We start from the raw sequence: 144,179 nt of genomic DNA, 5'->3' as shown, positions 1-144,179 counted from the left end.
GGGAGGTATTCTACAGTTCATAGTTGCTTGGTAATCCTTTTCCTAGATTATCCCTCTTTTGTTTTGTTATGTTACTTTGATTAAAATAAAATTAATTGACCGCAGATAACATCCTCCACGCTTGCTCCTTAGTTGATCTTAGGTTGAGACATATGGCGACAAATCCGAAGTCCACCGATCAAGGAATTCCTTTTGATGGGAATCCTAGTCCTTTTCCTCCTTTCAAAAATATTGGTGCTCCTTATATGGCTACATTATCCCTACCAGAATTTACCATTGGCTTACCAATATGGTTGTTTTCAACCTCCTTGGTTCAAAATGTCGTGATTTCTCCACAATTGAAAACTCCTCCAACTGGACAAAATCAACCTCCAGTTGATCTTAAAGCTGACCCTTTGCCTTCTTTCTCGGTTGTTTCTTCCACCCCTTCTTCCTCTTCGCCTGGTGAAAGTATTGGTACTAGTAACCAAGTGGCTAAGAAGAAGAAGAAAGGGAAGAAGAAGAAGAAGAAGAAGCAAATTCAACAGAGGGGCAACCAAACAACCATTACTTTGAATGCGACATCTGATAAGAAACCATCCGTCAAGCCTCACAAAGTTCAATATCCATGCAAAATTTGTAAGGGAGACCACTTTCTTCGAAACTGTCCTGATATTCCTCAGATCTTAGAAGAATGGTCTTCTCGTTCACGTAATCCTGTGTCATCAACTTCTGGAGATCATGTTGGTGACACACCATCAACTAGTGATAGTAAAGTTCATGGAAAGAAGGGTAAAGTTAAGTTTCCTGTAGGTTATGTGAAGGGAATCACCCCATTCACCTTTGTCCCTATCTGGATGAAGCCCAAAAAGTGTTGGATAACTGTCCTGCTTCTCCACAACGACTTCCATCTAGTTACAGGAGACTCTCCCTTAATCCTTCACTAGTTGATGAATTGACTGACCAAAATCAATCGTCGGTCAAACCCACTCTCTCTAAAAGTGAATCCTATGAGTCTATACTTGACCCAAATCAACAGGTCAAGGAAACAGTTGACTCGATTTCACCTTCAGTTAATTGTACTTTTCCCGAAGAGAGTGAATATGATACCACTCAGGTTCTTTTCGTTTCTTCAAATTCCAATGAGCTTGGAGGCAACCCTCCTGTTCCATCAAGACAGGAGGAAAATCCTCCCGTTCTCATAACTCAAGGGGATAATTCTCCCGTTTCTACGGTACCCCCTCCAAGTAGTCTGGTCACTTCCTTTGATTGGAATCAACTGGCATGATTCCGTCTTCCTTCTTATGTGCCTTTCCAGATCATAGTATAGGTTTGTAATATGATTGTATCTAGCACTATTATAGATGAAGGTGCATCTGTGAATATCCTTTCCTCCACTGCTTGGCAACCGCTCGGTTCGCTACCACTTGTGCCTGTTACCCAGAATCTGTTGCCTTTTAACAAAGGAACTAGTCAACCATTAGGGATCCTTCCTTAGTTGCCTATTACATTGGGAGGAAAAATTGTTTATTTGAATGTGATGGTAGTCCCAGGCCCTTTAGATTACAATTTACTTCTTCTACGTGACTATGCTTATGACATGGGAGCTATTATTTCAACACTCTTTCGAGTGATTTGTTTCCCGCATGAAGGCAGAATTGTCACCGTTGACTAGCTTTCATTTCCCGGTCCAAATATGGCTTCTGGTCAACCATCTTCCCTAAATGGTCCTCTGTCCCAATGGTATCTTCCCCGCCACGAGTCAATTATGTGGCAACACGTTCCATGCCTACATCAACAGACGATTAATTCCGTGAAGTTGTACATTATGTACTGGGGGCATTGGACCAGATCTTAGATTCCTTGCTATAGATCCCTTCCAAAGCATTGTTCTCCCATCTGATAAGAACCTCTTGGAAGTCATGACCTCTTATGGGTCGTGATCAAGGAATATGAGGATAGTTCTTTTACTGTGTCAACCTCATTAAAAAATGAAACAACTCTTATGAGGATAGTTCCTTGTCTTGTGTCAACCTCGTTAAAAAATGAAACAAAGGATATGACGATATTTCTTTTACTGTATCAACCTCATTAAAAAATGAAACATCTCCCATGAGGATAGTTCCTTGTCTTGTGTCAACCTCGCTAAAAAATGAAACAAGGAACATGAGCATAGTTCTTCTACTGTGTCAACCTCATTAAAAAATGAAATAGCTTCCGTGAGGATAGTTCCTTGTCTTGAGCCAACCTCATCAAAAATGAAACAAGGAATATGAGGATAGTTCCTTGTCTTGTGTCAACCTCATTAAAAAATGAAAAAAAGGGTCATGAGGATAGTTCTTTTACTATGTCAACCTCATTAAAAAATGAAACAGGGTCCCTGAGCATAGTTCCTTGTCTTGTGTCAAGCTCGTTAAAAAATGAAACAAGGAATTTGAGCAGAGTACCTTGTCTTGTGTCAAGCTCATTAAAAAATGAAACAGGGTCCCCTGGAGCAAAGTTCCAATTCGAGTCTTTGATTAGATCTCGTAAAATCCTAGTCGAGTCTTTCACTTGATCTTGTATATGAACCTTCATTCCATCCACCTCATAGGTGAATGTAATGAAGCTTGGGGGGCATGCACCTAGTGGTAAAGTTAAGTTTCCCTATAGGTTATGTGAAGGGTATCACCCCATTCACCTTTGTCCCTATTTGGATGAAGCTAAAAAGGTGTTGGATAATTGTCCTGCTTCACCGCAATGACTTCCATCTGGTTACATGAGACTCTCCCTTTCATCATGCTGGGGGCATGTGAACTAATCTCAAGCATAGTTCTTCGTTTCAATCTTGTGTAAAAATGAAACTGAATCCAAGCATAGTTTTTCGTTTCAAGCTTGTGTAAACATGAAACTGAATCCAAGCATAGTTTGTCATTTCAAGCTTGTGTAAACATGAAACTGAACCGAAGCATAGTTCTCTATGGTTCGAGCTTGTGTAAAAATGAACCCATTTCCATTTTTAACCCTCGTGATTTCCATTCTATCAGCCTCTTTCGTCAGATGTGCCTTGGTTGCTTTCATCCCATCGCCACCATCCCTTTGGCCGATCATACGCTTTCACTTGGTTGTTTTACCCTTTTTGAGGAACAGTTGCAATGAGTGGTCTTATTAGCCAACCTCTTCACATAAATCAACATGTTTTGAGAAGTTCCAACATCATCGGAACCAGTTGCTATCCTTGACACCACTCGTTCCTCAAAGTGGAGTCCTCTTTAAGCTCTTTTTAGACTCTCTAAATATGAAAAGATTGGCGAGTGTTTGTCCTTTTCAACTCGTTAATATATTGGAAACGACATCTACTCAGTATAAGTTTAACCCTTTTTCAGGCTGAGATAAATTAATTACAAAAAAGGAATACATTGATCGAACACGGTCAATAGGTTCTCTCTTGTATTGTTTTACGCTTTTTCGGACTTAAGAGACAAATCTACGAAAAATATCTTGTGGAGTTTTCTTTTTGTCCCTTTTCAAACTCTCTAAACACGAAAAGGACCGAGTTATCATTGTCGTTAGACTCGTTAAAACATCAAATACCGGTGGATTCACCTGAAGGGTGCAATTATACAACAAGCATATGTTATCCTCCTCAATCTTGATAAAAAATAAAGAGGTACTGGTCAGCAATGATTGGGAAAAATGGGAAAAAGGGGAAAACCACTTTATGGTAGCAGGTTGCTCTTGAACATGACACTTTCACTTCATCTCTGTGACTATTTGGGTTGGGTTATCTGCTCGACGGTTATCATATCTGTGGTCTATCACACCATCCATCACTTTTGGTTTTGGGTCAATGCTGCCAATTCATTTAGACTATTTGGGTTGGGTTATCTGCTTGATGGTTATCATACCTATGGTCTATCACACCATCCATCACATTGGTTTTGGGCCAATGCTGCCAATTCATTCAGTGTCGTCGATATGCTCAAGAGAAGTCATTTAGTTAAAATTCATCCTTTGCAATACTCATAAACCTTCATTTTCATAACTGCCATTCTTGAACCTTGTGTCGTCAGTCAAATTCCATCTCCAAAATCATTACACTCGTTTCGTGTCGTTGATGTGGGATACATCAAGGCCCTCCTGCGACGAGTCGCTTCTTGTCGACATCAACACATTATCCAAGAAGTTGACTTAGAAACACCCTTCCAATACCTTGAGGCTTGCATACATCAATGGCAGGTTTCTCGCTTCTGGCGATAGGTTTACATCAATGGCCTTCGACCGATAGACTTTGTCTGGTGTTCGACATCATATCATCCATTCACACCATGCAAAATGTACTGTAGTACCCTGAGGATCATTATCATTGTCGGTGATTTCTCTCGTGTCTGTTAACAACTTACATCATTGGCTGGTAATCAGACGGTGTCTTCCCATGTTCGATTTCAGATCACATATTCACATTGTTAGACTCATACTTGAGCGAACGATTGAATGATATAGAAGACCTCAGATCTAGTTTCATCCATCCGGACTGCGATTTTAGGAGTACTAAATCATATGTACAATGGCTTTACATTGATGGTCATTCCTGTTAGCGCTTGAAATTTCACCTCAGGCTGAAAAAGGTAAACTCCAAGGCAACATCAAACCACTTAGCCTCGTAGCTAGCCCTACGGGGCAGGAGAGGGCTCTCTCCGGTATATCTCGGCAAAGATCTTCAAAGGGCGGAGATAACCAATAAAGAACACTGATTTTAGGCTAGTAAACTGATAAAAGGTTTGATTTGAGATTTTTAGGATTTTGGTGGAAAATCGGGGAAGGGCAATTTTGGGTGCGGGAATGGACAGTTTTCGCAGGGGGTTCTTTGGGGCAAGGTAGGAGACTGTATTGATGCCTTTGAAAGAGTCAGATGGGCAAGAATGACTGGTGAGGAGCTAAGGAGAGCAAGTAAACACCTTGAGTTCTCCTTAAACAGATGAAAACATTGATATTAAGCAAACTTAAAAGCAGAGCATGGCAATCGTGAATTCTACTTTAACACTTCATTTGCCTAATTTGCAGAAGGAAAAGTAAGAAGATGATTCACATAACAACTTTACAAGTACAAAGAGAAACACACCATCAATACATGTAACCACAGGAATCCCAAAAAGGACTGCAAAACCCTGGTCTTTCTTCCTTTGCCAAAATTGCAGAGATACAATGAGTAATACAATAGAAGCTTTCTCCCTCAAGAGTCCAACCATGAAAATGACCAAGAAAGTACATAATATAGGCAATCTAACATCTTTCCTTGCCTCTAGGGGTCGAGCTCACTATCCTAGGACCTGTTTCAACCAATTCCAAACTGAGCACTAAAATCTAGGCAGTCAAAACAACTTGCCTCTATAAGCTAGGAAACCAATTCATTCATTAAATTTTTGCCTATTTCATGAATGAATCTTCTAGAAGAGATAAATAAGTGTCAAAGTATCATAAAATTACATTATTTACATCAAGGAGGATCAAAATTCACTCCAAAAAGTCAGACCTAGTCAAAACTGCGTTTTGCTGAGCTGTAGGTACATTTCTGTGAAAATAGCCTGATGCGTAGCGCCCTAAATCTCAACGCGTAGCGCGCCTTTGGGCCTGCTTTTGAGGCACTTCCCAGTGTCCAAATGAGGCAAAAGTGGGCTTTTTGGAAAGGTCTGGATGTCTACTTTCCAACCCAAGTGGAATTTCTGAATTTGGTGACCATTTGCCCCTCCAAAATTGCAATCTCCCAAGACTGCTTCCTGTGTGTCAAAAAAGTGGCAGAAAGTCATTTTTTGCAATTTTTTTGACCTTCTGGAGGCTCAAAACTTGATGAAATCTCTTGGAAATTTCTGAGCAAGTGTATTTTTGCATGAAAAATCCAAAAATGCTGATTTTTCATGAAAAGGAGTTGCCCATCTTCAGGGTAGCGCGCGGCGCGCTACGCGTTGAGGGCAAAAACCTGTGTTTGGCACAAAAAATTCACAATTGACAAAATTTTCTCCAAATTTCTTGAAATTTGGGCTGGGAGTCCCCAATCAAGTACCATGCTCATTCAAAAAGGCTTTGGCCAAAATTTGGAGTGGATCGGGCCTTTTCCGTCGTTTTAGTGCCTTGGCCAACCTCCTTGGATCTGGCGATTGTAATTTTGACATTTCTCTAAAACCATGACACCTGTGCAAAAAGTGAAGGAGGTTTTTCTTCCTTGGCCTGTTGTGGACAAAAACCTCTCTCATTTTTCCAAAATTCATCTTTGATTGCTCTGAAACGGCTTTTGAGTGAAACTTATCCCGATGTGTGGAACAAGGGATTTTGTCGAAATGAAGCGAAATGAAGGGGATAAGAGGCTTCTAAATTCTTGGGGAAATTTTTGGAAGTAGGGAGGGATGTTAGGAAGCAGGGGAAAGTGGAATTGCGGAGATCGAGTGAGGGGAAGGGGTCCAAAAGGGAAAAACACAGGCCCAACCTAGAAAATTGCCAGGTTGTAGCAAGAAACTAGGGTTTGTGGAAAAATGAGGAATTTGGGGAATCTCAGTGATGGGAAGCATTTGATAAGGTATTTTAAGGATAGGGGAAGGTGTATGAACATCAGGATACAAGTTTTGCCGATGATTTGACCGTCCAAGAGAAATTGGCTTCAAAACCCTAGGAGAGGAAAATGACCTTACCTAGGCGCAACTGAAGCATGGACAAGGTGTAAAATGACTCATTAGACACTGAGATGATAATGAAAATCCTATGAATGATGATAGACTCAGCTGAATAGTGACATAGATTGGCATTTGGGCAACTTTGAAAAGAGTGAAAGCAAACCCTAGACCTAATGCCTAGTGACCAAATTTTGCTTGAAAACTCTTTGAAATGACAAAATTTGACCTTGACACTCTGAGATCACTTTGTAAGAGCATATTTGATCACTGGAGGAAGGCTGGAAGGACTGACACTAACAATTCCAATCATGGGTCTATATCTGTAGATGACTGTCTGTGTACATGTAATGAAAGCTTATATGCTGAGCATGGGTATGCCTTCACTCAACAATTCATGTAAAAATCAAATATCATGATATATGTATTGTAATTGATGCAGGTCACCTTCCACTTTGAAACCTCCTCATCACATCGTAAAGCATTTCATTCGACATTTGATTTTTCGACTTCATGCTTTAGGGGGCAAATGTTACATATCCATTTGGGAACATCACTCCCATAATCTAGATAAGCGTTTTAGGGCTCATCAAAGCCTAATTTCAGTTGCTACATGCCCTAAACAAGTCACCCTTTTGAGTGCCTCCTTCCCAGACAGTTTCATGACTTGAAGATATCTTGGAATGACCTTTAGGAGGACCAGCACAGGTAGGCACATGTAAGGGTGTGCTGCAGAGCAGTTAAGTCCATGCCAGGGTGCTCTGCAGAGCATTTAGGCCTTCATTCACCTGCGTTGGGCGAGATTGAGCGAAATTCACATAGGGTTTGTGGAATATTCTTATCTTTTGGATTCATATAGAAGGTTCCCTCACTTATCAACTCCTATGAGCTCAAAAATGGATGAGGAATGAGTTAAGATGCATCCTATTCTCTCATCCTTTCCTCCATAGAACTAATTCTAAGTATGGAAGGCCATTCAATACCACCATTTATGACATAATCTCATCCATCTCCCTATAAATTGACCACTCATCTAAGTGATGAAGGGTTGGACTATGTTGAATTGTAAGGAGATAATGTTGCTATGAGAATTGGCTTTGAAGAAAGTATTGTCATGCTTCAAGTTTGTCATGATTTTGATGTGATGTGGATGGGATCCAAGCTGGAGGAATGATTTTGAATTAGACATGATGGTTGTAATTCCTTCTTCTATTCAATAAAGTATTTGAACCTTTTTCCCATATGCTTGTATTGTCATACGATGCTTATATGTGTGAGATGTATATGATTCCATTCACTTCGGTTCAATAGATCTTTTGATTTGATCGATTCTTTGTCTTCTGTTTGTGTTTACATGTGCTTCTCAAGTGTGTTAAGTACGGTAAGGAGCGACAGGATCGATACAAAGGAGACAAGAGGAAAGCGGAACTACAAGTAGGTCTTCTCATCTTCTTTGTCTTATCTATTGCTTATAGGAAAAGGCTAAAGTGCTTTAAATTTTTGTTCTAGATATGGCTACTTATCTAGGGAATTAGTATTTATACATAGATACCAAATTCTCCAAAACAGTATGAATCCTTAATCATTGCTCTTCAAGCAACAAAACAAATGGGGGTTCAGTCCATCTCTGTTTTTGGAGATTCATAATTGATTATAAAGCAGATCAAAAATCACTATCAAGCAAAACACCCTAGACTCAGGGCATATAGAAATGAAGTTTAGGATTTAGTTGAGAATTTCTTTGAGGCTTTCAATATACAGTTCATTCCAAGAGATGGGAACAGGTTAGCAGACTCATTGGTTGTTGCAGCCAGCACTTTCAGACCTCCTATAAATCCAAAACTGAGGTATGAGGTCGAAATGAAGTACAGACCATCTATTCCAGATAACATAAAGCACTGGCAGGTTTTCGAGGATGACAACAAATCAAGGAGTTATTAACAATGATTGAATACTTTCAAGGCACTGAAATTGATCTAGATGGGGTTGAAGTAACAAAAAAGAAGTAAGTGATTATAAAAAGTCCATAGCTAATCAGAAGATCATTCAATTGAAGGATAATATTTTTCCAAGAGGACTTGTCCCTCTTGAAAGACTCTTTAGTTCTAATGACATAGCAGCTGGTTCAGAAAAAAGTTTTTGAGGATGAACAGGTCCAAGATTGCAACATTGGGACCCAGAAGGAACCCAAGCAGGTCAAATTGTTTAAGGGAGTTCCATTTAATTATAAAGAAAGGTATATTGATCTTTTTAATAAGTACACTGATGTTTTTTCTTGGTCATATGATCACCTCAAGACATATGATGTGAGCATAATTCAACACAAGATTCCCCTGAACGAAGGGATTAAACCCTTCAAGCAAAAACTCAGGCAGATCAATCCTTTGCTTTTTCCATTAATTGAAAAAGAAGTTAAGAAGCTTCTCGATGCCAAGATAATAGTTCCACTCTGATACTTTGATTGGGTGGCCAATTTAGTACTAGTAAGGAAGAAAAATGGCGAAATAAGGTTATGTGTAGATTTTAGGAATTTGAACAAAGCCTCCTTAAAGGATAACTATCCATTACCTAAAATGGATCATGTGTTGCAAAAGGTGACTGGATCATTCAGAATGCCAATGGTTGACGGCTTCTTCGAGTATAATCGGGTGGTTGTTGATAAGGAGGATCAAAAGAAGACTGCGTTTACAACCCCTTGGGGAACCTTCATGTATGCTTGGATGCCCTTTGGGTTGATGAATGCAAGTGTAATGTTCCAGAGAGCTATGGATATTTCATTTATGGGTGATAAGTTTATGGTGATATACTTGGATGATATCATTGTTTTCTCCAAGTCAAATGAGGAGCATTTGGAACATCTGAAAAAGACCTTTGAGAAGTGCAGGAAATATGGCCTATCTTTGAATCCTAAGAAGTCTGTTTTTGCTCTAGAAGAAGACAAGCTATTGGGACACATTGTTTCAAGAGATAGAGTAAAAATAGATCCAGCAAGGGTACAGGCTGTACAAAAGATACCTATGCCCAGAAGTAAGAAAGATATTCAATTTTTTTTGGGGAAAATAAATTTTCTAAGGAGATTCGTGTCAAACTATGCTGAAATTGTGAAAGATATTACTAATATGTTGAAAAAGGAGAATGAAGTGCATTGGACTAAAGAAGCTAAAGAGTCATTTTCAAGAATCAAAGAAGCACTACAAGCAGCTCCAGTTTTGATTAGTCCTGATTATCAAAAGCCCTTTCAAATATTCTCATTTGCATCACCTAGTTCAATAGTTGTTGTTTTGCTATAGAAAAATGATGAAGGTAAAGAGCAGCCAGTTGCTTTCTTTAGTAAGGTACTCAGGGATGCTGAACTCAAATACAATATTCTTGAAAAGCAGGTGTACGCCTTAGTGAAGGCCCTAAAAGCTTTCAGGACTTATGTGTTGCAGTCACAAATTATTGTTTATGTGTCAAATGCTATGGTGAAGGATGTCCTAGTCCACAGTGATGTGGAGGGTAAAAGAGGAAAATGGATAGCTAAGATCCAAGAATATGACCTAGACATAAAGCCAACCAAACTAGTGAAAGGACAGGGGTTGGCGAAGATGTTGGCTGAGTCAAACTTTCAGGCTTTGGGAATCAATTTACTAACACCTGTAAATGAAGAGACGAGTAAAGAAAATGAAGATAAACCAAAGCTAGGTATGAGGATCCGATACAAATTTTTATGCTCAAATTGGTATAAGTACATAGTTCACTATTTATGTTTTCTTTCTTGCCCTCAATCATTAGATAGAGCAAGGTATAGAGCATTAAAAATCAAGGCACAACCATATGTGATTGTAGAGGGTAGATTGTATTGGAAAGATCTTGCTGGAATTTTGTTGTTATGTTTAACAGAAGATGAGTCTATAGAGATAATTAAGGATTATCATGAAAGGTTGTGTGGGGGCCATTACAGTTGGAAGGTCACTGCACATAAAATTCTCTAGGCAAGATTTTATTGGCCTACCTTATTTAGTGATATATATAGGTTTGTCAAAGGCTGTCAAAAGTGTCAGTTTTTCGCTGAGAAGAAGAAGTTGGCCCCTTTGCCATTGATTCTAGTCTTCATAGAAGAACCATTCAGACAATGGGGGCTATACTTCGTTGGAGAGATTAATCCCCCTTCGAGTGGACAGTATAAATGGATTCTTACAGCAATTGATTATTTCACCAAGTGGGTAGAAGTTATACCTACTAGAAAAGCAAATGACCAAGTGGTGATGAAGTTTTTAGAAGAAAACATTTTCAACAGATTTGGGTGCCCTGTTAAAATCATAACTGATAATGCTCAAGTGTTCGGTTTAGTCAGGTTTGTTTCTTTTTGTCAGAAATATAATGTTATTCTTTTTCATTCAACAACTTATCACCCTCAAGGGAATGGATTCGCTGAATCCACCAACAAAACATTGGTGAAAATTCTAAAAAAAACCATTACAGAGAATCAGAAGGACCACGATTCAAAATTGAAGTTTTCCCTTTGGGCTGTTCGAGTGACTACAAAAAGATCTACAGGCAAATCACCTTTCGAGCTAGTGTATGGAACACAAGCTTTATTTCCTAGTCAGCTTGTGAAGCTTGTGATTGCATTGATTCAGGAAGCAAAGGAAGAACCCAATGCTTTAGTGAGAAGAATGCATAAGGTAATGGAGTTGAATGAAGCAGAGATAAGGTAAGAGATAATTTGATTATGTATCAGTAAAAAATGAAGGGTATTTTTGATAGAAAAGCTACAGAAGTTGATTTTAAAGCTAGAGACCTAGTGCTAAGGTGGGATACCAAGAGAGAAAACAATGGCAAACATAGGAAGTGTTTGCTCAATTTAGTGTCCTAAATTGATCTACATAAATTATCAATCCAGGTATCGTAAACTGATGAAGTGTAGTGCACTATATGTGCTAGATGACCCTTCTTACCTCACTGTTTTTGAGTTTTCTGTTGTTTTGGGGGTTTGATCCTTTAATTCCTAATGTTCTGCAATGTACTTAACAAAATATTAAATCTACTGCTACTAAGAATCTAAAGAAATGAAATGAGAGCTAAAAGTGCTTTAAGCCAGATTTGGAAGTAAAGTTTTAACTAAGAAAATGAAAACAGAGTTTCTCTTCCTGCTCTTATTATTGTTCCAAATCATGAACTAAAAGGACTTAAAAGTGAAATTGCAACTATCTATTATGAAAACATAACTGAAATGAAATACTGAAAGTGAGATTACAACTACTGATTAGTCTATGGCAAAATCAAAACTTAATGAAAAACTGAAAATGAAATTGCAGCAAAGCTAAATGAAATGCTAAGACTGAAAATGAATTTGCAACTAATCTACTATGGAAACTAAATGAAATGCTTTGTCACTCTGCTACACAATTTTGGGAGAACAACCTCCTTGTGATAACATTTTGAGGAACTCCATACTTCATTGTTCTAAGAAAAACTAAATACAAAAGTGCAGAAAAAGACTCATTACATAAATGAAATATCCAACCACTTGGTTTAAGATGAACCATCAACTAGAAGGGCCTTTTAGAAATATTCACTTACAATATGAGTCACTAAACTAGTAATGAAATGACAAGACAGAAATGGCACTGATCAGTTTTAACTAAGAACTTAAAGACTAATGAACAACAAATGAAATAATTACTCTACACTACTGAACTCAACTTCAAACTACTGATGAAGAACTGAAAAGAAATTAAACCAAAAGACTATTCTGAACTGAAATAAAACTGTTCTGCGTTAGTAAGAAGATGACAAAAACTGCATTATGAACAAAGTTAGAAAATGGTTATAAACATCATGGAAAAACACAGTAAATTTACAATTCAACTATGAAAGACAAAACAAAAATGAAATGTAACCTTAGCCAGCGCAGGGGCCCTCTGCAACTGCTGAGGTTAAATGAACTTAATCAACACTCCAACAAACGCTTTCAGGTATCCATGAAATACAGAGTATTCATATTAAAAACAGAGAATGAGTCCTCAAAATTACAAAGCGGTAGCTTGAACTTTACACATGACCAAAATCGAACTGGTTCTGCGTTCTTCACACAGGTATTTATAGAGAAATTATACAACTGTTTTAAGGAGAAAAATAAGCTACAACAAAACATGTAGGTAGACAAGTTCATGGAATCCTCTTCCTTAGTTGTTGGAGACATAAATCTAAGGTAATGGCTGTTGGATTCAGTTTGCACAAGTGGCTAATGAAGTCCGTAGCCTCAGGAAACTGCTTCGTACCCCATCACTGAGAAACGTGTACAAAATAGAGTCCTGTTTACCTTAGGTTTCTATGTTTGACTTCCCTTTGACTGGAGTCTTTTTTGTCAAATTGGGCCAAGTGAATAGGACACGATCCATGCCCTAATGTTTTCAAAGCTGCCCATGTAGTCACTTTTCCCTCTTGACACCTAGAACCTGTAAAAGCATGGAAGTAGTTGTGGAATAGCTGATTAGCTGCAGAATGTGGCTGCGTTCGCTAAAAGACAAAAACTTATTCAAACAACAAACATAAAAGTATAACATGTAAATCATTAAAATGTTATCCTTGAGGTAATGTATAATGGTGATTGATGATAAAGATGCATTTTTCATTGAAAAGTAAAGAAGAATGGATGAGAAAAGTTGCTAGAAAGGGCAGTTTTGGAGCTCAACAGGAAGTTTGACCCTCTCTGGTATGGGCCATTCAGGATTACAGAGGTAAGGGCAAACAATACATTTCACTTAGAGAACCTTGATGGTGAAACTTCACAACTACCTATCAATGGGCAGTACCTCAAACATTATTTCCAATTCTGAGTCACGTACACCTTGTCATTGTAAATACCAGAGTGAATTCATTGTACATTTTCCATAAAATTGAATTTGGCGAAGAAATAAATGACTCCATGCCCGAGGTCAAGGCACTGATATACGGTTCTTAGTGATTCTGTGGAAAAAGTACTATCCTCAGGTGGAGGTAGGTGTAGCTTACTCTGTCGTTTTAGTTTTCAATACTATTCAAAATCCAAAAATGAAATATTATGTTTAAGTTTTGAAAAAACAAAATAAATTTTGAAATTTTGAAATATTATTTTAAATGACACTAACAGCGGCATTGAAGGCATTAAGAAGGTGGGCCTGACCCATCTACTAAAGCCCGAGCATTTCCACAAAGTGTGATCAAATGTTGGCAAAGAAGATAGATTAAGCACTCTGCGGGGGAACAACAAACGCGGATTATAATTCATGGCTCAACCCCCGTAGTTGACCCTCATGTCAGCACGGTTGATAGAGATCAACGACTCGTGATCACTGCGGGGGTTCGACCTTGATCAGCATCTCATACACCCCCTACCCCCGCAGTGGGCCACCCCTCATCATCCCGCTCCACCTCACGTCCGCCACTTCATCCTTCGCCCTCATTCATTTCTGTCCAGCTCACCCACCGTACCCCATCACCTCATCCTTGTCACTTCATTAATTCATTACATTTCCCCCCATTTTGCTTTCATTTATAAATAAAAAAAAAGGAAATAAATTCTGTTGTATTAGTCACCTGTTCTCGGTACAAGCAGCTCCAACACATAAACTGAGAACCTCCAGTTCAACATTTCAAGTTAGCAACTATTGTGGATTATCTTAATAAGGATTTTAAACTTTTGTGGATGGTAAAGACTTTGTTTACAAACAAGCCTACTTATAGTAGGATCACAACGTTCAGAATGGCACTCAACAAATTGGAAGAAGCAGCAAAGCCAAATGTACCATTGTGGAGAAGATGTAAAGAGTGGATGATAGAACAGACAAAAGATTCACCAGCAGGGCCATCTACTCAAACCACCAATCCGAATAGTGACCAAAAACAATCTATCATAATTTCATTTCATTTTATTTTATGTTATTTTATTTTCTAAGAAAAGTGAGGTGTCTTGTACCCTCCAATGTAATATTTTAAAATGACTTTTACTTAAGGCAGTTAGAAAGTAGTTAAGTATTTTGACAGTTTCTTGGTAGTTATCAACTGTCCCATGATGTATAAAAGGAGGAAAATGAAAGAAAAAAGGGTCCGAGTTTTGGGAATCTGAAGACTACACAATTTTGTACTTGATGAATTGATGATTAATGAAAGAATAAGGAGTTTTCCATATGGTGTTGAGTATGATTTGTAATCTCTCTATTATGTGTCATTTTGTCTCTTTCTCTCTTTGAATATGGTAATGAAGTTGCGGGTCTTTGTTTGCTTCTGTGAATAAAGTTAAATTTTCTTAAAATAGTGCTCTGATGTTTAAGGCTCCTTTCTCTATATTTCCTCTAAATTAAAGATAATAGTTTCTGTTAAATACAACATATTGTCTTTAATTTCCCTAAGTATTCTTCACACAACATTTGTATTCAGCACCACATGGCATCTTGAATTTTTATATCACCTATATGTCAAGGGATTTAAAAATAATGCTCTTCATACTCCTCAAGATAAAGACACTTTATACAAATGAGTGACATGCATAATCAAACTTTAATGTCTTAGGCACAATTTCTCCACAGCCAAGAAATTGGTTTCCTGAGGGACAACAGGTGGGAAATCTAATCAGAAAGCATTGTTACCATTCTTCTCCAAAATTTTGAAAGGACTATATCTTATTGGCTTGAGCTTTTTACCTTCAACTTAAAGTCTTTCCTTGCTAATATACAACCAAACTTGATCTCCCACTTGGAAATCATGATCAACCTAATGTTTGTCATGTCTTGTTTTGTACTTGGCTTTGCTTTTCTCTAGTTGCTCTTGTACTCTTTGATGCACTAGCTGAATTTGTTCAATGAAGTGCTTGGCTTTATTCACATCACTTGTCCATCTATTGCAATATCTTTACCAAAGATGAAATCTAAAGAAGACTTTGGCAAATAATCGAAACAAACTTCAAATGGAGATACTTGCGTAGATGAGTTCTTGGCACATTTGTAGGCCTGTTGGATGTAATCTAAATGCTCTTCGCAAATTTTAGGATGCTTACCACAATATCCTCGAAAGAGATGCACTATTGTTTTGTTCACTACTTATATATGGTTGTTGGTTTATGGACAAAATGTGGTGCTCTTCTTCAACTTGGTGTCCATGAGTTCCCATAAACTTGACCAAAACTTCCCAACAAATCAAGAATCTCTATAAAAAATAATAGAAGTGGGAAACCCAAAGTGAACCCATACATTTTGGATGAACATATTTGTGGTCTATTCAACTATAACATGTTTCTTACATGGCATCAACACACATATTTTGCTTAAACAATCCGCAACAACATATAGTTAATCATTACCTTTCCTAGGCATTGGTAGTCCCCCAACAAAATCCATAGAAACACTTTCTCAAGGACGAGAAGGAATAGCAAGTGGAGTGTACAAACCCAAATTCCTATTGCTAGGATTTTTAGTACAACATATGGAACACCCTCTTACATATCTTGAAATAGTTTCATTCATGTGATGCCAATAGCAATACCTCTGAATTTGAGCAATTGTTTTGCCTACACCAAAGTGACCAACAATAAGAGAAGTGTGGGCTTTCCTTATGACATTGATTCTTTCACCTTATGGAACACATAACTTGCCAAGATGATACAACAACTTGATATGAACATGATAATCCAAATCGTCATCTTTAGCATATGGTTCAATATAACTTTCATGCATGATTGAATTATTCTTAAGAATGATAGATGAATTAATAATAGGCCTTGATAACATATCATCAACTTTGTTTTATATACCTTTCTTGTACGTGATTACCAAATGAAATTGCTGCAGAAATCCCATCCCCCTGAAATGTCTAGCTTGTTGTAGCTTGGTTCGCAATTGTAAATATTGCAAAGGTTGATGGTCAGTATGAATAATCATTTCTTTACTTGTTATGAGAGATTTATGATTGCGGATAAAAGTATCTCCCTTAGGTCGGTGGCTAATCTATAACAACAATGAGACAAGGAACACAATGTTTTTCCTTAAAGTAAATAAACGACGAAGTAAGGCCCACCTGGAATCCTTCACACACTTCGCTCCTTCTTTAGCTTGGAAGCTCCAATACCAACTCCGATTGCCAAAATTAGAACCTACACAGTCAGATAACACAAGGCAAGAAACTAAGAGATCTATGCAATATCATCTAAGTACTTCATTTAATAGATCAACTAGTATTGAATTAAGTGAAATAACAACATCATATATATGAAAACAATGAATTCTTTACATTAATATAAGTGGAAGGAGATTACAACCATAAGTAGCAATTGATCTTGTAGAAGAGCTCCTCCAAGTTGTTGACTTGTCCTTTCCTTGTCACAGTATGCACCTTCAATAATCCTAAATGCATGAGATGATGACCACTCACTACAGCAACATAAGGGCAGAATCACTCTCCAAAATCCAACCCCAACCACATATAAGGCCGAGAATATATAAAGAAGTATGGTAAGTTTGGAGTCCTTATCCAATTACCAATCTACGGTAAGATATCCACCTTTGATTGAGGGATAGGATCAAAGGATAAGTGGTGAAAAATCCAATGTAGGGAACGATAAGATCTGAATGTTTTATCCAAGGTAAGTAGTTGTAATAATTTATGGAAACTCCTAGAAGGGGAAGCTTATGGAATCCCGATCATTCTCATGGATTTCTAGAACCAACGCAAGTGCAAAGGGGAGCAACCTGTTGGTGACCAACGTAGGCCACAGTGGATCAACCTACTAGTGAACGCACCCCAATAGGCCTAGAGGGAGCATTGGTCCTCAAACCAGCTCAGATGAAGCAATTTAGGGCTCAAACTATGGGAAATGAAAGGTACATGCATAGGGAATTATGCAATATGTTGACAAGGGGGAATAAGATGTTCATTGATCCTATTAGGAGGCTCACTGATTGGATGTGACAAAATGGCCTATAACAAAATGCCCCCTAAAGCGCAAAGTCAGAGATGATGACTAATAATTGAAGTGATTTACCTTGTGACAAGTAGGGATCAAGGACAACCAACGAGCTCCATCTGTTACAATACATTTACAACATGACATATTTGTTTGTTGAGGGAGGCATACCCATGCTCAACTTATAAGTTAATCATAACATGTATAATGATCAAAAGACGCGTCCACAGATGCAATTGGTGGACCCATGATTGGATGACTGTCTATATGATCATGATCACCATACATTGTGATCTTTGTATAATCCTGAAATTAGAACCCAAATGGCGGAAACTAGATCTGGGGTCTTCTATCTTGTTCACACGACCAACCAATGTACAAGTCTAACCATGTGAATCAATGAGATGGAGTCAAACATGGTAGACACCATCTAATTAGCGACCATTGATATAAGTTGTTAACAGACGCGAGAAAAACCACCAATTATTTTAATGCCTCTTAAGGTACTATAGTACAATCCATATGGTGTGAATGAATTAGTTAATGTCGAACACCACACAAAATCTTTCGGTCGAAGACCATTCATGTAAACATGTCATTAAGAGTGAGGAAACTTGGCATTAATGTATGCAAGCACCAAGGTACCAAGGGGTGTTTCTAAGTCAACTTCTTGGATGATGTGTTGATGTCGACAAGAAGCAACCCACTGCAGGAGGGCCTTGATGTATCCCCCATCAATGACACGAAATGGGTATGATGATTGAGACATGATGATCATAATGATGTTGACATGGAACTGGATCAAGAAAGGTAGAAATGAAATGAAGGCTTAATAATATTGTAGCATATATCAACCGAACGACTTCTATTGAACACACCGACGACATTGAAAGGAGTTGGCAGCATTAACCCAAAACCAAAATGGAGGCTTTGAAAATAGTATGATAACCAAAAGACAAGCAGATTACCCAACTCAATAGCCATGAAGATGAAGTGGAAGACTGTCATGTTCAAGAGCGACTCGCTGCCATAGCAAAATGGAATCCCTTGTTTTCCCAATTTCCCTAACCATACTAGTCAGTACCTCTTTATTTTTTAATAAGCTCGAGGAGGATAACATATGCTTGATCTGTAAGTTCATCCTTTGGATGAATCCCTTTAAGTATATTTAACGTCCCGGAGAAGGAGTGGTTCGGCCTTGTCATGATTAACGAGTCCATCATTATTTGATGTTTTAACAAGTCTAGCGAAGGTAAAACTCGACATATTTTTTCATGTTTAGAAAGTTTGAAAAAGAGGCGAAAAAAGAAAACTCCAGATGTCCCTTTTCGTAGGTAGTCCCTTAAGTCTGAAAAAGGTAGAAAAAAATAACCAAGAGAACCTCTTAGCCATGCTCAATTAAGGTTTTCCTTTTTCGTAGCTAGTCTATCTCAGTCTGGAAAAGGGTTAACCTTATACTGAGTAGATGTCTTTTCATTTACTTTTACGAGTTCGAAAAGATAAGTGCTCGACAATCTTTTCATATTTTGGGAGTTTGAAAAGATTTGAAAGAGAACTCTAGGGGGGTTCCTTTTTCGTAGGTTTAAGGAGCCCGAAAAGAGATAAAAGTATACTCTGTGTTCAAAGTAACTTGTTCAAAACATAATGAGAACCTGCTAACAGTTGTCAACCTCCTCAAAAAACCACAAGAAGGATTAAGCATACATGTTTCGTAGCAAAAAAGAAGAATATCTAAGTCAAAACACTAAAAATGAATAAAAGAACGAGAAAATGACCATAAATATTCAAAATGAATTGTCATTTTTACTATTTCACATTTTACCTTCAATAGTGAATATTTGGATCCCTTTTACCCTTTATTTTCTTCAACTGATTATGGCCAATCCAGGGAACCATTTCAATTGCCTTCGCGTCCAAGTAGGAACTAAAACCTTTCTCTATCTTTCTATGGTCCATGCTTGTAATTTCTTGCAAAAAAATTCAGGTTTTGATGCCCATGGGATTCATAAAAAACGCCCTTGCACCAACGCACCCCCAAGTGTCAAACTCAGTGTTGCACCGAGGCAGGGGAACACTGCAGGCAGAGGTGCAATACTCTGGTAGACATTGTTGGGGTGCATTGGGCGCATTTTCCTAATTTGTTTCTCAGTTTTGCCTTAAATTTTGTCAAGTTTTTTGCATGGGAAAGAGCCTAATGGATCCTTTGTTGATGTTTCAGGTACCCATCAATACAAAATGGCATTCATCTAGAAAAAGAGAACATGAAGAACAATATATATATGCGGCAAATGACCTTGCTACCATCCAGGCGCTAAAAAATTGTGGGTTATTGAAATTCTTCTGGTTACTTGGTATGAGGCAACAAATGGAGTTGTTAAAGTACCTTGTTTATTCATGGGATATTCAGGCACAAACATTTAGGTTTGGGGAGAATCTACTTGAGATACAGGTAGAGGATATTTACTTTCTGACAGGATTGTCAAAGCGAGGTGGCCCTCAATCTCTTCTAGGTGGAAGAAGTGGCGGCGAGACGGTGAAAGAACATATTGCTACCTATTGCAGACCTTGAGCCCTTCATACTAGGGATGGGAATATTAGCATAAAGGATGTAACACAGTTACCTCTGAGAACAATCTTGTTCATTATCTCAAGAATGGAAGGTAGTTGGACACTACATGTAGCAAGAAAATCATACATGTTGTATGGGATAGAGTGTCTAGAGCCGACAGTATTCAACTGGAGTGAGGGTGTCTTGGTCAAGACGAAGGAAAAACTTACTAAAGAAAAAGGAGGGGAAGTTGAAGAACTTTGGATATGGAGCGATCTTAGTCTCTTTTGCTCTAGAGCAGGTACCACTTTTGCAGCCTCGGCAAATTGTACTTGAGCCCATTGAGGACCCCACAAATGAGGAGGTGGATAGACCATATGAGCCGACATGTAGGCCCATCAGTGATCAACTTTTCACTAGCCTTCTTTGGGTGGCTACATAGGAAGTTCATCATCATTGATGATTATCCTTATGCAGAGATGGATTTTCGTGATGATCTCGAGCTCGAGTGCCTGACGATGAGAAATGGGATGCTTCAAGTAAGATACTTCGACCATTAAGTTTTTTAAAAGTTTTATGGTTTTTTTGTTTTTTGTTTTCTGATGTTCCCAAGACTAAACTATTTGATGTTTTCATGCAGACATTGGACCTGGTCAACTAGTAGGTGCTATATATCTTCGTCGCATAGAGAGATAAACTTGTGAGGAGGCTGAGAGACCAGTATAGGTCGTTGTGGTAGGATGGGATGCACTACGAGATCCAGGTGTAGCAGAGGTCCTATTGGAGGTAGAGCGCCACATGGAGGGACTGAAAGACGGGATTGATGAGACCGTGGCCGATCAACTTCCATTGCGACTTCAACGACACATAATTGGAGTGCCTAGTCGTATTGGTCTATTACTGCACAAAATAGCTCGTGTAGTGTTGTTTTATCATGAGCACTATTGATTTGTCTACTTAGATGTTTTGCATGTAGTTTTTATATGGACAATGTAGCCATATGTGTCTCGGGGCACACATTTTGTAAAACCAAACTTTCTTTATATATCTATATATCTATATATATATATATATATATATATATATATATATATATATATATATATATAATCAGTGTTTCCTAGTTATTATTCTACTTTCAATATGATGTGATGTGAATTGAAAGTTATTTACATTCTTTGAAAATGTCGATTTAAAACAAAATTAGCTAGGGCATTTGCTAATGTGTTCAGATTCCTAGAAATATGTTCATATCGTATGAAATCGAAATGTCTTTCCAGAAGACGCACTCTCAAAACCATGCGAAGGATGGCGAGATTTCTCATTGAATAGATATTTGCGAGTTGTAGTACTACGAGCTGTGAGTCAAGCTTGATGACTAAACGGTGGGTACCATGTGAAATAGCATTAGAAATTAGCTCAACCATTGCACTTACTCAACAATGTTGTTAGTCGAGCGACCAATGCAAATCCCTTGCATACTCACTAGCTCTCCATTTGGAGCAAATATAGCCCATGTTGCGAAGGATAGGTTATGAGTACTGTGGCTAGCACCATTGGTATAACCAATATATGATTTGAGAGAGGTTGACATCTGCAATCCAAAAGTAAAAAAAATCAATAGAAACCATGGGAAACTCTGAAAAACACACTACAAACACACTCAACACACCTATAGACAGTATGTACATAGTGTACCATGCATGGGATCAATCATAGTATTTTTTGAGGTACAACCCATTTCTAGGTTGCCCTGATGGAACTCCATCAAGATCTACTAACTCATAAGCCCCTTTTGCAAGGACTCGCTTGACAATGTATGTGGCTGGAACTTCCCTCGACCTAGTTTGTCGGCCTCCTAGTCATATAAGATAACCAAATATCCTTCTGAGAAGATTCTAGGCTTGAAACTTTGTCATATTACGCTTTGATGTGTCTTTTATGGGCTTCATTGGCTAACGCGGCATCGTGTCGAGTTTAATTCAAATGAGTTAGATGTAAAAGATGCTCCTCCTTTGCGAAAGTAGCAAAAAGAAGTTCGATAATTAGTTTCAATGCTGGAATTTCGGGTTCGATGGGGAGGATCGCTTCTAGACTATACACCGATTAGAAGGGTGTGAATCAAGTAGCAGTCCTACCTGAGGTTTGATATTCCCATAAGGCAACAAAGATAAACAAGTGTCAGTCCAATTTGTGGACCCCTGTCATACGTTGAAGCATAGTCTTAAGGACTTCGTTAATCGCGTCAACTTATCTGTTAGCCTAAGGATAATAGGGAGTGAATTTTTCATGTGTAAGCCCCAATTTGGCAGCTAATTCTTTCATCATATGATTCTGAAAGTGCTTCCCATGATCCATTATTATTTCTTGCAGAATATCGAACCTAGCAATCACATGGTTGAAGAAAAAGTATGCATTCGTCATCCAGGTGGATTTTGGTGGCTACCCACCAAGTCCACTTGGACCCCCACCATTGTTTCTTTCATCTTTTAAGTTTCCTTAATTATACCATAGTTTACTATTTTTAGTAGTTTTTCGGGTCTTGAACTTCCAGAGCCATTTTGAGGCCCTAAACAATGTTTTTTGGGAAAACTGGGAGCAACATCAATCCATGCATGGTTCCATGGACCAATGTTGCTCTTCCCAAAGTTGTAGTTATCGGATAGATCTTTCTAACAAGATATTGTGCGCATCAAACGAAGATTGTATGCCAAAGTTATGACCACAGGAAGGTGATGTACCAATTTACCCAAATGGGGCCCACAATTTGGCATTTCATCTTCTAGGATTAGGTTTTTGGATGTTTAGGGTTTTCCATCATTTCTCAACAATAAATAGGCCTTAGAGCCTCATTGTAACACAGTTCAGAAGCATGTAGCCACCACATCTCTTCTCAAAGATAAGCTACCATCACCCTAGCTAGTTTATTTCCATCTCTGTTTGTAAGCATATTTTAGTATTTTACAGTAATGAAATGAAGTATTATTTTTGTTGCATCTCTATATGTATGGTTATATCTGTAATTTGTTGCATTCCTGTTTAAATTTGGATCAGTGGTATTATACGGGTCTTCTCTTTCTCTGTCTTTTGTTGCATGTCCCCAACGAGGTCGGGATATAAGGAGTTAGGGCTTGAACTGGTCGAACCTTTGCAAGACTAGCCTCGCAAATCTCGATGGCCTCCCATGGCGGATGAAAATAAAGACGAGGGGGTAGGAGATCCTATCAAAATCTTGCTCAAAGAGGCCCTCGAGCGACAAAGGAATGCGATGATGGACAACTTTTTCTAGATCCTTTAGCGGCTACCCAGGGGCGACACATCTACTTCCAACAGCTACTCTGGAAGCGCCGCACCCTTTAAGTTACAAGTTAACTTTGACATTCCCATATTCGAGGGTCAGATAGATGTAGACGCCGTAGATAAATGGTTAAATCTGCTAGAAGGGTATTTTTATGTTCATGATTTTTCCAGCCAGGAAAAGATTACTTTCGCTCTTCTCAAAACCGCCCCCCATGTAAAGGACTAGTGGGAAACCTACTGCGAGCAGAAGGATGAAAGTACGACCTCACTGTTTTCAGCCGCACCCACTTGGAATTCATTTTGGATTGCCATCAAGGAGTAGTACTACCGTGTCAGAAGCTACGAGGATCAATACATAAAGTGGACCACGCTGCGGCAGGAAAGGGACCAAGATGTGCCAGAGTTTACCAATATTTTCCATACCCTTCGCATGAAGTTGGGTATCAAGGATTCGGGGTAGCATTTGGTACTCAAATACTATGGCTACCTACACAAGTACATCCAGGAAGAAACAGAATTCCTGAACATCTCCTCACTCGGCACGGCATATCGATATGTTGTCAAGATCGAGCAAAAGTTTAAACAGAAGAAGCGAAACTTTGGATCTGTGAATCCAAAGCAAGGGAAAGGTGCCCCCAAACCGCAGAACAAAGGACAAAGCTAAGGCAGGGCGGTCCAAGACAACCCGTCAAAGTTGTAAGCAAAGAACAATGTCGCGAAGCCGAAAAAGGACACGGGAAAGTGGTGTGAGTTCCATAAGAGCTCCACTCACAACACAAGTGAGTGTCAGACCAAGAAATCACTAGTAGTCGAGCTAAAGGTTTCAGAATCAGACGCATGTTCTGACTCTTAGTCAGAACCCGACAGTGGGAATGACAAAGGGAAGCAGAATATCAATTTGGAGCCCAACGCCACCGTTGTCACCACGAAGATCCAAAAGGAGGAACCCGAAGATCCAGAGGAGGAGGAGCGTCTCTTCCACTCCTAGATGTGGGTAAAGGGCTCCTCCGCTACAGTTCATTGTTGACAACAGGAGCCAAAAGAACCTCATTTCAGCAGAGGTCGTGAAGCGGTTGGGCTTACTGACCACAACACATCCACAACCGTACACCATCGGGTGGCTTCACCAAGGACGGGATCTTCGCATGAGCCAACAGTGTCGCCTTCCATACAACATCAAGCCCTTCACGGACGAGGTATTGTGTGACGTTGCTCTCCTTGATGTTTGTGATGTATTAGGACAACCATACTTGTGGAAGCGACATGCTGTGTATGAATTAAGGCCCCGTGTTGTTATTGTTACTTTGGGAACTAAGTTGTACAGGATACCGGAGGTAGCACCACCTACTGCCATCTCTTTGGTTACTGCAAAACAATGCAGTAAACTCATTTCCAAAACCGGGAAATTTGTTTTCCTGATGATACGCCCTCAAGGAAAGAAGAAGACTGTGGCCACGACCTCCAGACAGGGACCCTCCGCGCGACAACTACAGCTGGACAAGGTCGTGGAGGAGTAGGAGGACATCTTCACCTCCCCCACAGGGGTTCCTGTGCACTGTCAGGACAAGCACTCCATCAATCTGACCCCAGGTGCGTCGTTGCCCAATGAACCAATCTATCAGTGCTCCATTCTGGAGAACAATGAAATCAAGAGGCAGATTTAGGAGCTACTGCAGAAAGGTCACATCCGTCCGAGTTCATCACCTTGTGGGAGCTCGATCGCGTTGGTACAGAAGAAGGATGGGACTTGGAGACTCTGTATTGACTATTGGGCGCTGAACAAGATCACTGTCTGTAATAGGTACCCAATCCCATGGATTGATAACTTCCTGGACCAACTGAAGGGGGAAAAATATTTCAGCAAGATCGATTTGAAGTCAGGATATCACCAAGTACCAATCGAACCCTCCGATGTGTGGAAGACTGCCTTCAAAGCCAAGGAAGGCCTTTTTGAATGGTTGGTTATGCCTTTCGGATTGATGAATTCTCCTGCAACCTTCATGAGGTTAATGGATGACAACTTGCAGCCATTCACCAACTCATTTGTAGTAGTATACTTGGATGACATCCTGATCTTCAGCCAGAGTTGGGAAGAGCAACTCCACCACATCCGACAGGTTCTCCAAACACTGCGGCAACACAAGTTATGTGCCAATTTGGAGAAATGCACTTTTGGCATGACCCAGGTTCAGTATCTGGGATACATTATTGATGAACGGGGGATGCATGTGGATCCAACCAAGATCGAAGTCATTCAGGATTGGCCATCTCCAACCACTCTAACAGAGATCCGCAACTTTCTAGGTCTTGCCAACTTCTACCGCACATTCGTGTTGGGATTTTCTCATATCACTTGGCCCTTGAGTCAAGTCACCAAGGGAGGAGCGAAAGCAAAATTCTTCTGGTCTAAATCACATTAGAAGGCATTCACATAGTTGAAAGATCGCCTATGCTTGACACCAGTGCTCGCATTACCAGACTTGCAACAACTATTTGAGGTCGAGACAGATGCCTCTAACTATGCTATTGGGGGAGTCCTTACTCAACATGGGCATCCAGTGGCATATCACAGTGAGACACTTTTAGACACAGTCCGGAAGTATCCCACTTATGACAAAGAGATGTATTCCATTGTGCAGGCCTGCTAACAATGGAAGCATTACATTTTGGGGAAGAAAACAGTCATCTACACAGACCATCAACCCTTGTAGTTCATACAAACCCAAGGGAAATTGCAGAATGATCGCCATCATAAGTGGTCCACATACATGCAACAATTCCATTTTAATATCAAGTATAAGGAGGGAAACACCAATAATGTTGCAGATTGCCTCAGTCGACCACCGATCATGGCGTTAACCACTGTGCTCAACTCTTGTGGGCACGAGACTTCTGATTGGCCACTTCCCTACAAAAGTGACCCAAAATTCGGCCACACATACCAGACACTCTTGGAGGGTCAGCATGTTCCAGATTTTCACCTCCAGGATGCCCTGTTATGCCACCTGGCTCACTTTTGTGTTCCTTCAATAGAGTGTGCCAAGATGATTTGGGAAGCACACTACAGTCAACTTACTGGGCATTTCGGGGTTGAGAAAGCGGTGCCAGTACTGCAGAAGTATTTCTATTAGTCGAGTCTTTAACAAGATGTCGGGAAGTACATCAGATCATGCACTGCCTGCGCCATTGCCAAACCAACCATCAAGAAGTAAGGCCTCTATACCCCTCTGCCTACCGCTATTCAACCTTGGGAACCCATCTCCATGGATTACATGTCGGACCTTCCTTCTACTAAGCATGGAAATGACTATGTTTTTGTGGTCGTCGATAGGTTCTCGAAGATGGCCATTATGGTGGCCTGCAAGAAGAATATCACAACAGAAGCCACTGCGAAACTCTTCTTTGAACGAGTGTGGGTACACTTTGGGATCCCATAGTATATCATTTCAAATCAGGATAGAAGATTCCTCAATACATTTTTGTCCAGTCTCTGGTTGATGTTGGACACCAAACTCACTAAATCCACAACCTTCCATCTTCAACTTGATGGCCAGACAAAGGTTGTCAATAGGATGATCACACACATTTTGCGCATGTACAACTCAAAGCATCCACACGCATGGGATGAGAGCCTCCCCTATGTTCAACACAACTACAACCAGACTCTCCACAGCTCGACTGGCCACAACCCTTTTCAGGGGGGCTTGGGATTCCAGCCATTATGTCCCATTGATGTGGCCATGCCATTTGCAGCTACTCACGCAAATTCGGCTCATGTCCAGTCCGAAACAGATAAGGCAAACAGCTTCATTGAGCACATCCAATATATTTGCCAATAGGTCCATGACATTCTAGAGAAATCAAATTCCAAGTAAAAGCAGCGACATGATCAACATCGGGTGCCACACAAGTTTCAGGTGGGCGACAAAGTCTGGTTGCATTTGCAAAAGGAACACCTTACCGGAGCCTATCAGAAACTCAGACCACTTCGATATGGTCCTTACACCATTACCGAGGTTGTGGGAGACAATGCATTTGCGCTCAACATTCCTCCATTCCTTGCCCTGCACCCAATGTTCAATGTGGATCGCCTTTGGCCATACTTTCCACCATTATTAGACACATCCGACATTGCAGAACAACTCACACCCACAGAGTTAAATCCAGATTGCGTGGAACAAATTGCAACTGATCAGATCATGGCCACACAGATCAAGCACACTCGCCAGCAGAATATCCAACTGTATCGAGTTGTCAAAGCAGGCCAACTCTTTCACCAGGGCAAGTGGCTCACTAAGGACCAAGTTCAGCAAAAGTTTCCTCATCTCAGGGAGGAACTCAACGCAATGGGGACCATTGCTTCCTAATGGGGGAGGAATGATCCAGGTGGATTTTGGTGGCCACCCACCAAGTCCGCTTGGACCCCCACCATGGTTTCTTTCAACGTTTTCAGTTTCCTTAATTGTAGCAGAATTTACTATTTTTAGCAGTTTTTTGGGTCTTGAACTTCTGGAGTCGTTTTGAGTCCCTAAACAACATTTTTTGGGAAAACTGGGAGCAACATGGACCCATGGACCAATGTTGCTCTTCCCAAAGTTGTAGATCTTGGATAGATCTTTCTAATGAGATATTGTGTGTGTCAAACGAAGATCGTATGCCAAAGTTACGACCCCGGGAAGTTGATGTACCAATTTACCCAAAAGGGGCCCACAATTTGGCGTTTCATCTTCTAGGGTTAGGTTTTTGGATGTTTAGGGTTTTCCATTGTTTCTCAACAATAAATAGGTCTTCGAGCCTCATTGTAACATAGTTCAGAGGCATGTATCCGCCACATCTCTTCTCAGAGATAAGCTACCATTGCCCAATCTAGTTTATTTCCATTTATGTTTGTAAACATATTTCAGTATTTTAAAGTAATGAAATGAAGTATTATCTCTGCTGCATCTCTATATGTATGGTTATATCTGTAATTTGTTGTGTTCCTGTTTAAATCCGAATCAATTCGTTTTGCGGGTATTATTGAATGGAGGCATCGCTTCAGCCCACTTAGTAAAATAGTCAACAACAACAATGATGTAGCCATGCCCTCTGACCAAGTGGGGGTTACATGTCATAAAATCGATGCCCCTTTTCGCAAAGGGACCAACAGTGACAACGAGATGCAAACGAGCAAGCAAAGCGCATAATTTTTTTTATCATATATCTGACACGCATGACATTTTTGGACTGCGGGGATACAATTGCGGAAAATGGTGGGCCAAAAGTAATAGGCGTGTAAGGTTTTTGCACGATAGCGTTACCAGATAAATGTCCACCGCATGACCTTGAGTGGCATTCATTCAAGACTTTCTCGACCTCGACCTTGAGTGGCATTCATTCAAGACTTTCTCGACCTCCTCAAGAGTGAGTCATCTCCGTAAAATCGTATCGATACCAAGACAGTAAAGAGTTTCACTGATAATCACATAGTTTCGATATTGGTACCAGATACGTTGTTGTTTTGAGCGAGAGGTATTAGGATGAAAATTCTAGGTATGGAGATAGATGAGAAGATCTCCATACCATGGGTCAGATGACGAGATCAGGAACAATGACTTTTCTAGGATGAAATCTTCAGATGTAGATTCAACATCAAGGGAAGGGAAATTGCACATTAGCTCGACAAAAACTAAGGATTTCTTTGACTTGGATTTGATGAATTCCAGGTTGAACTCTTGGAGAATAATGATCCACTTAGAGTATTTCCTCCCCAACAATTGACATGATAACATGTATGTCATAGGGTTGTAATGCGCTTTGCGAAGCAAGATATAATGGTGAAATCTTTGGACGGCTTTAACAACTTCCAAAACTAGCTTTTCCACATGAGTACATTCGATCTCAATATCGTTGAGGTTCTAACTCATATAATAAATGGGATGTTCAGTCCCCATATTGTATTGTTGGACCAACACCATAGTTATAGTAGAGATGGCGACAATAAGGTACAAGAAATAATCACGCTGATAGTCGGGAGGATATAAAGGAGATGCCCGAAACAATACATCTTTCCAGGCATTGAACGCTTTCTGTGTAGCATCGTCCCAATGGAAAGGAATCCCCTTTTTCAATAAGTGAGTAAATCCTTTGGTCAATTCAATGTAGTTAGGGATGCTTAGGAAGTTGGATTTCCCTTGGAGTCTTTGTAACTGAAAAAGTGCAGGCACATCAATGATTACGTGGACTTTTAAAGGATCAATACGAATTCCTTGTTTTGAAACGAGGAAACCAAAGAGTCGATGAGAACCAAGGTTCTTTTCAAAGTCGATCTCATGAATGGAAATGGAATTCGTAAAGGGTTTGACAGAATTAGGTAGGGACACTCCACTAATATTATCTTCAATGGTGTTTGGGGAGGACGAATGGTGATGATGTTCACCCAGAGCACGTCGTCTGACCTCATGATCTTTGTGATGCTTTCGTTGGTAGAGAATGTACGTGAGAAAGGATTAGAAGGTGTGCCATAATACAATGGTCGATCTATCCAATTAATTGAAGAGAAAGCATGGGTCGCACAAGCAAAGTGGATGGCTTTGTAATCTTGCTCAACTGGGATAAACGACATTCGGTCGCCAAAACTTTTGATTCTAGTTTCATGTGGAACAATCCATGGATCAGCGAGGATCGTAGATGATGATATCATGTTTATATAAGAAATCAAAGTGGAGGAGCTGGGAAAAGAAGGGGGAGGGAGTGAAAAAGTTCCCATAAGTGATGAATCCTTCAATAAACCAACTCTAACATGCTTATAGGAATGTAGGGCTTCCCCTACAAGAGGGACACTTCCAGTAACATTGGGATCAGAGGTGAAAAAAGGTGAGTTGATCTATGGCTACAATCCCACCTTTACGAGGAAAGGTGATCATGCGGAAGTAAGTTGAAGCATTGGCAGCCATAGCATAAACCCACATACGTCCTAGTAGCAAATTATAATCCAAAGTTTCGTCAATAACTTCTACTTCAATGGAGACAACTTTGCCCCTTAATTCCACTTGGAGGGAATTCAAAATCCCACAAAGTTTGTATGTCCTTCCATCAAATGCTTTTAATGTGTTGTTTAATTGACTCAGATGGGGCGAACCAATCGCCTTCCAGCAAGATAAGGACATGATGCAGGTCGAGGCTCCCTCATCCACAATAAAATGATGATGTTATTACCATGGACAATAACCTGGATCATAAAAGCTCACTGAGCCAAAAGTCGAGGGGTATAGTTTTCATGAGAGAAAACCACTAGGTTGGAATACGATGGATCCACACATTTGATAACTGACAATAACGCCTTATTTTTGGTGGGGTAGTTTTGCAACACCTCAAGAGTTGACATAGCCGAAGGAGATCGAGTCAAATCTTCAACTACGTTGTAATTTTGAGTGTCTCTCGAATGAGGGTTGAAATCAAACTTATGGATAACACCCTTCGAAGGCTTGATAGTCAATTCCGCAAGAACTAGAGGTGGAACAAGTTTAGATGAGGGTGGTGCCGAACTGGTAGGTTGATCAATGGCAAACGATGATGTTATTACCATGGAAAACAACCTGGATCATAAAAGCTAACTGAGCCAAAAGTTGAGGGGTATAGTTTTCATGAGAGAAAACCACTAAGTTGGAATACGATGGATCCACACATTTGATAACTGACAATAAGGCCTTATTTTTGGTGGGGCAGTTTTGCAACACCTCAAGAGTTGACATAGCCGAAGGATATCGAGTCAAATCTTCAACTACGTTGTAATTTTGAGTGTCTCTCGAATGAGGGTTGAAATCAGACTTATGGATAACACCCTTCGAAGGCTTGATAGTCAATTCCGCAAGAACTAGAGGTGGAACAAGTTTAGATGAGGGTGGTGCCGAACTGGCAGGTTGATCAGTGGCCTGACTATTCAATGGGTTTGCATTACCATAGTCCTTATTCCGAGTGGCCATCATGACATCATATTTTAGCTTTGAGGAGGAAAGCATCAAAATTGTGTTAGAGGAAGAGGCATATTAGGCAACCATATGGGTCTCTTGATTGGAAAACGAGTCGATCAACACAGCGGGAGAAGTGGATGATTTAAGGAACTTATTCACTTCATCGCGATGTGGATGATCACATGTAAAGTGATCCTCATTACAAATCAAACATTGGTATCGAGGCTTTTGTTTCTCATCAGAAGACGAATTTGTTTGTTTATCCTGCGGTGAGGAGTCTTTCTTTTTCTTACCTTTACCTTTCTTGTTGCTTCGAGGTTGTCGTTGAGATTTGCCTTTATCAGATGAGATGGCATTTATCTTGGAAGCAGAAGCCGCAGGAGGATGAGATTGAGGGTTTTGTGTAGGAGTGGTAAGAGAAATACAAGATGGTTTACTCGCCGACTGTGAACTAGAAGAACCTATAATTCCATCGGCAGTATGAGATTATTTACTAGGTGTAGGAGGAACATTATTCAAAGGTCTCAGGGTATTTGGTATCTTATCATAGAGTGTGCCCAATTGGGTATAGACCAGATCTAAATATTGAGCACAAGCAATAAATTTCTCTTCGACCACGACTCCACCTTTCGCCACATCTTCTGTTATGGGAGCTAATAGAGACTTGACAAATCATTCTGCTAACAATTGATCGGGAGCATAAGTCTTGACCAATCGATGACGACGTCTCCACTCATGCATGTGATCTAAAATGTGAGTAGAGTCTGATTGTTTAAAGTTATTCAATAGTTAAGTTCCAATTTCGTATCTGATGGGCAATTGGAAATGTGTGAGGAAGGTAGTGGCTAAAGTGTCAAACATGTGAAATGACACTCTAGGTAATTCAATATACTATTTAGTTGCAGTACCTGTAATAATTCGTTGGAAAAGACAGAGTCAAATGAAATCATCATTAAGTCAATTGGATGAACACCATAGATGATACATCATGACATGCATTGACAGGTCTTATCTAAGATTCCCATTGAATTTTGAGATATCAAAAGGAAACTTAGTGGGAATAATCAGCCACCATGGAAAATGATCAATGGGGTCATTAGTAAGCCGAGTTAAATTTTGTAACTCAAGAGTAGCCAAAAAAGGCAATTGTCGACTTAAATCTGGAGGTGGATGGCCTGGATATGAAGGGATAGCCTGGGAAATAGGCACCTGCATTCCAGAATAAGGAGGGTTCTAATAATAAGGAACCTGGTTACCATAATATCGAGGGTTCTGATAACCAACATATAAGTAGGTATGTTGCCCAGTACCAGGATGGCGATAAAGATGTTGGAATGGTTGGTTTGGATTTGTTGGCCTTGAAAAGGCACTTGATGTGATCCATATTGTTGCCTAATCGGGGTTTGCATTGCCCCCTGGTACGGGTTCGATTGAGACTGCGCCAAATTTTGAATAATTTGACCTACTGAAACTTGAGGAGTACCTTGTGCAAGTGATTGAGAAGGTGAGGGACCTTGTACAGGTTGACGAATCGGGATCTGGGGAGAACCAGACACTATTGGAATAGGTTGTAAAGGTTGGCTCACATGTATTTGAGCTTGTTGAGGTGTTGATGGATAGGTATGAATTTGCGATGAAGATGGTACAATTTGAGAATTCAATAATCGATCCCAATATGAACCAAGTTGTACAGGTAAAGTAGGTTGCCAAACACTGGAAGCCATTCTAGGATGAGGAGGACTATAACTAGGCGGATTACCATATTGAGGTATACCAACAATAGGTTTCCCCCTAGCCATGGGAGGAGGGGATGATGGAGGCAATTGCGATCCAGATGGAGGGTACCCAACATAAAGAGGGTTGGGTTGTTGAGGGTAGCTTTTCCCACTAACATAAGGGCCAACCTACTGCTCTATTGTAGGTGTAGATGGAGGAAGAGGAGCAGACTATGTGGAATTCATAAAAGAACCAGACATTATTCCCGAATTGGATGTCATGGGAGAGGTCCAAGGACTGGAATCCACACTAGAAAATGTACTAGATAATGACCGATAGCCAGGCGAGATGAATGGGCCACCATATGAATGATCTTCTAGTGAGGTTAAAAACATAGATGAGGATGTGACACTTGATGTCTCCACCATAGCGATAGACACATGTTGGGAGATTGAATCAATTCTAGTCATGGTTAACAATCCCAATGAAGATTGTCGCAAGCAATATGCAGGTAAACCCAAAGAATCAGGTAAAGGAGATTGTGTCTGAGGTTGAGGGGACGGAAGAGGATCAGTTTGATAAAAATGAAGTCCTTCCCAATGAACAGGAGTAGAAGGACGAGGATATTCCTGAGGGATCTCTTCAATACCTATAAGTATGCATGGAAGAGGCTCATCATCAAGCCCAAGATATATTGGTATGTATGGAAGAGGCTCATCATCAAGCCCAAGATATATTGGTTAAGTCTGAGATAGAGGAAGAGAGGAGGAAGGTCCCAAAGACTCAGGTAGAGATCACTGAGGCTCCTCAAGTTCAATAACCTTTGGAAACAAAGTTTTTGACTTAGGGAGATCAGATTCAATGATCTAAGGTAACAAAGTTCCAAGTACTTCTATTTCAATTGCGTTAGTGTCACCAACAGGAACAAATGTGATCTCGGGTTCAGAACTCAAAGGGACAGATGATTTTGGCTGATCAATATTGGGTGGAGGGCCAAAAGTAGTTCCCAATGTTCCTGATTCGGTAGTTTACATTTGTCTATGTCTAGGATGACGGTTAGGAGTAACCTCTAGAGGAAGTGGAGGCTTATTTTTCATTATACGTGAATGATGGGGAAGGGGATTTGGTTCTTCCACGTTGGGCATTAAATTTTATTAACACAAAAATAAATAAATTAAAAAGAGGGTAACCTAGGCATAAAGGATTACCAAGCAACTGTGAACTGCAATATACACGTCGGCAAACCAAGGAATTAACGTACGACAACCAATCTCCCAGAATGTTGTGTTCGGTGTATCATGGTATACAAGGCGACAGACTCAGTTACCTATGGATGGATAACAACCTATTGGGGACTCTCAAAATATACGCGACGGTACGTGGAAGTGCATTTTGTAGTAGTGTTGTCTAATGTGTAATCGTTCGATGAGAGCATTCCCCTATACTTTACGTGCGTTGAGCGCCACCAATATACCTGAAAGTACTTGGAGTACGCTCCTATACACTCACATACATGGAACGAGATTTCACCCTCGGGGTGAAACACTGGCAAACATCGACAACTCCTACATTTAACAATGTTGAAACACGTCTCTAGCCTATACCTCCAAATATTTTCATTAATGTTACAAATGCTCCTTAGGTTGATTCAATAAATTTTAATGTTTATCTTTGATTGTGTTTCAGTTTTAGGGCTCCCCAGGAATGTCACCTGAATATCATAAAATGCAAACCTAGCATGAGAAAATAGAAATCCTTCCTATTTCAATGAAAATCTAACTAAGGAAGGGAAGAAACAATTACGATGCAACACACAATATGCAACAAACAAGATGCAAAATGAAATTTCCTTTCTGATGAAACTGTTCCTATGCTAATGCACATACAAAACCCTAAATGTCAATGTAAATTTTTCTTTTCACCACACTTAATTTTCGAAATGGAGAAAACTAAGATGCAAATGTCCAATTGCTGATTCAATTACACTTTTCAGAATAAGGACTAAAACAACAATTCATCTAAGAAATCAACAATCAAACGCAATCAGTTTGCAAACGACCAAGTGATAAGAACAAATGCAAACCAAAACCAATTCTTACCGAATGAAAACAACACAAATGTAAACCAAATGGAGGCTTCAGAGAGACCACAAGATACTAAAGACTCGGGCAAGTTCTGCTAGAAGTAGGCTAACACAAAATAGGATTAATAACCAAGGCAAAATTCATGCAAAGACAGGGGCTACGTTGGTGCAGAGTGGGACAGGGTGAGGTGCAACACTCTGTCAAAGGCACCGGGGGTGCGTTGGGCCTAGGAAAGAGGTTTCCGACACAAAAATTGCAAAAAGGGTTGATTGATATCACTTCCTAGGCCTGTTCTTGTTTAGATGATACAATAAAGATCTATCAAGGAGGTAATCAAACACAATGGACGAGGATACCACAAAGGGAATACTCTGTTCCCCAGTATGGTCACCAATTTATTATGCGAGATTTACAATTGCAGACAAAAGTATCTCCCCTAAGTCAGTTGCTAACCTAGAACAACAAAGAGACAATGAACAAAATGCTTTTCCTTAAAGTAAATCGATGACGGAGTAAGGCCTACCTGGAATCCTTCACGCGCTTTTCTCCTTGTTTAGATTGGAAGCTCCGATCCGAGCTGCGATTGCCAAAATTAGAACATGCACAATCAGATAACACAAGACAAGAAACTACGAGATCTATGCAGTATCATCTAAGTACTTCATTCAATAGATCAACATGATATTGAAATAAGTGAAATAACAACATCACATATAGGAAAACAATGAATTCTTTGCATTAATATAAATGGAAGGAGATTACAACCATAAGTAGCAGTTGATCTTGTAGAAGAGCTCCTCCAAGTTGTTGACTTGTCCTTTCCTTGTCACAGTATGCACCTTTAATCATCCTAAATGGATGAGATGATGACCACTCACTATAACAACATAAGGGTATAATCACTCTTCAAAAGCCAACCCCTAACCACATAGAAGGCTGGGAATATATAAAGAAGTATGGTAAGTTGGGAGTTCTTATCCAATTACCAATCTAGGGTAAGAGATCCACCTTTGATGGAGGGATAGGATCAAATGATAAGTGGTGAAAACTCTAATGTAGGGAAGGATAGGATCTGAATGTTTTATCCAAGGTAAGTAGTTGTAACAACTTTTAGAAACTCCTAGAAAGGGAAGCTTTTGAAATCCCGATCATTCTCCCAGATTTCTAGAACTAATGCATATGTAAAGGGGAGCAATCTGTTGGTGACCAACGTGGGCCATAGTGGAGCAACCTGCTGGTGAACGCACCCCAATTGGCCTACAGGGAGCGTTGGTCCTCAAACTGACTCAAATGAAGCAGTTTAGGGCTCAAACTCTAGGAAATGAAAGGTACATGCATAGGAATTTGTGCATGATGGTGACAAGGGGGAATAGGATGTTGATTTTTCCCATTAGGAGGCTCACTAATCGAATGTGACAAAAAGGCCTATAACATTACCCATCAAATAATGCTTCCATTTCTTCACGCTTTGTACCAAAGCATACAACTCTTTATTATAAGTTGGATAGTTAATTACTGCATTGGTAAAGGTTTCAAAATGATAACAAATAGGCTTACCATGTTGCTTCAAAACTGCTCCCATAGCATAATCGCTTGCATCAGTTTGAATCTCAAATGGATTCTTAAGATCTGGAAGTGCTAGAACTGGTGTTGTACTTATTTTCTCTTTCAAAGTGTCAAAGGCTTTGTGCAGCTTACCTCCCCACTGAAACACACGTTTGACCCTTGTCAAGGCATGTAATGGTGTTGTAATGAGCGAGAAGTTAGCGATAAATTTTCTCCAATATTGGGTTGCTCCCAAAAAGCTCCTAACTTCTATTACATTGTTGGGTTTAGGCCAATTTACAATAACTTCAACTTTTGAGGGATCAATCTTCAATTCACCCCCTCCTACAATATGACCCAAATAAACCAAAGAGGTTTTCCCAAATTCACACTTAGACATATTTAAATACAAATTTTCCTTTTTGAAGACATCTAAAACTTGTTTTACATGCTTAACATGCTCTTCATGAGTCTTATTGAAAATCATAATATCATCTAAGTAGACTAAGACAAAATCATTAAGGAATGGTCTCAACACATGATTCATAACTCTCATGAATGTTGCAGGTGCATTGCAAAGCCCAAACGACATAAATAACCATTCAAACAAACCTTGTTTTATCTTGGAAGCAATTTTCCAAATATCATTTTCAGCAATCCTTATCTAATGATAATTGGCTTCAAAATTTGACTTAGTAAAGTAAACAACATCCTTTAACCGATCTAGCAAATCATCAATGCAAGGAAGAGGATAACGATTCTTTACTGTGATTTTGTTCAAAGCTCTAAAATCCACATACATGTGCCATGTACCATCCTTCTTTGGAACCAAGACAATAGGAGACCCACAAGGAGATGTGCTAGCCTTGATGGCCCCTTTGTCAAGCAACTCTTGAATTTGCTTCTTGATTTATGCATTCTCCAAAACTGACATTCTATACACACCAATATTTGGAAGTGGTGCATCATGCTGCAAGTGAATCTCATGTTGGATTCCTCTTTAAGGAGGCAACCCTTTAGGTTCTTGAAACATCTTGTCATACATGTTAACAATTTCAACCAATTCATGCTTGAGTTTTGAATCACTTCTTCTGAAAGTTTCAGATTCAACAATATGTTTAGCTTTAATCATCAATGACACAAAATTTTTACTAGCATTTACAAGCCTTTTCATCTAACCAACACTTACAAGAGATAAGTTCATCTTCTTGCAATATGATCTAACAATATACTCAACTCCCTCTTTAAAATATGATATATGTTATCATGACGATAGAATATGGCTTCTCGTTCATACAAGTATGGACTCCCTAAAACAATTCCACATATGTCAAGAGGTACAACATCAAGCTCTACCTTATCTATAAAGTTAGCAATGATGGCGAATTTGAGTTTACACTTTCTTGTCACTTGTAAGTTGGCATCATCACATATCCAACCCAAAGGTTAAGGTTTAGTATGAAGTTTAGTTTCTAGATTTTATTTCTTGACAATTGCTTCAGAGATAAGATTGACTTGGGATCCACTATCAAACAATGTATCAATTTTTGTATGTTTTGTAATGACCCTTTTATGAAAAAGCTCACTTCTTCCTTTATCATTTTGAGGCTCAATAGGCTTACTAGAAGAACTAGTACTTGCATTAGAAGCTTTACCTTTTACTCACATGGCTGTGATTTTGGTTTCATCACCTAAATCAAATCCTAGATCTTATTGAGTTGTAGCAATAATGTTTTGTTTCCCCTTGTTATTGTATTTATTTGGTCTCATTTATGGATGTAATTTCCAAAAATGGTCTTCATATGGCCTTCTTTTGAACAATGTTTACAGGTAAGTTTCTCTCTTTCTTTCTTGATCGTAGCATTCTTTTTGACTTTGCCTTTAAACTTACACTTTCCTTTTTCTCTAGATCTGGAAGGTTTCTTGCTGGTCTCGCGAGGAACATTCTTGCCTCTTGATTCTAAATGAGTTGCATGAACACATACTTCATTTAGATTGGTGGGATTAAACATAAGTATAATATGTCTCAAATAACTATGTAATCAACTTATGTATTTAAGGAGAGTGTCTTGTGAAGACAAATCAACACCCAAGATTAAAGCTCTTCTTCTAAATTCTTGTGTGTAACTTTGGACACTCTGACCTTTTGCTTGTCTAAAATTTTGCCAATCCATAATTTCTTTTTGCGTGTAAGCCAATGGATAAAATTTCCTTCTTAATGCAATTATAAAATCATTCCAAGAAGAGATAATTTTACCACTTTTCTTCAAATCTTCTTGAGTTCTGGCCTCCCACCAGATAAGGGTTGCACTTTCCAAATGAAGAGAAGCAAGCTGGATCTTTACAACATCATCATCAATCTTTTGAATCTTGCAATATACTTCAATTTGACAAACTCAATTATCCAACATTTTAGCATTTACTTCCCCATTGTACATAGGCAATTCAAACTTGACATCAAGCTCAAGCAAAGGAGACTTAGCATGTCCCTTTGGAGATCTAGGAGGAGTATGTCTAGGTGTTGAAGGAGGTGAAGAAGGAGGTGAGGATGGAGGTGAAGATGGAGTTTAAGGAGGAGGTGGAGGTGGAGGCTTGCTCTCGTCACCACCATTACCTTTTTGTTGATTATAACTTTCTCCTTGCATCCATGATGTCCTCTCATTGTATAACACTTTCACCATCTCTAACATATCATAGAAAGCCTTTCTGAAAGCTCTTTCATCCTTAGACATCAGCTCCCGTCCTTCTTCATGTCCCATGATGGTGGATTTTTTGGAGTTTGTGACCTCCTTGAACCAATTTGAGGGTTTGGCTCTTCAAGAACTCCTTCTCTTCTTATCAATTTAGACCTTGTAATCGTTCAAGAAAACACTTGCAAAAACTGTCAAACCTTCAAAACAACCAAGCTCTTATACCAAATTGATCTGAAAGTAAAATTTGAAGGTTTCTTGTAAATTTTGCAAGCTAGTTTATGTCTTGTGGGTAATGGATCAAAATTGCAAAAGCACATAAATTTAGTAAACTTTGTTAAATTTAGCAGATTTAAAATAGACATGTAGCATCACAAAACAACAATTTGATGACGGAGTTCACCCCTCCTGGGCTACATCTCTAGGTCCAACTTCCAATGTTGGCCCTTTATATTATATGCTCAAAATGTAAATTAGATCAACATACAATGTTCAAATTGCAAAAATAACACTACCATTGTGTCTAGAACACCCAAAAATCCCTATCTAGGCTCTTCCTAGGCTAAAAAGTGTTGAAAAATAGCCAAGTTAGGCCTCCTTGTTCATTTATCTACTAATTGTTGCGCAAACGACATATCTGTCAAAACTTGCAATGAAGTCTGCCTTTGGCGGTTTTGCGAAGCGACAAAATTGCATGGGTTCGATGACATTTCAGTTGCAAAAGGTGCATTTTGTCGAACCGTTAAGCGTGCCAATAGGGCCGCACTCCTGTTCCTTCGCCCCTGGGTCATATGGTTATTAATGTGATTGGGGGTTGGGTGCGGGCAGGGTAGCACATGCCCGCCCCCACTCCGCTTGGCTCTCGGTCATGCATTATGGCATGAGCGGTGGTCATATGCCATGCGCCCAACCCACCAACCATGACCCTATGCTATCATTGTATGTGCTTAACCCCTCTCTACAGTCGGTGGTCATATATTACAACAAGAAATCGTGGGCTGGGTCAGTCGAGCGCCCCCACCAACCCGCCCATCCCCCCAATCATCGGACTGGTTGACAATAAGTATAAGCCGACGAATATGGTTTAATAAGCATCATGTTTGGTGTAACAATTTGACACTTGGATTGTGAACAATAGGTCGGTTGTTCGATCTTCGTTGCGTTCTGCGCCAAATTCAACAATTTTTTGCCTCATCTTGAGTGCCATGTGGCACCCTGGGATTGGGCATGTGTCACTCCATGATTGGCCCATTCCCAAGACTTCAAAAAATCATAGATTGTCACGTGTTCTCCAAGTGTCGAATTCTGATTAGCCCCATACTGTCTAGTCAGCGAATGACGTCAAGATGACGTTAGCACCACATCAGCATATGGTTTGCCCAGTCAGCTTCCCAGTCAACCCTGCAAGTTGAGTTTTCAACAGTTTGCCAAAAACTTCATAATGCGATAACTTTCTCATACAATGTCATATGGAGGCAATTCAAGCGTTATTGGAATCAAAACAACGAGATCTACGATTTCGCACTAGTTTCATGATATTTTGAGCAATTTAGTTTTTTTTTTAACATATTTTTGATCCTCTAAATTAGTGGAAATGATGTTTTTGATGAGGATATGGATGTATGGCTTCGCGGTATAGTGCGTTGTGTCTAAGGCTCCCGCAGGATATGGGATAGATATATTTCTTGATTTTGTTGAAGTCAGTTCTTAGAAACCAGAATAGTCGGTGGAAGCAGGTGCGTATGGGGGTGGTTTTTCTACTTTGTAATAAAATCTTTCTAGCGCAGTTTGAGAAGGGTTTAGCTATTTATCTTGGGGGTTTGTTCATTAATGGCGAGTTAACCTGTCGTTTATCGGGGTGATCGATGGCATTGAAGTTTTTTGTGGCAGTTTCGAGCAAATAGGGCGATCATATGCTGATATGGATAATGAGCTTGTAGACTCTCCATCAGACCCTTACAAGTCTATGTCTATCTGGAAAGAGTCTCCACATAAGCACCCTAAAATGGAACAAGTATTGACACCTCGATCGCTAGATTTGGGGGTTTTGACTTCCCTCTCGGGTCTAGAAGAAAGCTTGAATTTTTCACAGAATCAAAGCCCCTTTGTTGCTAGACCTTGTTCTGGGTTGGGGCATTATGTTTTGGGTTTTTTGAGATTTCAGGTGTGGCCTCGCAAGAATGGGAGGAAGTTTAGGGTATGCAGGTAAGCATTGGGAGGGTTTTGTTAGAGGCCTTAAATTTCGCAGATAATTGTTTAAACCCTAATGGGATTTCTGTATCTTGTGAGAATCCAACTTATTTGTCAAGTCTACTAGAGGCAGGGTTTATGGGTCATAACTCTTGGCAGCAACCTATGGTGGATTTCTCTCAAGGATGCAATGAGGAAGAGTTAAGCAGGTCTAGTGCATATAAGTTGACTGGTAATGTGAACAAAGATGTAAACCCTATTGGGAGCGAAGGTATATTGGCGTTCATAGGAAATTATCTAGGTGAAGACTTTACGGGATTAGTTTTGGGATCGAGACCCTATGTTGGGATGGGCTCAGGTGGTATTCTCCCTACTTCGGAGGGTTTCCATTATGTATCTCTGAAAGAAGGTAACAATGAAGTAAATGGATTGAAGAAACATAGAAAGAAAGTGAAGTGTACAAAGGTAAAGGAAAACGACAAGAAATTGGTTTTAGGGGAAGGTGTTAAATTTGATGATATAATGGAAACTATTGGAAAAGTATTGGTAGGGAGGGTTCGGGGCAGGAAGTATTTTGCATCTCGTCTAAAAAAATGGGACAGGAGTTATGGAGCCAAACTATGTATGAATTAATAGTGATAAGTACATTGATACAAGGGTGGTTTGCCCTAAAATTTGGAAAGGAAGAACATGCAAGTTGGGTTCTTACAAGATTTTGGAACATCGAAATGGCTCCAATTCTACTAAAAAGATGGCCTACGCTATTTGAGCCTAATAGAGAATAGTTAGATGTTGGTCCAATTTGGGTGAGGTTACCTGGGTTGTCGTTACAATTACCATTGGAGGACATATTTTGCAAAATTGGGGTTTATTTGGGATCTTTTCTAGATTATGACAGATCATATGTGGAATTCGGAAAGATGGATTTCGTGAGGATCTTCATTCATTTGGATACGAAAGAAGGACTTGTGGCAAGTTTAAATATTCATTACAAAGGATATGTTCACCATCATAGGTGTGACTATGAGGGGGTGCCTTTTCTGTGTAAGAGGTGCCATGAGGGTGGGCACATATTCAAGGGATGTCCATTGGCTCTTTCAAGGAAGAAAGGATAATTGGTAGTGGGTGAAGGCACACAGTCTATTAGAGGATCAATAGATGGGGGCGATCCTAATATGCCACTCGAGAATGGCCAGTCTTTTCCAAGAGCTTTTAGTGTCAAGACATGTTCCTTAGAGGCACAGAGGGACAGTGGTGGCGGTCTAGTCTTGAAGGATTCCCACACAGTACCTCCAACGACTCCTTCATCTTCGAGTGCTCTTTACCTGTCTTCCTCTATTCCTTTCCTCATTGAGTCTATGTGTTCTATGGATTTACATTTGTCTTTACATATTTCTTTAGCAGGGGTTCGAGGTTCAAATCTTGCGATGGGGGTTATCCTATCCTATTGGATTTGTTCTTGTTTAATGTCTAACACCCTCTCCGTCCTTTCCATTTTTTGATGATGCATCCTCTTATTTAGGTAGGACACCTAATATTATTTGCAGTCCTTGACTAGATCCCTTAGCAAGGATTCATCCTAATCTAACATTGTGCGAGGGCTTGGCCCTTTATCCTCTTTGAAGATTCCTAAAGTACCTAGAGGTAGTCAGTCACATATGTCGAAAGCTATGATTTAGGCTAGTCAGGACATTGCTACTGGCAGACAACTTTCTCTGGATGGGGTTCTTATAGCAAGGCATGCCCCCACCTCTAAGCCTTTATGAAGTGGTTATCATTTAACTACAGAGGGTTGGCTAGCCCCTCTAAAAAGCTAGCATTGAAATATATTGTCCTATCAAAATGGCTCGACAGTATCTGTCTACAAGAAGCTCTAAACTCAAGTGATGATATTGTTAGGTCATTGGGATGTTCTAAGGATGGTTCTTCTCAACTATTGATGCCTGTGGAAGATCGGGGGGTTTAGCATTGGGAATAAACTATAAATCTGTGAATATATTAAATCTATGGGGATGCGAAGCGGTTATTGTAGTTGATATTTTCTCAGAAGAATTTGGACTTGAATTCCATGTGATTAATGCTTATGGTCCATGTCAGGAGATAATTTCTTTCTAGAACAAGTTAATGGATAGAGAGTTTTTATGAGGGTGGACAATTTGATTTTAGGTGGTGATATTAATTTTTCTATGGGGATATACGAGGTATGGGGCAATTATGCACACGTTGTTTCCATTTCTGACTTTTTCTCTCCGCTGCTTGGTTCTAATAATTTAATAGATGTATACATGGGTAGAATTAATCCCACATGGCATAATCGGAGAGTTGGAGAAGTTATGTTGGCACAGAGGTTGGATAGATTCTTTATCAGAGATGCACTACTGGAAAGGATCACTCTTTTTACACAATGGGTTGGTATGGGGGTATATAAGATCACCACCCTATTTTTCTAAAGCTTATTGGCGACATCAAAAAGCCTAGAGCTCCTTTCAAATTTAATGTTGTTTGGTGGAAGGAGGAGTGTAACAACCTGCAGTTTTGCCGACGTGCGACCGCGACCGGGTGGAGAGCGCGCGTGGGTGAGAGGCTGAACGAGCTGTTGTTCGGTTGAAGGGCAAGCTCACGGCTTCATGTGCAATGTGTTAGGTGCATAATGGAAGGTGGGCGAGTTACTTATATGCGTAGAGGCATGGTGTAAAACGTATGAAGGCGGACCTATGAATTAAAGGCAAGCTGATGGCACATTGCAAGAAGTATGGGTGCGTTAAGGTGTGGAGGACGAGTCGGCTGGGTGAGCCAACTCGCCCTGCCACACGTATATATGGAGATGCATTGGATGGAATTTCATCACACATTCGCTCAGCGCTCAACAAAGAGGAGTGCACAGAACAAGGTGAAGGCGCAACAAAGGAAGAGAGGCGCAGTTTGGAGATGCGCCCATCCTTGGGCAAGGCCGCATAGAGTTAGTCGCTCATCTTGGTTTTGGGTGAAGGGCGCGGGCAGGAGTGCCCGACGGTTGGGTGAGGCATGCATGGTGTATGTGTGGCGCCTAGATTGTGCTACGACTTGGCACGGGTTCTTGGGTGGCTCGGGTGAGCGCCCGCCCGTCGTGCAAGTGTGCACGGTGACTGGGTGAAGTGTTGAGATTGTGAACGGAGGTGTGTCTCGGTTGGAGGCGCCCGTGTGTGGCGGCTTGGAGGCGCGCCCAAGTTGGGCAAACAACACGATCGTGTGACAAGGTGAACGAAGCATTGGTGAGTCGTGCGGCGACCGTGCGGAGGCGCCGGCGAGCTAGGCAACCGAGTTTTGCCTTGGATTGTAAATTTGGCTAAGTATGAAACTTGGGGTTTCCAAGTATACTTGTAAAGCATTGTAACTTTGTAAAGTTGTATAATATATTATCGGGCAGACTCATTGTTCAAGGAGTTGCCCCTCCCTTTATACTGTACAATTGTGTTCTCGTTTATAATTGCTGATGTTAATGAATGTGTATGGGTGTTCATTGGTATAAAGGATAACATAATAATACTTGGTTGCGAAACACAAACTAAGTAGGAGTAAGTGGTTAGGCGTAGTCCACGAACATAAGTATTGGTGAAAAGAAAGTGTTCAGTGGTGCTGCACCTCGCTAAGAGAGGTTGAAAGACTACCACCGGCTTGGGGGCATGACAGTTGGTATCAGAGCTCGGTTGGAGCCGGTGATTGAAGCTGATTCAAGGTTGAAGAAGCTTGACAGTTGGTGATTGAGTAAGGATGCTCGTGACAGGTACTTGTAGGTGAAGGAAGTTGATTTCACATACAAGTGGAACAAGAGTTGGTTCATGTTTGCAGGGAACCTGGAGAAGACTGAAAGGCAAGGATGGTGGATGAACCTATGGCAGGTGAATCTAGCCATGATGCAGGTGAAGTCTTCCAGTACAAAGTGTTGGAACAGATGGGTCGATGGAGTTCTAACTGGGTTTCGATGAAGGCTGAGAACATGAAGATTCGGGAAAGCTGTTCGGAACTAAGGAGGGAACTTGAAGAACTCAAAAGCCAATGAGGAAGTACGACAGATGGTGAACTCAAGGAACTTGATGAGGAGATCTGACAAAGTGGTCTTGGTCTTCAAGAGCTCTTGGATGAAAGAGCCCGGTTGAGGAAGAAAAGTGCCATGGTGGAAGCCGAAATCAAGCAAGTTGAGGAAGAGATAAAGAAGAAGCTTCTTGGTAAGAAGATCGTTGTAATTGAGCAGGAAGAGCTTGACTACATTGACAGGCTGGGAACTCACTACCGTGACAATCCAGAGGATGTTCGGAAGCTTAGTTCTATGAAAGTAGTCAATGGATACTTGGTTGGTGCACTTGAGCAGAATGCGATGGAGGACAAGCTTGAAGGGAATCAAGCTAGACCAGGATCGAGTTGCTTAGAAGAGCCAAGCAAGGAAGTGAAGTACCTTAGGAGGAATTTCAAGTTGGAGCATAAGCTAATTGACACTTCTGAGGCCGAATTCTTGAAGAAGGTTGTTGATGTGAGACACAAGATAAAGCGGATAGAAGGAGGTGATTCCTTGAAGCTGAGTTTTGTGCAAGTGACCGTGAAGGGAAAAATATTTGTAGCTCTGGTGGATACGGGAGCTACTCATAGCTTCTTAAGCAGGAAAGCAGCAAAGTATTTTGGGAAGAAAGCAAAGATGGAGAGGGAATGGAGTGCTTTCAAAGCAGTCAAATCTACCATGAAAGCTGTTATTGGTGTAATGGAGAACACTCAGGTGAGAGTGGGATTGTGGTTTGGAAAGTTGGACTTGAGGATCGTGGACATGGATGATCATTCTATGGTGTTGGGGCAAGATTTCATGAGACTTGCACAAGCCATACCAATGGTGGACCGGGACATTCTCTTGATCACAGCTGAAGGAAGAACTATGATGGTTCCGATGAATAGAAGGAGTTGCTTGGGGTATAGACCAAGGATGAATTCTATGACTTTGTATCCCAAAGATCCGAATGTGAAGCATGAGGATGTGGAGCAAAGAGGACTTGGGAGTATGACTCAAACAATGAAGGAAGGGAAGCTGATTGACTTCGTTGCAAGAGTGAGGAAGAATGAAGTAAGTGAGAGGGCAATCTCACGAACCTTAAGGCACTTGACAGAGACATCTTCTACTGATGGTCTTCACAATGGAGTTGCAAAAGAAGGGAGTCCAAGTACTACTTCAGAGGCAGTGGTTGATGAGGATTATGGAGGTAGAGATCCTGCTGGCATAGTGGATTTTTGCAGGTATGCCATGGGCATATATGACTTTCAGTTGACGAAATCCAAGCTAGGTGAGCTTGGGTGTACATGTGAGGAGATTGAGGCTATGCACAGATACTTGAGGACACAACATCAATCCGATACATGGGTGGATGAGAGTCAGGGAGGAAACTTCCTGGCCCTCCTTTCTCTATAGACAACCTTGGAGAAGGGTTGGTGTAGGGACCTTGTTCGGAAGGGGCTACACCAACTTAACAAGGGGCCTTGGAGGAGGCTTCTTTATGACAGATTGTAGACTTGGATGCAGATGGCTAGATGTTGGGATGGAGTCTACATGGGTTGGACATCATGGACAACTAGAGTCATGGACATCAAGTTGGAAATATGGAGCATGACAGTTATGCAGGGACATTATGCAGGAGCATGCATACAGGTGTCATTCATGGACATTCTATGGGGAGTGTCGAAGCAAAGGATGTTGTGCAGATGCTGTTGTGACATGGAGATGTATGAGTTGGTGGAGAGGTTGTACACTCTTGTGCAACAAGGCCATGGCTTGGACATGTTGCAGATGGGATGGAGATTGCATGGACCTGAGCATGGGAATTAGACAGATACTTGACGAGTCCAAGATGTAGCAGAAGTTAGGGAAAGACTTATGGTGGCATAAGGATGTGCATTCTTGTGGTTTGGGTGTATGGTTGGATTAGTTACCCAACTAGCTCGAGTCATGAGGGGTACCAGTGTGCAGAGAGATGTGACTATCAGTCCTACACTTGACGATGAGCATGCAGAGGTATGTTCTGATGGAAGACTACATGAAGGGACGACACATGATGGAGATGTGGATCTACATATGTTACAGGGATGTTTGCAGTATGTGGAGGAGTTGACATCATGGATAAGACTGTTCGAATATGATGATCTTGATCTTGGTAGATGGCTACTAGGATGGTATGTTGTCGAGGATGACAACGATTTCAGGTGGAGGAGGATGTAATGACCTGTAGTTCTGCCGATGTGCAACTGCGACCGGGTGGAGAGTGCACGCGGGTGAGAGGTTGAACGAGCTGCGGTTCGGTTGAAGGGCGAGCTCACGGCTTCATGTGCGATGTGTTAGGCGCATAATGGAAGGTGGGCGAGCTACTTATATTCATAGAGGCATGGTGTAAAACGTATGAAGGCCGACCTATGACTTAAAGGCAAGCCGATGACATATTGCAAGAAGTATGGGTGCGTTAAGGCATGGAGGACGAGTCGGCCGGGTGAGCCAACTCGCCCTGCCACACGTATATATGGAGATGCGTTGGATGGAATTTCATCACACATTCACTCATCGCTCAACAAAGAGGAGTGCACAGAACAAGGTGAAGACACAGCAAAGGAAGAGAGGCACAGTTTGGAGATGCGCCCATCCTTGGGCAAGGCCACACGGAGTTAGTTGCTCATCTTGGTTTTGGGTGAAGGGCATGGGCAGGAGCGCCCAACGGTTGGGTGAGGCGTGCACGGTGTATGTGTGGTGCTCGGATTGTGCGACGACTTGGCACGGGTTCTTGGGTGGCTCGGGTGAGCGCCCGCCCGTCGTGCAAGTGTGCACGGTGACTGGGTGAAGTGTTGAGATTGTGAACGGAGGTGTGCCTCGGTTGGAGGCGCTTGTGTGTGGCGGCTTGGAGGCGCGCCCAAGTTGGGCAAACAACACGATTGTGCGACAAGGTGAACGAAGCGTTGGTGAGTCGTGCGGCGACCGTGTGGAGGCGCTGGCGACCTAGGCAACCGAGTTTTGCCTTGGATTGTAAATTTGGCTAAGTATGAAACTTGGGGTTTCCAAGTATACTTGTAAAGCATTGTAACTTTGTAAAGTTGTATAATATATTATCGAGCAGACTCATTGTTCAAGGAGTTACCCCTCCCTTTATACTGTTCAATTGTGTTCTCGTTTATAATTGCTGATGTTAATGAATGTGCATGGGTGTTCATTGGTATAAAGGATAACATAATAATACTTGGTTGCGAAACACAAACTAAGTAGGAGTAAGTGGTTAGGCGTAGTCCACGAACATAAGTATTGGTGAAAAGAAAGTGTTCGATGGTGCCGCACCTCGCTAAGAGCGGTTGAAAGACTACTGCCAGCTTGGGGGCGTGACAAGGAGGATTTGAGGTCCTTGGTTCAAGATATTTGGCACCCATGTGAGATAGGGGAGGAAAGGTCTATGGTTGTTTAGTTTGCAGACAATTTGATTAGATTAAAACAATTATTATTAATTGGGTTAAAAGGAAAAAGGAAAAGAGATAAAGAAACATTGAAAAAGATTGAGGTTGGGTTGGAACTGGCTGGAACAGTTGGAGGAACCAGGGAATGGGGGTTAGGAGTCAAATAATTCCAAACAACATATCATTCAGTTAGAGACAGTTTGAAGAAGATTATTAGAAGAGAAAGAAAAAACATGGAGGCTAAGAAGGAGACTTGTATTGTTACAAGCAGGGGATGAAAATAAATAGTTTTTTCAATAGTTTGCTAGGGGTAGATGAGCTATCAACACCATCTCGTCTTTGGAGAATGGGCTTCAAATTTGGGGGATTTGGATAGAATGGGATCTCAAAACTTCCAATATCTTTTCTCTGCTCCTAGCGAAGCTTCTTTGGCTGAAATTATTCATATTGCGCGATTGTTTCCAAGATTTGTTGATGATGACAAAAATAGGGAATTAATAGCCTTGTGTCTTCAGGAGAGTTGGAAAAGGTTTTGCATTAATTCAAGAAGGACAAAAGTCTGGGTCCAGATGGACGGCCAGTATAATTCTTTCTTGAGTTCTATGAGATTATAGGATTGGACGTGCTAAAGGTGATTGAAGAATGCAAAAGATAAAGGTGTGTGTATGATGCCTTCAATTCTACATTTATTGATCTGATTCCGAAGGTTGATAATCCAAAATATTTTGATGATTTTAGACCCATTATCGCAAACCATATAAAGCCCATATTATCTCAGCACATATCCAAGGAACAATTTACTTTTCTGGAGGATAAACAAATCCACAGATCCATTGGAGTAGCACAAGAAGGGCTCCATAGTTTGAAAAAAAAATAAAAAAATGAAAGGTATGATTCTTAAAAGTGATCTATCAAAAGCCTATGATAGGTCTAGTTGGCTTTATATCAAAATGTTATTAACTCATTTGGGCTTTGACATTAGCTTTATCAATTGGATCATGTGTTGCATATCTTTTGTATCATTTGTTGTTTTAATTAATGGTTCAACATCAAATTTCTTCCACCCTGAAAGGGGCCTCTAACATGGATGCCCTCTCTCCCCTTTGTTATTCATGATTAAGGAGGCAAAAAGTAGGGTCAAGTTGCGGGGTGCACCTGTGGCTGGTGATATAAATTTGAACCATTTGATTTTTGTGGACGGTGTACTCTTATTCATTGATAGGTCTTGAAGGGATGTAGTCTCTATTAAAAATATTCTCAATATGTTCTACAAGTCCACTAGGATGGAAAGTAATATTCAGAAATCCACATTATCAACAATCAGATGCTCTAGGGATGAGATTGTGTTCACTCAAGATCATTTCCCTTATCAAATTTTTAACTTTGATGATGGGCTAAAATACCTTGGTTTTCTTGTAGCTAAATGACGATAAAAAACTGACTGGATGTGGCTTTTGGTGAAGATTGAAAAAAGACTTAAGGTTTGGAGATTTAGATGGTTATCCCGTGCAAGTATATTGGTTCTCATCAAATCTCTATTAGAGACAATCCTAGTATTTTGGATGTCATTGTCTTAGATTCCCAAAGGAATCTTGAGCCTAGTAAGGAAAAGTTGTTGTGGTTTTCTTGTGGAAGGGACCAAAAGAAGGCAGAACATTTGCATGGGTAAGATGGGATAGGATTACACTCCCTAAGGAATGGGGTGCCTGGGGATTAAATAATTTAAATTATTTTTCTCAAGCACTTGCTGCTAAAGTAGGTTGGAGATTGTTATCTATAGTCATTTTTTGGACAAAAGTGTTATCAAGAAAATATAATTTTCCTCTATCCTTGGAAGATTGGATTAGGAATCCAAACAAAAGCAGAATAAATATTTCAATAGTTTGGAAGGCAGTTGAATCATTCAATATCTTGTGACCAGGATTGGCATGGAGAGTGGGATCGGGGAGTGAGTTCATATTAGTCTTGATAATTGGTTGAGCAATGGTAATCAACACCCGATCCCTCATAATCTGGTGGATTTTTTGGATGCCCAAGGTAAGTGAACATTAAATCAAATAGTCAATCAAAGCAACAATTCTATTGGGGCCAAGGAAGGTTATCACCACAAAATCTTAATTTACTTTTTGAATGGAACCATATATGGAATAAGTACACCAGAGCTCTAAAAAATTCTCATGTCAGAATCCTCGACAGGGTGGATGAGCTTCTTTGGATACATTGTGTTTATGGAAAATATACACCTAAAGGAGGATATTTATTCATTTTCACAGATAAAGAACCAAAGGTACATTCATGGTGATGGAAACTTATTTGGAGGCTAAAATGGACGACAAAAGCATGATTATTTCTTTAGTGTTTGTTGGAAATTAAAATTCCAACAAGAGATAATCTCAGAAATGTCATTTTATGGTCCATCTTGGAAAACTCGATCTATTGTTGTTGAACACATTGATCATTCTCAGCCTTGGGCATAGTTTGATGGTTCTGCTCAAAATAATAGAATTTGTGGTGGAGGTAGCGTCTTTTATTTAAGAAACAATCATTTCTACAAGCTTAAGAGTGGTTCGGGCCTTGGAACAAATAATTATACCGAACTCTATATCCTCGAATTGCTTCTTCTCTTTGCCATTGAAAAAGGGTGACGACAACTTCAGGTTTTTTGTGACTCTTGGGTGATTATAGATTGGTTTAACCAACATTCTATATGTCATGTGCACACACTCAGGCTCATTTTGGATGAAGTATTGATGATAAAAGGACAATTTGATCTCATTTCATGTCACCACATTTACAGGGAGCGGAACACCATTTCTAATCATTTATCCAAGGAAGGCGCACAATAGGCTTGGGGGATTTGGTAGATATTAGAACATAACGTGAATGATCACTATATATATATATATTATATATATATGTTAAGTATCTCATCAAAAGGTCGATGGTAGTATATATATAAAGCATCTGCAATATGTAATTTTCATATCTATTTAATGGAGATTATGATTTTTCCTTGGGGAAAAAAGATAATGTGTCAAAAATAACTCATGAAAATAAAGCCTTAATATTCAAGTTGAACAACTTGTCATTAATAACAAATTTTCAAGTGGATTTAACGCTAATTACGGAGCTACTCAAGGATTTTCTACTAAAGGAGTGCGCTAGAAATTAATTAATAGAGCAATGGAATACATGAAATAATGCAGAAAATTAAACACAAAAATGCATAAAACAAGAGAGACACAAATATATGTGGTTCACCCAGTTTAGGCTACGTCCACATAGAAACATCCAGACCTTTCTTTTATATTATCCAACAAATTTCTTGTAATTTCCTCTTCACTCTCACACAATCTCCTCTCTCTTTCTCGCACAAAATAATAATACACAGCTGCAATACAATTCCCTCATATAAACCGTGGGTTGAATTCTAGGGCAAAAAACCCTAAATTAACATAACTTCTACCGTCAAATATTTCACCTAATGAATGACCCAGATTGACTACAAAATTACAATAATTTGAAAGGCAATTTTTTATCAAATTATTTCTTCTGGGGGCACTACTACCCAACCTCCCCAAGCCAAGGGAGGATGGTGATCCTCTAAGTGGCGTTGCCGCCCCGTTAGGAATTGGGGTCCAATGCAACTAAAACAAGACCTCTCATTCAAGAAGATAATTAGGCTCCACACCCAATATAGTGAACCTTCCGAAGGTTGAATTAAAGAAGTTTGATGGAACAAATGTATTTACATGGGTGCACCAAATAGAGCAATATTTTGATTGCACTACATTGTGGATGAAAAGCAAAATATTCACATAACAACTTTGAACTTTGAAATAAAACCCTACTAATGGTGTCAATGGGTAGTTAAAAGGAATCCCCATTCTTATCATTATACTTGAGGTTTATTTGCAAGAGGCGTAGAAGCACAACATGGCAAAGCTTAGGAACAATACTACTTCAATCAATTGACAAGAATCAAGCATTTTGGTGATATTGAAGACAATAATTCATAATTTCATGTTTTGGCCTCAAAAGTGGATGAGATAAGTGGTGAATATTTGTTGGAATCTTACATGGGTGGATTAAAATAACATTAAGCGTTATCTTTTCCAAAAACATGCCAAAAATGTTATGGACACTATGCAAATTTTTCGTTATATTCAAGCAAACAATAACGATACACACAAGTCTACCATGGGATCATACATAGGAAGTAGAGATCATTTTGGGGTTCATAAAACAACCCTACCTCAACGTACTTGATCATCACTGAAGGAAATGGAGGAAAGAAGAGCAAAAGATATATGTTTTGATTGTAATAAAAAGTGGCCAAAAGGGAATAAACATTACAAAACAAAATTTTTCACCTTGGAAAATATTAATGAATGGAAATGGATGCATCTACTCAAAGAAATGAGCAATAACTTGTCAACTTAAAGAGTAGGAAATTGTGCACAGCAAGGAATCAAAGGTGTGTGAGATATATGTTCATGCATTGGCAGGTTTGCTAGGTCCTCAAACCTTGAAGATTGTTGGTTACATTAAGAAGCAAAGGGTCATAATGCTTATTGACTCAAGTAGTACCCATAACTTCATTGATAAAAGATTAAAAAAAACACCTCAATTGTTTTGTATATTCAATGACAATTTTTCAAGTTTTAGTTACCAATGAAGTGGGAAAATGACACGACATTAAAATTAGTATGGGATAATGTAATATGGAAAGCCCAATGTATGGCATTCCAATTGGAGGTGTAGATGTTGTTATAGGGATTCTGATTTGTAAACTACCATGGATATTCCATTGGATAGTTCGTCACAAGAAATCTAATAATATTATTTTAAAACTCTAAAAAATCTACACTATTATAGTTTATTAAAATCTACATCCTCCTGAACTATAGGTGTGAAACTATGAAGGTCATACTATTATTGACGCACTTCTGCGTTGTTGGAAAGGTCTCTCTCTGTAGAATAACATGAAAAGGTGTATTTTTTGTTATTTTCTTGTGACAATTGTTCTATGTGTATTGAAGTATTAATTAACCATGGGGTTTTTGTTGAACAAGACTTTTCTTTTTCGTTTAGTTCGGGACCTTTTCCCTCCTCCATGGGGTTTTTGTTGAACAAGACTTTGCTTTTTCGTTTAGTTTGGGACCTTTTCTCTCCTCCATGGGGTTTTTGCTAAACAAGACTTAGTTTTTCCTTTTCGTTCAGGACCTTTTATCCCCGATTGTAGTGTCGCTCGGAGATATAGGTAAATCCCTTGGAGAGGTATGTGATTCTTGATTTGTGGAGCCTTCTGCATGGGGTGTTTTTCTACCACCTTTTTTGGTCTGTCAGATTAAATCTGGGTTTTGGTGTTGTATGGGGTGTGACTTTGGTGTTTTGGGTCACCTCCTTGGCTATTGTGGGCTTGTGTGGCGAGACTCCACGGTGTTGGGTAGATGGGACTTTCCATTTCCATAAACATTTTAGATTCTTCTGTTGATTATTAGTGTTGTCTACATTCTATTTCTTATATATGAGGCACACTTGAAACCATCGCCTAAGGAGCCAAATGCGCGGGTGGCGGGCCATTTTCAATATAAACTCTTCGGTGGATGATATTGAAGCTCGTGAAAAATTGGAACATAAAAAAATTCTCACTTTATGGCATAAATGGATTAATTCCTTCATTGTTTTGTGCCCATGCAAGGATGTGAGCATTCACATTTGTCATATGTGGTAGCATTTTTTTGGTTGTTGGTGTTGTTGTTGTTGTCAGTGACAATGTGCTTGCATTTCTTCTTACAGAGTTGGTTCCATCACTTTGGGGTATCAGTTTGGTTTCTTCCATTTCTGGTTTTGGCGACATCGTGGTGCATGTCAGCTTATTTTGGTATTTTCCAGCTACATGCCCGATCAACGTCCATTCTATTTGTCTCACTGTTTTGAAGCCATTTAAGACTGAATTTTGGTTGATTGTGCCCTCTTTATTTTTGGGTGCACGCTCACTTCAAAATCTACCTGTCAAATATTCCCTGGGTAGATTTTATTCTTTGTACTCTAGTTGTACTTCTCATGGTTTAGTTGGGGTGGCTCTACTTCCATTATTTTATGTGGGGTGGGTGGAAAATCTACATTTAGGTGGCCTTTCAAAGGCTATTGTGTTCAATGGCCTCATAAATGATTGTCGTGGTGGCTTGCATTGGCACATCTGGGGTTGTTAAATTCTTACTTTGGTGGCGCCCTTCTACGTGACCTCGGGATTACTTTTCTTGATTTGGCTTGATGTTTTTGGTGGGATAGGACGTCCTCTACTGTTTTCATTTAAGGATCCTTGGAAGGTGGACTTATTTTAGTTTTCTAGGCATTCTGGGATGAGTGCTAAGGATGTGTATGATCAGGTGGGGGCGCTTTCAAGTGACACACTGGATGTTGACGTTACATTACAAGAGGCCTTCATACACGCCATGTTGGATGTTGAACGAGTGTTCTCACAACAACCCAATGCCTTGTTGGATGGTACACATGACACTGACACTGACTCGTTCCAAGTCGGAAAGGCTCCACTTGGCGACCATAAAACAACGGTCCCTTTTTCACAACACATGTCTAATTCAGCGGGCTCATGTGAACACAGGCACAAACCCATTCGAAGTAATGTGGAGAAAAAACTTCTTAGTTTTGGGCATGATTTATTATGGGAACGGGTTATCAATTTATAGAACCGTGCATTAGTTGGGAGATGGCATTGCTCTAAGACCAAAGATCTGGATATGACGGGTTGGGTTGCTGCACAATGGACATTTCTTCTGGGGTATACTCCAAAGGTTAGTAGATTACTAAGTCACTGTTCTCTTTTCATTTCCTGCATCGGGAAGATGTTGAGCAGATTTTATCATGGCCATGGGTTCGTGGGTGGGGTTTCCTACAACTATGTCATTGGTATATGGGTTTCAACCCGTTGTTGGAAATCCCACAAACAAACTGGTTTGGGTAAAGTTGTCAGGAATGCCATTAGAATACTGGACTCGAAAAGCTTTGATGCCTATTGGGGACATTATTGGCAAATTCACATACATGGACCCTCAAATCCTTGGGGTTTGGGACAAAAGAATTCCATGGATTCTGGTGGAAGTCAATTATATAGGGGGTCTCCCAAAAAATATCAAATTAAAATGGGATTTTCGTCGGTTTAGCCAGCAGATTGATTACCGGGGTATCCCATTTTGTTGTTTATTATGTCACCACACGGGCCACTTACTGAAACAATGTTCGCAGCGTTTTCAACATCGGAACATGACACATGGAGACAAACAGTTCATATCAACTAGTGTGAAGATACATCGGGGGCGAACGAGCTCTAGTCCAGGTACCACTTCCTCCTCTGATGATACATTTCTACACCGAAAAAAATAAAATAAAATAATAATAATAATAATAATAAAGAAAAAGAAAAGGAAGAAGAAGACTAATTCTGATCCTTTTGCGACATCTCCCTCTTCTCCAAACCATACTTTGTCATCTTACATGGGGGGGTGTCGTGAATTCAATGCACTAGACCATTCTCTCTCCACTGTTGATCCTCCTCCCACATCCTCACATGAACATGGCTTTCTGATGTCCCACCCGCTCTCGTCCTCTGAGGCTCCTCAGCCTCTACTTGTTGTACCTTTTGATAAGCTTCCTTTTTTGGTATCCTCAGACCATGCCCCTCTACTCTTGACCTCCCTAACGCACCACACTCACCCCTTGGTGGGACATATTCCTCCAACATCTCCTCATAATTATGTCGATTGTGACTTGGAATTTATTTTATTGAACCCTGCTATGAACCTCACTTCTCTCACAGTGCATAAGGGAAAAGGCTCGACTTCCTCTCCCGTTATTAGTCCAAATTCTGCTATAAACATAAACACCCACCTGGCGGGGTGGGAAGGGGGGCTGCCGCCATTGGGGGAAGACCTCGAGGAAAAATTGTTTAGTGAATTGGTTAGTTTACATAATGTTCCTATCTTGGACTCTTCTCCATTTGGGGCCCTTAGAGAAACCACGCCCCCCTGGGTCTAGTTCATGATGAATATCATTTCTCTCAAAATGCGTGGCCTAGGGGACACCATGAAAAAACTCTCCCCGTGATTCATGGTAAGCTATGTTCATCCGATAATGATCCTTATTCAGCAAACAATGGTTAATGTTGCTCGATACATTTCCTGTTTTCAATCCATTGTCCCATCATGGTACATTGTTGCAGTGGATTCATGTGGTTTGTTGGGGGCTTTAGCTACACTGTGGGATCCATATTGGGCAAATTTCAAAGCCCACAATTTTTTTGCTGGGATATTACTATCCGGTCATATTCGAGGCATGGAGGAGTAGATTCACATTTGCAACATTTATGCACCATACGAGGGTAGACAAATTTTACGGGATAGGATGGTGGCCTCAGATTTACTGAAGATTGGTTCTGTTATTATAGGGGGGATTTTAATGCCACTTTAAACAAGGAGGAAGTTTGGGGAAAAAGAGGCTGTGGAGATCCCCTGACAACGAGACTGAATAATATTTTCAATGAGAACCATTTAATTTATATATGCCTAGATCCTATTGAACCCACTTGGCATAATGGAAGGAGTGGTTATTATTATATTGAAAAGAGACTTGACAAATTTTTGGTTCATCAAAATTTATGTTAAGTTTTGGGAAATCTTAGATCACATGTAGAAAAGACCTATTTGTCGGATCAATGTCCCATTGTACTACAATGGTGGGTGGAGTCAGTCAGAAAAGGTTTGCCTTTCAAATTCAATCGAACTTGGCTACAAGATGACTCCTTCAATAATTTGGTCATGAGAATTTGGAATTCAAGTGAGATCTTCAGAAACAAACCGGCCATGGAAATCATTACATAGAAGTTAAAACTCCTTAAAAGTCGGGCTAGGATATGGGAGAGGAGGAAGAAGGAGGTTTTATTACAAGAATTAAAAGCTCTGATGGTTGAGATTCATGTTATTGGGGTTCACTTGGCCACTCAGTCGTCGCCAAAACAATAATTGGATTGATTGAAACTCTTGGAGGCTAAGAAGAAGCACATATTGGAAATACAAGAATCCACTTGGAGACAAACAAGCAGAGCTATATGGATCCGGAAGGGGATCATAATACAAAATTCTTTCACAAATATGTAAACCAATGGAGAAATTGAAATGCCATATGGAACATCAAGGGGGCAGATGGAGAGATTGTATACCCTGATGTTGAGATTCGACGAGAAGTAGTGAATTACTTTCAGAATCTATTTATGGCCAGGGATGAGATACATATTGAAGATATTCTATGGGGGGTGGAGGAATATCCTACTATGTTTGATGATGAGGCAAATGCGACATTATACAGACAAGTCACAATGGAAGAGCTCCACTTTGTTTTAAACTCTTTTGTTAGGGACAAATGTCCAGGCTCGAATGGTTGGATGGTTGAGATAATATTACATTTTTTTGAGCTCATGAAAGCAGATTTGTTGGAGATGGTGGAAGAATCCTGGATCCGACCTTCCATCCTGGGGTCCATTAAATCCACTTTTATTGCACTTGTACCCAAGGTCTCTTCTCCCTCCTCCTTCTCAGAATCCCAGTTGATCCCTCTATGCAACATTACATATAAACTCTTTTCAAAGGTTATTGCGGAACAGATTAAAGTTTCATTTTTTGTACACATTTCTACGGAGCAGTTTGGTTTCCTTCCCAACATATCCATCCACGACGCTATTTCCATTGCACAAGAATGTGTTCATTCCATTCAGACAAAAAGGTTAGAGGCATTGGTGATGAAGATTGACTTACAACGGGCATATGACTGTGTTGACTGGACATTTCTCCATATTATTTTGCAGAAGATTGGTCTGTATATACAAAATATAGAATGGATCATGGCGTGTGTGACACATGCATGGTTGGTTGTTCTCATAAATGGTTTCCCCACTGATTTCTTTCGTGCTGGTTGTGGTTTGAGACAAGGTTGCTCGCTCTCGCCCCTTCTCTTCATTATTGTGATGGACGAGATTAGTAGAAAGATTAAATTGGAAAACACAAATGGCACTTTCAGGGGCATTCAGATGAACCGTGAGGTTTGTATCACTCATCTATTTTTCGTTGATGATATATTGAATTTTGGTATGTTGTCTGTAGCTCAATGGGAGACGTTATATCACATTTTCCTCCATTTTGGTATGGCATATGGATTGATCGCAAATGGACACAAGTCTGTTCTTATTTATTCATATGGCAACCTTATTGAGATTCAAAACATTGCAGCCACGTTCGGGGTTGCTTACAAACCTCTATAAGACGGTTTCACATATTTGGGATATAGGTTGAAGCCAAACAATTATCATGTGTAGGATTGGTCTTGGCTATTGCAGAAATTCAGGAAAAAACTAAAGTGTTGGACTCACCAAACACTCTCCCTGGGTGGTAGATTCACATTGATATAGTCGGTAGTTCAACAGATGAGCATTTACTGGATGCATCTTTTCGCTCTCCCTGCTTGCATATGCTCTGAGATTCAATTTGTCCTCTCTCATTTTCTATGGTATGGACCGAAAGATAAGGGCAAGTTCCATATGATAAAATGGGACATTATTTCCAGGCCTAGAGATCTGGATGAATGGGGCATCCTCAACACAATTTTTTTTTGGGATATGTGGAGAGCCCTATTCAAAGTTGGCATTTTGAATAAGATATTTCTTGGAAAATATCTAAAAGGAAGGCCAATCTTTGATTGGATTCGCAGGGGAGAAATTGGCATTAGAAGGGGTTCTTACATTTGGCGAAGTTTTCAAAAAACAAAATTTCACTTCCTACAACATATCAGATGGGAATTTGGGTGTGGTAACAAGATTATTATTGGAAGGGGCAATATTGTGGGTTTGGATGCAAATTATACACTCCCAGTGTTTTTCTTGGAGGTACTGCACCAATGTGGTATTTTTTTCTTGGTACAAGCAAAAAATGATTGGCATGGGGTACACCCGATTTGGAGGGGGGCTGCACAGCTCGAATTAACAGGGCAACTAGCTCGTATTTGGATATCATATACAAACAGGTTAAGGGGCGTAGGATTATGTCGAAGTCCGGGTAGAGACACTCTTACTTGGGATGGAAGACTACAAAAAAATATGGTGGTTGTGGTAGATTGTTACATGCACATCACCCATCAAGACTTCGAATATGCTCCATGATCCTGGTTTCAACCGATCTGGAGATCAAATGCACCATTAAAGGTCATCCTTTTATGCTGGTTGTTATGGCGAAATTGCATACTGACTTGGAAAAATTTGTGCAAATGCGACTTCATTGGACCTAGTTGTTGCGTACTTTGTCGTGGGGTGATGAATCAGTAACACACTTATTCATTCACTGTAGCATTGCATTACATGTTTGGTCAATGATTCTATCGTCTTGCAGGTTACATTTTAGAGTTTTTCTATCAATTGAACATTGTTTGAGATGGGGTGCCTTTGGATTGGGGTTCCAAACCTTCATTCCACTGTTTATTTTTTGGGGGATTTGGAAAGCACGCAACCACTGTACCTTCCGTGGGGTGTCGATCAATGAATACCACATTTATGCGAAAGTTATCTCATGGTTGGAGCACATGGCACCAAGGAGATTGCACAACCGAGACTTGTTTAGACAACACATAAATCCTTGCATTTCACTGCTAATGGGATACTTTCATGGCACTGCACACACGACCAATGTGGGTGTGGGGGATGGTTGCACATTGATGAGCACATTAGTTACAAATTGCACTGGAAGGGGGGAAGTGGTATAGACATCAGGGCAAAGGTGATAGCCCTATGGAGCTTACTATGGATTGCAAAAGAAAGGGAGATTCAATATATAAATATATATGGGGACTAAAAAACTATCGTCGATGGTTTTTTTTTGGTGTTTCCTGCTTCGACTCTCCTTGTAATATTCCTAATTAGCTATGGCTAATTGGAATATTCGATTTTGTTCGATTTTTGCCTTCTATAATTATTTGTAAATAAAAAGTGAGGAAGGGGGGACATAACTCACTTTAGAATAAAAAGTCACTTCCTAGGTAGCACAATGTTGTGACTTAAGGGGGAACCAAGGGGGCCAAAGGGGGACGCAGAAATGGGGCCCACGTAGACACATGGAGGGACTGCGCAGGAGGGAAGGAACACATGGCAAGAAGGGGATCACGCAGGAGAAAGTGAGCCTAGGGATTGTGAGAGGCAGAGGCTATAAAATAGAGAGGAACCCCCTCATTTGGTATCATTCTGGTTATAAGCATTTGTGATAGTCATTTCGACTTAGAGCACACTCGCTGTTTAGCTAGTCTACAACACTGTTTAGTGCATTGAGTGTCTCTGTTCGGAGATCTCACCCTCAGACCCGGGAGACTTCGAGTGCCTGCTTAGGCAAGGTATTTCCACTGGCATTCTAGCAGCAGTTTCATCAGCGTCTTTGAGGAACTGCGTAGAACCCCAAGGGGGTGATTTTCGGGGGTCAGCCATTTCAGAAAAGCTTTTTGGGTTTTTTTTTTCTGGGTTTTTTGAGTAGAGTCTGATTCCATATTTTCAGCGTTTTCTGAGGAGGGGAGCAGCCCCACATCCTCATTCGATTTCCAACAATAGTAGTAGCATGGCAGTTTTCCAGCAGCTAGGACGCAGATCAGTGTGAGGCCATTCCAGGAAAGCTTTCTAGGTTTTTCTGGGTTTCTTTAGTAGGGCCTGAATCCAGAGTTTCAGCTTTTTCCGAGGAGGGGAGCAGCGCTGAATCATCATTTGTTTTCTAGCAGCAACAACAACACAGCAACAACATCCACGCAGAGAGGCCATTCTTGTCATTATGAGAGTATTTCTTCACTTGCCTTGTGCAAGTCGAGGTGCCATCTGTCTAATCACCTCTTATACTCATTTATTGCTCAGTATAATAAAATGGCTTAACATTTCTCGCTGCATTTCTTGTGTATCTGCTTATATTTCCAATTTACATTATTATATGTTGTTTCACTGTCATTTTATCACTTCTGGGTTATTATATCATTTGCATATATTTGATTGGAGTTTTTGCTGGGGTTTGTGGTATATTTCGGGTTAGGGATATTACACTCCTGGACTACGGGGGTGGAGGGATCGAATCAGGGATCTGCTTCGACTTTTTGGGAGCTACAATATGGCACACATCTACAAAGAATCAAACAAAATTTCATATGCACTCTCCAAGCACGGACTGCGCGATACATATGGCTTCATCTTCTACAATTTTTTTGTTTTTGTTTTTTGAAGACAATGTGAGGGAGGATGGAAGAATTGTTATCCCATAGCTTGAAGTGACCTCAGTCAAGCTGATCTTTGACCTTTCGTACCATAATTTTGATTTTTTGAAAATGTATATCGTGAACACAAATATGTTTTTCTTGTATTCATTGGTAGAACAAATGTTTAGAACTTTGGCATCTCTTTTAGTTTGCCTTACCTATGATTGAAGATGAAACTCATATAAGATGTGCCTATTGGAAAATGTTAGTCAAATGTAACTTGTTTCATGCTTTCCTAATATAATACTAGTTATTTTTTTTTCTTCTGATTTTATTATTATTAATTAACCATATATAAATATATAAAAATCCTAACTTCAAAATATTAATTTTATTATTTTTTGTTAAACTCTTAAAAAAATTTAAAAAGTTAATTATAAACAAACATTGCAAAGAAAAACAAAAAACACAAGTCTAGAAAACCCTTAAAAAACAAACATCTTAGGACGAAAAACAAGAAGATGAATTAAACAACTTACAAAATGGTTAAATAATCAACATTTAAAAAATATTGTGCATACTTAGGACATAAGAAAATTTAAAGTGTAAAAATTATCCCAACAAAAAAGGGTTAATGCTTTTCAAAATCCACATGAAAAATCACCAACATTAATTTTTTATTATCTATACTTGATATATCAAAAGATTTAAAGTGTCAAAACTAAGCCCCCCCAAAAAAGAGGTTGACGCTAGTTAATGCACAAGACAATTTAAAGGTCTCAAAATATGCTCAAAAGAACAAGGTGTATTCTCACTTTTCAAAGTCAGACGATTTTTTGCAACCTCTAAAAAAGTGAGAACTCGGTACAATTCTTGTTTGATTGGTAACAGTGTTAGGCACCCATTGTGAAAGTATGTTAGAAGACATTAAGGGCTAGGGAGCAAGTTAAAGGGAGAAGGTAATGTTCTTTGGACACACAATTTTTTCCACAATGAATTCATGAGCACCTACTTCCAAGTTAAGGGGCATTTGTTGGGCACATCTTTTGGATTTGGGCATGTCCATGAGTGAATGCATATAAATGAAAAGAACTAGAAAAATAAGCCAATGTTGGTGTGGCAATGGTGATACCATCATCTAAAAAAACCAAGAATGAGGATCCTCTTCCATTCCCGAGGAAAACACATTTTCCATTTTGGAGTGTTAGTGGGAGTGTAGTTCAAGCGACAAAAAAGAGGGCACTTGGTCTAATGGATAAGATATTTTAGTAAAAGAGGTGAGAAGATATTGATATTACCATTGATTTTTTTTTTCCCTATTTCAAATTCATCTCATTTAATGTTGCATGGTCACCTTTATTTATTAAGATGTGTCGATCTCTAGCTCAAGGGGCTTTGGCAAGGTATGTGCCTCCTCGTTTAGAGAAGCTTAGAGCCACATTATTACTTGAGGCAAATAAGGATGTGATAAAATCCTACAGCCTATTAAATCATTGTGGTCATCAACTAATGTTAGTATTATTTCTAATGGTTGGACAAAGGCAACATACCATCCACTCATCAAATTCATGGTTTCTTCCTTGAATGGATTAGTCTTCTTGAAAGCAGTTGATGCTCTTGGAAAACACAAGGATGCACCCATTTGCAAGGCTGATGGCATGATTGTGGAAACTAAATACCCATAAATATTTTGTACACCTTGCATTGCCCATTGTTTGAATTTAGCATGCCATATCCATAACTTTGTACAAAATCATACAAATGCCCTCACAATCTACAAAGAGTACACACATCTATCATTGGTGAAGATTGTAGATATGGAGTTTGTGTCCTCATTCATAATGCTTAAGAGGTTGAGAGAGGTCAAGATTGCTCTTAGGGCCATGATTATTTCAAAGTTTTGGTCCTTTAGGAGAAAGACAAATCAAGTAGCTTCAAGAAGGTTAAGGATATAATGTTAGATGATGGTTGGTAGGAGTGGTTAGATCTTACCATTAAGATCCTGGACCCCATCCTTACTTTATTATGATTTGCACACATTGATCAACCCATCCGATGAGAGGTTTATTACAGGTGGAATTTCATGATTGAGTCCATGACAACCATTGATTTTCAGAATGATTTCCTTGAGTACAAGACATCAACAAAGACTTTTTTCATTGCCACACAAAATATTATTGTCAGCAGGTGGGACAAGAATTGCACACCTTTGCATTTCTTGATTCACTAATTGAATCTCAAATGCAATGAGTGGCTCAATGGTCAGATTTTGCGCATATTCCCCCCTCACATGGATGTTAAGATATCACAGGGGAGAAATGATGCATTTAGATAGATATATCAAGATAAAGCATCCCTTGATGAGGTGGAGGATTCCTTCGCATAGACAAGGGGGCTAAGAAGTCAAATGCTTGGTGGGAAACTCATGGAGCAACATACCCTTCTCTACAATAGATAGCTATGAGGCTCCTCTCTTTGGTTACTCTATCCTCTTGTTGCAAAAGTAATTGCAGTACATATGGGAATCTTTATAGTTTGAAGAATAGTAGGTTTGCGCAATCGATGGCAGAGATAATGGTGTATGTGCACACCAACTTTCATCTTATTTATAGGCAGGTGAAGGAGTGGTTGAAGGGAAAGACAAATATGTGGGATGCGTTTATTAATGATATGAGTTTGGATAATAGTGATGAGTTGGCATAGGCCAACCTGGATCTTAATAAACTAGTGCTAAATCTTGTCGCATGTGATGATGGTGATCCTCTTGAGGGGTCATCCTCCACACCAACAGATATAAATATTAGATTGGATATAGAGGGGTAAGATGGAGGAGAGAGTAGTGGCAATGATGCTGATTTTCATGTTGATGACATGGGGGACCACTGATAGTCATGAGCTATGAAATTCTTCCATCTTGATCTATGATTCTAGTATCTACCCTGTTTTGTATTTTCCATTGGCGTTCCCACCTATTGTAGCAATGACTCAAGGAGTTAGTATCTATGTAATACATTTTGATATTAATGACTTGACGAGAATATTACAAACTATGATTTTAATTTCTCTAGTGCTTATCAATTTATGATCATTAATATAATACTAGTTGTATATGTGATTGAATTTATATCATCATATAAATGTTTTAGTTTTTAAATTGATTCTTTATCTATATTTCATTTGGTGTGTAATCCACTAATTATATGTAACCTATACTCACTAATTATATGTAATCTATACTCCCTGCCCCATTCTGAATCATTGTCAGATTCTAGTATTTCTATATCTTCATGTTTCGTGTTACCATGTTAGGTGACTTAGGGTTGTAAATAAGTTGGGGATTTATATATCTTCATGTTTGATGTTACCATGTTAGGTGACTTAGATTTTAAATAAGTTGGGGGTTTGACCTTGACATAAAAATCAATCCACGTGGTATTCTAAAATGTATATCACACAGCCATGGGGATATGTGTTGCTAAATAAGTAAGGAATCTTAGTGACAAGGAAGGGACTTCCAAAAAAAATGGAAAGCATAATGTGCGTTGAGAATGCGTGTTTAGTGGAGGATTAGCATTTAATATGACATCACTACAATGATGTAAGTAAAGTGCCATATTTAATGGAAAGCAAGCTCGCTCGCTCCATCACTCGAGGAGACACATCTTTCCATATACCCAAATAATTAAACCCTTGAATGGGAGACAAAAGAGCAAGAAAAAACACAAGAAAAAAACTCATGGCCGCAAAGGGTGGTTCTAAATTTGTCGATGTCCTCCACTTGCTCACCTGTCAAGTGCTTCTAAATATAATCTCGCAACCCCGTTTGGAATTAAATTAAAGAGTATTTATACAGAACACGAAATATTTTGACACATGGTAACCGCAAGCGGAACACCATAGACCAACTCTCACCATGTTAAGTGGCTACCTCACTCGTGTATAACTTCCGTTTGATCTGCTGCAACCGCAGTTAGGCAGACAAGGTGGGTTTTTCCAGGCCCGATCACAACTAACCCACATACAGGTTAGATGTTTTCTACTTTCCTAGATCTGATTGATTGCTGTTATGTTCTTTCGGTACCTCGGTGTGGTGGGTACTGTGATCTGAATATACTCGTTTCGTCTTTTTTTAAGATTCGTTTGTTTTCTTCTTTCTGAACTGCAAACAGAGCTTGTTTATGCCTGCAATATTGACTCCTTATTTTGGCATCCAGAGAACTTGGGTTCAATACCCAAGAAAAAAGGTTATTATTTTCACAATCCTGAAAGAGCTTGCTCTTCATTTTTTCTCCTTCTGGACAGCTGAAGATGAGGGAGTAGGAGTCGAGGCATTCTGCGGAGGTAAATTTGAGCAGAAGGCTTCGGGTATTGCGTAACTGTTGATTAAGTTTAGACAAGATGAAAGAAAAATTATCGAAGTCAACGAAGTCTCATCAACAGCATAATGGAGAGGTTCCTCCCTTTTCCTTTAACAAACTACTGGATCCAGAGGCTTCCTGGGATAAGGTAAACTACCCTTGCTTGGCCCCTTCTTTCTCTCTCCATAATTGAATAATATAAGTAAGTATCTATGTATGTATTTTGATTACTCAGGTAATGCATACTTGCCTGACCAAGCTCAACTGATCTGAATATTCACCTCTTGCCGTCATACCCACTTGATATCATGACATGAATTATTTCGCAATCCACTCACTAATTCAATCAGGTGTCATAGCCGTAGTGGCCCAAAGCCATGGGCGGATTTACTCTGATCAGACATGTTTATGATGCTTCCCTATCATATACATTGTCCCATGAATTAAGGGCCTTTTTGCACTGCCTGACGAGTGAGGATAATAAGTTTTGTAGAATATATCAGAGTAAAGGCGAATGACGTTTCTTGAAGTAGATCATGAAGTAGGTCAAGATACTGTCAAACACTGGAATTTCTATTCAAAGTTATTCGAATTCGGCATGGAACAGAATGTTGTGGAAACGCAAATAAATAAATGCATAACATTTTTAATTTATGAGCACTGCCCTATTCCGTATAAATGCATGGGTTGGTTATGATTTATGATAAATCAATCCATTGTTTTTAAAATTTCTCTGTATCCTCCCATCCGTGACAAGAAGCTTTTATGTATGTCATCTTATCTATTTTAAGTTGTTGCAATATCCACTGGGAAGATTATTGTTGTTCAGAACACTAGTTTAACCAGAATGATCCAACGTGTCGATTATTTCTTTAGCGGAACAGTGACATACTCTTATAGCACCCATACCAGAGAATACCAGAGTGTTTGTTACCTGTTGTTAATTTGTAAGTTTTCATGTCTCAGGCATACCGTGAGAAATTGGATATGATGAGATCTTATGCTTCTTGTAATATTTATCACGGTGAATATCTTAGCTTTCTATATACAATAGCTTTCTCTTATATGAATATCTCAGGACCTTGCCAATATTCCTCAATGTTCTTTCTTGAAAATAACACACAACATCCAAGATTCCAGACCACTATGATTCTGGTAGAGGCAAGGGGATAACCACGCCCTTGATAATAACAGGGAACAGCCTCATATCGTTGGCTACAATCTGTTGGATGTCTATAGAAAACAAAAGTATCCCAGTATATGATATATCACAAGAAAGGGATCTAAAAAAGAGGTCCAAGTCCACAGTCTAAAGTAAAAATCAGTGTTTATAACATTGGCATCAGCAATAAATCAGTGAGGTTTTGGAAAAAATCTTCTCGTAAACATCAGCTAAAAAATTGGCAAAAATCAACATACCATGGCAAACATTAAAAAATACAACATATATTTGTTTTTTTCAATATTTTAAAAATATAAAGCAGAAACATCCAATAAACACATTGGTACAAAAATATGGATATTGAATCCTTAACCCTGATAGCTGTGCAATCAAGGACGCAAAAGTGGAGAATCAAGGACTTTGGACTTATTTTTCTATTTTCATTGCTTTTCTTTTCTCTTGATATTCATTGGGAGGATCAACGAATTTGTAAAATTTATGATATAAAAATTGTTGATTAACATCATTTTTTTACCGTGCTCTACACTTAACAATATCGTATATAGTTTTATTTAGTTTCTTAACTCAATTACTCTTCAAGACTCCTAGCCAATGTTACATTTAATGCGATAATACCACCAAATCAAACAAGGTGATATTATCGCTTATATTTTGATAATTTCAGGTTTTAAAATTATCACAATAATTTCACTAATTATGACAATAGTTTGGAAACCAATGCCCTGTCTACATCAATATCACCTTAAAGCTGAAGTCAACTAACATGATGGCGAGACACGAAGGACACTGAAATACAAGTGTCTGACATAGGACATGGCGACCCAGGAAACAACACACGAAGGACAGGTTTATCTATACACACACATAACAAATTAGTGAATTACAAAAATGAAATATAGACAAAGATTCAAATTTCTTTAGAAATTAGAAACTAAAACATTTACAATTTTACATGATGATACAAATTCAATTATACAACTAGTGCATATAACCAATATATCACCAAGTGCAATCCATCTCTGAAACAAAAATACATCAACAAAGAAGCTCTAAATGGCCTCTAGAGTCCAAAAAAAATTAATGCCATAAGAAATAATTACCCATCATCAAAATCATTGCCTATATTGGGATCCTTATCATCAATATCATCCTCTAACCATTAAAATAAGATAGAAAAAGCTTCACATGTCAAATCGAGATTTTGTTTGAGTGACTGGTACATTTTTACTAGGGTCATGGCAGAGGAATTCAACAATGACTACCATCAACATTAAATGTTAGTCCCATACCCTCATACATGACCGAATCAAATGGAAACATTGCAATCCCCTAGAACCTAAAATCCTGAAAACTGTTAAGTCTGCTAGATTTTGAGTGGGATTTAAAACTCTAGTTTCTCCTTAAGAAATCCAAAGAAGTTGGAACCACACTCAAACATCTTGAAACAATTAATGGTAATGTTAAAAGCTTAAGGAAAAGTTCTTTCTACTTCAGAAATTTAACATTACCTTTAACTACATAGCATTAGTAAAGCCTGGACAAATCCACTTGCCCAACACTTAGAATCCCTTCTAATGCTGCATAATAACCCTCCACTCCAAATTGCTTCACATCTCCAACTTGTAGAGTGAAATGACAAAAAAGAAAGCATTATGACTCAACACTGCGATATTTTAGTAAACCACGTAAAAGAAACTGGAAAAAATCATGATTTTTTTGGGCCGACAAATCAGCTAGCCCAAAAAATTGTGATTTTTTGACACATTGCTGAAAAATCAGTGATATTAGCAACACTGGTTAAAACAACCAGTATAAATTCAAGGCCTTAATGTGCAGTCTAGATGATAGTCCTGAAGTAGAGTTTAAATTTGAAACTGAAAACTATTTAAAAGATCAATGAAAATCTGGGGTCTCCACATTTGGTGGCTCTGTACGCGTGCTACAGGTGTTTTGACAATTTCTGTGCCCCAACCACCTGCTTTGCTCACCAGGCCAAAGTTGCCCATCATCAAGGTAAAGTGTAAATCGATGTTTTGGACCAGGCCAATGTGGTCCACAATTTATCCTAATGATGGACTGCATTGGTCTGGTCTGAAACATCAATTAAAAAATAGATGCATTTTTCCTGAAAGAACCTTCATACAACAAAAATCATATTTAAATGGGAATTGGATATATTCACGACGTAGATTGTATTTCAGAACTTACATATACTAGCATGTTCCAGTAAGTGAATATGGTAAAATTTTAATTATTTGAACTTTCATTTAGGCTATGATGATTACTTTCTTAATGTAGTTGCCACTGCTCATTCATTATTTTCTTTGGTTGATATTACCTTCATAAATACCTTGTTTATTTGACTTTTCAGGACCAACTAGGAGATGTATTACACTGGATTCGACAAGCTGTTGCACTTATATGTGGTCTATTGTGGGGTGCTATTCCCTTGGTTGGTGCTATTTGGATTGTTCTGTAAGTACTTAATACATATTCGTGTTACTTTGAACCACAATCTTTCACTAATAAAAGCTTTGCGTCTGATCTGAGGAATGGTTCCTTTTATGTCTCCTTATTAATCTGTCATCTGAAAAATTTCTCCCCAATATAAGACCACTGATGGGTTAACAGGCTAGAAACTGATTGTGTAGTATAGTGTCTCATCTAATGTTATTCTCAGAATGATTGTAATAAACTACAAATTACTTTGATAGATCTGTCTCTAAGGAGCAATAAACAGATGTTGATAGGAAGGGAAATTCAAGTTGTGCTTGAATTGGTACAGTCTAAATAAGAGATCAGCTAGAGTATTCAGGTTCTTAACTTCTACCAAATGCTAATGACACAGAATGACCATTCTGTTTGTTTTTCTCCAAAATAAAAAAGATGATTGAGTGGATCACAGCTTCTCTAATGACCTCTTGTATGTTAATTACGATTAATGTAAGAGAAATTTATATTAGACGGCAAGGGGCACAAATTTCTCCACTGTCTCCTTTTTTTATATATGATAGAATCAGATATAAATATCAGAGGCTTTGGTTCCAATAGTCAGGGTTTCTTACAATGAAGTTTAAGAATTGCTTTCATTCTCGAAATTCAAAACTATCCTACTTTTAAAAGCAATCTGAAAAGGTCCACTTGACCTATATTGAAGAGCACTAGTGTTAGAATATTTAATGCCCATTCCATAGGCGTCTTTGAGGTAAAAATAGGGGCGTGGTTCAATTTAGAAGTATGCTTATGCAAGGAAAGATAAGTGCTATTGAAGATAGGACAGACTATTTGGTTTGGGGAAATGCTGAAGATCTATCTTTATCTCCCATGACATATACAATTTTGTATGTTATAAATATGTATCTCGCACAATGGAATATCATTTAATTGAAGTGATATTTTTCCTTTTCTCGTGTCTCTTGTCTTGTGCATATGTGCTCTGTTAAACTAACATTAATCAAAGGAGTCGTCAAATTTATGAGTTTTCGAGGAGTTTCTGTTTTATGGGGAATGCAGACCACGAATTGAAGTTTTGAAACTTTTGCCCAAAACAATGAATCAAAAACACCTTTATTTAGAGAAATGATTCAGAGGAGGTACTTCTAATTCACAAGCACCTCTAGTTCATAGCAGTGATTGAAGCATTTTCTCCTGTAGAATTGTCCCATCTCTGGGGCACCATTATAGTGGAGAAGAGACATTGACAAAGAGAGACACTGAAAAGATTGACAATTGAGTGCCTTCCAGAGAAGCTGGAAACTCACTTGTTAAGGAAATATGAGATATGGGACTTGAAACCTGAGAAAGCAATCGGAATTTTGGTGTGCCAAGTTTTAATAGATAGGTCGCCATTGCTCAATGCTTTATGTTCTCAAGCAAAAGAAAATGCCCACAAGGTGTGATGTTCTTACTCAGAAAGACGCAATCTCAATGCTGCTTTTCAAACGGAAGGAAAAATATTTTTTTCTTAAGACTAAAAGTGTGTTATGTTAAAAAGGAATACTTTGTTTACAAGGCACATTCTATTGTGAATAAAAAAATTGTAATAAGATGTTTTTTTCAAAAGAGGGTTTAGAAAGGGTTTCATAAAGGCCATTTTTTTCAACGAAATGCACATCATGGGGAAACTCACTGGGTACTTCCTCTCATTCTGAGGATGGTACCTAGGGTAAACCAGCTGGTTGTCATTTTGGTAACCTAACTTGGTGGGGATATACAGTAAGGCCCACAATATTCCTACAATATAGAGACAGCCAACTGGGGAATATGACCCCATGACCTCCTGCTTGTAGTTCACAGCGCCCACAATATTCATAGGGGCAGCCAGCTGGGGAATATGACCCCATGACCTCCGCTGTGTAATTCACAATGCTCAACCACATTAGCTAACCCACTAGGCCATAAAGTATTTTCTTATAAAGTGAAGGTTTATTTTAAGTGATTTCAAACAATGTTAAGAAAGACTAATTTACAGTTTTAGGAAGGGTCTCTGCAAGGACACAAGTTATAGGAGTTTTAAGAATCATTGTCATGGTTGAACTTGTCAAGGAACGATTATTATTGCTAGACACAATTTGTGGTGTTATGTACCAAATGCTCAAAATAGCATAACAAACCAGGTTACCAGAGTAAGCACAATGTACCCAAGATGTGAACAAGGAGAAAAACTCCCATAGAGATAATAGAGAAGAGTTACATAGTAACTCCTTAAAGAATAGGAGAACCTCCCCCAAATAACCCAAGTACAACCATAAACAAATCATATGTTCATGTTTCCAGAATGATTATCTATTTGTCTATCTATATCTATACACACACACACACACCCTCTTATTCTCACTCATTGCACATGTGAACCCTTTATTAGGCCATTCCCTATTACATATACATTTAACCCTATATAAGCCCACCTTGGGGCCATATCCCAAGGTGGACATGTGTGGGGTTAAAAGTAGGCATACACGGGGTTAAATATATATGTGTTAGGATAAAAATAAGGGTTGGCCATACCCTAAGGTGGGTATATATGGGTTTAAATATCTATGTAATAGGGTAAATTTATATGTAATAAGGGTTGGCTTAATGAAGGGTCCATGTGTGCAATGAATGAGAATAGGTACATGTAGAGCTCAATATAATCATTATGGAGATATGAACATATGATTTTGTTATGTGGTTGTACTTTGATTACCCGGGGGTGTTCTCCTATTTTTTAAGAAGTTAATTATATAACTCATCTCTATGGCCTCTTTGGGACTCGGGAGTTGTGTACCATGATCACATCTTGTTTTTGTTGTGTGAACTCTGGTTTATATGCTATTTTAGGCATTTGGTACATGAATATGATGGGAAGAGCTATATTTTTTTGTAAGCTATGGTAGTACCTTCCTTTTTTATTTATAAAAAAAAGTTTGTTCCATATACAGCAGTTTGGTGGCCTCAACTTGCCCATATGGGAAACCAAGTCTGTTGGCCACCTGAGTCTGTTATATGCCATCCAATAACAAAATTTAATCAGTCTTTCAATCCAAGCTAAGTAAACTGCACATCTAAAAACACTAATCATGTTCCGAACTAACATAAAACACTTGAAAAGAAAATGCTAGCCGCAAAATGATCAAACTGGAAAGTACAAAAAAACTAATCCTTTCGGTCAGATTCCACATTAGTTGGTGCTGCCACCGAGTCGCCTGGTGCTGGAGACAGCTTCATCAACCGTTGCTGGATCTCATCCAGCTTACTGTCTTGCATAATCATGATAATTTGCAGGTTTTTCATGTCCTTTTTGATATTGGGCATACCTTGGGCTATTTTTGCCATTTCTCCCGCCACCTGCTCCAGAGCCCTGGCTAGTAAGTGCTTCAAAACCTAGTACACATGCAGGGCTTGCCTGTAAAGCGTCATCCTGCCTCTGGTGTGCCATTGGTCGGGGATAATATCCCCCCATTCCTCCATCTTTGGCTCAAAATCCTCTTCCATGACGCTGTCTTCCATCTCCTGTATTAGTTGACGAATGTCAGCGTCCGCCCCTTCTCTATAAGTGCGAGCGGCTTCTTGGACAACCGTCCTGATAGATTTCCTGCCTCGCCTCTGACTTGCTGGTGTCGAGGTTGTTGGATCGCTTCTACCCGGCTGGCTTTGACGCCCTCTGCCTCCATGACCCCTGCCTCTACCCAGGCGAGCCATCTTTTCCTTTACTGCCTCCTGCTTACAATTATCAACAACGAAAGTTAGCTTTCTAGGAGCTACTATCTTCCCATAAGTCAGCATGTCCTTGTCGCTTAGTCTTCCTTCCCCACTCCATCCTCCCTCGTTATTTTGGAGAATCGATTGTCTCTTCCCCCCTGGACTAAGGGAGATGGGCAAGCCCTCTATCATCCTGTCCTCCACATGGATTGCATTCTTAGTTTTCTCGGGCTGAGATGGGAAGAGCTATTTTGTTTAGGAATTCAAAGTTAAAAATATTCTAGTAGTAAGAAAACCATGGATTGTTATTAATGGAAATGAAAAGAGATCTACGAGTGATGTGGATAAACTATTAAGCCTATGAGGATAGATATAGGGAAGCTCTTGTATGGAATATATAATACCCGATCACAACAATAATGTACGCATGGGCGTGGGCAGAGAAATTATATAAGATAATTTTATCTATGTCTACAGTTGACCAAAAGAATAGGTCAATAGGACTAGATAATACAACCAGTGGCAAATAGTGGGAGTGCCATGGCTACTCCTAAAAACTAAAAGATAAAGAGATAAAAGTGAAAATAACAGAGAATAAGGAAGGGTGACCCAAGAGGGCAGACTCTAGAAAAAAGAGAGAGACACTAAACCGAATGCATGTAGAGGAATGGGCAGAAACATCTTTGTCTTCATTAATCACCATGAGGGAGGTCATAATTTTTGAGATAGTAAGAGAATAGAGGGGATGGAATGGAACCAAAACAAGCCCAAAATCCTGTAGTAAACAACGAGAAAACAAACACTAGGGCAGCGCAAGTTTTGAAGAAACATCAACCAATAGAGTGAAATCCTAGTGAGAGAAAGTAACCATGATTAAGTACGCTAGAGAGATAAACCCATGCACAAGAGAGAGTAAACACTCATGAAAACCGATGATTGATGCTTGTAGGCTAAAGAATAATTAAGAAGATGATAAGATGATGAAATACAAATGATGAGAGTTTTGGTGTATATATACACAACTCAAGTAAGGCGCTACCCCCAAGAGAGGTTAAGAGTCTACATCAAAATGGCTAAGTCAACCTTAACTAGAACCTTGTATCATATTGAATAATTACAATTAATGCCTAACTGAATGCATTTTGACACACTAAGTTGATTGTAGTCAAATGTGGGGATTACATGATTCTCAACACCCCTGATGAATCAAACATAGCGCTACAAAGAGAAATGATGAAATACAAATGGAGAGTGGCTTTATGGATACCCAGCTCAATAACAGGCTGCTGTAACCGGAATACAAATGAGAGTGGGTTAATGAACAGCCAACTCAATACAAGGTCAATCATGGATGAAAATGAAGATTGCACTCCTTCCTTCAATATCCCTTCTTAATTTGAACAGGGGGCTATGGATAGAAGGCATTCCATCACAATCCATATCCCTCCTTAATGTTGAATCAGAGCCAAATAGATAGTCCCACAACTTGGTGAAGATGGCTTTTGGCAGAGGTATAAATGAATAGCCATTGTAATATTCATCTATAAAAGAAGTGGGAACAAATCTTATGGGCTCCTGAGTAAAAAGTTAAAACTATATCAAAGAAGCTGAAGTACTTAGTTCCTCCCACTAGAACAAGTGGTCACAGAATCACAAAAATCACTATGAACCAGTCACCAAGAATTGAGTTTTGCATCACAATATACTAATCCATCCACTATTGCTAGGTTATGGTTTAATAGCTGACCTAGTCAACATTATTTTATTTTATTTTTGGTGGCGAAGGTTGATGTAGGCATTTATGTGGGCCTTAACACCCTTATGGGGGAAGGTACCCCACCTGCTAAAGTTTTGTATATATACACCTTATGAGCCTTTTTATCATCATTTTGAATTTTTATTAATTGATTCTTTTGTCTAAGGGCTGCACCTTATCACTTGTTCTCTTTTTCATGGGTTCAATTCTCTTCATGTTATATTTCTGTTCAAGGTTTATGCTAGATTAGGGTTTGTTGAAATGTTCACAATAGATCCATGATTCCCTTATCATCCCAACATGGCATTAAAGCTAGTGTGGACTCTTTCTTCTCTATCCAATGCTTTTATAGAGCTGTTTGAGGCTAAAACTAGTGTTTTCAGCACTCTTTTTGGGACAACTGGGTTCTAGTTTTTTTTTTAAATCCTCTGTTTGAGCTTGAAACTAGTGTTTTCAACACTCTTTTTGGGACAACTGAGTTTTAGAGTTTTTTTTAACCCTCTTCTTCACCAGCACTCTTCTTCTTTGACAGTTTTTGGTATTTTCAGCGGATTCAAGGTTTTTTTTTGCAGTTTTGTGCCCTTTTTAGGGTAGTCCCTCCTTGTTTCTCTTTTGTTTAGCCAAAGACTGCAGTTTTTAGGGCTATTACGGTTTTTTTACCCCTGTTACAAGACAACAGTTTTTTGTAAGGAATTTTTACCCTCTCCACTATCACAACCCTCCTCTTTTTGGTGTGTTTTGATTTTCCTAGGTTTTTTTTTACAGATTGGTTCGCTTCTAAGTTAGTCCCCCAAAAATTTACTGCTGTTTCTGTAACAACATTGGTATTATGTGGTTTTCACCTGTTTTTGAGGGTTATTTTACTTTAAGACTTTTGCTGATGGCATTATATCTTGGAATTGTGAGTAAGGATTTCTTCTTTAGAGCCTCTAAGGGGGTCCACTCTCATATTTGATTTAGAGGATTGCTTAGTGGCATAATTTTCTGTGTTATTCAGTTGATCTGTGAGCCTATTGACTAGTGGCATCTGCCCTAAGGGTTGTGGAACTAGGATTTTTAAATCATCTCGTATTGTAGGGTTTCAACCCTTCTTGGCCCCTTCAACTAGTTTTCTTGAGGTCTTCATGAAGACTTTCTTTTGCTCCACCAGATGGATTGTTTTCTAATAGACATATGGCAGTGTACTTTGCAGATTAGGCTGTAACAGATTCATAAGATAATATTTTTGGTGTTGACTACACCTTAGTTGGAGAGATCGTTTGTATTCTATGGGTTGGTACCTTTCTATTGGATGCTATGATTGGTGATGTGAGACTTAACATATGGTGGTGCTAAATAGTGACTTTAACAAGACTATGGTTGCTTGTTTGCAAAGGGAGACCCCTCTTAGCTCCTTTGATGCAGTTTCCACTCAGGTCTACAAGATCTGCCCCACTCTATTTTTTTGATGATTCTACGAATGATTCTTAGATCTTTTAGTGGATCAACTTGATTGTGTGGATCTGTCTTCCACACTACACTGTTTGTCCTTATTGGATATACTAGGATCATTTGATGTTTCACATGGATCTTGTCTTCCCCACTGTGATCTTGGTTTCTCTTGGATGTACTTTTAGTGGTGGTAGTTGTTATTGTGCTTCTTGGTGCTTCTTTAGTTGATCGACATACTTCAATGGCTCTTTTTTTAGAGTTCTGCCAGAAGGCACCTTTACTAAGTTGTGGAATAGTGTTGGTATGGCCCATGGGTACTATGTTGTTTAAAGGAGGTTCTATTTTTCGATTGTCATTATTCAACATTAACAAGGGAAGGTGTGATCTAATGTTTTCTCTTCTTGGCCACTTGACCATCATTAGGGAGGATGTTGCGCATAGGGCCGAACAGTGAACTTATGTTGAGATGGTTATTCATCAACCTTCTTGCTTCTTCTCTTCTATATTTTGGCCATGGCCACTCTTTGTGAGGAGTGGGTACTTATAATTCCACTCTCATCTTTTATATACAACTTGAGTGGGCCTAATGGTTAAGAGCATGTGTTTTCTCCTAAGAGGTCACAGGTTCAAAACCAAGGGGGGGTAGAGTATGTATGCCTTCGTAGACTTAGCAGTCAAATCACTGTGCGGAGGTGGGTCCTTTGTCCCACAAACAAGGGGTTCTGATACACCAATGTGGTGTCTGGCTTGGCCGTGACCTTAAAATTGGATAATAATATAATAATAATAATTTGAGCTTCCTTTTGAGCTACACTCTCTTAGGTGCATTAGTGTGGGTATTTAGTATTTACAATTTTACACACATACTCTTGTTGTATTTGAGCTCTCGCATTTGTGTTCAAGCTCCTAGAATGTATTTGAGCTTCTTTCTTAGTTGTGCTCTCTCAAGTGTATCTGTGCTGTGTATTCACATTCTCACACCTTATCGTATTTGATCTTTATTAGCTATGTTTGAACTATTTCAAATAAATGGAGTTGGTCTTCCCACTCTCATTTCAACAATGGCTGAACTTATTAAACATGGGTACTCCCACTTTTCTCTTTTATAGGATGTTCCTTTCAATGCTTCTTTAGATGGGCATATCATAGGCACTATTTTTCCAGGGGATGTGCAATACGGCTGCGATGTATATTCTAGCCCCCCCCCCATTGGATGAGTAGGTCAGTGAGATGAATAGTTTAAGGATGTTTCGTCCATCATGTCTTTATTGGCTGCGCAATTTAGTATTGCAATATTCCAAGTAATGAGCAGATTAGTGGCAGCATTCATCTAGTAGATTATTGGGTCCACCATTATATTGAGTTGGGTCATCACAAACCCACTCTCTCTTCTTCTAGCTACGACTGACACTACATCGAGGTGGGTATGCCCACTCATTTTTGTACCTTCTCTCTTGTCATACCTTGATTTTGATCCCATGTGAGCTTAAATAAATGATCATATATGTAAATGATGTAAATATGTATGGATTCCTAGTGCTTGTAAATGATGTAAATATACTTCTATGGCTCATGTGGTAAGCTTGCCACAATGAATTCAAGCTATGTAAATGTTAATGTAGAAAAATTTAATGACCTGCACCCTTGACCCAGCTTACAATTTTGCATATGTTTGTTTAGGCCCAACCCAATTGTTTTGTCATGCTGATATAAATTATACATGCATTTATTGCAAACTTAAAGAGTGCATCTACACTAATTCACTTTCTTAACAACTGATAATTAAAGCACATTAAACACATTTGCACCAGCTTACAATTTTGCATATGTTTGTTTAGGCCCAACCCACATGTTTTGTCATGCTGATATAAATTATACATGCATTTATTGCAAACTTAAAGAGTGCATCTACACTTTTTCACTTTCTTAACAACTGATAATTAAAAGCACATTAAACACATTTGTACTTTCCTTGAAGAAGCATCTCTGAGGTTCTTTTGCACTGATTTTTTGGACTGATATTTGTACCCATAGTCTGCTCTCCTTCAGTGAAAAACACGACCTCTTATCAACTCCTTGGCTGGAAATAAACCACTAAACAGGCAACACTTCAGCCTTGAAAACCAGGTTCTTCTCAACTGAAACAAATGCTTTCAACACACCTGTTTCCTGTCTAAGCTTATGCTGCTCCATGCTGAGGTAAAGCGCTGGCAATCTGGATTCTGGCCTGTGTACCTAGGGATTTCGACCTAGGTTTCTCCTGAAGATAGGGCCAGAACTCGGGCTGTATAGAGACTTAAACCTTGGCCTGTAATATAGCCTTGTGACCAATGTTGCACTAATCGTTATCAGGATAATATCGGCGCGAGGAAAAAATTCGTAATAATCGGGAAAAAATCATTTGGTACAAAAATATTCGTTTTTTTTCAATTTTGTAAGTATCTAAACCATCTACAACATAAAATAAATACATTGACACATAAATATGATAAAAGAACTGATATATAAGATGTTTAATATCATTTCTAGTGCTAAAATCACACATAACAGTGAATCATGTCTTGAATAGTAAGTCCTGACTCCTGAGTCCCAACTCAGCCTCAAAATATCAACAAAAAAAAATATAATAATGTATCTCATGAGTCATAATGTCATATACAATGAAATGAACAAAATAACTAAAGTCTAATACTATTTTTTTCCTCTGCCCCCCTTGCGAGAAAATGCCATAGCTTTTCCTTTCCCTTTAGATGTAGATGATGGTGCTGGTGGAGTTGGCAGTGGAGTCTGCTGTGCTCTAGAAGCTGAAGAACTAGGAGTAGGAGCTATAGGAGGTAGACCATGTCCTCTACTGGTGGTAGGGGTAGCTCGGGCAGGTGGTGTCACCTCCTCCTCTTGTGCCTCGGCCTCCTCCTCCTCCTCCTCCACTACATCCTGCATTAACCAATCATTATCAGACTCCATGAGAGGCCTCTCGGCCTCAACCCTCCATGCAGCAGTGGTGTCAATCCCATCCAATGAGATGGCCTCCATATCAGGTGTCCTCTCAAGTTGCCTCACCCACAATCGAAGATTGTAGTAGACGTAGACCATGTCATTAAGTCGCTGGGACTCCAACCTATACAAAGATCATGAAATAATAATTAATAATTATAAAAAAATATTGTTTAATGAATTCAAAAATTTATTTGGAAATTTGCAATATTTTAAATTTTTAAGTGTTAACCTGTTGCGCTTCTTGTTGTGTATTTTTTCAAATACACTCCAGTTGCGTTCACATCCTGAGGAGCTACATGTTTGGCTGAGGATTCGAATGGCAAGCTTTTGCAAAAGGGGTACCCTGGCACCATACATTCTCCACCATGCATCTACAACAAAATTACAAATAAAATTTTAAATGAACATAAGAAAAAAAATGGAACTTGAAGAGACAATGAAATTTGAAACAAAGTTACAAACTAAAAAATACCTGGCATTTTAATCGTCCTATCAGTCACAGCCATGTCAAAGCCAAATGTGCCACCTGCCATCCTATATGTCTCAATTTCTTTAGAGATCTCTGTACGTTCTGCTGGAGATCACACCATCTTCTGGACACAGGATAAGAATCAATCCATGATCTCAGCATCAAATACAAACCCACATGCGTAAGAAAATGCGTGGTTCAGGAAAATCCCAGCAGCATGAATGGGACGATGGAGTGTGTTGTTCCATCGCTCATCAATCACTCCCCATAGAAGGAGTTGTCTCTGAAACCCCTCATCTCCCTTATCATCATAGTAGGCCCGAATGGCTTCTTTGGCCCTCTCCATAGCCTCATACAAATAGCCCATTGCGGGCTTCTCACCATCAACTAACCGAAGAATCTTTACCAAAGGTTCAGTAACGGCGCACATCTCCTGCACTCCCGCCCAGAGGTCTTCCTGGTATGAAACTAGTGTGCATACGACCTCTCCCTCTGGTTTGCAGCTCATTGGCAAAGCACGCCACTCCTCTGAAAGAAACATTCTCTTCACATCCCACATAGAATTCAAGAGGGATAGAAGAGATATGAAACTGGTGGCAAACCATATAATGGCGGGGCGCACTAACTCTTTGTTGTTGGTGAATCTTCTCATCAAGCTAAGCACAGATGTATGGTTATATATAAATTTTGTAATGCTTTTGGATGACTCAACAATATCTTTGACAAAGGGAATTTTCCCTATGTCCTCCAACATCAAATCAATACAGTGTGCAACATAAGGTGTCTGAAATAAAGTAGGATGCCTGTCCATAAGCATCCTGCCAGCAGCAACATAATTTGCAGCATTGTCCGTTTTGACTTGAACAACATTTTCTGCACCCACCTCCAAAATAAGCACATCTAGCAAATCACATAAAGTTCTTGCATCTTTGATTTGTGCAAATGCATCAACAGATTTGATAAACATAGTCCTCTTGGGACAACTAACCAAGAAGTTTATAAGGGTTCTCCCCTTTTGGTCAGTCCAACCATCTAACATCATAGTGCATCCTGTTTGTGCCCATGATGCCCTAAAATCCTCCAATCTTTTGGTGCAGTTAAGCTTTTCATTTTGAAGAATCTTGCCTCTCATGTCATGATAAGAAGGGATTTTGTACCTTGGGCCAATAGTTGCAATAGCATCAAGAGCAGGTTGGAAAAATGGATTATTCCTTACAATGCTGAAAGGAATATCACTTCAAAGGAGAAATTTTGCCAGCAACTTGTCAGTTTGTTCTTTCTCAGTTTTTTTTAGCATTGAAATCGCTGTGAGCCAGGTGTGGTTCGAGGAACAAAAAATGATGAGGCAGCTACCAGATTGATTGATGCTGCAGTAGAACCAATGTTTTTAAAACCGGAACCGGTGACCGGACCGGTCCACCTAATGAACCGGTCTAACCGGGACTGGTTTGGTCTAAACGAACCGGTTTTAAAAAAAACATTAAATAATTAATTTTTAATGAAACAAAACTATTTTTAAGATGTAAAACCATGATTCCAAGCCAATAGAGACAAAATATGCAAAGTTTGCTCATTTATATACCATGTAAAGGTGAATATATCAAAATGGCACCGAGTGCAATACATATCATTGACAAAATAGCAAAATACATAAGAAATGAGGCTCTAAATGGCCTATAAAGTCCAAAAACAATGGTGCAAGCTATGAGGCCATTGGCCTACAGTCCTTCCAATTTCACAAGTTCCTTTTTCACACCCAAATCTCAAAACCCTAGAGCCTTTGCTCATGTGATGAAGTCCATCACTGCTTCCAAATCACTGTAGCAACATTTTGTGCAAATAATGATCTTCATTATTCAGGCCTTAGCATTAGATTTCAGAACCTAAGTGTTCATAGTAGTAAATGCATATGGCATCAATCTTCAATTCAACATGTCCTTTATGTCTTTGGCCTGCTGCAAAAGATTTGACCTGTTCAAGGGAGGACCTTTGATTTCTCAAGTTTCAACTGAAGAAGTACTTGGTCTCATTTCCACTGTGATAGAACTCCCTTTACCACAATGTGCTTTCTCCAAAGGCATGCTAGTGAAAGTGATCCATTTTCTATTTCAAGGGTGAGCATCACAGATACAGTTCTTCAAATACCCATCAGTAATCATATGCAATGCAAGATTCACAGTATAATATTTCCACACTTCAGTCTTTCAGTATATGAGTAAAGATCTCACATTTCTTATATGTGGCTATGACTTGCTTTGAGCCACAATCCATATTGTACTTCTTGTCATTTCTTCTTGCTTTAGCACTATTTCATTTGGCATGATTGAAGACTATTCATCGTTGTCCTTAAGGATTTAAGGATACCTTACAGTCCCTGATTAATCTATAATGAGTCTTCAAGTTCAAACTTCAAGATATACTGAGACCAATAGTTCTGATTTTCTGCAGACCTATACCGGTCCACGGACAGTCTACAAGAATGAAAAATCACTGATAGCAAATTCAGTGATTGCTTCATATGTTTTACTTTGCAGACACATACTGTTGATGTAGATCAGGCCTCATATTCATCATAGAACTGTAGATCAATCCTTCTTAGACAATGTAAATTGTATCATCCAGAATACTCATATAGGGTCCATGAAACACTTACGAGATATTAGTCCAAACTGTGACATCAACCCAAACTCTTATTTAATGTATAATGTCTCACAAAGGATGACTTGTTCACAATGCGCTTGTCTTCAGACAGAAATCCTTTCAAGCATCTTTTGGATGTTATCTCCAAGGTGATACTAGCTTGGCTTCTGAAAATGCTTTCAAATTTCAGACTTTGTAGCAATTGTTTTTCTTCATAGATATTTCATTGTGGAGTGATTTAAAACTAAAAGGTATAGTCCTTTAGCTGCTGGCTTTTGTATCTGAGCCTTAGAATGATAGTGTTAGTACACCTTTCAGACTTCATTGTAATTCTGATCTCTGGCTTCCTGGTTCTCATTATTGTACATGAAAGACAAGGATTTAGCTTGCTTGTCTTCAGACTGAGATCTTCTTTTGGCTGCTTCCTCCACAGAGACACCAGCTCAGCTCCTCGGCTTTGTGTTCACAGATCTCATCACCTTTTTGCTGGCATGACTTCAAACTTCAAGGTGGCATTAGATCAACTTCTCAATGAATTAAAGACTTGGCTTCTTCAGTCACCAGTGGTATTTTATATGATCAGTAAACTGTTTCGGAAGAGCATGCCTAAAACCGGCCGGTTCCGTCCTACACCGGCCGGTTTTTCACCGGTTAGGGCAAAAACTGGGCGAAGGGGGCCTTCCAACCGGGTTTTTTGGCCGGTCTAGACCGACGGCCTTGCTAACCGGCCGGTTAGACCGGTAACTGGTTTTTTAAAACGGTTTTGAAAACTATGAGTAGAACCAGTGGCACTTGCTTGTTCAGCTGACTTTTTTAGTTGCCTCTTCATTTCTTCTTTGGCCTCTCTATTGTGGTCTAAAGTTTCCAATGCTTTCATGGCTCTTTGGATGAGTTCAAGATTTGTATTTTTGCAAGGCCCTACATCAAATCCAAGGATTTTTGCAAGGTGATACTTCAATTTGTACACCCCCCCGGACATATGGTGCCCACACAACTTGCAAGTCAAGTTTAGTTTATCATTCAGAGCATTAGGTTCACCAAATTCCCAGAAAGGGTCCAATTTCCTTGGCATGTTTGATTTTGAACTTTGAAGTTGAAAACTTGAATGGTGTTTCGGTGAACCTATGGGAAAATAAGGATTACAATTTAATATTTACAAGTTACAAACTTACAATTTAGTATTTAATATTTACATTTTACAAAAACTAAAAAAAATTACATATAATTTAAGAAACCCCATTCCAAACCCAACAAAAAAAAACTAAAAAAACAATACATTGGACAAATGTCAAAAACCCCATTCCAAACCCAACCAAAAAAAAAAATTACATTGGACAAATGTCAAAAATCCCATTCCAAACCCAACCAAAAACATTGAAAAAAACAAAAACAAAGTTACAAAACAATGAAAACAAAAAACATTGGTGCCCATACCGTTTGATGGAGATAATTTTTCTCCTCCTTAGCTCGCTCTTCGATTTTCTCCTCCAGGTAGTTGATTTAGCTCCAAAATGGCAAAATCTCCAAGCCTCCAACACTCAAAGTCTCCAAACGCCACCGCGCCCTCTGCTGTCCAAATGAAATAAAAAAAATTGCGTTTTTCCCTTTAAACACGCGCTGCCCGAGCCTCCCGCGATAGTTACCGAAAAAATCGGGAAAAAAAAAATCCGATTACTAAGCGCGCTTTTATCTTTTCATTGAAATTATTGCGATTATACGATCATATCGCGATTAGTGCAACACTGCTTGTGACCAATGAAGGTATAGGCTTCAACCTGGCCTAATAACCTCTGTCAAAAACACCTGAAACATTGACCTGAAAATTTTGGGACCCCTGAAATTTCGGGATTCGAACTTCTAAGCTTGCCTGGAAATTTGGAAAGAGACATTTGACTCCTCTTGCTGTTCAGTCTTCTCATTTAGCTGCAAACATGCCTCCTTGGTTTCTCTTGTCTTTTCTTCTCCTCATGCTCTCTCAAATGTGAAGTGAAGAATGGGCTTCTCTTTTTCTCTTTTGTCTCCTTGGAAAAGATTGAATCCCTAAACCTAGGATCCAATGGCTAAGATTTCATTTTCAAATCTCAAGATGTGTGGTTGAGATCATTTCTCCAATGACCCCCCTCATGCATTGGTACCATTACTTAAAAGTCTCCTGGTACCTTTTTTAAGTTGTGTACTTTTTTAATTTTTCTGATAAAGTGTTTTTTCTCCTCATTTTAATATTAGAAAAGTACATTTAGTACTCTTAAACATAAAGTCACTTTATAAAGTACAAGTGACTTTAATATTAGAAAAAGTACATGGTACAACACTTCTAAGTACCTTTTCCCACCATGACATTAATATAACTCATAAATGTCATCAAGACAAAAGCCATTAATGTGCTCACTAGGCTAAAAGGGATAAAAGCCTAGTAACACCTCTCCTTGGTACTATTTTCAACACTCCCTCTTAACGAGGAAGGTGTTTCTCACCACTCCCATCTCGTTTTTGAAAAAATACATGCTTGCCCCTTGGCAATGATTTGGTGAGAATGCCTGCTACCTGTTCATCAGTGGATATATACTCAAGCTTCACTACCCCTCGCTGAACCCAGTCTTTGATGAAGTGATACTTGATCTCAATATATGAAACACTGGATTCTCAGAGAATTTGATACAACTCTAATTATCACAGTATATCGTAGTTGGTCTCAACATGACCAAATAAATCAGAAGCATCTTACAAAGCTACAATGCCTCGTACCTTGCTTGACTAGCTGCCATATACTTGTTAGCCTCACTCTCACATAAAACAATCAAAAAGTCTAAAATATTCAAAATAATTAAAATTGTAAATCTTGGATTAATTCCTACTTATGTATTCTAGAATGTGTCTGTTCCTCAAACTTGGGAGTTTGTTTAGGTCTAGATGGTTGAGAGATTCTCTCCAACTAGTTAGGCTCCTAGATTGGTGTGTCGTTGAGATATTCACTCAACCAAAAATATTGAGTGTTCAAGATAGACACACTATCTTGAGACATAATCTTGATGTATTTATATTGTATAATTCTCTTTATTTTTGAGATAGTGAAATACAATACATCGAGGCTTGAGAAGCCTTTTCTGCCATGTTTTATCTCACTGATATTTATGTTTATTTAATTTCCTTTAATTGGTATCAGAGCATTAGTGGTCTTGAGGGGTTGAGTGAATCCACGATAGTTTTCCGTGCAACATCTTGACATGAGGTGCAACAATTAAATGAAATCAAAGAGGAGAGAGCTTGTCGCTGATCTAGATCAACATCATGGATCTGAGCCAGTGTCATGAAAGAGATGGGTGTTGCATAGTAAGGTCACCGCAGCAGAAATCTAAAGTCTGCGTTGAAAGTATTGCCAATAGAGGAGTCACAGAGCAGTCAAAGTCGTGGCATAGGGGAGGCACATACAACAGTCGAGTAAAGCATTCCCAGTGAAACCGTGAATTGGACCATAATTAATTCTAAGTCATGACACGAAGTGAGAACCGAAGGGCCTGTTACAGAATTGGTGCATTTGAACGCTGTAAAAGGAAGCAAAGAAGCTTTCAAAGAATCTGAAGCCATGGGAGAGACCTCTTGCTTGCCTGAAACACTCAATGCCTATATGTTCAGGTGGTCTCTACAATATACGATCCATGCTATTCCACGCAGGTATACGGGGTTTCTCTCAGTTCTTTTCAGCTTGAATTTGTTGTCGTTGCTTTAAACCAAAGTCCTTTTCCCTAGCTTCAATGGCTTCTTGGTTTACTTCCCTTACTAGTCCCTTATGCTGATTGCCAACTCCAGAAAAACTGGTCCATCCAATGCCTGGGTTTCCATCTGAATATGAAAAAGACATATCATTGTCCATTTTATTGTCATTGTCTAGGATTCCAGTTTTATTGTTCCCTTCCATGCTTTCAAGATCACCCTCTAACGTGCCCTTCTGAAGGAAATCCACACAGTATTTCTCATTTTCTTCATCATCTGGAAGTTCTCCACGAACCTAACAAAGTTGGGCAGCCACTGTTGCTAATCTGAAGAAATTGGCTACTGGTGAAATACTTGCAAGATCCTCTCTATGATTCATTGCCACACTGAATACAAATTAGCGTCTGTCCGCATCCTAGATTTGATGTTTGGGAAGATACACTGTTCCCATTCTGCGTTAACCTTCGCATCAAAGATTGCAAGCGCTGCTCCAAAGTATTCAAGTTCATGTATTCTTCCTGTGAAGCAGCTTCGTTGAATGAACCTTCCTCCAAGCGCCTCACAAAATTTGGCAGTTGTTGTTGCCAATCTGGAGAAACTGGGTGCCTGCAGCTTTTGGCCCAAGGAAAACAACACAAAGGTAAGTTTTTTACTGCAAAGATATTGTGAATTTTGTAGTAAATTTGCCCATGGAAGGAATGAAACCAATAGTCTTGTTCAGCTCATTCCACAAAATCTGTTATTTGTTTTCTTCATATATTTGGCAGCGAAAACGTTGGTAAGTGGATTATCCAACGTTGTTCAGTGGAGAGTTCGTATATTTGGTAGCAAAAATGGTGGTAAGTGGATTATCCAACGTTGTTCGGTGGCGAGTTCATATATTTGGCAGCAAAAACAGTGGTAAGTGGATTATCCAACGTTGTTTGGTGATGACACAACAATATGCTTGGAATAGTCAACAAGTCAAATAGTGGAACGGTTGAAACACTTATTTTTGGCATTGAACTCTTGTGATCTCTCCATTCATAAGCTACGTAATATTATTTTACATGCTTAAGTCTTACTTTTAAAAAGAAACATATAAATCACTCTATAAAGTGACATATAAAATACATTAAATTGTTTTATATGAATTATATAAAAGTATTTTATAGGGAAGATAAAGTGTGAGTGATAAGAAGATATTTTGGAGAGATAAGGTGTGCTACAATTTTTAGTTTTTGTGAGTGGAGTAATAAGTGACTTTGTGGGTGAAATTGTGTTTTTGTGACTTTATTAAATGAATACAAATGTAAGTGCACAAAAATTCTAAGCAAAGGAAAAGGAAATGGGTGCCAAGGTAATTTTGGACTCATCATTGGGGTATCTTCACTTCTAAGCCATCAAGTTTGTGGAAGACAAGTGTTTAAGAGAGGGAGTTAGTGTAATTACTTATTATTTGTAAAGTGAGTTGAGTGAAGTTTGAGTCCGTGTCAAGTATTTTGAGTTGAAAACAAATTAGAATCAAGGTCATAAAGTATTGCTCACAAGTCTTGAAATGTGAGAATTTTAGTTTGGTATACTGCATCAAAATTTTGGTATTTTGAGTTGTATGGGTGCATTCTCGGTTGAACCCAACACCCAAGCCTTGAATCATTAACTAAAATTGATAGGGGGTCATTTAAGTCAAGTGAGTCAATCATTGTCATTTTTCAAACGAGTAACTTGCATTTCCCTGATCCACCCCAGAAACTTCATAACTTGCATTTGTTCTTCAAGCTCCTTCATGGTCTTGACTCTTGGCTTCCAACACTTGCCAAGTCATAGTAAATAGCATTCTAGGCCATGTTAACCCCCAGATTTGTCTGCACAATTGAAGGGTTAAGATCCAGCTAGATACCATCCTGCTTGTTCCATTTACAGCTACATCCAGGTCTTAACGGTGTCAATTTGGTTAGATTCTGAGGAACTACTATTTTTTGCAGTTTACCTATTTTCTAGGAGCCAGAGCTCTGAGGTCCACATGACAGATATTTATATATTATTGGTCCTTGTGAGTTCGTGATTTGATTTCTAGTGACATGCAAGTAGTTTCAGGGAACTGCTTACATGCTGATTCTGAGCATATAGTTGAGTTCATTACAAGCATAATTTTTAGCAGTGTCAATTTTTAGAAGTGTTATATTTGGAAGCAGTCTCATAGCATTTCCCTTCATATTCTGTGTTCCCTATTTTTTAGGTGTTGGACTACCATTTTTGACATGTCATATTTATAGCAGGTTTAGAATGTGGTCATGGTTCCAGTGTGCAGTGATGCAGTGTTTCCAGATTCCGGTTGGTGAAGGATGCTGAGTCAAGTTCTGAATTGAGCAGGTGGATGTCTTCCCAGTGTGACATGTGGTCCTAAAATGTACTGCTGGAACCCTAGATTGATGTTCCAAACCATAGGTGTTTTGTCAAAAGTCCAAACCCTAATTCGAATTGCTATAGTTGGTAATTATGTTTTGACATTTCAAACACATTATTCATCTTGCTAATTTTATTCACTTCAAACCCTAGATCAAGTTGTTTCTAATAATATCAATCCTAAACCTAGTTCAACCTCCTTTGGATGTTTAGTTTCTGGTCATTCTAAACCCCAATTTTGCCTTGTTATTCATGATTGGCATATTTGTTAACTTAGCATTCTAAGCTGTTTCCTATGCTAAAACGCTAGTCCGATTTCCTAGGTATACTGCAACCTTCATGATTAATTGTTTGTCATATTCTGGAAAAATTTCTGTCAGCACAATTTGCCCTTTATCCAGAGTGTGAATGCTTCCTTTATTTGAGAGAATTCGTGGAAGATCTGATGTAAATTACCTCAGAAACTGCTGGTTAGCCATATTGATGTCTTATCAGCAGATTTTCACCCGTTTGCAGTGTGTTTCCATACAAAGTAGCCCCCGGATCATTTTCATATGGGCAGATTTGTGGGTGCTATCAGCAAGCAGTACGATATGTGGGAAAGGGTCGCTGCAGGAGTCATTCTCAGTGAATTTCCTTTAGGACAGAATCAATGACGTCATGGGCTACTGCTCTGGAGTGATGGTAGAATCCATTGTTTGAGGATCATAATTATGAACAGCAACATATTGATTTGGGAAGCACGCCTAAACTGACCTTAGTGGGGTTTTTACCACACTTAACATCCAGATTATTTTGGAGAGAAGTTATGGTTCCTGATCTGGATTATTGCAGATGGATAACTGAGTCTAGTGCTGTTTTAGGAGCCCCTTTTGGCCACACGCAAAACAAGTTATTGACAATGTTTCTTTATCTTAAGCATATGTTTGAATGCTTGGAATATTCTGTAGCAGATTTAGAATCAGAAATGGTTGCATATCTGTTTGTTGTCGTGGGTACCTAATAAGAACATTCACTTGTTTAGGTCTTCCTCATTAGATCCTCCGGCATCTATTGAGTAGGCTGTGTTGCCGCAAAATCTAGCAGGCCTAGTGCAAAGCTCCACTAAGCAGAACCAGACCTTAAGGCAACAAGAGATTGGTTGCCACTATCACCTCAGCAACCTTTTTCCTGCTCTTTAGTGGTATTTGACCACAAGGGAGGCTTCCCTAAAGGCTCACCTAAAAGATACTCAATGAGAATGGCTTAAGTGTTCAACAAGTGTGAGGTCACGAGCCGACCTCAATATAGCTCAAAATCATAACAATGAATGCCAAATAGCCCACACGTGTGGAAATAATGTCCTCCACTATGCTCAAGTTGCCACAAGCAAGTGACAAATGGATCATGAGTGCTCCATAATCCAAGTAAAACTCAAAGTGCAATTGGTATGCCTCCAAAAGAGCCTCCCAAACCCTGATGTCATCACCATTGCACCCTACGGCACCATTCTAGGGGTAAAAGGAGTGACATGGCATCATCATGCTCAAGTATTTGGGTCTAAAGGTGATGTGCAAGCCTTCCCATGTCATCTCAAGGATAACCTATTATCATTCGAGCTATGGAACAAGCAACACCCATAAAACAATGTCAAGGTCAACTTGGGAGCATCTTGGGTCCATTTGGGCACATCATTAATAAATCCAACACTAAACCATTGGTGGCTGAGCATTTCAGCAATTATGGGTACTCATGAGAGTCAATTACCATGGGAAATCATCTTATATCCCAATGCTCATCTTTGAAGGGGCAACACTGCATCATCAAGGTCAGAACTACTCTTTTGATGAGGTACAATGACCTTAGAGTGCTGCTGAAGGGGATCTAACCAACTCTTAAGGGGTTTTTGCTGCTATGAAAACACCACCCGAAAAAACCATCTCAAGATTAAGTGAAATCAACAATCATTAGAGACAATAACTGTTAGTGCATCATAGTGGACCATACCTAATGCTAGGGGCATAAGAATACTTAACACAAAACTCACCTTCAAATGTCTAACTAGATCAGGACATGTAAACAAGTTACCTCACTTATATTAGTGATAGTTATGTCAAAAACCCTATTAGGTGCTTCCCGCCCCCAAGGGCAGTGACATTTCCTAGGTTAGCCCATCAATCCATAGGTGTATGTGATAATGATGGTTACGGGGTGGGAAAGACTTCAGGGGGGTACTTCATCAATTAGTGCTTCCCTAGTAAGCGCCCTTCCTAAAACCCTAAGGCCTTAGAGGAGGTCCCACTAGACTAGAGTCAAAGTCTAACCTCCCAGGTGAAGTAAGGGAACATGAATACAATTGAGATCGGCCAATTATCCAATTTTGTCCTGTGATCCATATTAGTATGCCCATAACACCAAGTGAAAGCACATGATTGCAAAAATGGTTAAAGTACCTCTCGATGGGAGAGAAATCTAACTGGAGCAATAAGTGGACAAGGATGCCATAATGCTATGTGTTGGTCATATAGGGCTGCTGGTTGGCTGACTATCCAAAGAGGAGAATTTTCTCCTATGGGTTACCCATGTTTTGGTGGGTAATAGGCTGCAATAGTTTTCAAATCAGTGTGACAGAGCTTTTTCCACATTCAATTGCAAAAATTGACACATAATGATTCTTACCTTTTTCTATAGGAAATTTAGTGTTGATGTGAGTATATTGAACATTGCATTTTCCACACAACATGTTTATGGTAAGGATCTTGATCTTATAGGTTTTGGATTTGCAAGTGAGTTAGAATGGTATTGCAAATAGTAGGTCGAATACGGGAGGTTGTGCTTTCTTAAGCATGATATTACTATCTTTATAGCACATTATCTCATTCTATTTTTGTCCTTAAGCCTATGCCATGCATCTCATAACTTTGGAGGTTTCTATTATTAGGAATTTCAACTTATTTGTCTAGCATGAGTTGCATGCAATTGGTTATTAAAGAGAGTAAGGTTGGCAGTGGCAGATTGTTGTGGTTGTCCACAAATAATAACTTACATGCAACTTCCCATTTATTCTTTGGTCAAATGCATGTAGGTTGATGATTTGGTGAGTTTGATTTTATCAAGCAATAGTGAAAATATGAGATATCATTGTCTTAATGTTGATGTTTGTAGCTCAAGCAGGTATTTCTACACATGCCTATTTGCCTAAGTGTGCAAAAGTCGCCCACAATCTCCTTAGAACACTTGCTTAAGTGTGAGCAAGTTGCTAATGTAACTTAGCCTATGTCTAACTTAGGAAAAAACACATACTATTATGTTGGCTCATTGAGCTAAAGTAAACTTAGGAAAAGTAAAGTAAATTAATTTAGTGAATAAGCTTCAAACTCAAACCTTGATCTCAAGTGAGGTGAGATCTAATTTCCACTGCTAATCACTTTGGAGATTAGGGTTAGGTATCTAATTTCCACCGATCTCAAGGTGCCAGGTTTGTACAAGGATCGCTAGGGCTAGGTTTAGCGATGATTGTATGAGGCAATTTTTTTTTTTGGCCAAAGAAATCAGTCGTAATTGGGCCGCAGACAACTTTTTTTTCATGGCAGGAAGAGGCCAATATTTATTTTTTATGATCGTAAATATTTTAAGTAAAAAGAGAAAAGAAAAAAATGAAAGCGGGGTGGGGGGGGCAACTAGGTGGCTGATAGGTCAAACGACCCACCCAGCTGCTACACTCGCTGTCGAAACAGACTGGGACGACATAGATCACAGTCACTGGCAAAAGGAACGGTCACAGAGGTATAGCCAACACACGAAGATCATACCATAGAGGACTGACAACAGATTTGTGTGCCTAAAGGACCAGGAAGAATTTCTTCTTAAGAAAGTCTTTGGCAAGATTTGGTTAAAAATGTTTGCAATGGAGATTAGACAGAGAGTTAAACTTTCTACCTTGGAAGGCTATGGTCACCTTGGTACTCAAGGAAAACAATCCCTAGAAGATTGTTGAGACCGAGATCCCGAAGCCATCAGATCCTCAGGAAAAGGCTCTTCTAGCAAAGGGGATAAATGTGTGGACGATACTTGTGGATGCCATGAAGGATCATTTGATCCCTCACTTAACCGAGAAGAAGACAACCAAGGAGATGTTTGAAGCATTGGTAGGATTATACTAGAGCAAGACAATAAACAGGAAGATGATATTGAAAGATATGCTCCAGACTACGTAGATGACCTAATTTGACTCAATGATGAGTTACTTGAAGAAGATTGTGCAAATTGGTGATCAACTTGTAGTAATGGGAGAAAAGGTAGAAGACTCAGAACTAGTAAATGTGGCATTGAATGCATTCTTAGAAGCATGGGATCCATTCATCAGAGGAGTTTGTGCTTGAGATAAACTACCCACATTTGATAGGCTCAAGGATGACTGCATACAAGAGGAAATCAGGTTACAGTCAAAGAACAAAATCAACAAGCAGATAAATGATGAGAACGTGGCTCTAATTGCAAATGGCAAAGGAAAGAGCTCGAGCAAGAGTGAGGAGTCAACCTCATAGCCGAAGAAGAAGAAGGAATTGACTAAGTTCAAGTGTTACACCTGTCATAAGTCGTGACACTATGCTTCATAGTGTCTAGAGAGGAACAAAGGGGGAAAGGGCACACAACCAACTATAGCTGCATTGACAGAAGTTCAGGCGGAGTTTGCCAGGAAGTTTGAGACAAAATTCACACTTGTTTCGTACCTTACCTTGAGCACATCACTAGTGAGTGCATTCCTATTAGATAGTGGAGCCACAAGACATATGATAGGAGCACAAGAGTAAGTCACCACCCCGACCAGGTGGAACTCAGAATTGGATGTGAAGTTAGGCATTGATACGAAGCACACAATTAAAGGGGTTGGAATAGTGCTATTCCAACATGAGTTAGGAGGTAGGATAGAAGTGAACGATTTTGAAGGGCAGAAACTATGTGTGCTATTCCGGGAGTTAGGTTTGGTGTAGCATTCCGGGATGGACAAGCACTGATCAGGCCCAAGGGATCTAGCTCATACGGTGGCCACGTCATTGGAGTTTGAGAGAGTAACATGTATAGGCTAAAGGGTCGGTTTATTCGAGCAACATCAAGGAGAAATAGAGTAGTGACAAAGAACAAGGACCAGGCATCTTCGAAGATTGAGTAGCTCAGAGCCTTCAGGTTTAGGAGGGGAGGAACAGTCGAAAGATTCCTCCCAATTTGTGAATAAGGCCTTTTAGTACGAGATGACCTTACATGATATTCAAGAGTAGGAGGCTTCTAGGAACAAGTTCATAGGGAGAAGCTCTTTGAGGATGATTGTAGGGAAGTCTTCCAGTTCAGAGGGAGCAGCCATGATAGCAGATGTAGGTCCAGGTGGCAAAAGTACCTCCCTCGCGTAGGGGGAGTGTTGATGTTTGTAGCTCGGGCTGGTACTTTTGCACAGGCCTATGTGTCTAGGTGTGCAGAGGTTGCTTGCAGCCTCCCTAGAACACTTGCTCAAGTGTGAGCAAGTTGCTAGTGTAACTTAGCCTAAGTCAAACTTAGGAAAAAACACATACTATTATGCTGGCTCATTGAGCTAAAGTAAACTTAGAAAAAGTAAAATAAATCACTTTATTGAATAAGTTTTAATCTCAACACTTGATTTCAAGTGAGGTGAGATCTAATCTTGGTCATTAATAACTTTGGAGATTAGGGTTAGGGATCTAGGTCAATGTAAAGTCACAAAAGCAAGGCTAGGGAGATGGGGAAGACACACTACAACAACACATGATTGAGAGTCTTCTTAGTGAGTGATGGGTCCGAGGAAGGGCAGAAAGAAGATCTGGATCAGCTAAGGAGGGTTGATCAGCCGGATCAGATCCAGGGTTGTAAGTTATTCCTCAGTTGGGCCATTATCCCAGGATGGGAGCTCAAGTAAGTTTGGATTATTAATGAAAAACTTTGATTGGGCAGAATTTGTGTGTCGCTTTTTATGATATTGGTTATTTTATTTTTGCTCTGCTGAATGTTAAGAACCTAGCTGTGTAACTTGTACAACAGATCTGCAATCTGCTAGGTTAATAATTTACAGGGTGCTTGGTTTAACGGAATCTAACAATTAAGTGTTTAGGTGAATTATTTATGCAGCTTTCTCACTAGAGGTAAATAAACAGCAGTCCATGGTGAGTTCTCTGTGTATGCTCAGTTGGTTAGAGAGATAGCAGTTTTCTTACTGCTAGCAGTTGCAGAGAGTACAGATGGACTCATGCAAACCTTGGAATAATAGAGTAATGCATGCAAATGCATGGCTAGGGTGTACCAGACTACCAGTTTAGGTTTGATTTCTTTGGTTTTCTATATGAGCAAAGGGGAAGTTACATGGAAGAGTTCAGATGATATCTTTCAGCAGAGGAATTCTATTATCCTCCCACTTTCTGGATCTGACCAATTGCTTCTACCACTGCACACAGTCGGACTTATTGCAGCCTGTTATATGTTAGCCTTTATGATTTATTTCAATTTGTTGAATAATATACTCATCAGGTTTGACTATATGGTATACTGTGTTTGTGGCTCTTTGAATGCTTGTTCAATTGCATTGCAGTGGTTTGGTTTGCTTTCGGTGCACTTATTTTGAATCTTTCTTTTGGTTAGGTCATACATTCTTTATTTCCATTCATTTGAACACTGCTGTAATTTGGTTAATAAATCTGATCTCCAACCCATTTCGATTTAATTCGTTGTTAGTCACTGTTGTTGAGTGCTTTTGGGTGTTTTGGGGTCAGCTTTGGTGTGCTGATCTCTTTAGAGTTTTCACACAGATTCCTTTATTAAAGGACAGCAATGAGCATACACAAACTCTAGGGATGCCCCGTTGAGACTGGAAAAGAAAATGGAGAGGCATGTCGTGGTGACAGAGCCAACTTGCTATAATTGTTATGTGGGTCTATTATTGCATATTCACGTAATAACAGGACAAAAGCTAAACAAGTTTTAAATGGATACACCTGTGTTGAGCTATGTACTGTGATGTCATAATAATATAACAGGTTTTTGTCGCAGGTTTTAGTTCATTTGTGGTTATATAATCTTAGCAACTGTACCAACAGTTGAGTGACCACTTCAGACTGACCATCCATCTGTGGATGAAATACTGTGTTCTGCCTCAGCGTGGTTGTCCATTTAGGACTGTAGTGTAGTCCACTACTCAGAAATATGCTTTCTGTCTGATATAATAAAGGTGGGCAAGTTGAAGTGAATCCATATGAAAACAACTTTGCTGCTTCCTGCCCATCGTGGTCTTGCAGATTGGATTAAAACTGCTTTCTTACTGAAATGTTACATGACCACATAAACATCGACTTTTGTTTCTTAACACTCTGAATCCTCATCGATATCAACAACACATGCATGTGGTTTGCTTCTTGGTTGTCAATGGAAGTCATCCTATGACAAAATCCACATGTATGCTCTTCGAAGGTCTTGAAGGAATAGGGAGAAGGGTGCACAGACCCAACTTTTGATTTGCAGGCTTGGAGATGCCGCATAATGCATGGATTTGAACAAATATCTCCACATCCATCTTCATTTTCAACCAGTAAAAATGCCTCTGCAAGTTGGCCAGAGTCTCGTTTACTCCAAACTAACCAGCGACTTTGAAAGTATGTGCCTCCCTTAAAAATAATAATAATTTCCTAACCCCAGCAACCTGGTCAATTACTTCCTAGCAGATCAGATCTACTGAACAAAAAACACGGCTAAGATTTTAACACTTACATAAAATATAACAGCGGAAGCAAAATGATCTCACCAATCTCATACACATGAACACATAATTTCTGCCTTTCAAAATCTGCTGTTCATTAATTTAAGTCTATAGCATATGTTGTAACTTATTTTGACAAGTAGTTTGAAAAGTAGTTTGAAACTATAGGCCCGGAGCACGGATTGGGAGTGAGATCGAGGGGGGGGCGCTTCCCCGCAACACTGGTTCAAAGGATTGGCTTTTGATGCCAAAACCCTGTCACCATTGTAAAGATTTTATTACAAAATTTGTGTTCCCTGTATGTTTTTTCTAGTGCTTTCGTATCTTATTTCTGCACATGTTCAAAATACTATAGAAGATCTGGGTAAGAATAGATTGAGTGCCAATCTCTCTGAAATCCCTTGCAAAGTTATAATCATTTAAAGAGATTAAGTAACAAGACTATTTGTCTTCGGTAATTCCTCTACATCTATTAATTGTTGCCTTCTGTCATCTTTTGAATGTGTTTTGTTTGGCTGTAGAAATCTTCTACACGCATCCATTCTATCTGGTTGATTAAGTATTCAGTATGACTGCTTAATTATCATGAATTCTCTTATATTCTTCTGTCAAATTCTTTAAAAATCATGTTACTCTATCAAATTGGATGTTGGCACTTTGACCAAGGACTTTGCAAGAGAGGGATTTATTCATAAACAAAGATTGGACAATCATCAGCAACCACCCAAAATAAATCATAAATCTGGCCATTATGCTTCATAAGTTGCTGTCCAGTGACAATGAATAACATTAAACAGAGCCTCGTAACAATTGAGGGAGTCCCCTTTAGTCCAAGGGCCAGCTTGAACCTAAAGACTGGTTGAGTTGGTTTCTCGGGGTAGTTTTTGCAGCCAAGAACTGCCTATGAGAAATAGATACAACAACATACATGGGCTTCTTTCCCGCGATAATGGCCCTCTGGAGAAAAATAGCAATACAACAAGAACTTGGAATTGATCCAGCTGATCAAACCCTTGATCTGTCCTTTGATCTGCTAGCTGATTTGTATCTTTCCATTGCTGCCCCTTGAACTCTTCCTCAAGCTTCGCACACTTGGATGGAATTTCTTCTTCACCCAATCACTAAGATCTCACTGTGTCTTGTGCTCAAGATGTGTCCTCTCCCTTAGCCTAGCCTTCCTTTTATAAGTTCGAGTTGTTGTCTCCTCGTGGGATGACCAAGTGGTTGGCACAATGGGATGTTATCCCCTCCTCCCGGTCTCCAAAGTAATTGACATTTGAGATTAGATCTCAATAACATTTTATCTTATAAAATTCAATTACTTTAATTATTAAAGTAATTGCTAAGGTTAAGAGTCAATTAGGAGACTTCCACATGCCTAGATAGTGAGACACTCAGGCCTGTGTAGAAGTCCCTGCCCAAACTACTCCTATAAACAAATAACATCATCTGCCCTTGCAAATGCTATTAAACTGATACAATTATCCATCCTCCAATTGTGTATCTTTCAGGGACTTTCATCCCTTAGTCAACTTTGCTTCTGCAAGGCTATTGTTTTGTTGCTAAGATATGGGTTAGTAGTATATGCATCCTTGAGCTCATCATCAAGAAATACATTCGATTTCAACAATGTAACAAGTTAAGCAATGGCAGGTCTTGACAAGAAATCAACTATCTTATTTTGCATACCTACTAACTAGATTAAATTGTTGGAAATAAGACATTCACTTGAAATATCTATTTAGGTGGAGCTTGGATTGGCTTTCAAAAAACTACAGAGTTATGGCTAGAGTAAATCACTGGCTCGTTACCTAACAGATAATCCCTTGATTGCTTATAAAATTGCACAATGGCATTAAGCTCCTTGTCACATGTTGGGTAGTTCAAAATGATGTTCAATATGACTCCCTCAAATATCTTGGATTGATATGCCTTTAGTTGCCCTTGCACATTAACAAAACTCCAAGGCATGCCTTGAAGCATCGACTTCCACTTCAAATGGTATTTGCAAGTTGGGAAATGCCATCACAAGGGCTCTGCAAGTCCTCTACTTCAATTTTTCAAATGCTTGCCCTTGCCCTTCTGTCCAATGAGACACTTTCTTGCCTTGGTTCCATCCATCAAATTGTTCTTTTGTCAATGGTGTCTAGCGTTGGGTGGTTAGTGAGGAGTTGTTATCCTCCCTACTTAGGTTTGGTTCCTGCTTGTGATACGCTTGCCTCTTGTGAATGGATTTGGTTCCACAAGGTGCCATTTCATGTGGATGGGGCCTGTTAAGAAATCAAGAGGTTTGCAATTTACATTAGATTTCTCTTTCTGTAGTAATTGCTTGTGAATTTTGTTGTCTTATTTATTTTATTCTATTTCTTTCATCAAACAATTGCCAAAACTATAAACATGAAGATCACAAAAACAAGAACACAAAATATAGGCTCCAAGCCAGGGAAAAACCGCCCCAAGGGGAAAACCTAGAAAAATTCTCTTCTTATAGAATCAAATCAATATTGAGAAATCCAAGACCCAAGACCACAAAAAACTCCCACCTTTAGATGCCAAGTCAAACTCTCCTTTTTGCACAACAAATCCATCCTCAAGAGACTAGTAACAAGAAATGACCCAAGGGAGAACTTCCCCACTTTCCAACTCAAGAAGAAACCCTTTCTTCCAGACTTCGACCCTCCTCATCTTCTCCATCTTCTCTGCGATATTTCAGACTAAATCATCCAAGTGTGTGTGTCCAAGTGAGCTCCATATTCCTTCTATTTGTATAGTTCAAGGGGATGCGAATAAACATGTCCATTGGAGCATTGCCGACTTGACATGTAGACTGACTTGGCACCTAGAGGGGTTTCCGACCCAAAATTACGTATTTAAAAATTAATTTTCTTTTTTTCTTTACAATATGCCCAAATAGGACTTTGACTCTTTTGACTCAAAAACCTAAAAGCATGAAGAACATTCTTGTCTAGAAAAATAATAATAAAATTTCTTTTGCTTTTTGCATAAAATACAAAATGGTACATACTACAAATTATGAAGACCGAAATTAGTTACATTCTCCAACAGGGCCAAGGGTGATCCTTGGGTGACTTTGACAAATTAAATTTGTCCCAATCATGACCACTTGGGCAAGAATTACCTTCACAATTTTGTGGTTGAAATTCCTTCTGTTGACTGGAGCATTAAACGAATAGTTAAACTGTTCTGCTATGTTTGAGAACTTTTCTAGGAACTTCTGCACATAGTTTACTAGATCTTTAAACCCTCTCTCTTTAGTGAGATTCTAGGGGTTGAGTTTATTAAGGTCAATCTAGAGCTCACTACTACTAATCACAAATCCCTGGTTTACAATCAACTTGAGAATTTCACATTTCTTCAAATTGGCTTGCAACTGACACTTACATAGCATCTGTGGCACCATTTCCAAATGTTATAGATCCTCTTCCCACACCATAATGAACACTGGCATATCATCAAAATAGATAAGATAGATAATTTTATTAATGTTTGACTAATGACCACAAAAGTAAGTTAAAGGGATTGCTGAGTACAATGATGTCATTATGAAGGAGTACCAAAAGGTCTCCTATAAAAGGAAATATGCAAAACTAAAGGTAAGGTAGAGTAGTGAGTGGGATCTAAGCTGAGGCATGAACAACTTGACTCCAAGTCGAGAAATCCGCTATGAGGTGGAGACATGTAGGAGGAGAAGATTCGAGAACAAGAAGAGAAAAAGCAATGAGGTAGGTTTGTCATGTAATATGTGTGAAATTTCCACGATTGTAGCTACTGGGTATTATTCTCCTAACTTATGCAGTTTATTGTCTTCACAAATAAAAAATGTCGCTGAAAATAAAATATTGGAACTGAGAAAGTAATGCATACACACACAATAAATCTGACACCAATATTTTTGGACAATTGTCCCTAGAAAAACCCTGAAAGGAAAACCAATGTAGCAGATGAGGGTTTTATTATTATTAATCTTCAACAATTTGAGAGTACAATGATCTGCTTGCATGATACTGGAAAAGCTCTGACAATTATAGATCTATACTGAAAAAATAAACTGGAGATTCAAAATCTCCCTCTGCAACTTGATTTGGCCTCTCTTAGCCAACTCACACTTCCTCTGGCTACTCACATTGCTTGCCAGAAATGTGCATTGCTAGATAGAAAAATTGTATAGCCTATGGAATCTCTATCCTGCAAGTCGTTCTGCGTCTAGCATTGCCCTTGGTCCACTCGCTCTACCTCCATGTGATAGATCCGACTCTGGCTCACTGAAACGAGCTCCTTTGCTACTCGCACTAATTGTTTTCAGCCTCCTTCACTACAGATCAATGGACCTCCTTTTTGCCTCTGGAAACTGGAAATCATTGGTGAAATTTTCTTCGGAAAATTTCCTTCCAAATCTCTACTGAAACCTCGTTGCTCGGTGTCTCCCTAGCTTCAACTACGCCCTTGCTAAATTACTGCAATTGGGTAAGTCGAACTACTCAACTGTCTAGTATATCTTCTGTGTCTTCTCCAAACGCCGTCGACTTGCTCTTATAATCTTTTGTTGGGCAACCAACGACCATGATCACATCTAAATCGATGGCTAAGATCATCTTGACTCCATCAAATCACTTTTCTGGAAGTCTCTAGAGAAAAATTGACTTCCCTCAATTAATCCGATTTAATTAACAAGTGTTCCTAAGTTAGACTTAGGAAATATTTAATTATTGGTCAATTAATCCAATTGAGGTGTTTGTAAGGCTTTTCTCGCGAAGTCTTTTCTGTGTTTTGGAGATCTCTTGTTCTTTAGCCTCTTAGATACAATATAGACTAGAACACTTGTCTGTTGCTACCAAAAAATAACACTCCCTCTTAGTGAGGAAGGTGTTCTCCACTACTCCCAAGTGAGATAGGTGGTTACATCTTCACCCTTCATCTTAATGGTCCTCAACTTTTCTTTGAGGATCATTTTCTTGTTTTCTAACGGATCTTGGTACAAATTCACGATGGCATCCCACATCTCCTTCGCTATTCCCTTCTCTGCAATATGTGGAACTATGTGATCCTTGGCTCCATCAAGGATCATCCTCTTGGCTTTGGCGTTATCCCTCATGTACTCATGAAATTAGATGGGATCTGTTGGTACAACAATAAATGTTGTAGAAAACTCTGTTAGACCATGCTCATCCAATAGAAACAACATCCTAGCCTTCTAGATACTGAAGTTGGAGGCTCCATCCAACCTGTCTTGATCTCTCAACCCTGTTGCAATCATCTTTGGAAATTTTGCGAACTCAAATACATCGGAGAAATTAATAAACTAGGTTATGAAACCCTCTTGCTTTCTCTTCCAGGCCCTGTGTTGATTTCCTTTTGCAAAACCCTTTTGCGGAAAACCCTCTGCGCCAAATCTACTCTGTGAAATTCAATTTGCCTTCGTAAATCCTTTATGGCAACCTCACTACCTGCAGCTCTCACACTTCCTTGGAAATTGAATTGTTGCCTCTAAAACACACATTGGTTGACTGGCTAACTCGCAGATCTGTTCTTCAGTGCACTGATCTCTCTAATCTGCACCAACTTTGCTAACTTTGCTTTGATACCATGTGAATTTCCACAATTGTGGCTACTGGGTATTATTCTCCTAACTTATGTAGTTTATTTTTCTTCTATAAATTAGTTTACGACAAATAACGAACAATCCACTACTGCAATCTTCACAAATAAAAAACGTTGCGGAAAATAAAATACTGGAATTGAGAAAGTAATGCACACACATAATAAATCTGACACCAATATTTTTGGACAATCGTCCCTGGAAAAACCTTGAAGAGAAAGCCAATGCAATAGATGAGGGTTTTATTATTACTAATCTTCAACAATTTGAGAGTACAATGATTTGCTTGCCTAATATTGACCAAGCTTCGGCAAATATAGATCGCCACTAACAAAATAAACTGGAGACTCAAAATATCCCTCTGAAACTTGATTTGGACTCTCCCAGCTAACTTGCACTGCCTCTGGCTACTTGCACTACCTGCCAGAAATGTGCACTGCTAGATCCAGGAAATTCGTACAACCTTTGGAATCTCTCTCTTGCAAGTTGCTTGCCTCCATCATTTCCCTTGGTCCACTCGCTTGCCTTTGGGTGATAGAGCCAACTCTGGCTCACTGAAACGAGCTCCTCTGCCACTTGCACTGTCAAACTAGATACTCACACTAGTTGTTTTCGGTCTCGTTCATTGCAGATAAATCGACCTCCTTCCTACCTTTGGAAACTGGAAATTACTGTGGAAATTTCTCTAGAAAATTTCCTCCCAAATCTCTGCTGAAACCTTGCTGCTCGATGTCTCCCTAGCTTCAACTGTGCCCTTGCTGAATCACTGCAACTAGGTAAGTCAAACTACCTAACTGTCTAGTATATCTTCTGTGTGTCTTCTCCAAACTCCATCGATTTGCTCTTATAATCTTCTGTTGAGCAACTAATGACCATGATCACATCTAAATCGATGGCTAAGATCATCTTGACTCCATCAAATCACCTTTTCGGAAGTCTCTAGAGCAAAATCGACTTCCCGCAATTAATTTGATTTAATTAACCAGTTTTCCTAAGTTAGACTTAGGAATTATTGGTCAATTAATCTAATTGAGGTGTTTGTAAGGCTTTTCTCGCAAAGCCTTTTCTGGGTTTTTGAGATTTCATGTTCCTTAGCCTCTTAGACACCTTAGATACTAGAATGCCTGTGTGTTGCCACCAAAAACTAACAATATGCCCATATCCTCTAACATCTGAGGCTAAAAGAAGGAAGATTGGTATAGCAAGATTTCCACAGGGAGAATTGGTGCGATGCTTGGATTTTCCACTGCATTGTTGTTTAGAAGTAGTTCGCCATTGAGGCCTAGGGGATTTGTTTTGTTTCTCAGGGAGGGATTTGATTTAGTCATGTCATTGAAATGTTGTGGGATGAGGGAAAGTCCTATGGGTCTGTAGATTTGGAGTCTGAACATATGCTGATATTGGTCTGCCCCTTAGTGCCCCTTCTTGAGGGGAGCACCATGAAGAAGGAAGTGATCTATTGGGTAGAGTTTGATCTATTAAGAGGTTCAAGAATATGGGCTTGGAGCTTGAGGGTCTCTTGCATGTATAAGACAAGCACCTCTAGTTGGAATATTTGAAGAAGCCAGTGAAGGTCTGAATCGCCCTGAATAGGCAACAAAACCTCTGCCTAATCTCATAGTAGATGGGGCAACGAAAGATGAAGTGCTCCTTGGACTCGACCTCTTGTAGATGGTAGAGTTGCAGATCTTGTCTGGTTGATTGATTTGGTGGTCTGTTTCTACCTATGACCTATGTCACACGGTTCGAGTTCGAATTCGAGTTTGACAACGATTAAGTTCGGTTCGAATTTGAATTTTCCGATCAAGTTCGAATGAGGTTCGGGCCGTCGGCATTAGGTTCGACTATACATATTTTTCAATATATATATATATATATTTATATATATATATCTATATATGACAAAATAATAGAAAATTCAAAATCGATCCATAAACACATGAATACAAATATGTCTGCGTTTTTGTTGGCAATGGCATATTAAGATTCAAATTTAAATAAATGATAAAATAGTGAAATTCAAATATAAATAAAAATGGGTGAATCATACTGCTGCTCAGTGCTATGTTTATTACCAAACTTTTCAGTATTTATATCAGACCTTTAATTAGTTTAGCAGTCCTCCAAATTTTAATAAAATGCGAAACAATGTACTAAGTTAAAGTTTGAACAATGGGTGAATCATACCACTGCTCAGTGCTATGTTTATTACCAGACTTTTCAGTATTTATATTAGACCTTTAATTAGTTTAGCAGTCCTCCAAATTTTAATAAAATGCCAAACAATGTACTAAGTTAAAGTTTGAACAACTACCAACTGGATGCATTTACATATGATATAATGATTAATTATGCTTGCAAGACAAGGAAACTTGGAGGCGCACTTCAGTTCTTGGATAAAATGAAAGAAGGGATTAAGCCTCTGTATGGTACTTATGCTCATCTCCTTAAGGGAATCCTCTTCGACAGAGATTTTGAGGAAGCATATTCATCCCTGATTCAACAGACTTGAACGGATCCCAATTTGGATTCAGTAAACTATGAGTATTTGATCAGGATTTGTCACAAAGTAGGCCTAGAGGAAGAAGCACGCCATCATTTCACAGAGATGAAAGCTAAGGGTTTGGAACTTCTAGATGACAAATTATACACACAGATTTTACAGGAGAACAAGAGCCAAAACCGATTTGAAAACAATTTAGTACAAGTGTTGATTTTCCATTTAATATGGATATCCATCATTGCTATACCAATAGATTCAGTCGAGTTTACTGTAGGAATGTCACATCATTTCAGGTATGCACCAAAGGCATTTCTCAGTAAGATAATTTTGTAGCATTCGCTGCACATCGAATGCGGGAGTCATGATGGCTTTTGGCCCGATGTTAAATTTCATAGGAACTTCAAAAAAGATAGTTCCTCGATTTCAGCTGTAGTGCATGAATGTTCATAGGTAAAAATCGATCCGTTATTCAAATCATGCAAAAAATCTGAGCATGCAGATGCAGATGCAGATGTTCGATAAAACTGCCAAAAAAACCATCGAACCTAAAAAAAACCATTGAAATTTGCGTTAAAATACGTACAGGTTCGATTTTTCAGGTTCGAATTTTAAGGTTCGATTAGGTTCGAATTTGTTCAGGTTCGCTGTTCAGGTTTGACGAACCTGAACGAATTTCAATTTTTTTCAGGTTCGCCAAATTTCAAACCTGAACCTTCAGGTTCGTCGAACCCTGTGACATAGCCTATGACAACCCACGCTGAATTGGCCTAGGGGAATCTGAAGAGTGTGCACCAAGTGGCAATGTGTATATTATGGGTGAACAATGAGCTCGCCTCTAATCTCCAAGAAGTGCTCAAAGTAAAAGGCCATCTTTAGGCATAAGCCACCCTGAGGTTTAATCGAAGTAAACTGCTTGTAAATGTCATCCTTGATGATCTCGTTCAACTCTTGTTTAGTAGGTAGTAGGTGGCTAGGTGCATCCAAGGAATATCGAAATATCTAAATGGAGGGAGATGGTCCATCTAGATTCCCACATACTTTAAAAGATGTGAAACCCCCATGAACCAACCTCAAGCTTGGCTCGAAGTGCTAGAGAGGGAAGTGGTCTTTGTAGAATAATAGGCCAAGTACGAGTATCGATCTCACCCCTTCATTGAGTTAATGAAGCTTTGGATGTGATGTAGAAAAAAGACTAGTCTAAATACTGTTTCAAGTTGGAAGGGTTGGGCCCTAAACTTTGTTAGAACGATGTGCCGAGGGACTATCTGCGTGCATCTAATGATGTGTTGGAGGAGAAGGGTCTAGACTCTCTTTGTTGAAGTCCAATTAGTTTTAAGTAAATACGGTCCCTAAATCTTTGAGCCATAGAGAACATGGGTTGGATAAGGGAGTCCATGAGGGACATCTTGGATGAGATGTCGTGAAAATGGTGTCAGAAGCACTCTGGTGATCGAAGGCTAGATGGCCAATGACAAACTGAAGTAAGGTCTTGAGAATCAAGATATGAATGCATTACATGATTCATTAGCCTCATAAATGTTGTAGGGGCTTTGCACAACCCAAATGAACACCATTCACTTTGTTACCACACAATATCATGCCCAAAGTTGAAAAGTCCTAACATCTAGATGGAGGCCATGTGAAACTAGGAGGTTGGCCATTGTCACCTCACCAACACTTCTCTCCAATCTAGAAAAAAAGGACCTAATTCAAGGATCTAGAAAAGTCAATGATGCTCAACAGGGCAAATTTGACCCTCAAAGATTTGGTCAACTTCAGTCAACTTCGACCTCCAAACAACAAGATGAAACAACCCTCAAAACAATCGAATCTTGCCCAATCAAAGTCTGGTCAAACAATTAACATGCGGTCAACCCTAACCAAAGTCAACGCTGCTCAAAACTCCTCGATTTTTGTGCCTAGATTTGCGGCCTACTTAGATAGAGATTCCTAACCCAAACCGAAGTCAAAACAGGTCAACGCATCAAGTCAATGTAGTCAAACAACCTCCCAGCAGCTCGGTCAACGCAGTGAACAGAAACCATAGTTCACACGTGTGGAGAGAGAGAAGATTGCCTCGGATAGTGTGCCCAATCACAAGAGGAGAGAGAGATATGTGTGATGAGATCTTGGTGAAAGTGACTTAAGGTCTCCTTTTTATATGCAACGTTGAGGATGAATTGGGGGCTTGTGTGCCTGTTTTGCTTGCTGGCCGACCTTGACAATCTGTCCATAATATAAATAAATTCATATCTTCATTTGTACATGTTAGAATTAGATGATCTTTAGATCAAATCCTACATCTCTCCGAGAGAGGAATCTAATAAAAATATCAGCTGTCATAAATAAGATGACCCATGTGGAGTTTGGCCCTAGATGCCAATTTTAACATAAGGTGATATATTTCACCCATAATAGGGCTCTCATTCCTTCTCTTTGAGAGAAGGTGCTCTTAGGTATAACTTTGACAATCCTATAATGAAAAGTTTAACAATGTGCAATAGAATATGCATGCCACACATAAAAGATTATAAAACATGACAACATAAATTAGACAAAAATAACCTTACTCCATAAGCTTGGAGCTAGCTTTTTCACGAGTTCCTTCATTCCAAAATTTTTAAGTACAAAATGGAGAGAGGAAACCTTTATATAGGTTTTAGCTAATTTTCCTCTCTAATAGCATATTATTTTCCTAAGAAAATATTAAAATATTTATAATAACTACCAAGGAGGGCAAATTAAGTCAAGAGCCCATAGAAAATACTTGGATACAATGTTCTAGATGAGTGTAGTGCCACATGTCACCTTCCTCCATCTTTTTTTGCATTCATGCAAGGGCATAATTTGAGTGCCATTTCTCCTCAAGTGTGAGGCGCTCTCCAAGAGAAACTCCAAAGGCTCTGTCAAATAGCTAGGGTTGATTTCCACAAAGTGTGCATGAGTGCCAAGGGTAAAGCTCCATGATGAGGGCACTTTCCTAGAAATTTCCATCTCCAAGCAATTATAATATTGCTTGGTCAAATGAGTAGGGGGAATTTTGAGTGGTTTGCTATGTGTAAAGCTCCAATGACGAGGGTGCTTTTCTAGATAAGCATGCAAACACTCAAGTGTCTTCAATTGAGTGGCATTTCTCCTCAAGTGCAAGGTGCTCTCCAAGAGATAACTAACTCCAAAATAATAATAAAAGGCTAGGTCAAATAGCTAGGGAAAATTTCCACAAGGTGTGCATGACTGCTAGGGGTAAAGCTCCACGATGAGGGTGCTTTCCTAGAAATAGCCAACCCCAAATGATAATAGTATTGCTTGGTCAGATGAGTAGTCAAATTTTTGAGTGGTTCACTATGTGCACAACTTTAAGGATGAGGGCACTCTTCTAGATCAACATGCAAACACCAAGTGTCTTCATTTGAGTGCCATTTCTCCTCAAGTGCAAGGTGCTCTCTAGGAGACAATCAATGCCAAAGTAATAATAAAAGGCTTGGTCAAATAGATAGGGTGAATTTCCACAAGGTGTGCATGGGTTCCAAGGGTGAAGCTCCATTTTGAGGGTGACCTCTTGAGAAATAACCACCTACAAGCAATAATAATATTGGTTGGCCAAATGAGTAGGGCGGATTTTAAGTGGATTGCTATATGTAAGGGGGTCCAAAGATGAGGCTACTCCTCTAGATAAGCATGCAAACACCAAGTGTCTTCATTAATTAGCTCCTCTAGAGGCTTTTTTCAACCAAGAAAACATTAAATAACTCCCTTTAACAAGTGCACCCTTGGTTCTTGTGCTTTTTGCGGACAACTTTGAATAAAATAATCATGAAATGATCTGTGAACAAGTGTGCCCTATGGAAGAATGACTTTGTTCACTTAACAACCTCGATGCATGTGCCCTTGAAGAGAGAGAGGGAGTGTTGCCTTGAAAAATGTGCATTAATGTCCACTTTGACCAAGTTAACCTTGAAGTTCTCTCCCTAGGAGCAACCTTGATACTTGTGCAGATGGGTCTTCTTCTCAAATTTGGTACAAATAGGTGCTCTTTGACCAAGTCAAACCATAACTAGTCACTTCACATGTGCGTAAGGTGTGAACTAAGGTGATGCAAGAAGTGGATATGTCCTCATAGTAGAGTGCACTACCTAGAGATGTGTGCATGAGTGGATAAGATGGATGAGATGGATGGGTGAGATGGAGGGTCAAAAACCCTAGGGGCGTGGTAGTTGATCTGCGCTAGTCAACTCAGGGGTTAACTAACTTCTCAAACCTTGTGCCAATGGATAAGGATGAAACATGAAGGGTTTAGCATGTGCGAACAAGGTTGGCTAATGTGAGGGTGAACTAGCTTTTTGGTGTGTATTACCCATAGTTTTAAACACTAGAACCGGTGATCGGACCGGTCCAACTAATAAACCGGGTTTCAAATTGGAACCGGTCAAGTCAAGACTGGTTAGATCTCAATGAACTGGTTTTAAAAAAATACATGAAATAATTATTTTTTAATGAAAATAACTATTTTTAAGATTTAAAACCATGATTCTAAACCAATAGAGGCAAAATATGCAAAGTTTTCTCATCTATATACCATGTAAAGGTGAATATATCAAAATGGCAGCAAATGCAATACATATCATTGACAAAATACATAAGCAATGAGGCTCTAAATGGCCTATAAAGTCCAAAAACAATGCTACAAGCTATGGGGCCATTGGCCTACTACAAGACTACAAGTCTACTGATACATATCAATGATCAACATGATCATTCCTCATCATGATCAAATTCATCACCACTACTAGACACAAGATCATCAACAAGAGCTACATAAACATCATCTAGATCAGAGTTTGAGGATGCCTCAGCCTCATCTGCAACCTCAGTAGTAGCACTGCCACCAATAACAATAGAAGTGGACCTAATGGAAGCACAAGTTGGTCGAGCTGCACGACTAGTGCCTTCCATTGGTTGTTTGCCTTTGCTTGATACAATTACTAATTCTGGTTCCGATGGCGCTGCTGCTACCAAATCTGCTTAACCCCCCCCCCCCCCCCCCCCCCCAAAACGCCATGTCAATATCAAAATCAACATCAAACTCAGGATCTTCAATCTCCTCCACCCATTTTGATGTTGGATCAATATCGTCCAACACAATGGGATCTAGATCAGGTCTTCTGTTCATCATTTGGTTGCGCCTTAGTCGAAGGTTGTATTGCACGAAGACAAGATCATTTAATCGTTTCTGTTGCAAACACTTCTTTGTGTGTATGCACTAAAAAACAAACCAATTGCGCTCACAACCTGAAGCATTACAAGTTTGGCTAAGGACTTTAACTACAAACTTTTGCAATTGAGGACATTGGCCACCAAATGACTCCCACCAATGTGTTGCAAAGAAAAAGACATTAATTAGTAACTTAGTTCATTTCATTACTTATTTACAAGTATTTATAGACAATTTGAATTGTAAATTTGTAAACAATTGAACTTTAAAAGAAAAACAAATTGGAATTTCTTACCTGGTTGATCCACATCTCTTGCCATCTTTGCTAAGTTTTTGCCAAAGATACATACTGCCATATTGAAAAGAGTAAGTTGTTTATGTATTTCTAACTAGTTTGCATGGTTAGGGACCATGCACTCCAAGCAATCATACAATCCATCTCTGACCTCCCCAACTTGCAAATCTCCTAGCCGAGCTTTATAATGATACTTTGGGTTCAAAAAATACCCAATTGCATGTATAGGACGATGGAGTTGATTGTTCCATCTGTTATAAATGATCTCCCATATACGCCCATATTTAGCTAACTTATCCTTGTACGCTGCCTGTATCTGCTCCTTTCCCTGATCCATAACCTCATAAATGCAGCCCATGGCCAATTTTTCCCCATCCACCATCGGTAGCACCTTAACAAGGGGCTTGGTATTTTTCACAAGCTCTATAGACCTTCTCCAAAAATAATTATCAAAAACTTTCTTTTTGGTGTCTTTTCCATCTTGTCTGTGAGCCCACCGAGATGAAGTCCAATCATCAGAAGAAAACATTTTTCTGCAAATATTTTTGTTGAGAATTGATACATTGCAATGTGAGGAAGTGAGTTGAAAATTCCAGAATTGTAGGCCTAACAAGCTCTTTGCCGCCAATGTTTTTCCTCATTAGGCTCAATACCCATGAGTGGTTGTAGATGTATTTTGTAATGCACTTGACATGCTCTACATTGCTTTTTACCCACTTCACTTTGCCTATGTCTTCAAGCATAAGGTCTATGCAATGTGCAGCACATGGAGTCCAAAATATGGTCTTATATTTGGACTCAAGCATCTTTCCAGAAAGAACATAGTTTGAGGCATTATCTGTGATGACCTGCACAACATTCTGCTCCCTCACACCCTAAATAATCTCATCCAAAATCTCAAATAGAAGGGTTGCATTCTTCACCTTATTAGATGCATCAAACATGGTTCCTTGAGGGCAAGAAACAAGGAAATTAATGATAGTGGAGTTCTCTCCATCGGTCCATCCATTTGACATGATTGAACAACTTGTTTTGTGCCATGGCTCTTTATACTTGACGAAATACTCATCAATGGAAGAAATCTCTTTTTACAAAAGAGCTCCCCTCAAGTCATGCATAGTAGGGCTTTTGAAGCCCTTTCTAGTAGCTATAACAAAGTCCCACATAGCTTGGTAATAATGTGAGCGAGCGACATTAAATGGGATATCTGCATCATACCACCATCTAGCAATGTATTGGAAAGAAGATTCTTTGCATTGTTTTTTCCAATGTTCATCCAAAGTGGGTTGACGACTTGGCTGGGAGGAAGTGGGATTAGCAGAGGCAGTGGTGGCAGAGGATGAGAAATAACTCTTGATGTTCGACTTCTTTGATCCTTTAGATTGTTGGCCTTGATGATAAGACCCAAGAGCAGGAGGAACATAGTGAAATGGGTCATTGGTGGAAGGGATACAAGAGGAGTCTTGAATCTCAAAATCATCATATCTACTCTCTTTCGTGGCGTGTATAATTCCCTTCTTCCTTGCAATTTCTTCTTGGATAGCATTCTCCCTTGCCTTATTCTCCTCAAACTTGTCAAACTTGGCCATCTGTTCTGCCCTAATAGGACCTATCACTTCCTTTGGTGCATCACATGGCTTTACTTGGCCTCTTATCCCTAGCCAAGTGTTGTTTCAACCTGAGAATACCCCCACCTCCAATAGATTTATTGCAAAATTTGCATATCATTTTTCCATCAATCACATCACAATGAGCCCATGCACTGTCCTTGGCTTTTGGAGGCATGGTGGCTAGAAATATTTGAAATTTGCAAAGAAATCTGCCATTAAAAAAAATTGCAGCTAAGAAAAATGGAAAACCTAAGATAAAATTGGGAAAAAAATGGGCATATTTAGCCTACAAAATTTGATAGCAAAGAACTAGAGATTTGATAACAATGTAGCATAGAACACATAAAAAAATTAAATACATGGACAATAGTGAAATATGGATTTTTTCAAGTGAAAATCCTTACCTGGAAATGCAAACTAGCTTCCTTAGCCTCCTCTTGAAGATGCCAAGTCTACTAACAACTCCAAACTATCTCCAAAATAGCTCCAAGTCCAACTCCAAGCCTCCAAGATGACTACTCCAGAAAAACTCAACACTCTCCAAGCTCCCAATGAAACTCACAAAAACTCCAAATGAGATGTGTGAGACAAATGAGAGGGGAGACCTCCTTTTATTGGCTTGGAGGGGGTGTTTTTGGAGGGAAACAACCCTTAGTTTCCCTCCAAACCACCTAGAAGCCGCAAAACAGCGTCCCGGTGGGTCTATGGCCAACGTGGTAATGAATCGACCGGTAAGGCCCGATTTTTGTGAAAAAAAGGAGAAATCGACCCTCTAACCCGATTTTTTCCTATTACTTATGTACAAGCCTATCTTGGGCAATGCTGTATTGAACACTAAGTCAATTTCGTGCCAAATAGGATGCTTTTAAGGCTACCCTTTTCAGGTTTCAAATACACGTGCATACTTCTGCAAGAACTTCCCGTATTGCCCACCTTGCTCCAATGTGCATTCTATGGGCTTTTGTGATCCGATGGCTTGAGGATTAGGGTGTTGACGCTATTAAATTGTGCTTATGTTTTTGAACCTTGTTTCCCAAGATGTAAGGCTTCTCTTTCCGTTCCTTCCACTTTGCACTGAATGGCAAATAATGTCCTTGGCCTGAGTCCTAAGTTGCATCATCTCATCATAATTCTTAACACATTTTAGAAGGTTACCATTTAGTATGGATCTATCTGATTTGTTTGACCTTACATTTTTCTAGGATATTGTTCCTCTCTTATTAGATGTAACAATCCGTCACCATTGTGATGTTGGAAGTTGTAACTCTGAACATTTGACTTACAAAAGTGCTAGAAACTAAAATAATCAATGTAACATCTTGTTACATATTAATGTTGTTAATTGCAATGTTGCAAACATCGACATCGGGATAATATCGATGAGGGTCCGAAAAAAGAAAAAAATCGTAAAAATCGATAAACATCAACAAAATTAAAAAAAATACAAAATAAAATAAAATTTGAACAAATTAAGGGTTCAAATTTTTTAGCATCTAAAGCATTCACAACATAAAATAAATGCATTGACTTATAAATATGAAAAGAAACCTAATATGTAAGATGTCTAGTGCTACATCACACATAATAGTGAATCATGTCCCGACTCAGCCTCAAACTATCAACAAAAAATATAATAAGTGTATCTCATATCATGAGTCATATACAGTGAAATTAGATGTGTAAACCACTAAGTAAGTTCTAACTAATGATTTCCTCTGCCCCTTTTGTGAGAAAATGTATGGCTTTTCCTTTAGATGAAGAAGGCCTTTGGGCTGGCATTCGACTTTGATCATGATGTCCTCTAGAAGTAGAAGGAGATAGACTACGTCCTCTATTGGTGACCATGGTTGGTGGAGTCACCTCTTGTTGTTTCTCCTCCTCCTCCTCCACTACCTCTCTCTCCTAGTGTTTTTAAAACTGGCCTTCCTAACTGGTAACCGGTCAAACCGGCCGGTCAGCAAGGCCACCGGTTGGAACTGGGTGAAAAACCCAGTCAGGAAGGCGATGTGGTGGATTTTTGGCCCTAACCGGTTCTAACCAGCCGATTTAGGACGGAACCGACCGGTTTGTAGTCAAACAAACCGGTCGGTTCCATCCTAAACCGACCGATTACTATATAATGTTTATGTGAATGAGCTAGTTTGGTTCAACTAACATCAAACTTTCAAGATCTGTAGCTAGTAGAGGTTGTGACTCAAATGAAACAAGCATGAGTTGGAATCAACGTCCATTGCCACTTAAAGTCCACCTACATCTTGAAACAACTACATTGTACCTACAAGCTCCTTGTTTCACATTAGATCTCTAGCTTGTGTTGTTTAAAGCCTTGGCATTGAGCTTATGACTTGTGAAATTTGTGGAGTGTTGCTAAGCCTTAATTTTCCATCTACTAGTCCCTCTTTTATCTTCACCTCAAGTCTTTTGTTGAAGTTTTCAAGCTTTGACACACCTCCTCGAAAGTTACTCTCATCGTGACACTTTTCATGTCACTTGAACTTAGAACTTGCTAGTCCCAACAACATTCACTAATTTTTGGCAACCTTCCATCTTTGTAATATGGCATGCATCATCGAAGCTTTTAACTTTTTAATACTTATGACAAGGTGAAAATCTCCTAGACTATGAACCTTTTAAGCCTGTGCCATTTGATCAACTGCCTCTATCTTTTGATTTTTTGTATCAACCTATGGCACAAAGTTTGCAAGTTCAAAGTTTCCACAACATGTTGCACAATGATGTACCTTTGGGTATCAATAAAGGTGCGATAAGACCATAAGAGCCACAAAGCAAAAGAAACAAGTTTGGAACTTTCAATAATGTGCATTAGATCACATGTAAATGAAAGATTGAAAACTCCAATCCTTATGATAGGGAGCAAAAGGAAAAGAATTTGCAAATGTTGCATTTTGCAAGCTACTTAATTTTTCAAAAAATCTCAACCTCCAAGAAAGTAAAACTTCAATATCAAGTAAATTGCAACAAGGAAAATGGCTTATCATGATAAGTTGTAAATGAAAGCGACATGTCGCAAACATCATAACGACTGAAAGATTCAACTCACGCAACAAGACACATAAGAATGACTGAAAGATTCAACTCACACAACAACACACATAAGACGGATCAATAGCGATGCGCCACATCACAAGTTGCAGATCAGGCTGAGGCATCCTCAGACTCTGAACCAGATGATGTCTATGTAGCTCCTAATGATGATCCTGTGTCTAGTAGTGGTGATGAACTTGATGATTGATCATGTGTACACTGTAGACTTGTAGTAGGCCAATGGCCTCATAGCTTGCAACATTGTTTTTGGACTTTATAGGCCATTTAGAGCTTCATTGCTTATGTATTTTACTATTTTGTTGATGATATGTATTGCACTCGGTGCCATTTTGATATATTCACCTTTACATGGTATATAAATGAGCAAACTTTGCATATTTTGTCTCCATTGGCTTGGAATCATGGTTTTAAATCTTAAAAATAGTTTTGTTTCATTAAAAATTAATTATTCAATGTATTTTTCTAAAACCGGTTTGTTTAGACCTAACCAGTCCCGGTTTGACCGGTTCCGGTCGGTAAATTGGTTCATTAGGTGGACCGGTCCGGTCGCCAGTTCCGGTTTTAAAAACATTGCTCTCTCCCCTACAACTTCTACCTCCTTCTCTAACCAATCGGGGGTTGATTCCATGACAGACCTCTCGGCCTCAGCCCTCCATGCAGTAGTGGTGTCAATCCCATTCAATGAGATGGCCTCCACGTCTGGTGTCTTTTGAAGTTGTCTCACCCACAATCGGAGATTGTAGTAGAGATGTAGACCATGTCCTTAAGGCGTTGGGACTCCAACATGTATGAGGGTCATAAATTAATAATTATAAAAATAATAAATTATAATTTTTATTGAATTCGAAAAATTAATATGAATTTTTTTAACTTGTTGCGCTTCTTGGCATGTATTTTTTCAAATACATTCTAGTTGCGCTCACATCCGGAGGAGTTGCATGTTTGGCTGAGCACTTGAAAGGCAAGCTTTTGGAGATAGGGTACTCTGCCACCATAGCTTGTCGACCGTGCATCTACAACAAGTAAGAGAAACATAAGAAAAAAATTGAAATTCGAAAGTTGAAGCAAAGTATGCTGAGACAATGAAATCTGAAACAAACTAAAGCTTACCTGGCATTTTGGTCTTCCTATCTGGGATAGCCATATCAAAGTTAAATGTGCTACCTGCAATCCTCTATATCTCTCTTTCTTTAGAAATTTCTGCATGTTCTACTGGAGATGACACAATCTTCAGAACACAAGTAAAGAATCCATCGATGACCTTAGCATCAAATTTGAAACGAAAGGAGTAAGAAAATGTGGGGTTAAGGTAGATACCTACAACATGAATGGGATGATGGAATGTATTGTTCCATCGCTCATCAATCTTCATATCAATGGTTGTTTCTCAAACTCCTCATCCCCCTTATCCTCATAATAGCTACAAATGGATTCTTTATCCCTATCCATGGCCTCATAAAAGTAATCCATAACGGGCTTGTCTCCATCAACTAATCAAATAATCTTTACCAAAGGTTCAGTAATGGTACACACTTCCTGCACTCCTGCCCAAAATCTCTACTGGTATGAAACTAGCCTGGTTAAGGCCTCTCCCTCTGGTTTGTGACTAAATGATAAAGCACGCCATTCCCGAAAGTAACATTCTCTTCACATCCCACAAAATTCAAGAGAGATTGAAGAGTTATGAAGCTAGTGGCAAACCGTGTAATAGCAGGGTGCACCAACTCCTTGTAATTGGTGAATCTCTTCATCAAATGAAGCACAAATGCATGATTATATATAAATTTGTTATGCTTTTTGATGATTCAACAATTACCCTGACATAAGAATTTTTCGTATGTCCTCTAACATCAAGTCAATACAGTGTGCAACACAAGGTGTCCAAAACAAGTTAGGATACCTCTCCATAAGCAACTTGCTAGCAACAACATAATTTGCAGTGTTGTTTGTTATGACCTGGACAACATGTTGTGGGTATACCAATTAAATGAACACATCCAACAAATCACATAATAATCTTGCATTTTTGATATTGCAGATGCATCAACAATTTTCATAAACATTGTCCCCTTGGGACAATTAACCAAGAAGTTAATAAGGGCTCTACCCTTTTGATCAGTCCAACCATTTGACATCACAATGCATCCAGTGCGTTCCCATGATTCCCCGAATTCCTCCAATCTAGTAGTGCAACCAACCTTTTCATTTTGAAGAATAGGCTCTATCAAGTCATCATAGGAAGGGGCTTTGTACCCCAGGTTAACAATAGCAATAGCATCAACCACAGGCTGGTAAAATGGATTGTTCTTGGCAATGTTGAAGAGAATGTCACTCCATAAAAAACACCTACCCACCAGCTTGTCAACTTCTTCCTTCACCCTTTTTTAAGTGTTGACTTGATAGACGGTTGTGCACTAGGTGTGGTTCTACGAACAAAAAATGATGAGGTAGATGTGGGGTTGGCCATTGTAGAAGCTGATGCTGAAGAAGTAGAACCACTCTCATGGTCACCTACCACCACTCCACCCCTTGCAATTTGAGTCTTCATATCTTCCCTGTTAATTTTGGCTGAATCTTTATCATCTAATGATTTAATCGTAGTATAGATGATTTATGGAGATTCTTTTTTGTAAAGTCCTACTACTATGTTACCGGATCTGTCGGATCCGTCAGCCCCAATGGCTGGATCCCCGTATCGGAGACGGATTTGGATTCGGATCCGCCCAGATCCGCCCAACATCTGTCCATGTCTAAAACTGTTCGACGTCAGCACAAAATTCCAAGTCAGCGTACGAATCATGTGATAATGGAAAAACCAGCGTAGCGAATAATTAACAAGGGAGTTGGCTGCGATAGTACATTAATTTTTTCTTTGGTTGACCATATTATAAACTATAAGCTACGACCGTTTAGATATTCTAATTAAGTTTTATTTTTATTTAAAGTGTAAAAAAGTGAGTTTCATAAAGTAAGTTCCATAAAGTAACTTTAATGGTCATTTAATTTAAATATAAAGTAACTTTAATGATCATTTAATTTAAATATAATAATGGTTAATGGTCAGTTAATTTAAATATAAAGTAACTTTAATGATCATTTAATTTAAATATAATAATAGTAATTAATGTTTGAATATTATGATACATTATTTTTAATATTATTAAATAAATAATTATTTTAAAAGTATTATATAGAAGTTTTATATTTAAAATTTTAAATATAATTTTTTATTTTATATAAATTTAATTAATATTTATCAATAATATATTAATTCTGATATTATTCATCTAACAAATATTTCTACAAGTACTATATATAAACTATATATTTAAAAATTAATATATGTTTTATTTCCATATAAATTTAATTTTTTAAAATTATAAAATATTTTATATTGTTTATACTTGCTGTATCTGGATCCTGGCTTTTCAAAAACTGGTGAATCCATATCCGAATCCGTATCCAAAATCCTGGTAATTTAGGTCCTACATCATGTCCTGAAATTTGTCCAAGGTGTATTTCAATCGGAATATCCCTCCTGCAATATGTCTCCCACACAACTTGCAACTCAATTTTTGTCTATCGAACCCCCAATTGGGTTCATCATATTCCCACATAGGGTCCAAATGTCTTGCCATGTTTATTGAATTCTTTAATGTAAGATTGAACCTATGGCACAAGAAGAATTAAAAAAACATAATTAAAAATGAGCATTTTTACAATAAAAAACCCTTTCCAATCAATGAAACAAAAATGGAAAAAAACACTCCCTGCGACTTTCCTCAATGGGCCGTGGATTTGCAGGTATGGGTTACGAATTCGGCCCAAATGGGATCCTAAATATCGTCGGTTTAAACCTCTTTAGGCTTAGTGGATTCGTTCTTCTGCTCCTCTGCTCTCTAACCTGATCTGTGTTTTCAAAATGAGATTAAAAAAACCCATGAAATAACTTTATAAACAAGTTTGGGCGCAGACTGGCGATTTTTTGCAATCGGCTCGCAATAATATTGTGTTTTTACAATATTATCGTTATTTTTTTGTTGTGGAAAAGATTGCCTGAAAAAAATTGGGCTAGTGAAAAGACCACGATTTTCCAATAATATCGCTATTTTGTCGTGATGTTCGCAGCACTGGTAAATTGTGGCATAGGCGTTGCTGATTTTTGAATTATGATGGACCAATTTTAAATTATGTAAATGTATTTCATTATTTAGTGAAAAAGATTGTTGACCAACTGATGGAAGGGTGGAGCACAGGTTCTAGCCATGATATCATCACCTCACCTGTTAAGAAAATAGCGATAGCCAAAAGGCCACTTTTCCAAAATGTTAAATTTTGAATTTGAAATTATTTCCCTCCTTCCCTCTTCCCCAAGATCAATTATTGAAGGGAGTTGGGTAGTTGGGTACCCAACTGCCCACAATTATGGCAGTATGGAGATGGAGTGGGTAGCCGAAATTGGTGAGAGATGGGTACAACTAGTACACATCTCGAGTTCTAAGCTCTGACCCATGAAATCCCCTGATAGAGGTCAAAAAATTGTGGGTCTTCCTTGGTTGGAGCAGCGGAATTCACATGGAGTGGAAGGGGCAAGTTTGCTGAGTATAGCGAAGGTGTTGAAAGTGTGGGAAGTACAGAGGAGGAGTTTGCTGAGAGCAGAGAACACCCATGAGTGAAAAATGAGCTGATTTGCAAGTGGTTTTTTGCTGGTAACTTCTGGCAGATAGTACAGAGGAGGAGTTTGCTGAGAGCAGAGAACACCCATGAGTGAAAAATGAGCTGATTTGCAAGTGGTTTTTTGCTGGTAACTTCTGGCAGATAGAACTTCCTAGGGCAGCCAAATTTCATGCCCCAATGGTGTTGAATCCAATCAGTGTCCTTTCCTGAGTGTTTGGGCATGTTAAATCTCAAATTTGATTGTTAATTTAGGGTAGGAAAACCCAGACTTGAGCTGGGAAAAAGGGAGTTGCGAATTTGTTGATGGCTGGGTTAGAGAGCAAGCACTAAGAAGGGAGGTCGCTGAGGGACTGCATTGGTAGAGAAGGGACTCCCTTATGTAGCTACAACCAGTTGGGAAGGCATCTGGACAATTTGTGGAAGTCCCAGCCCAGCAGGTAGAGGGTGGTTGCCATTGTTTGCCTGTGAAGGAGAGTAGCTTTCACAGCTAGAAATTTCCTTGAGAACTTGAGTTTTTCCCTGGCGGTATCATGCTTGGAAAAGGGTTTGCCAACTGTAGTCAAGAATAAGAAAAACTGAGCCTGTGGTTGGGTGGAAAGGCGCAAATCCTTCTTCAGTTGCAGGCAGAACATTTCAGATAAGTCTCTGCATTTGTTTTTAATTTGATGTTCTTCAAATGTTTATATTTCTGGCATAGTTTCTATTGCAACGTTATCTATTGTGTATGACTATTTGATAGTCATATGTAATAAACTGGGTCATGGAAGAGTGCTTTTGAAGATGCTATTGTAGGTCTGGACACTTGGTCTATTGACAGGCATCACAACTAAAATATGGCTTACTCTGGCAAGATGACAAACCTCACAGGTGACATAATAAATTTTATGAGAGAGCTTAACAAGCCCAAGTCTCCACAAAACATTTGATGACATGATGACAAATGTACCCCAATATCCTTGTTTCCTGGCAATTTTTCATTGAGGGTGTCAGCCTTGTGCCCAAGTATTCATGCATCTATGAGCTATGGTGGCATAATTAGGGACTAAAACCAATGATCTGTAGTTATCCTTATTATTATGGAAATGCTCAGGAAAACATGTCCAAAACACTAACAACGGAAGGCAAATCATAAGCCTCCCTATTTACTTGACAAAGAGACATCATGACTGTGCATGATGCACAATATTCTTTGCTTACAATTTGGATGTCCATATTTAAGCATGAATTTGGTTGATAATTATGCTTGTCCTCCAAGTTTGTGAATGAATGACGATTCAAGTGATCAAGTGGAAATAAACTCATCATAGTTATCATGGGTATTTGAATCCATTAGAGTATTAATCAAGGAGTAAATACCATTCAACTTGCAAGAGCAGTGTTGTTTTAAGTTTCGAAATTGCCAATAATAAGGCCAATTCCATATTGCATGGAGAGCCTAGTTTCCTGTGACATAGGGTGTTCAAATCCCATACCACATGGAACATCTCTATGCCCACAATAATAATGGAAGGGTACACGTCCATCTTTCGCGAGATTGAAATCCTCACGACATAGAAGTCATCTTCGAGTGTGACATGGGGTTATGTATTGCCAATGAAAGTTACTTCGTGTGTGATACATAACCACTTATAGCTGAGGAAGTGGTTTTTTGGGTGATACAACTACTGAAGAGTATACTTGGTGACAGTGTGATACATAATCCATGACGAAGGTTTGATGATGTTTGGGCCCATGCATACTTGTTTTATATCACTGGTTAGAATCGTTTGGATTCCTGCGATACATGGTCCATATTGCAGATGTCAACACCTGTGCCCTAGTGCAACAATAATCTGGGTTACATGTTTCAAAACTGGCTTTGGTGCTAAACGAAACACTCCTTGAAAATGTCTATGTTGCCCATGGGTTTGGCAACATTACACTGCTGAACATAACCTGAAAATAATCTATTCCAGGCTAAGTTTTATTGCGCGATGATCTCTCGTAGTTGATATACTCTTCTTGAATGTGATACAAATGCATATGTCAACCCTCAAACAAGTACACTCATGCTTACACAGTGGAGCAAGTGTTCAAGGCCATCTTCATATGATGAGGGGACAAGGAGAATTGAACGTGGCATGGGCTGTGGACCATGCCATGGCACGTGGCTTACAAGTTGCCCATTGCTATCAAACTTTCACTATGTTTATATTATGCTTACTAGTTCAGTAACTTGTCAACGCATGTATGTACCCACATGTAGGCGCGATCCCAGTTATCCGTTGTTTGTATATGGTTTTGGTTTGACCTTGACCTGGTTGAAAGTGAGCCCCACGGTCACCACTAAAGATTCTGCGAATGCGATGAGCCTTGAAGGGTCGTAAAGGGCCTCACATGGACTTAGACTACTGTGAGGATTGGGCTTTGCAGCTTCCTATAATGAAGGAATAGGAGGGAGTACAAATCCTCTATATCGCTGGAGTAGTTGACTCTTGTGCGATACCCACTGCCGTATCACCAAAAATGATACTTCTCAAGTGATACATGAGTTCCATTATTGCAGGGAAAGACACTTCATGTGGTGTGTGGGCCCATTATTGTGAGAGGAGATGATTATGTTCTGGAACAATATGGCAAGGTCTGCCTCGACTGTGATGAGTACGGCATACCCTGTTGAGAGAGTTCCATTATTGTAGGTGAATGCTATCTGAGAAACAAGCCAGGGGAGAAACCTGACCTAATTCCAAAAGCTCTTGGAATTTTTTTTGGAACCCCATCCGTTGAGAGCACCTCGGGGCTGGGTTCATTACAGTCAATAAAAGGGCAAAGGCGTATCTGTTGTCTACGTGGTTGTTGAGTCTCACTGAGCTGATTAATGATTTGCCTCAATCATTTCTACGAACTATGGAATCATCCGCAGGGGAAAGTAAGCATTCTTCTGATGCAAGATTAGCTTTAGCATGCACATCTGAGAATTGCATCACCAATCTTCATTATCTATTTTTTAGGACAAAAAATCATAACACTTCTATATTCACACCTGCTGTAAAGCAGAGGAAAACTTCAAAAAGTAGCTGCATCAGAGGGTCTCCAAATTCTTTGGTATAATAATCGTTATATGATTCAGTGAACTGAAAAAGACATTAATTATTTTAAAATGCAAGTCGTCCAAACCATTATTATGAATTGATAAATTATAAATATAAAGCCTACAGAAACAAGAAAGCCTATTAAAAATACCATCAGAATGGTATGAGCGGCATGTTGCCTTATGTGGCAAGGAATCATAAAACAGCTTCATGACTACAGAACCACTTGTTTAAATGCCTTTGGTTACAAGACCGGTAACTGTGGTTGGAGTAAGAATTGCCAGCATGACAAACAAGCAGCTGGTCATTGGATGCAATCTTTTTATCCTCAGTTGTGCTACGTCTATGTTTCTGACTGCCAGTAGACAGGAGATGTTTGCATGTAAGAGATTGCTATATTTTAGTTTGTCCTTGAAAAGTAGCAATTGGATTTAATTAATTGCTGTTACAATTATTGGCCATATGCTTGAATTGGCTGGCTAGTTGAAAACTAAGTTGCTAGGGTCACATGTTTTGGGGAATCTCCATCTGTATTAACGTGCTGTAGGAGAGTCAAATTATCTTCTATGTTTGACACGGAAGCCTAATGGTGAGATATTTAGTATGAAATGGCTTGCTCTTGATGAATGGAGTCTGCCATATTGTTTTGTCATCATAATGACTTCTCAATACCTTTTTATGCCTCGTAAGTATTTACCAAATGAGACACTTGTTGAAATTTCCAAGTCTATCCGTTAGAAATTTTATCTGTATTCTTCTGGTTTATTTCTCCTACTTGTTAATTACCAACAAGTTATTTAAAAATATAAACATTGAAATAAACACAATATAGTCTCAACCATCTACAGATCAATCGCTGAAAGAAATAGCAAACACACAAGTGACACCGTTACTTTTGGACAACTCGTCCCTGAAAAAACCCAATGCGGGAAAACCGGTGCAACAATTTTGAGGGTTTATTTTATTATGTAGTCTATCCTTGAGTACATTTGGGTGCCAAACTGGCTCACCCGAAAGAGGAAAATAATCGACAGTAAATACCTCTTTATTTGGAAGCAGGTATTCAGAAAACCTGCCCCATGAAACCCTCTCCAGCAACACTGAAGCTCTGCGTCAGCCCTCCTGGCCTCTGCATCATCCTTAGAACCCTCTGCGCCAGCCCTCTGAGGCACTGCGCAACCTTTGGGACCCTCTGCGTCACTCCTGCTGCCCTCTGCGTGGATGACGGAGGCCCTCTGGCCTCTGTGCTGTTTCTGCTAGGCTCTGTGTGGCCTGCTCTGCCTTCTGCGTCTGCCTCTCTGTCTTTTGCGTCTGCTTCTTTGTTCAGTACTCACTACCCCTCACTGCTGATCACTGATTCGACTTTACTTAGCAAACCCCGCTCTAGTAAATCGAATGACTGATCACTCTGGTGTGTCTTCCAACTGGCTCCAAGCCTCCTTTTATACTTTTCCTCTTGGTCCTTCAATGACTGAGATTACATCTCTAATCAACGGCTAAGATTAGATTTGGCTTGATCCATGAATTTTGGAACCTTCTAACCCAGTTTTACATTAATACCCATTAATATTTTATTTTTCATAAGTTTAGACTTAGGAACTCCATTAAAAATATTAATTTTTTTAATATCTCCCAAACCAGTTAGAATTTGCCCAAACCATTTATGGGTCTTGGAGATCTCATGTGCTTTAGCCTCTCTACCAATTTTCATGGCTAGAGCACATCCGATGCTACCCCAAATCAACACTCCCTCTTAGCGAGGACTGTGCTCTAGTAATACTCCATATTGAGCATCACTCTGATTATATGACACTGATACTTGTGCTGATGCTAGGCCTCCCCGCCCAACATCCTCTGCACTGCTGCATCTTGTACCACTGCCCATGGCTCTGCCACTGCCACTGCTGCATCTTGTACTACTGCCCATGGCTCTACCACTGCCACTGCTGCATCTTGTACTACTGCCCATGGCTCTACCACTGCCACTGCTGCATCCGTATGACAGCTCCCTTTGCATCCGTGCTGCTGCTGGTCCTTTCTCCCAACACTGCATCTGCACTGCAACCCCCTCTCATCATGCTGCATCGTGCTACTACATACTTCTACTGCACCGCAACTCAGTTACTAAGAAGTAAGTAACTGATCCACCCAACTTTTGGCATCCCTGTCAGGCTAGAAACACTCCCGATGTTGAATCCCTCTCTGCCGCTAACAAGTGCTCCCTTTACTGCCTCTGCGTTGTTGCAACAACTCCTTGCATCTCGTACCGCTGCAAACCTCTTTGTGCCATCCTACACTGTTGCAACCCTCTCCGTGCCTCTCGCATTGCTGCAACCTGCTAGCTCTGTGCTGCTCGAGACTACTGCACTGTAGCACTCTCTGCCGCTTCATCTGCATCCATTCCTACCGACATCCGCCAGTCTTGCTACTTCTCACTTTGGGGCTCCTGTAGCAAGGATCTGATCCAAGAGTTTGGGTACCTCAAGGATCTTGCCCCTCATCGCCTGTAGTCCTCCTGACTACAGCTCGATGTCTCCCCACCTCTTCTGTAGAGGTACATGAGCACTCATGGCACAATCGTCATCAACGACGACCTCCGCTCCTTTCGACTCCTCGGAGTCTCCACTTTCCTCTGGAAGTTCTCTCTAGACTCCCTTTGAGTCTCGATTCCCCACCTGGAAATCCTTCTGCCACTCGTCAAGTCGCACCTCTCCGACCTTCTGTGCACTTGCAAACATTGATCCAGATTCCTTGGTTAGAAATCCACCTCGATAGCTACTCCCTCTACCTTGGTTTTGCCTTATTAGGTATTGTTCTGCCCACAGTACCCCACCAGCGTCACTCCCGCAAACTGCCCACAACTTCCTATGGTCTAGCAATTGAAGGATTGAGCCTCTAGGCTCTGCGCAATCTCGACACTGGCAAAAATGCTCCCTCAGCCAACTGCGTCAATCCTCCTAGTCTGTGCGTGAGCCTCTTTTTGCCTTCCTCAGCCTCTGGGTTGGCCTTTCTTTGGCTTGGATTGATGGCACAGTCCCTCTGGGTCAACCCTTCTTCTGTCGCTTTCTACAAGGATCAGCTTTTGTCACTCGAGACAACTGGTTTTGCTGCAAATGCTTTGCTTCAGCTGATGCCTTCAGCTCTCTTGTGATCTGCAACGACGCTCTGATATCATGTTGAAATTTCTAAGTCTATTTGTTAGAAATTTTATCTGTATTCTTCTGGTTTATTTCTCCTACTTGTTAATTACCAACAAGTTATTTAAACATATAAACATTGAAATAAACACAATACAGTCTCAACCATCTACAGATCAACAACTGAAAGAAATAGCAAACACACAAGTGACACTGTTATTTTTGGACAACTCGTCCCCAGAAAAACCCAATGCAGGAAAATCAGTGCAGCAATTCTGAGGGTTTATTTTATTATGCAGTCTATCCTTGAGTACAACTGGGTGCCAAACTGGCTCACCCAATAGAGAAAAATAACTGACAGTAATACCTCTCTATTCGGAAGCAGGTATTCAGAAAACCTGCCCCACGAAACCCTCTCCAGCAACACTGAAGCATTGCGTCAGCCCTCTTGGCCTCTGTGTCAGCCCTTTGAGGCACTGCGCAGCCTCTGGGACCCTCTGCGTCACTCCTGCTACCCTCTACATGGATGACGCAGGCCCTCTGGCCTCTGCGTTGTCTCTGCTGGGCTTTGCGTGACCTGCTCTAGCTTCTGCGTCTGCGTCTTTGCCTCTACGTTGGTCTCTCGGCACTATCTCTACCTCTCTATCTAGTGCTCATTGCCCTTTGCTGCTGATCACTGATTTGACTTTACTTAGCAAATCGAATCACTGATCACTCTGGTGTGTCTTCCAACTGACCCTCAAGCCTCTTCTTATACTTTTCTTGTTGGTCTTTGAATGGCCGAGATTACATCTCTAATCAACGGCTAAGATTAGATTTGGCTTGATTCATGACTTTTGGAACCTTCTAACCCAGCTTTATATTAATACCCATTAATATTTTATTTTTCCTAAGTTTAGATTTAAGAACTCCATTAAAATATTAATTATTTTAATATTTTCCAAACCAGTTAGAATCTGCCCAAACCATTTATGGGTCTTGGAGATCTCATGTGCTTTAGCATCTCTACCAATTTTCATGGCTAGAGCACATACAATGCTACCCCAAATCAACAAGTCTTTGGTAGACGGCATGGATGCTTTTATTCATATGGTAAAATACATAAGAATCTAAGTGTAATTGCACAGGTTGGAGCATGTGTTCTTTAAATTTGGGCCAATTTCATAGTCTTTCCTGACTGTCATGATTCATTATTCAACAATCAGTATATTTAAGTTTTTAAAGTGAGACTAGATTTTCTGCCCAAAGGTATCATAGACAATCATAAGGTGGCATGCAAGCCTCTTTGGATGTGGTCCTGTATCATTGATCAGCTGAGCAGGAGAGTTTGCGAACAGTTGCTGATTTTGGATGATTTGATGATGACCCTGGTGGAGAAGGCTGATGACAACTTGTGAGGACTGGACTAGTTCTCGTGGATAGTAGAAGAGAGGAGTATATTAACTCCCAAATATCTAACTATTGACCAATACAATAATGGCTAATGCCCCATTGTTACATCTTTATTAGTGAGCATTTATTATTTGTCCCAAGTCCTAATAGTTTTAAAGTTCTAAATATGACCACTGTCTCCAACAATTCCTCCTTGTGGCTTTTTTATATAAAGTCGTCTTATTAAGGATAGTCTTCCTTGGTTCATGGAATTCAATGTATCATGGAAAGCCATGAGAATAGAAGTCCTCTTTCTCAATTGGAAAAGAGGGAATCAAGATCTGCTCAATGAAACTCACCCAAGCAAGTTCTTACTTGGTATGATTGCTCTTTGATTTGTGCAAACCTTCATTTTTAGATTACTGTCATGTCCATAAGGTCAAGATGGATGAGGCGCATTTTGTAATAGCTGCTGGAGTTCTTTGAGGGGTGGTCCCCTGTGCCATGAGCAAGTAGTCTTCTGCTAACTGCCTGCCCCTTCCTCCTTCTCTGACTAGTCCTAGTGCTATGAATGTAGGCCTTGCCATCATGCTGTTTGCGTAGTGAGAGAATGGAGAGAAAGCACTACAACTTCCTCCGCATCACAGTGACAGAATGCCAAGTACCTTTGATCACCCTCACCCATTTTTGAGGTAAGAAGGTTCCTGAGCCTGAGCAAGGAAATGATGGGTGGGGCACATGCCCCCAGGGACTGTGACAAGCGGCTTCCCAATTCGGGCATGATTCTCTGGCAACATAATTTATGTCTCTTGTTTTTAATGACTGGTAATGTTTATGGTTGGCTATTAAGCTTGGATGGCAATTTTGTAGTATGAGTTTCGGCAATTTTGATCTTTAAACTTTAGGACACTTAGCTTGCCCAGGCTGCCTTTGCAGCCCACTTGTTTTTTATTAAGTGCCCTATATGCACATATTTTGATTATCTTAATGGTTAGAAGAAGCATTTTATTAATTTTCTTTAAAAGCATACTTCACAAATATGATGCATAACTAATTGCTTGGGCTCGTATTCCTTGCATCAATTCTGCTGCTATTAGACAGTCAATCTTCTGTGTTTTGAACCAAAATATGGTAGGGATGTTGTACGAATTCCCATGAATATTTTATCAAGGAAAATGATGTTCATGAGTATTTTAATGCGCTTTAGCTACATTTTCCTAATTATGTTTGTCTCTCCAGTTTTATGCTATTGTCTTCAGGTATTGTCTATTGTTATTATGCTATTATTTTAAAAATCGATGAGGAAGAGTTCGGTGGCCATGGTACACTTCTTCAAGAAGGAATGTTTGCGTCCATCACTCTCTTCTTGGTAAGATATTCCACATGGGACTATTGATTGGTTCCATATTGGATTGCTTGAATTCCATATAATATACAGATGCATTGCTTGAATTCCACACAATATACAGATGGATTGCATGAAATTTAACTAGGGAAGACCTAAATTGTGGTTAAAGTTTTCCCTTAAGATTCCTTGCTGCAAGATTCTCTTCTTGTTGAAGTCGTTCTTACACTTCGTGTTGGCTTCATGCAGCTTGCTTGGATATTGGTATACAGCATAGCTCATTTTTGATCGCCATAGTTAGTTCCAAAGAGGGTTTCTGGGAAGGATTAACAAACTATGTCTAGACTTGAAATAGATATATTGAAGTTCAGAATACCCTGTTGACGTTTTATTGGTTAATTGTAAAATCAACATTCATTTGGCCTTCTATTTTCAACTGTTTTTGAAGTTAGATCCAGGAGTAATTTGCTTGTGGTTTATTTTTCAATGTGCAGCGTTCTAAGAATAAAATTATCATGCTGATTTTTACTGCAATCAAATTTGAAGAAAACATATTTGTTAGCTGAAGGATACAGGCATGTTTAGATGGTCTCTGCTATTTCAATTACCTGATTAACTGATGTTAGTTATAACTACTTACTAAAAGCATCAATAAGGTTGATGAAAAGCAAACATCCTCGTATTACTTAGCTTAGAAAAATTTAAGGACCCTTATCTTGAGAATATTTGAATTTTGAAATAGCTTAAATATAAATGAAACATTTGTGGTCTGAATTCTTATTTAAAGGCATGGCTGCTTCATTTTACCCAATCTATAACTTTTGTTATATAAAAAATAAAGAACATCAAAAGATGAAGGTGATACGGATGGCCCAATGGAAAATGTATTACATAAAAAAAGGGCCGAATACATAAAAAAAAGGGCCGAATACATCAAGCAGATGAAAAAGCAATCTGTCCCATAGGCTATCTTTAGCCTCGTGGACGTTAAAATAATTTCTTTCTTTCTTCATATCTAAAGCGTGGCCTCTCCACTTATCCTCGCTAATGTCTATTTAAATGCCCGCTCTGCAAGTGTCTCTGGTCTTTCATTTAACTCAAGTTCTGTTCTAAAAAAGCATGGAGATATACCAGTGCTTCATTGCGGCAGTAAAATATGTGGTTGGATTGTTTCTTGCTACAAGTACATTTTTGTAGAGTTTTTGTAGGGTAGGTAGCATGCCTGAATTTATCTTCCAAGGAATTAATGTGATAATTATCAATTGTACTGAGATTTGGGCGTCAGAAACACAAAATTTAGGGGTTCATATATGCCGCTTGGTTAATTAATTAATTTATTTTTTCTAAAAGATTTCCACGGCTGGAATTTCTATAAAATCTAATTGTATTTTCAACTAAAGTTACAATTTCCTTTGAATTTAAATTACAAAAGTCTTACCGAATGTTAATCGTTGATATCTTGAGAATTATTGCCAATTGTCTTGTGTCTTGAAATTGTATGAACCACTGCATGTCTTTTTCCATCTCCTATAAAGTTCAAAATTGCACCTTATTCTCAATCACGTGCCTCAACCACCCTTGTTTTTCCACCAAAATATTTTCCTTCCACATTTGATACCTCCATAAGCCCATTTTCATAGGCTCACCTTTGCAACTTGAGTTGCTGTTGCCAAAAAAAAAAAATGGGTAACCCATAGGATAATTATTTTTTGTTTTCATTTGATAGCCAATTAGCTAACCAATAGTTAGTTTTCAGTTAGCATTATACTAAAGTTCATTTATTGCTTTGGTTAGTGATTTCTTTTATCTAGCGTTCTTCTTGAACGAAGATAGGTCATATGTCAGTAAGTACTCTAACCATTTTAGCAATCATGTGCTTTCATTTAATGTTATGGGTATATTAATATGAATCATGTGGAAGCTAGATGATTAACCACTCCTGATTGTATCATTGTTCCCACACTTCACTTATGTGGTTATTCTTTGAGCCTAGTTAAGTGGGACCTCCTTTAAGGCTTTATTACTTAGGAAGGGCATCACTGGTAGGCACTGATTGATATAGCATGTCTAGGTTAATCCATACTTACCACTTTCCATCTTTTTTAATTATTCATCTCCATTCTGAGTTGATTTTCATCTGTCATTGGGATTGACACTCTATATCCACATCCTTGAGTAAGGACTTGAAAACTTGGCCCCAGAGTTTAATGCAATTGAAAGAATGATAAAAACAAATAAGAACAATGTAAACTTTGAAACGAGAACTGTGTCGATTACCTGTTTTTTTGAGGTAGCAACAAAATCATCTAATTTTGAAAAGCGCTGATTTAGAATACATTTTTTTTGAGCATATTTTTGACACTTGAATTTTTTTTTATTTTTTATTTTTTGTGTATGTATTATATATATAAACAATTTTTTTAAATGTTAGTGATTTTCACGCTGATTTTGAACAGGGTTGATGCAACATTAACCATTTTTTTAAAAGGTTTATTTTCGACACTTTAAATTTTCTAATGTATTAAGTGTGGATATATATTTTTTTAAATGTTGGTGTTTTTTATGAGGATTTTGAAAAATGTCAACATTTTTTTTAAAAGACATTTTTGATGCTTTAAAATTTCTTATGTCCTAGGTATGCAATTTTTTTTTTAAATGTTGATTATTTAACATTTTTTTAAGTTGTCTTATTTCTCTTCTTGTTTTTTTGTCCTAAGATAGTTTTTTCAAGGGTTTTCCAAACATGTGTTTTTTGTTTTTTTGTTGGCAATATTTTTTATAATGGAATTTTTAAATTGTTTTGCAAAATAAAAACAAAATAATTGGGTGATTCTTGGAATCGGCGAGAATTGGCCTACCAAGTCCAGGGTCACCGGGGCCAGCGACCTAGGGTTTGCTTGGTCGATTTCGAGAATCGATGAGGTAGGCTTAGGGTTGCCAGACCAGGTTGGCTGGTCTTGGGCTTGGTAGAGCTAAATCGGGAAGGTAGGCCCTGGGCCGTTGCACCGGGTGGGCAAGTCGTCCATTCTTTTTGTTAATTTGTTTTTTATTATGTTTTTTTTGTGATTTTTATTTTTATTATAATGTTTTTGTGGTTTTTTTCAATTTTTTTAATTCAATTTTAATGTTTTTAGTTTTTTTGTTTATTTTTAAATTATATTTTTTTTGTTTTTTCGTTAATCTTCTATACTTATTTATTTATTGGAGATCAACCGTGGAACTTAAAATCATATCTCAAGACAATTTATTAATGTTTCTCTTGTATTGGAAAGAAACAATTAGAGTAAAAAATTTAGCATGTCCAACAAAACCTCTCACATGGCAGAACTGTTTTGACCCCAAAAAATTGTAATACCTTCAAAATGATGCTAGTGAGGCTCTTAGAGAAGGAGAAAATCACAATTCACAACCTTCATAGTCATGAATTAATACATTTAATTCAATGCGCACTTGCAAAGTGCAAAAGAACAAAAATTAAGAAGTCCGAAACAAATTCCTTTTCGGTTAATGCTTGGTTTGACAAGGAACGCAAAAAGGCAAGGAGACTGTGGAAATAGTCAAACAAGGATAACATAAAGCTCAAAGCTTACAAACAGTTATTAAGCAAAAGAAAAGGCCGATTTCATGGTTTCAAGGAGGGAAGAACTAATCTTCCTTGGGAAAAATAATCCCAAATTATTTTGGAAGGAGCTCCAACTGAAAAAGATACACACTGGAAATAGTATTAAACTTCTAAATGGTTTGACTATACAAGACAACTCTATGAGAAGGATCCCAAGGGTGACCCTCCCTCCTTGGTCAACACTGACACTGAACTCTTCACAGTGCAAGAGTTAGAGATGGATATTAAGAGTTGGGTGTTGGAAAAACAAACGACTAAGCTGAACTCCAAGCAGAATATCTAAAGTGGGGTTCAAAGATTCTTGCACCTCACATTACAAAAATTTTCAACAACATCATACAAGAGGGGCTCCCCACAGAGTGGACAACTAGTTTGACAATACCTCTTTTCAAGAGCGGTGACGTCAATAATCCCTCCAATTATAGGACCATTATGATAAACCCTTTGTTTGCAACGCTATTTGGAAGCATGCTAGAAAATAAAATAAACAAGTGGGCAGAAGAAAGAAATAAGCATGCTAAAGGGAAAATATGTTTTAGAACTAAACATTCCACAGTTGATCATTGTATAACTTTAAGGCACATCATTAAAAAAGTTTGGGAGAAAAAGGAATAAGTCTTTTATTGATTTCAAAAAAGCGTTTGACTCGGTTCCTAGGGATAAGCTTTGACATAGAATGGAGGAACTTAGGGTTTTTAAACATTTGAGAGCAACTGTGCATAGGCTGTATGAAGAGGTGAAAGTCAAAATTAGAACTTCAACTGTCATTTCTGAAAGTTTTAGAAGTGATATCAGGGTCAAGCAAGGTTGCCCACTCTCTCCTACCCTTTTTGGTTTATGAATTGACAAGCTTGAGGAGTGGTTAAATTCGCAAGAGGGTGATAGGATGGTATCTATTTGGACAAGTTTGTTATAAGCCTTCTTTTGTATGCAGATGACCTTGTTCTGCGTGCTAAATCGGCTCTTGGTTTGCAAGAGCACTTACTATCCCTTGAGCATTTTTGTAGAAGTGTGGGGATGCAAGTCAATATCAGAAAACGAAAGTAGTGGTTTTCTCTAAAAAAAAAAACATAACCAACCTAAGTTCTACTCTGAAGGCAACATTATGGAAGAAATCGCATATTACAAATATCTTGGAATTGACTTCAACAAAAATCTAAGCTGGAATGGTTGTAGAAAGAAAAGAACTTTGGGGGTTTGGAAAACATTTTATGCTTTTCAAAATAGGTGTAGAGCGGCAGAGTTATGGGACTGGGAAACCACTTAAACTCTTTTTGGGCTTCTAGTGATTCGGTTGATTCTCTATGGTTGTGAACTATGGGCCAGCATTACATCCGACATGCAGTGGAGACAAATTGACAAAATTCAGAAGTGTTTGATTACAAACAAATTCAAGATTAAAAGTGCAGTTCCTTATGCTATCTTGTTAAGTGAAACATGGACCGTTCCTATTGAAGCAATTGCTATGGTGCGAGCCATAAGGTATTTAAAAAAAATGAGCAAATGGAAGAGGGTAGATGACCTAGTGTTCTCTTTAATGATAGATTGTGTAAAAGAAAAAATACTTGGATGCAACAAAATAACAAATGGTTTAGTAAATGGGGTATTTGCTTGAACACGTGTCCCATAAACAACAAAGAGATAAAAGCTTTTGCTATGGAAAAGTTCCACAAACATACTTGGGATAAGGAGCTAGGAAGAAAGAAAAAGTGCTATATTGAAATGTTTAATCCCACTCATAGTCATCAACCAAAAGTATACATAGAGGCCAATATCTCCTGGAGAGCCAAAATTCTCATTGCTCAGTTAATGACTAATTCTCATAAACTCTGTTGTGAAACAGTGCGCTGGAAAATGCCAAAAGAAGTGTGGGAGGAAAGATTAAGCATTTTTTGTTCTTCTGGAAAAGTGGAAATAGAAAAACATTTCATTTTAGAATGTGAGGCCTTCAAAGACAACAAGGAAAATTATGCAGACATGCTGGCAGCTAGCTCTTGGGATAATCTATGTAGTGAGGGGTTTGTCGAGAAGCTGGGAGCATTTATTTTGAAGCTTCACAGAAAAATGGTTGAATATATCAAGCAGATGAAGAAGCAATCTATCCCATAGGCTATCTTTAGCCTCATGGATGTTTAAATATTTTTTTTTTCTTCTTTCTATTTTTTCTTCAAATTTTTATGTTAATTTTGTTTTTTTGGATATATATATATATAATGTGTTTTAATATTTGTGTTTTTTTTTCCATGTTTTTTATATTTTTTTGCCATGTTTTTTAATTTTATTTATTCTCATATATATTGTTATTTATTTATTTTTTAAATTTTTATGTTTTTTTTTTTATTTTTATTAATGTTTTTTATATATATATTTTTAATTTATATTTTAATTTACTTATTTTTAATAATTGTTTGTTTGTTTTGGTTGTTTTTTTTTTGAATTTTTGAATTTATATATTTATTTATTTTATTTTTCCTAGAGGGTTCATGTCGATCATGACTAGCAACCCGATCTCATTATGTGTCAATTTGATTGTTGATTTTAAACTTTTTGTTGTAAAGGATCAAGTCTGCCTTCACAATATGTCAATTTCATGATTGATATTTAAGTTTTCATTATAGTGGGTCGAGTTTGCCTACATTATGTGTCAATTTGATGGTTGACTTTTAAACTTTTTTTGCAATGTGTCAAGTTGTCTTAGGCTAAAATTTTAAAGTCGTGATATTTTTAGCATTTAAAAAAGAAATTACTGTTGGTATATTGACTCTTTCATTCAGGTGTTTGTTTTTAAAGTTTTTTAGTCATAAATTTTTCCATAATGTTACGGTTGAAAAATTGTTAAAATTCTAAGGTTTTCCAGCATTTCAGTATTCCAACATCAACATTTTTTGTTTTTAGGATGTTTTTTGAGGGTTTTTGGTTAGAGTTCTCGTTTTAAGTTTACAGTTCTTGTTTCAAAGTTTATATTGTTTAATGCCACAATAGAAAGAAAATGTAAAATGCAAAATATGGGCGGGGCTTACTTAGCACGTGGGAAAAAGTTTAACATGCGTCATACTTTTCTCATTAGCCATCACCCAATTCCTAAAAAATTGAATGTTTCATCTAAAACAAAGGAACTCTTGGATCACCCAACCTCGATGAGGGAGGACTGCTACATCCTTCAAGGGTATTGGAAAAGGACAAAGCAAGCTTTGTCTCCTAAGCTATGCACCAAAGAAATATAAATCATTAAAGTAAAAGGTACACTAGAGGGGTGGAAAAAATAGGTGAAGGAAAGGGGTAACTCATGCCCACACGGTTGCTCCATCCTTACATCATTACACTTAGGATGACGGATCTCCATTAGTTGGTCTCATGGTTCTGGCATCTTCCTTGAAGTCTCTCACACTCTATGACCACCTTATGACATACACCTATGGATTGATGGGTCTACTTAGAACATGTCACTCCTCTTGGGGGTTGGAAACACCTAATAGAGTTGTTGACCTAATCATCCCTAACATAAGTGAGAGAACTTGTTTACAAAACTTGAGCTAGTTAGAAATTTGAACGTGACTTTTGCGTGAAGCATTTCTGTGCCCTTAGCACTAGATATGGTCCATTATGAGGCTTTAATGGTTTTGTGTCTCGGATGATGTTGATCTCACTTGAAATTGAGAGGTTTGTTCAGGTGGAACCACACACACATCCAAGATCCCTTGAAGGATGGCTTCACTCATTTCTAGCATATTCCATAGGGTGCTTTGCCTTGTTCTGAGAGCATATATGACCTTGTAGCCCCAGTGTCGCCCATCTAGAGATGAGCGCTGGGCCTTAAGAAACTTATACATGATTATACACCTCTTATTGTACTTCTAGATGCTAAAGCGCAAAGCTTGAGATATTGGGCATTGGACTACTTGATGATGTGCCTAGATGGACCTAGGACCCTTCCAGGCTAGCCTGGACCTTGTTTAATGGATGATTCTTTTAGAGACCAAATGAGAACGGAAGTCACTAAGATGACTTGGGAGGGCTAGCAAATTCTTCCTTGGTGACAACGCTTGCCTTAGACAATGCTACGTCATTCCTACACACCTTGGAAGGGTGACATAGGCCTTTTTTTGAATGATGTCATGGTGGAGGAGGTTCCTTTTGGAGATGCACCCATGCATTTTGAGTACTTGGAGTGAGGAGCACTCTTGGATCATTTCATCCTTTGGCTAATGCATTATGGATCATTCTTGGAGGATGATGTCATGGTGGATAGTATGTGTTGGTTTGTTCTTGTTTGTTTTGTTTTTTGTTTTTGTTTTTGTTTTTGTTTTTTGTTGTTGTTGTTGTTGTTGTTTTTGTTTTTGTTTTTGTTTGTTTTGTTTTGTTTTGTTTTTTTGTTTGTTTGTTTGTTTTTGTTTTTTATAATGTTCTAGAGCTATCTCAAGGTTGGCTTGTGACCTTTGACCTAATTGAACACTTAAGTAAACTTTTTTAGGGCTTTTATTTGTAAATTGATGAAAATTGACTTGGGTACACTCATATGAATAGACGAGAATCACATTCATTTAATCATCATCACCATTCATCACATTTCTCTCTTAAGAAGTGCACACTAGCTATTGGTCTTTGTACTTGGATGCAATGTGATTTTTTATAGAACGAATTGTATTGTGAAGGGAATTTTTGCATGGGGAAACTTCTTTGGGATTGATTGAAGAGACCTTTGTGGAATGGTGTAAGTTTCTTGTTGATTTTCTTCCATTTTGCATGTTATATCATGTGAATTAAGGTTTCTAGGTGTGCCATATTTAAAATTGCAATATTTTTTCTCGAAATTTTAGTTTTGCATGGTACGTAAAATTTGTTTTCTTGAATCCTTCAAGATAACTTTTGTATATGCATATCTTGAATTTAAAATATCTCATTTAAGAAAGTCACTAGGGTTTATAAGTAGAGATGATCATTATTTCACCCTTTTCATCAAGGCCCTTTACATAGATTTTGCCCTAAATGACTCCATTACCCAATTAGATCAAGGAACTAGTCTATAGGTGTTGATCAAACCTTAATTTCAATATTTTTATCTCTTCTTGGTAACTAAGGTTAGGCGTTCGTTAAATTTTCATTTTCAACAATTTAATACTTGTGTTATTGCCCTATCAAAAGGATTGCATTTAACAAACTGGACAAAGATAGAAGTTAACATTATTTTCATATTAAAACCTTAAAATAGGGCTGATGTCATCATATGTATGGCCATATTATGCGTGTTTCATCCATAAAACTACATTATTTTCCCTTAGCCCAAGTCTACGCCTTTAATAGCCTTGTTCCTATGTTGATCCATCATTGATAGGATATCTTCTAGTGTTGTTATATGCCATCACGTTCCCTAAGATCCACATACGTTACAAACCCTAACTTATAGTATATCTTTTAAATTACATAGGTCTTAAGGAATTGTGCTTGAACTTTAGTCACCTTTTATCTTAGCCTCTCTAGGATTTGTTGGTGCCTTTCCTCCAATCATTAGACTTTGCATCACTATTAAGCCTGCCTTTATTGAATATCCTTAGGTAATTTCTATGGGGAAATCTTCCTTGTGGGATTCAATTCACTAATAAATCATGGAAGAGAATCCATTGGCGACAATGGTGTTTTTTTTTGATACCTAATCCTCTGGGTTTGAGTGAAATTCTGTAAATATATAAATAATAAACTTACAATAAGAAAATGCCCCAAAATTTGAATCCCAAGGGTCACCATTCCGATTTTATATATTGATGTTTATCTTAATGGAATTAATTTATTTGGGACTTACCATCTTGAGCACAGGCCTCGAATTTGACATTCCTCTACCCCTGTAACTGCTCTGCCATCTACTTCTTGTTTAACTAGTCTGTCTACCAAAACATTGCCTCTCTTCTGTCTCTCTAATGCCCATATGCTCCTCTTCATTATTCTTTGTAACACGCTGTCCTACGTGCCTTGTTGTAATGCACTATTCTGTTCCGCGTGCCGCTCATTCTTTGCGTGCTCGTTTTGCCGTGATTGAACGACATTCTATCGAGTGAAAGGCATTCTATTTTGATTAGTTTTCTTGAGTCAACATGCAAATCGAGCTCTTGATCTCCATGCACACTATTGCAAGTGGTGAACTCCCTCCTACTTCAACGAGAATAGCAATCTCTGGCTTCGTCATCGTCTCTCGCTGGGAATCCTGGCCATTAGCATTCAAATTTTTCTAGCAGTCTCTTCATCTTCCTCTTTTGACATGATTGTGGCCTAATTCCCGAGCTTAAACACATCTCGTTTAATTCCAAAAAATGAGAAGGAAAGGCCAGCATGGCCAACCCTGAACAACGCGTCTTAATTCTGGCTGAGATGCTCATATGACCAAACGACAAAGCATAAAGGTTCGAGGAACACGATGCCACCTCCATTGTTGCGAAATTGGATGCAATCCACACACATCGAGTAATTGGACCCTTTGAGCAGTACGATAAGCATTTGGTATGGTGGTATGCTGTACTGCGTAGTGTTATTGTTGTATGCTATGTAGTATTTATGCTACGTAGTGTTATTGTTGTATGTTGTGTGGTATTTGTGCTTGTCTGCTCATACATATTTATGTTGCATGTATTTTGTTTGGCGCTAGATTGATAAAGAGGCAGGTCATTGGAACTTTGAAGTTATAATTGTTCACTGTTTCTCGTGAATTGAAGTTTTTCAAAGGGACAAATTATCATTTATAAATTTGTTGCAGCCTAAGAGGCATCCGTTTTCAATCCTAATTGCTTAGGTGAACTAAGTTTGGGAATATTTTGTAGTGAGCTTACTTATAAATATGCATTTTCTCATCTCCATTGTTGGCATGGTGATGGATAGAAAAGAAAACTGCTATGAATGGTGAAGAAATATCAGACACACACTTATCTTTAATGACCTATGGAAAGGTGTATATGAAGGAGAAGGTGACGATTCACCTTCCAAGCCCACATCATAAAGAGCTTGCCATATGGGAGAACAAGAACAGCAAGGCCTATGCCCTGATTGCTGCTTCTATAAATGAAGAGGTGAGTCATCATATAATTCCAATTACCAATGCTTTTGATGCATTAAAGAAGTTGAAAGATTTATATGATTCACACTTAGAGCTCGAGGTAGTCCAGTTGATGATCAAACTCTTCAACTTGGAGTTGAAGGATGATGATCCCTTGGCCCTAGCCTCAGAAATTAGAGTTATCATGCATGATGTAGAATACATTGGAGTTAAAATGGACATTCCTCTCACAACTTTTGTCAAGGCTCTCTATCTTGAACCCTTACATTCTAGTGCCCAACTTAAGAACATTACTTTTGACACTCTTGTGGAGAAGCTTGTAGAAAGGGATAAATATTTTGGGAAGAGGAAGACAACTTCCCAGTCTCTTGAAGAAGCTGTGTCTTGCACAAAAAGAGAAGAAATTAGACACAAGATTCTTCTAGAGTAAGTGGTGGCTGAAGAGGACATGGAAAGAGAAATAACAAAGGTAAGGGGGTAAACATCATTAATGGAAATTTGACCTCCATTGTCTTCATTGCGACATATATGGACATGATGCATCCACATGCAAGCTCTCTTGGGACAAAATCCAACAAGAACAAAATGAAGAGAAAGGTAAAATCCTAGATCTAGGGAAAGGTAAAACACTTGAATCTTCTCAATATATTGTGGCACATTGCAGCATTGGAGTAACTAAAGATCCGTTTCATACTTTATTCACTTCTTGGAAAGATGCATGACTGCTTGATACAGATGTAACCTACCACACGACTTTCCAGAAATATATTTTTGAAGACTTCATTGGCAATGTAGATGGAGCAATATATTTTTACTAACAAGTCAAGATTCAAGCCATCCGGACTTGGCACCATTGGGCTCAAATTGCTTGGACTCCTTGAATTTCTTTTGCATAATGCTCTCTAGCTCCCAGAGCTGTGGAGAAACTTGTTGTCCCTTGTTCACATTTGCCAAAAAGGACACTCCATTCACATGTTTTATGACAAAGTTGAGGTAAGAAAAGCATTATACGACACAATTTTCATGATTGGAATAGAGGAAGAAAGACTACTGCAACTACAAGGATCACCTGCTCACACACAACACTATGCATATAGTTCTCAGTATAATGAAGGTCCATTGCCATTCAGTGTTTTATGACATGCAAAATGTGGACATTTGAATTATGATAATCTTCGTTTAATGAAAAAAAAAATGGTGTTTGTGGTTTGCCAACAATTCCAAGGAAATTGAAGCAATGTGATGCTGGTATCCTACAAAAACATAGCAAACAACCATTTCATGATTTTGTTTCTAGAGCACGTACAAAACTTGCACAAACTCATTCTAATTTGTGTGGTCCCATGCTTGTTCCTTCTAAAATGGAAATAAATATATGATTACTTTTATTGATGATTACACCAAAATGTGTTGGGCATATTTATTGAAAATCAAATCCGAAGCTTCTGAAACTTTCGAAAACTTTCATGAATGGATTGAAAATGATGCACAATCTCATATTGGGTCTATTCATACTAATAATGGAAAAGAATTTACTTCAAATTAATTTGAAAACTATCTTTGCCAACATGGGATTCAACATCAAACAATTGCACCATACAATCTTTAACAAAACGGTGTAGCTGAAAGAATGAACATGACAATCTTAAATATGGTTCGTTCAAAGATGTTTTTCAGTAATGTAAATCTTACGTTCTCGGATGATGTAGTTTTATGTGCATTATATATAAAAAACAAATGACCATCTCATGCTCTTTAAAACAAGACTCCTTATGAAATGTGGTATGGCCACATTCCTTTGGTAAGGCATCTCAGGATTTTTGATTCCACTTGCTACGCCTTGATTCCCAAGGAACAAAGAAACAAACTTGGTGCAAGGAGTCAAAAGTGTATCTTCTTGGGGTACTCAAATACCTCCAAAGCATATTGTCTCTATGATGAGGTAAATAAGAAGTTTATACTGTCTAGAGATGTGATTTTTCTTGAATCTTCCAAGACTGACGATATTGTTGAGTGACAACGTGATTGGTTGGAAAAATTCAATCATGCAATTTATTTTTAGGATTTTGATAATGAGATTCCACATCTTGAAGGGGGGATCCCTATCCTGGATCAATTTGCAGAATCTCCATCTAAAGCACTCTCTCCCCCTAATGAAGTTCCAACCACTTCAAATCAAGAGGACACTTTTGAGTGGTGTGTTTGAGAGGATTGGAAGGCTAAATCTTGATGAAACCCCATCGCAGTCAATAGAGTGGCCCAGACCATCTCAAAAAGGTCCCCCAAAATGGCTCACTAAAACACTTGAAAGTGTTCATCCTAATGAGGTTGGAAAGACAAGAACTAGAATTTCCACTAGACAAAATGGAGGTGATGTAGATGATTTTGATTCAACTGATGATATGGATGTTTCTTATGATTGTGAATTAAATTTTTCTACTAATTTTGAACCAACTTCCTTTAAAGAAGATGCTTCTCATGATGAATGGAAAGAAGTAATGCAGAAAGAATATCACGCTCTCATAAAGAATGGAAGCTAAAAGCTGGTAGACCCTCCATTTGGAACGAAACCAATTGGTTGCAAGTGGGTCCTCAAAAGTAAGTTTAAATCAGATGGCTCACTTGACGAGCATAAAGCAAGGCTTGTGCCAAAACGTTCTACATAGAAATAAGGGGCCAACTACGAGGATACTTTTTCGCCCACAACAAAATGGGCTAGCATCTGAACTCTCTTTTCCGTGGTAACTCATAATGGATGGAAAGTCCATCAAATGGATGTGAACACTGTTTCTTGAATGGAGACCTGAAATAAAATGTTTTTATGTCTCAAATGGAAGGTTTTGTTGTGAAGGGACAAGAGCATAAAGTATGTAAACTCACAAAATTCTTGTATGACTTGACAATGGTCGATCTCTTATTGCCATAAGTCCTATATTTCTTAGTGGGACTTTTCACTAAACTTGCTAGAATTTGTGACAATAGGTCCACCAACTCACGCATGACTTATATTTTGGTAGTGGAATTGGGCCATATTGACTACCAAATAACACTATACATAATGTAATAGACCTAAATTCACTTGGACATATATCCTTCTTCCATGTTGAAGAGGCACAAGTTAGAATAGTGAAAGTAGAAACCAAAAGTTTGAAATAATCCCACATGATATCAAAACCAAATATTCTTCTCCATCATCACAATGGAGCATGGGATTATGGGTGAGGAGGGAGACCATAACTCCTTGTCCTCATGTCCATGTAAGTGCATGAACATGGTCATTATGCTTGTGGCTTATTAAACACACAATTAATCAAAGGGAGGGCCATGAGGTTTGGTGCCATCTGATGAGTCCCATCAATATGTATATCTTGAAGTTTATTATGCTATCCTCCAGCCTTAAAACTATCATTTTCTCACATCAATTCACACTTTTGGTTATAATATGCTTAGTAAGAAGAGTAAAAGGTGTTTTTCATAGTATGTGGCCTAATGTGATTAAATTGCAGGAAAATATAAGAATTTTTGAGGCATTTACTATGCAAGGGCTTGATGAAGACTAGTAGGTGGGAATATAGGGAGGCTTGTCCACCTCCTTAACTCTCTAACTCGTCTTGAGATCACCAAATCCTCACTCACAAGCTTGAATTCACTGACAACCAAGTAACTCCAAGTGCATGAGAAGCTCAAGGAGGACAAGATCCACAATTTTCAAGATCAAGGAGGGAATCACTCCTATTTTCAAGGGAGCTACTATCAACTACCCTTTTGTATAAATAAACGACTTGAAAGGCTCATTAGGATTCAATTTTTTGATTTAGCGAGGAGTAGGTATTGATCTTAGGGCTTGACATTGTCATTGTTAACTTTCATGTGATGTATGAGACTACTATTTTTCTGATAATGAGAAGTTTGTTATTAAGATGCATTTGAGATAGTTTTAGAGGGATGAAACCCTTGGGTTTGGGCCCAACCCAAAGGCTTTGGTCCCTATTTTGTATTTTTGTCTTATTCTTAGTTTAAAGTATTTCATGTCTTTCTTTTATCTCATTATATGTTAAGCTATGAAAACATATGATTGCAGACTTCCCTATCACCTCTCTTGTGGGAGAATGGTTGGAAGGATTTACAATCTTAGTCTAAAAATATTTTGTTTATGATTTATTGGAAACAAATAGATGTTAGTATTCCTTTTTTATTTTTACTTTCTTCAACTTAGGAGTTAGTTCTGTTAGCACTTCGTAATTTTCCTAGGTTGAGGAAGAAAACTACAAAGGTAACCACAAACAACTTTTAAAGTTGGGATCTAGCCCTTCCATCTTCAGAGAGGGCTCTCTCTGTATGATTTAATTTATGCTTTCAAGATTTTAGGCTAGGTATCGAATTTCGAGGTGGGTATTTCAAAATTTTGGTTGAAATATGTTGGAAAAGTCCATTGGGCATGGAGTCATAAACTTTTAGGTTGTGGGCAGGGTA

At 38.9% G+C, this 144,179-nt stretch overlaps 1 protein-coding gene across 5 annotated transcripts; it reads left to right on the top strand.

Annotated features, from left to right (window-relative positions):
• The first annotated feature begins 66,132 nt into the window (after positions 1-66,132).
• LOC149186590 (uncharacterized) lies at positions 66,133-129,496 on the top strand. 5 transcript variants are annotated; one of them, XM_089411058.1, is made up of 5 exons: positions 66,133-66,276; positions 66,596-66,799; positions 70,206-70,309; positions 128,940-129,069; positions 129,295-129,496. In XM_089411058.1, the coding sequence occupies exons 2-5, from the start codon at positions 66,692-66,694 to the stop codon at positions 129,331-129,333; spliced, it is 381 nt and encodes a 126-aa protein (XP_089267184.1). In that variant the 5' UTR covers positions 66,133-66,276; positions 66,596-66,691; the 3' UTR covers positions 129,334-129,496. The 5 variants fall into 5 exon arrangements, with proteins under 5 accessions (XP_089267184.1, XP_089267183.1, XP_089267180.1 ...); XM_089411057.1 differs by having other exon boundaries at positions 66,152-66,383; XM_089411054.1 differs by having other exon boundaries at positions 66,153-66,317.
• The last annotated feature ends 14,683 nt before the right edge of the window (positions 129,497-144,179 follow it).

This window comes from Pinus tabuliformis, chromosome 3_1 (genome assembly GCF_031772625.1).
Source record: "Pinus tabuliformis cultivar Carrire ecotype Pingquan chromosome 3_1, CPIR1, whole genome shotgun sequence".
NCBI classification, from domain to species: domain Eukaryota; kingdom Viridiplantae; phylum Streptophyta; class Pinopsida; order Pinales; family Pinaceae; genus Pinus; species Pinus tabuliformis.
Note: the sequence above shows the minus strand (reverse complement) of the source record. Positions and strands in the feature narration are given on the sequence as shown.

What these genes read in the sequence shown, in the direction of transcription:
- LOC149186590 (XM_089411058.1), top strand. Translation starts at nt 66,692, where the DNA reads ATGAAAGAAAAATTATCGAAGTCAACGAAGTCTCATCAACAGCATAAT. An exon ending in GGTGCTATTTGGATTGTTCT is followed by an intron (nt 70,310 to 128,939) that starts GTAAGTACTTAA and finishes TTGTCTCTCCAG; the next exon opens with TTTTATGCTATTGTCTTCAG. An exon ending in CGTCCATCACTCTCTTCTTG is followed by an intron (nt 129,070 to 129,294) that starts GTAAGATATTCC and finishes GGCTTCATGCAG; the next exon opens with CTTGCTTGGATATTGGTATA.